Below are 130,339 nucleotides of genomic sequence, written 5' to 3'. Positions count from 1 at the left end.
CAGGGACGGCGAGGGGTGGCACGGACCATGGGTGTCGTTTTTGGCAGCACTGCCTTTGAGGACGCGTCTCCGCTCCCCGCCAACGCACCCACGCACCGGCACGCTGCAGTGACACAGTGCTGGCTTTGCATGATGTGGACTCCTGTCACCTCTCCTGGTGACAATATCTGCCAGGTCTGGGCAAGCTGACCTTACTGAAATGCAAACATGCATTCTTTGGAAGGCTTAAATAATTCCACCTCGATTTGGAGCAGTAATGACTGGTCTTTCCTAAAGACTAGCTGGAGGCAGCACCAGAAGCCCTCCCAGCCTGGCTCACCCTCGTGCCAGCAGTGACTCAGACTCAAGTCTGATTTTTTCCCCTGCAGGGAGAGGAGGAAAGGTGGAAAACCAGGATCAAATACGCCAAGACAAGAAATCACTCCCTCTTCCTCCCAGCATATAGTAACTCCAAGAAAACTTGCCTTTCTTTTGAAGACAGGAACTCAGAGAGGCTCCTGGTGGAGCTATGGTCAATCCTGGTCCTCACGTCAAGCCTGGGGCCGTGTCACATCCCCTATTGTGTGAGTCTGATGGAGAGAGAGCAGAGCAGGAGCTGAGCCTTCAGCAAGGTGTTCCCAGCGATTTCCAGCGTGCAGACCATGACACGGCTCTTGCTGTGGGATGGAGACTCTCCAGAGAGGATCCAGCACTTCTGCTGAGGCTTTGCGCACCACCAGGATGCAGAACTGCCCCCCACACCCCCCATCCCCTCTCCCCTCTCTGCACCAGTCCCAGATGGTATCTCCCTAATGCCAGTGCTGCAGCCCCAGGATACTCCCCAGCCTTCCAGGCTGGAAAGTGAAGGTAGTTAGCAGAGAAACAACATATTTCTCTTATCTGTCTGAAAAATTCATCTACAGAATTGGGCTAAAAATTAAGAATTCTGAGCTTAAAAGCCAAGCTTATTCCATAGGTTTTATAGGTTATTTTATTTTCCTCTCGTAACAACAAACACCCACTGAAGAGAAGAGGAGAGAGAAGAGAAGAGAAGAGAAGAGAAGAGAAGAGAAGAGAAGAGGAAGAGAAGAGAAGAGAAGAGAAGAGAAGAAGAGAAGAGAAGAGAAGAGAAGAGAAGAGAAGAGAAGAGAAGAGAAGAGAAGAGAAGAGAAGAGAAGAGAAGAGAAGAGAAGAGAAGAGAAGACAGAGGAGGGGATTACTTGAAAGCAACCACAAGGTGAACCATTGGAGTGGTTTCTCATGGGTGCAGCTGTTAGCACCACGTCCCAACAGGACTGGTGTGAACACAGTCATGGGGGTGAATGTCCACCTCGTGTAGATTTTATCTGCCCATACTGCCAGGGCATGCAGTTTCTATTCAGCTGTGAACCGGTGAGCCAGAGCACTCGAGGTTCAAGGAAACATCTGAAGATGTTGCTGACTACCAGCCTGCATGATAGCGCAGGAGAAACAGGGAACTTTGGACGTGCTTGAGTTTTGAAATGGATTTTTTAGAGATTTTAACATTTGTACATTTTGAATTTCCTTAGTTTTTTTTTCAAATTTTTGAAAGTTTTTGTGTCCTTTTGAAACTGGGTTTGGAATGCAATTTTTTGAAAGGTGCAGGAACTTCAGGAACACACTTACAGCTGGATTCAATTTGTTTTGGTAAAAGCCAGGTCACATCAGACACTGGAGCAGCACGATTGCAGCAGACACCAGAGCAGTGCGAGGACCTCCAGCAGCACTGACAGCGTGGTGACCACCTGGCAAAAAGCAGTGTCCTCTGCTTCTCCTGAGCTTCTAGCACCTGGTAGAACCAATGCAGCCGCGCTGACAGCGCTCCTGTTCAAGTTCCGGGTTTCTGACTGCGGGATGCGATATTCCTAGAGATGGAAAGTGATTGCGAGGTGGACTATGGGAGGTGTGTTCAGAGTGATGAACTGCTCTACTTGGTGGCCAAGCTGCAGGAGGAGTTGGTATTTGAGAGTCTGAGAGGGAGATTGATCAATGGAGCTGCACTCTGCCATCTATGATGCATGCAAGCCGTCGCAGCGTGGCCACTATGGAGGCAGGTCCAGGATCTGCTTTGTGCCAAGGGGAAGGCAGTGTCACAAGGGATAAGGAAGGGCGGAAGAAGGTTACAGCACAGAGTGGTAAAAGAAACCCCTTCTTACCCTCTAAGATACCCTCAACAGAACAGATACGAGGCCCTGAGTACGGTAGACGAATCACGTCATGAGGAAGAGGAGGGACCTGTGCAAGCAGTCTTGCCAAGGTCAGAGAAACCAACCCCCCCAAAACACCTGCATGGAGACCAGTGCCGAAGAGAAAGAACAGCGAGGTGTGGTCATTGGTGATTCCCTCCTGTGCGGAACGGAAGCATCTGTTTGCAGATCGGACCCTCTTTTCAGGGAAGTTTACTGCCTCCCTGGGGCCCGATTAGGGACATCACCACAAGACTGAAGAGCCTACTACAACCTTCAGCCTACTGTCCATTCCTGCTCTTCATCCAATGCTAGTGGGAACATCTACACAGCTCCTGGCAGCATGGAGGGCTCAGGCGTGTATCTGAAATGCTTGCACACTGTCCTGGGTTCAGCTGGGACAGAGTTAGTTCTTCTTTTTAGAAGAAGACACACACCAAAGCAGGCAATATAAGAAACAAACAGGATGAACTGGAAGTGCTGGCCAGTTCCCAGGGCTACGATATGACTGGTGTTAGTGAGACGTGGCATAACGAGTCCCATGCCTGGAGTGCTGGGATGGAGGGCTACAGGCTGTTCAGGAGGTCAGGCAGGGTGGGCGAGGTGGAGGTGTCACACTCGACTTCCCAGACATCACCTGGGAATGCCATACTGCTGCAACGAGCAGGTCTGAAAAATTCCTAAAGTCTGTGTGAGAACTTCTTGTCGCAAGTACTGAGGGAGCCAACTAGGAAAGATGCCCTCCTAGACTTGCTAGCTCTGAATGGAGAAGGGCCCGTGGCAGATGGGATGGTTTTGGCCACAGTGATCATGAAATGGTTGAGTTTAAAATTGTCAGTGCAGTGAGAAAAAAGGACAGCAGAGTTGCTGCCCTGGATTTTGAGAGAGCAACTGTTAGGATTTTCAGGGAGGTGCTGAGCAGAGGCCCCTGGGAATCTTCTGTTGAGGGCCCAGGAGGTGGCAAGTGCTGGTTGGTCTTCAGGAAGCCCCTTGGAGAAGCTGAGGAGCAGGCAATTCCTCTGTGTCGGCAGTCAAGTGAGCAGGACAAAAGGACATCTTGGCTGAACAGGGAACTCCTCGCAGAGCTCGAGAGGAAAAAGGAATTTTACCATCTCTGGAAGCAAGGTCGGGCTTTGGAGGAGGATTCCAGAGCTGTGGTTCATATATGCAGGGAGAAGACGCGAAAGGCCAACGCTCAATTGGAGTTGAAACTGGCCAGTGTTGTGTCAGACACCAAGAAGGGCTTTTTTAGGTACGTTGATGGCAAGAGGAGTTCTAAAGAAAACGTTGGAGTGATACTTGTCGATGATGGTCACCTGAGGCATAGGGATGAAGAAAAAGTGAGGGATTCAATGTGGTTTTTGCCTCAGTCTTTAATAATATTGATAGGCTGGCTGCCTGGTCCCCTGAGTCAGAGGACCATGAGTGCAGGAACAATGACTTTCCATTTGTTTGGACACTGAAGCTGTCTGGGCCCAACTGTGTCGGCTGAATGTTCACAGGTCCATGGGGCCTGATGGGATCCATGCCAGAGTACTGAAAGAGGAGTACTGAAGTACAGAGGATGTTATGGCAGGACCCCTCTCTATCATCTACCAAAGGTCTTGGGAGTCTGGAGAGGTCCGTGCTGACTGGAAGCTAGCCAACGTTGTTCCAGTTTACAAGGAGGATGCGAGGAACCTACAGATCTGTGGGTCTAACCTCAGTTCCTGGAAAAATTATGGGGAAGATCATACTGAATACTGTTGAAAGGCATTTAAAGAATAATGCAATCATCAGGCACAGTCAACATGGGTTCACAAGGGGAAAGTCCCATTAAACTAATTTGAGATCCTCCTATGATAAGGTCACCCACCCAGTGGAGGAATGGAAGGCAGTGGATGTCTTTTTCTGGATTTTAGCAAGGCTTTTGATACTGTCCCTCACAACATCCTTCTGGACCAGTTGTCCAACTGTGCGATAAGTGGGTTGACGGGGTGCTGGGTGAAGAACTGGCTGAATGGCAGAGCTCAAAGGGTTGTAGTGAATGGGGCTACATCTGGCCATTGACCGGTCGCTAGCTGTGTTCATCAGGGCTCAATTCTAGGGCAGTGCTGCTCAGAATTTTGGTCCATGATCTGGATGCAGGAGTTGAATGCACCATTAGCAAGTTTCCTAATGACACCAAACTGGGAGGTGCTGTTGACTCTTTTGAGGGACAAGAGGGCTTGCAGTGATATCTAGACAGATTGGAGCCTTGGGGAATGATTAATGAGATGAAATTTAACAAGTCCAAATGCTGGATTCTGCACCTGGGAGGAAGTGATGCTGGGCACAAGTATGAATTGGAAGAGGGAGGAGTGGCTGGAGAGCAGCCCTGCAGAAAGGGATCTGGGGGTGGTGGTCAGCAGCAGGCTCAGTAGGAGCCTGCAGTGCGTCCTGGCAGTCAAGAGGGCAAACCCCATCCTGGGGTGCATCAAACACAGCATGACCAGCTGGTCAAGAGAGGGGATTGTCGCGTTGTGTTCAGCGTTGGTGTGGCCTCACCTGCAGCACTGTGTGCAGTGCTGGGACCCACCACTTGAGAAGGATGTGAAGGTTCTTGAGCACAACCAGGGGAGAGCAACCGAGCTGGTGGGAGGGCTGGAAGGCAGGTCCTATGAGGAGCAGCTGAGGACTCTGGGCTTGTTTCGTTTGGAGAAAAGGAGGCTGAGGAGTGACCTCATTGCTCTCTGTAGCTTTGTGAGGAGGGGACGTGGAGACAGAGGTGCTGAGCTCTTCTCCCTGGGATCCAGGGACAAGAAGCCTGGGAATGGTTCAAAGCTGCAGCAGGGGAAGTTCAGACTGGGTATTAGGAAAAGGTTGCCTAGGGAAGCTGTGGATGCCCCATCCCTGGAGGTGTTCAAGGCCAGGTTGGATGAGGCTTTGAGCAACCTGGTGTAGTGGAGGATGTCCCTGCCCATGGCAGGGGGGTTGCAACTGGATGATCTTTGAGGTCCCTTCCAACCCAAACCATTCTGATTCTATGATTAGGAAACATTTCTTTACTGAGAGGGTGGTCAAACACTGGAACAGGCTTCCTAGAGAGGTGGTCGATGTCCCAGGCCTGTTAGTGTTTAAGAGGCATTTGGGCAATACCTTTAACAACAGACTTTAAATTCTGGTCAGGCAGTTGGACTAGATGATCCTTGTAGGTCTCTTCCAACTGAAATATTCTATTCTGCTTACATCAATTTGACAGCAATGTTTACAGAGCCTCCTGCTCCTGGAGGGACTTCATGTGGTGGTATCAGCACTTCTGGGAAGACCCGGGGGTGGGTGCACGGCCTCGGGCAGCCATGTCACTGCATCCCAGTGACTCAGTCCTCCCCTCTCCACAGTCCCCCATCCCCTTGGTGCCATGGCTCTGCCTCTGAGGAAGCCACCTGTCCAAAGCTGCTTAATCCCATGTGCTCTTTCCTAAATTTCTCAGGGCTACCTATTCTTCAGCTAGCTGCTGTCTGGCCATGTAAGCACTGATGTCTTGGACTGATTGTCATCTATGGGGTGGTGCTCTTCGAAGGAAGAGGGAAAGCCTGGGCAGCAGAGGGTGCTGTGAAAGCAGTGGTGAGGGAGATGATCTTCTGCCCAAACTCTCGTGTAAAGTGTAGTGTTTTGGTATATTTAAAAAAAAAAAAACATCAGGAGATGGTCATCAACCTCTCCTTGAGCATGAGATGCCACCTCATGAGCTGGTTCTACAGCCTGGCCATGGCCACGTAGGGCAGGACCTCTGCGGGGATGGAGCCTTGTCTGCTGGAGAGATGGGAAAGAGCAGTCTGGCCAGGTCCAGCCCTCTCACTCTCCATGTTATGAACTGTATCACCGCTGGCCACATTTGTGCTTCTTCAGCTGGGTTGGAGGTGTGTTTTCGTTGCGTTCGTTATAACGCATTGTTAAGCCATGCTGTTGTTTCAGGCCCCCAACAACCTGCTGCAGCTGTGAAGTTGGCCGTGATGGGGGCTGGGGTTGGACCCAGACCCCCAAGAGGCTGCTGCCAGCCAGCGTCACCACGAGGTCCTGGTGGACTCCATATTTCTTCACTCTGCAGTCGTGGAGGAGGAGAAGGGGGAGAAATAAGGCCCTCCGTAAGTCCTTCATGTTTTTCAGCTGGTGATGACACTTATCGGTGTTCCTTCTGAGGCGGAGCAGGTGAGATGTTCCTTCTGGTGCGTGCGTCTGCGCTGCTGAGTTCAATTTGGCAAAAGACTTGAGCTCAGGTAGCAGAGTGCAAAGTCTGTCACCGCAAGAAATAAAGCCCAACCCCAAAACCCTGGGGCACTTCTGTCTCCAGTTGGCTCTCCGGTGTTCTCACCGGGGTAGAAGCAAGGTTCTGCAAAGCCTGCGCCGAGCGCCGTTCCTTCCATACCACCTTACTGCTGGCATGACTGACCCCCTCCCTCCCCTCCCGCTGAAGCTCTTCTGCAAACCACCGCGGGTTGGCAGCGGGGTGGAGGGACGGCGCTGACTTCCAGGACTTCCAGGACTTCCAGCAGTCGCCCACTGGACACTGGACCATGAGTGGTAGAGTAGCCCTGTCGCAGGCTCCTGCCTGGGCAGCGGGGTGCGTGGCCGCGGCGTCCTGCCCCAGCCAAGGGGCAGGTCCAGCCCTGGACATGCATCTTCCCAGGCTCCATGCCTTCCCACCTGAGTGTCCCCACGTCCCTCCACATCTCTCAGCTCCTCCTTGGAGAGGGAAAGGGTATCCTGACTCCAACTATGATTTTGTTGGTTATTGCTGAAGACACCAGGCACCACGTAAAGTGTGCCGACAGAGACACGGCGGTGGCTGAGCGGATGGTGTAGGAGCCTCCTCCATGGATGTTCTGCGAGCCTCTCGGTGAGGTGCACTCTGATTTGGAGGTCTCTAACTAGTCACTGGGAACCCAAAACTGGATACAACATCATGATTTGGCCTCCCCAATGCCAAGCAGAGGGAATAGCCCCCTCCCAGGGCTTGCATGCACACACACTTCTCTGTCTTGAGGGAAGCGGGAGGGCCAGGCGAGGAGTCATCCTTCTTGTGGAGCAACCGAGCCTGTCCGGGAGGAGAGATTAAGGAGGTGGGGCTGGAGCTGGAGAAATAGGAGGGGTAGGTGTAGGGAGGGCTGTGGGCTCATGGCTTGTGCAGAGAGGCACGGAGGGGAGCAGGCATTTCTGGAGAGGCTGTGAAAGGGAAGACTTCTGAAGGACTGAAGAAGACTCGGCAGGCTTTGCTGCAAGCCACTGAGGTAGATGAAGGTGAGCCTAGAGGCCAGAAGCTGCCTGTGAGGACACGGGAGCACGGGTAAAGCTGGGTCTAAACTCCTTTCTATCTGCTGCCCTTGGTGGGGTATCCCTGCCTGCATCCTGTTGGGAGCTGGCTCTGCTAAACCTGAGGGCTTTCTGGGGAGATCCTGCAAGGAGAAGGTCTGTGCAGGTCTGCTTGCAGAGCTCTGTGCATCTCAGGGCTCCTTTCTGAGGGTTACAGGGGTCTCCTCTGTCTGAGCCTGCTCTGGTGATAGGATGTGAGCACTGCAGAGAGCCACAGCTTGAAGGTCATGAGCTGGGCTAGGGAGGAGCAGGCTTTGGGGAACATCCTGACAGCCATTGCAAGCTCCAGGGTGGTGGAAAGGAGAGGGTAAGGCTTCAAGGTGTCGCTGGATTAGTATAGGATGCCCAAGCCATGGTGGTGGGGAAGCGTAGGGAGAAGGCTCTCACCTCATATCTACTGGTGGAGACTGTCCCTAATGCTGGAAGTGGTAGGGGAAAGGCAACTTTGGGTTGGGACAAGGCTGGAATCCAGGTTTTTCGGGTGCCTTGGTCTTTGATCAAATACAAGAGCTCTTTCCAACTCATCTTTATGCAGTGGGCAAGGTAATTCCCAAGCTTGGTCTCTTCTCCTCTTGTTGCTTCTGCCATCTGCTTTGTAGGGAGCCATGCAACTGTGGGATCCTGCTAATGGTCCTCAGATGCAGTCTTCCCTCATACCCCAGCCACATCCCCATGTCTCTGAGCAATGCATGGTGGCCCGAGTCCAGCCCATGTGTGCTGGAGACGAGCCGGTGTCAGCTGGGCTGACAACTTGCCTACCCTGTGACATCTTTCCTCCTTTTTCGGATGAAAACAGCATCCAGTGCCATCCGTGGCCACCTTCTCACAATCTGTTGGGTGGCATGCAGCTTGCCACCAGTGTTAATGAACGTGTTCCTAAATAAAAGAGTGCCAAACGCGTTTTTGCCTTGGGGCTCTTGGGCTCCTGGAAGAGCAAGCCATGGCCTGCTGGCTTGACAAGGAGCCAAGCTGCTGTGGTCATGTGCTGAAAGCCTTGAGGTCCCCAGGGAAGCAGCAGGGGTCTGTGAAGGACTCTGGGGGTGTAGGGGAGAGCTACAGGTGTCATGAGAGGGCCAGCCTCAGCATGCTGTCAGCTATGCCATGGCCATGGGCTGAGCTGCCTGCAGCTGCCCAGGAGGTGGGGACAGCTTTCCAGTGCCTGGAGGTGTCCAGCGAGTTCAGGTACCCCAGGATTTGGGGTGCTGGGGAAGCTGGCACTGCCGCCCCAGACGGAGGTGACCCCACTGGGGTTCCTGGAGTCTGTCTTAACCTTTGCCCTCTTCCCTCTAAGGTAATTTTCTCACTTCTGCTCTGCTTGCCAGAAAAGCAAGGGCTCACCACTGTCTGCACACAGGGACCAGGGCAGTGGAAGAACAGCTTCTTCAGGAAGGACAGGTCCATCACCTACTATTTGATAACAACTTCTGCTCTACAGGAAACAGTTCCAGGGTTCCCCCAGGCTTTTCCTGATGGTCAATCTGCCAAGGAGCACCTGGGCCCTGCGGGTGTAAGTTACCAGTTATGCCTCACCAGCATGTCACCCAAAGGTTGGGTGATCTGTTGATCTATTGTAGATGTCAAATCAACACAATCTGCTCTTTCTTGAGCGTCACTTTTTGTTCCTGGAACAAAAGAAGCAGCAGACTTTAGACCTTGTGGTCAGCAGCTTACTGGGACAGAGGGGTTGTAATGGTCCCTCGCTGGACCAGTGGCTTACTGAAAGGGACGTCTCTACCCTGCAGAGGCTCCTGGAGTTACCTGAGGGTTGAGCTTTGGACCGAAGCACAGCCAGCATTGCTGGCTTTTGCTGTAGAAAGGCTGTGGTATGGGTGATGTGCTGGAGGGGAGCATGTCTCAGAGTCTCAGCATTGCTGCTGGAACTCTGTGCTGAGACGAGCTCTTGCAAAGCTTCCTCATGAGACAGCGTGGGACCTGGGACATGGGCAGAAGGCGTAAGATTCAGGAGTGATGCCATCAGTGATGTCCAACATGGGTCTCAGCAGGCATGGATGCCTGAATACAGCTACCGGGCAGATGTGGCTGCCCTGTAGGTTATGGAGAGCTGTGAGGAAGTCATCATAAAACACCACTGGACACCTACCCCTCATCAAAGGTTTTTCAGAGCCCGGTGCAGACACATCCAGTGTTAGTCGTGTTGCATATGTGATTGAAGCAACACCTGCAACTTCTGGAGCAAGGAAGAGGCAAAACTTGTTGAGCCTGGAGAAGAGAAGGCTCCGGGGTGATCTTATTGCAGCCTTCCAGTACTTGAAGGGGCTACAAGAAAGCTGGAGAGGGTCTTTTGACAAGGGCATGTAGTGACAGGACACGGGGCAATGGCTTTAAACTGAAAGAGGGGAGATTTGGGTTAGATCTAAGGAAGAAATTCTTCCCTCTGAGGGTGGTGAGGCACTGGACCAGGTTGTCCAGAGAAGCTGTGGCTGCCCCATCCCTGGAAGTGTTTAAGGCCAGGTTGGATGAGGCTTTGGGCAACCTGGTGTAGTGGAAGGTGTCCCTGCCCATGGCAGGGGGGTCAGAACTAGATGATCTTTAAAATCCCTTCCAACCCAAACCATACTATGATTATATGATTCTATAAAACTTAATGTCTTTTCTGAACCAAGTACTGACACTACAAAGGCACAATTAGGGCTTTATAGGAGGCCTTGTAACCTCAGAAGGTCTCCAGAGAAGAGGCTGCCATATGTGAAGACAATGTGTGGATAGGGAATGGCTGGTCTAGAAGACAGCTGGACATTCTGCTGAGCAGAAGGAGCTTGGGGAGCTCAGGCACACTGACGCTTGTTTGACTCCTGCGATGGATGCCTTCAGACACACGCACCCATGTGCCTTGCTTTGTAGTTTCAATAGCTTCTTTTGTACTTGAGCTGCCAGAGGACCCTGCTTCATGGAGTTGGGTGGCTTAGCAGAACAGTCCTGGCTGTCCTCACCTTGCAAAGCTCCTGATCAACTCTCTGTGGGTGTTAGTCCCACCAAAGGCTCTGCTCAGGAGACTTCCTCATTTATCCGGCAGTCCTTTGGTCCAACAGTGTGTGCATGTGCCAATGAGCAGTTGGAGCATCTCTCCTGCTGAGCTTCTGCTCTTTAGTCTTCCTCAGACGGGCCCATAGTTTAGGTCGGACAGATCCTTGGAGGTCTCTGATCTCTAGCATGTCTCAAAGCAGGGTGATTTTCAAACTACATCAGACTGCTTAAGGCTTTGTCCTGCTCAGTTCTGACCATCTCCAGGGATGGATGTCCCTCCAACACTCTGGGCACACGCTTAATTACATCTATTGAGTGTTGTTTTCCCCCTAAATCTGGCTGTACTACTGGACCTTTCACCAACCGTTCATCTTGTTCTGCAGGGCACTGGACAGGAGATAGTTTATTATGTTGGCCTTTCTTGGGACAACACTTTCGGTGTGTTAACACAGGAAATACCATTCCTGTAACTCTGTAGGGCCAAGTAGCCATCCTTAGATGCCCTAAATGGGAAGCTGTTGCGAAATCTTCCCCTTCTTGGCCTCCAGTAATACCTTCCATGTCTTCTGCTCTAGCAACTGCATGTCGTTGTGCTTTTCTGCCACTTCTTAACCCTTTACTTGTGTGTATGTTCTTCTTGGGCACCTGTGATTGAGGCTTTCAGTGGAAGGTGCAACATCTTGCATGAAAGTTGATGACTAAATACCTACTTTGTTCTATGGCAGTTCTCAGCACGGTTTTCACTCTTTTCTTGTAGGAATGCTCATCTTTGCTTTATCAGGACCATGCCTGACTCTGCCTGAAAGGTCACCTAGGTCTGGGCATTCCTGGCCCGGTATTTTGCCACCTCTATGTAGCTCTTCTCAAGGCACGAGAGGCTGCAAACATGGCCATCCAAACCAAGTAGGAGTGCAGTGAGCAGCAAGGTCATTGGCAGAGATGGTTTTAGGTGCTTGAGTCAGTGAAAGTGTTCCTGCAAGTCATCTACATTTCTTATGCTTCCTTTGGGTTTCATTGCGTTTGCTTCAATACCCCAGGTGACTCAAAAAAACCCTCAACTACTTTTGCACTGTGTCCCCTCCACATTCTTCAAAACACTAAACGTCCTCTGCTGAACATGCTGTATCCACCAGAAGCACGAGAGATGCTCCAGTTTGCACAAGCTACCCTAAAAGTTTGGAAAAAGGCTACAGGACAAGTTTGCAGGTAAAGAAAGTCTGCCTTTTGGGTCACTTGGACTGAACTATCAGCACCGTGAGCTCTGAATTTGAGTCCTGATATTTATGCTCAAAGATATGCCATGGGAATGGTTACAGCCTTGCACTGAGTTACTGAACCAGCCCGCTTCCTCCAGGACCTCGGCTGGTTGTGGGGAACGGCGCCCAAAGGCCCTGTAATTAAACGAAGCTCTTTCAAAGTGCCACATCCTCCTCTTTCATGGGAGCATTTAAGTTTAGGAAAACAAGCAAACAATAATTCTGTTGGTGAAAACCACAATAAGCATGGGTCCATCCAAGCCAGAGGTACTTCTCACTGACAGAGGAAATATTCTGCTCACCGGTGATACCACCCCAAAAGAGCCACAAGCACTTTGTGACCCATTCTGTCTTCCGCTGGGCTGATTGCTTATCTGGATGCTGACTTCTTGAGCTCCTTCAACCGAGGTGACACTATGGATTAGCTTGGTCCACGGAAGACAGGGCAGGACATCCTGCAGTCACCACCTCAGAACAATCTGGTGCAAGAGCAAAACTCACTTGTTTTGGTAGCACTGAACAAACATATCAGTCAGAACGATGGAGACTCTCCCACTGCATGGGAACGGGCTGCTCCGCTTCTCAGGGAGGATCGTGGCATGTCTGCTGGCACCTGAATTCAAGAAGAAATAAGCATCCATGGAGTGGGAACTCCAGCCTTTGACCAGGCTTCTGCTGTGTGTGTGTGACACCTACAACCTCCTCAGCCAGGGCAGCTCCTCACCTCTCATGCACATGGCTGTAGGGAAGAACAAGCTGCCTTTGGCGATAGACCTATCACCTCGTGTCTTGCTGCACAAGTCCAATTTACTCTCCAGAGTGATGTCCTTGAATGACTTCCGATACAAACTCTGCCATTAAAGCTCATGAGTCACGACCCAAGGAAGAGAGCTGAAGCTGGTGTGAAAGAGATCTTCTCTAGTCAGGCTGGTTTGGTCCAGGAAACGATGCAGCCTGACTTGAGTATTGAATGGTCGTGCTGCGAAATGAGTGGGTTCCAGTTTGGTCCTGGTCTGGCCTTTCTTCTAACCCAGATGACCTGTTGCATCACAGACTTTGGACTTGAAGCTGGCTGCAAAGAGCCTGACTTGCTGGTTGTCCCGTGGAGACCTGATGATGGCAGAACACGTTTAGTGCTTGTTCAGATCAAGGCACTGGCTGGGAATCCCCTGTTGGACTTGTGGTTCCTGGGACTCGCATAACCCACAGGCAGGAGGAACCCCTCTTACTTAACGTCTTTGCTGCCCTGAAAGTCACATGCAAAAGCAGTTCAAAACCAAAGGCACATCAGCACGGCCAGGGCAGGCACGTCTCCAGCAGTGGCCAGCAGTAATTGTCCAGGAAGGGTGTGAGCAGGGCTGTGGCACGGGGAGAGGACTTTCAAAACAATGTTTTATGGCCAATAGTTCAGATCTTATTATTTATCTTACGTGCAGGGACCATGGTCAAAGACAATACATTAGGGCGTGTGAACTGTGAGCCTGCTGTCTCAGGGCTCCGCTGGTGCTGGCTTGGCAGCAGGTGCCACTATGCTTTGGTCTGTGCATCAATACCCATGTCCCACCAGGAGAAGAGGGTGTCCTATGTTCTCAGCAAGCTCTTGAGGGTCCGTGGGGTGGTGCAAGGAAGGGCTGATCCGGGCTGTGACCTTGTGCAGCTCCCATGCTGACTGTTCTGTTTTCCCCAGCTAGTAGAAAGTGGAGAGGTCCAACATCTCAGCCATGAGGGATGTGGGAGAAGTAGACCTAGGTGGGACCTTGGTCTCTCATTCTCGGTGAACGCTGCGCAGGAGCTGGGGAACACAGCGTGGACCAGATATTGTGAAGGCATTAATTGCTGGCTCAGGGATGATCGTCGCATGTGCCAGGCTGGTTATGCGTCTTTTTCTCCACCTGGCTTTTTCCTGGATGCTGCTCTGCAGCCACATGGGTCCACCTCGACTAGACAGAGCCATGGCTGCTGGTGACAGTCCCACTGCAAGGGGGATGCTGGGATGCAGACCCCGGCGGTCCTCTCCCACCGCCATTGCTCTCCTGGCAGGACGAGAGGTGATGGGGCTGGAAGACATCAAGTTGAAGGGGCTCATGGATGCAGAGCCATCGTGGAGGGCTGATTGTCACACGTGCCAACGTGAGATTTGCTTTACACCCGTTGGATTTCCGCTCTTGGGATTTCCACACCGATAAAAGTCAGCGTCGTGTGAGCCTGATATTTCTTCCTCCTTTCCTGGGTGAGATCTGCCTCTTCCTTTCCAAGCCAGGCATGGTTGTGCCACCTCTGCTAGGCAGCGTGGTCGCCCCTGTGCCTGCTGCTGGCATGCAGAGCTGACACACGTTGCCAACAGGTACCTACACATGGAACACCAAGCGTGAGCAGCTGGTGACCTGTCTGGCAGCCCCAGAGCACATCGCCCTTCCTATTACAGACGCATGCCTCTGCACAGGTATGCCAGAAATGCACCTCCATGTTGCAGGATGCCACAAGGCCTCGGTGTTCCTGGTGACGAGGACATTGTCCAACAGCTCATTATCTACTTTCAAGATAATGAGACAGACACTTTGCTGCTGAGCTCCCTGGGGTTCAGGATGCCGCATCCGAATCATCAGGATGGAGAGGGACTGGGCTTTCAGGTGTTTGATGGACAAGTCCCAGCCTCTTTGTGTCTCTTTGTAAGCCAGGAGGTCAGGTTCGTTCAGTGCCACTGACCCTCCTGATTGCATGGGTGGCCTGGAGCAGCAGGTCGAGTTGATGTGCACTGTGTATTCTCCTTCTAGCCCAGGCTGTTGCTGAAAGAAAGGATCCTGGCCGAGTCTCAAGGCTTTATTATCCCTCCAGTTGTTCATTTTATGCATGGAGAAATTGGACATTTGGGGCACCATCACAGCTGAAGTGTCTTCTGAAGGGTCTGCTTTGCAGTTCTGCATCCGAGCTCCTTGTTTTTTGCAAACATGAGCTCTGGTGCTTCCTGGTGAGCTGAGGGAGCACCGTGATGCCTCCTGGCTGTAGTTAGACATTTTCCTGGATCTCCATCCATTTGGGCTGTGTGGAGAGCATGGGGTGTACCTGCACCCCTAGCTTTGGCTTGGTTGGATTGCTCAGGGCTGGTGCGTGGGGAACGGCAGCTCTGAGAAGGAGCAGAAACCATTTCTGCTCTTCTCCATCCTACTTGCCAGGGACTCGCAGCTGAGCAGCAGTTTGCCACTAGAGATAGTGGTTGTGGGTTTGGATGGTGGGACACATTGCAGCTTCTCTTCTGAGGAAGGCACTGGGGCTCTCCTCAAGTTTCTTGATGTTCTCTGGTATACACTTTGGCTTAGTGCTGGAGGCAAGTGATGGAAGGACCCATAGCTGTGCTGAGTGGCCCAAAACACCCAGGGTCTGAGACCAGGGGTGCTGTCAAGTGGTGCTGATGCTCCAAAGCGCGGCAGCATGCAGCTGCACCAGCTGGAGATGAGCATTCGGGGGTTGGAGGAGATGACCCTGCTGTGGCTGAGCTCTGTGGAGGCAAGGCTTGCTGGGTGGCTCGGGCAGGTCCCCTGCGAGGCAGTGAGCTGACATCTCCTCTGCCGAGTCCTCCCCTTCTGGGGTGGGAGCAGGGGGTGCTCCACCCCAGGCTGGCTCTGGACTGCGCAGGGTACCTGGGAATGGACACTACTCTGATGACTTGCGTGACTCCAGGGCGTAGGACGTGGGGACTGTCATTTTGTCTGATCTTTATGTGCTCCTACCCTGTTCTTACATCAAAACCCAGGAGTCTATTAGTGCTTGCTGAATGCCACAGGTATGCGCAGTGACTAATCCTCTTCCTTGTTGCCACAGGGGCTTTGATCTCTTGGGGTACCAGAAGGAGTTGCTTCTGTAAGTGGCCAAAGGCTTGTCAGTGCCCTCACTGGCATCTGTGGGCTTTGTGCCATGGCTTGTCACAGGTTGTGGCTACCGTGGTGTGCCACCGTGACATCCGGATGACAGTGGTGCAGGCAGCAGAGCTTTCAGCTATGGTGGTAGCCTCCAAGACATATGGGAAATCTTAGTGCCACTGCTCTGGAGCTGGGTGACGGGACGTTGGGTGGAGGAACTCCTCATCACAAAACGTGCAGGGCTGCGAGCCGGACACGAGCCGCAGAAACCACGAGCCTGTGGGCTGTTTGTCGGTTGTGGTGCGGTGGAAGGTCCTCTTGCATATGACGATGCGCAGGGCTGGCTGCAGATTTAGGGAAGGTGGGCCATGGGGACGGGGCTCGTCAGGGATGGAGACCTCTCTGCCCAGGGAATGGGGAATGGCCACTCTGCCTGTGTCCAGCCCAGCCACGGCTTTTTGAAGGGGACTCCTGTGAACCTCCTGCGACTTCCTACTCAGAGCAGGACTATGTCCAGTGCTAGCCCAGGCCAGCCCTGGTTCTGTCCAGCCAAGCCTTGAAAGCCGAGATGTAGACCCAAGGGAAAGAAGCTGTTTCCTAGGTGACACCTAGAAAATGCAATTGGTATGAAAACTCAGGGTGAGTTTTGCAACAGGAGAAGAGCACCGGGAAGCATTCTGCTATGTCTGGCGTGGGGAGGGCCCTCTGGCATCTCCTAATTCCTGTGCAGGCTTGGCTTCTAGGTGCCTTGTAATCCACACTGCTGGCTGAAGGGGCTACTTCAGTAATTTGGTCCATCTCCGATGTCCCCAGGCACGGCCTGCGACGTCTCGCCTGCATCTGTGTGCGACTGAGCTGGTGAAGGCAGCCTCTGTAAGTCCTTCCTTCCTTCCTGCTGTCCTCCCCACCTTCCTTCCACGCGCAGTTTGGAGGGGCTGCACACTCAAAGCACCTTAATAACGGTGATTTGCGCCAACGGATCCAGCCTGCAGTGGTGGCCACCGGTGTGTGGCAGGTGGACAGGATGAGTGGCAGTAGGGGAGATCAGGTTTAGCAAAACTACTTGTTTACAGGATCACTGGGCAATCCAACCTCTCCTTCCTCCAACCATCACAGCAGTTTAATCCCAAGACATCCTCACTTGCACGGGGAGATGTAGGCACCAAGATGTTGGTGGTGGACTTGAACCCAGAGCAACACTTGGGCTGACTCTTTCTTTTAATGTGTGATAGTGAGTTTTTTCTGTTGCTCACATGGTGCTGTGCAGTGGGTAGGTATTCCCATTTTCCTCAGCAGCCCAGAAAGACCTTTCCATGCTGGAAGGATGCTGGGAAAATGCATCCAAATACCTCCTCCAGGAGGCATAGAGTCTTTTCTAGCTTCTGCAGCAGGGTCACTGGGGAAATAGACTTCTCTGGACCTGTCCTGAACTCTGGATCCCCATGGGCTGGGATGGTGGGGGTGGCAGGGCACACCAGGAGCACATGGCAACAAGCTATAAACCACCCAAGGCAGGGATGGAGCAGGGGAGCTCCTGCAGATCAGAGCTCTGACACAATCCCTCCTGCTTGGGGGAAGGATGTTTTTCCCAGAGAGGGGGTGGCTGGAGGCGGCTTGTCCCACACTGCAGTTGCAGCTGGACCAAGGTCCGATGGAAGAGGTCAACAAGACATGCTTGGGATGGGTTCCTAACCGCACAGGGGGCCAGGAAGCATTAGGAGGTGGATTTTGGTGGGAGATGATACTGACATATTGAGACACCTGCAAATACAAAGCTTAAGCCAGTGGCCACATGGCGTGGATGTGGCCCTCAGGTGGCCGATGGGCTCTCAAAGGCTGGTCACATCCCTGCAGAGCAGTCACCTTCATCTGCAGAGGGGGCTCGCTCGTTCCAGGTGATGTGCGGCAGCACCGGTGGACTTTAACACTCAAGGCAGGGACCATAAAAGCAGCTCTGCGGGGTCGAACCGGAGATCTGGGTAGCCTCTGCTAGCGTCTGGAGGAGGAGTCCTGGGGAAGAGCAAAAGGGCAGGACAGCAGCTGCGGATGTGGCTTTCCCTGAACCCCTGCCAGCCCCAGCTGTGCCCGGCTCAGAGCCTCCCCCGGCCAGATGTGCTCTCTTTCCATTCCATCCCCTGCATCCCTTGGGGACCCCCAGCTCTCACCATCTGTGTGCCACTGGGTGCTCTTGCTCAGCTGGTTTCAGCCGGAGCTGTGGGATGCTGTTGGGTCCCGTATGAGGCCGAAGCCGGCATGGTTTGGGCTGGAAACACCCACTCCACATTGCAGCATCAGGCATCGTCCTCATGCCGACCCCGTTATCCCCCAGGTGCTGCGGAGAGGCGAGATGTGGCTGTTGCTGGTGGCCCTGTGCCTGAGCCAGGGGCTGGGCAATGCCGTCCCACGCACTGGATTCAGCCATGACAACCCCGAGCAGTTCATGAACATCGTAAGTGCTGGGGGGGTTCAAACACACCTGCACGGGATGTGGACTTTCTCAGGTGGTGTGCCCAAAGTCCTCCCTGAGGGACCAGCTGGGCTCTCCCCGCCCTGGCATTTGCACCCAGGGTCAGCTGGGGGGCTTGGGGCACCAAGAGTTTCCTGTGTTTGCATGGGTGTCACTCATTTCGTGCCCTCAGCTTGAGGCTGGTCTCTCCCTGGTCTTCCTCTAACGTAGATGGACCTTCATGTCTTGTGTGTGCAGGCAAAGGTGACACTGGAGAGCATGGGTGGTGGGAGTGGGTGTCATTGGGTCAGGCACAGGATGACGGACACCAACGGGTCACCTTCTGTCCTCGGACTGTTGTCCCTGCAGAGCCAGAAGATCCGTTTCCATGGGTATCCCAGCGAGGAGTATGATGTGCTGACAGAGGATGGCTACTTCCTCGGCCTCTACCGGATTCCTCATGGCAAAGGGGACGCTGAGCACTCAGGTGGGCTCGGTTTCACCAAGGGGGAAGCAGCTGTGACCCTGCTCAGAGATGAGGCAGCGTGCAGGGAGAAGCCAGTGTGGACACCTGTGCCTTCACATACGGTTTTGGGAGCTGGAAGAGGGATGAGAAGTTTTTGCCCAGCTGCCCTGAGCCGTCTCTGGAGATGTAGGAGCACATCATCGTGTTTTGCTGGGTTGGAGATGACCAGAGCAAACCCATTGCCCTGGTCCAAGGTTTCCTTATAGCTCAGGGCCAGGGGTGGTAAAAGTCCTTCAGACAAAAAAGCACCAGCAGAGCCTGGGAAATCACGGCAGAAGGGAATATTTCATGTGCAGCCTGCAGAAAATAATACTGAGATGCGCAGAGCTGTTTTATTTCCACATGGGAAGGGGTTTTCTTGTGTGAAGTACCAGATTTCTCCTCTTTCAGGATCCAGGTCACCCGTGTTGATAGTGCATGGGTTCAGTTTAGATGGTGGTGACTGGGTGGACAACCTCCCCAGTAACAGCCTGGGCTTCATCCTCGCGGATGCGGGGTACGACGTCTGGATTGGGAACAACCGGGGCAACAGCTGGTCCCGCCGGCACCTCAACCTTTCTGTCGACCAAGAGGAGTTTTGGGATTTCAGGTGAGGAGGCCACCAAGGATGGAGCTGGGATGCTGGGCTGTCAGTGCCGACCACCTGATGTCCATGGGAGGTTGGGAGATGGGCATCTCCACCAGCTTCATCCTTTGTTCCCCAGCTTCCATGAGATGGCCGTGTATGATCTCCCTGCCATGATGGGCTTCATCCTAAGGCAAACTGGGCAGGAGAAGCTGTTCTACGTTGGCCACGCTCAAGGCAACTCTCTGGGTGAGTGAGGAAGAGGAGCAGGTGGTGAGTGGCAGCAGAGTGCTGAGATGCCATGGGCATCGATGTCCATCCCAAACTGGAGACTGCTGGGGCTGTGTTGGCCTGTGGGGCCACTTTCTCCACCTGCCTTCTTGGTCCTTCTGGATGGGAGATGTTTGCCACATCTTGCCCAGCCGTCCTGGGCTGCGCTCACATTGAGGAGCGTTTAATTTTTTTTCAGATCCTACGTCTCAAACAGGAGGTCTGGGACGAGCCTTGTCACTGTTGAGGTTATCGTTGTGATCTCTTGCGGCTTTTCAGGTTTCATAGCGTTTTCCAGCATGCCACAGCTGGCCCAGAAAGTCAAACTCTTCTTTGCGCTGGCTCCTCTCTACACCTTTCATCACGTCAAGGGCCCCGTGTTACAGCTGGCGTTTTTACCAGATGTGGTGCTGAAGGTAGGTGAGATGTTTGTGTGTTGGCACTATTGAAACCTCGGAGCTTTCGGCAACTGACATCCCCCTTGCTGCCACCGTGCTCCAAGCCCATGCCTGTGGCCGGCGTTGGAGGCATGTGTCAGGAGATGAGAGGTCTCAAGGTTCCAAACAGCAGGGATGTCCCTCTCCACCCAGTTGAGCACAACCAGATTTCACTGTTTAAAATATTCATACCTCTCCATCATTTCTGCCTATGTTTTTGCTTATTGACCTCACCACACCTCAGTGCTGTAGCCCAGGAGATGCTCAGAGTAGCCCCACACCACCTCCCTTCCACCCTTTGCTCCGGCAGCTGGAGAAGGGCTGGAAGAGGAACTGGCACTCTCCCTGGACATGCTCCACCTGAGGAGCATCTGTCAATGGAGGTGGCAGATAAGTGCTCTGAGTCTGGCCATCCTGGGCTGAGCTTCGGAAGCTGGTGCCTTAGAGATGATGCACCAGGATGATGGGGACGACAGCATGATGTGGAAAGGATGGTGATGGTTTCGTGCTGCTCTGAGAGTTGGGTGTGACCATGGGTCAACCTCCTGGTGAGGCTGGCTAGCCCAGATGTGTCAGCAACCATGTTGAGGAGTTGCCTGTCGGCGCTGGCTGGGGACAAGCAGTTCTGGTGGAGAGGAGACGTATGTTGCGGGACCTGCCACGACCTGTTTCCTTGTGCTCTTGCAGGCAATATTTGGAACAAAACAGCTGACTCTGGTGGGGAGGAAGGAGAGGGCCATCCTTGCCAAGACGTGCAGCAACCTGCTAATAGCTGAACTCTGTGAAAACGAGATCTTCCTTATTGGCGGGTACAACAAGAAGAACTTGAACGTGGTGGGTGCATCAACTTCTCTAGGTCACAGCCGTCTCCAGTTCTCCTAGGCACCTGGAGATAGCTAATGAGACACCAAAATGAGTGTAAAAAAACCAAAATAAGGTATGAAAAGCACCATTCAAGACAGTGTTATCTGGAGATTTCTTTCGGTGGTGTTGGGGTGTTAAACCTAACGGAGGCTTCAGGAGGAAAGAATCACTTGTGGTCTTGTCTGCAAAGGCAAGGCCCTCCTGCCTCCTGTTCTGCTTACCTGTGACAAATCTATAGAGAGAAATAACAAATAAATTCACCAGACCAGTTGCACTCCCATTTTAAAGCAGTGGTTAACTGGTTTACCTTTAAAAGCTCCTCCTAGCCCTGACCGGAGTAAAGCTGCTGGAGCGTATAACGTTTGTATTGCAGTTATAAAACAGAATGATTTATTTTTTTTTTTTGTTCCCAGACACATTTTCATCATTCTCAGCTCACTTTGGAAATTCTTTTTCCCGCAGAGCCGACTGGATGTGTATCTTGCTCATTTCCCAGACTACACCTCAGTAAAAACTCTTCTCCACTGGGGACAGGTAGAGACTCTGATTTTATAATGCCTGTAACCGATATTTTTCCTTTTTCCACCTGTGAATATGGTGTTTTACAGTGCTGCCTCATTCACCCCGGACACAGGTAAGGAGGTAGGACCAGACAAAGCCAAAAAAAGTGATTTTTAAGTTGCTGCACCAAAGTTTTTCCCAAGAGCCACAACTGCTACCTACTGCTTCTGGCTGGCAAACGCAGAGCCACCCAGATGCTCGTCTCTGTCCAGGGTAAGGATTAACCCTTCACCCTCTGCTTTCCAGACGGCCAAAACTGGGGAGTTCAAGCAGTTTGACTATGGGAAGAAGAACCAGGAGAAGTACAACCAGGTAAATGGGATGAGGATGGCTAGGACCAGGATGGGGGTAGCCTCCTCCAGTGGCCAGCGTGGCCCAAGTCCTCTGGGATGCCAGGGGCAGCACACCCCATCCATTAGTGCTATTAGTGCCAGAGCCTGTGAATAACTGGAGCGTTTCCCCCCTCCCAGACAACACCCCCCTTCTACAGGATAGAAGACATGACGGTGCCGACCACCCTGTGGAGCGGTGGGGAGGACTGGGTGAATCCCCCTCTGGAGACTCAGCGCTTGATCCCCCGCATCACCAACCTCGTTCGCCACGAGCACTTTCCTGACTGGAACCACTTTGACCACCACTGGGGTCTGGACGCCCCTCAGTGCCTGTACAGGCAGATGGTCGCTCTGATGAAGCAAAATCCATGAGCGGTCCACGTGCTGCCCTGGGATGGAGGAGCCAATGGTTCCCACGTGCCTAAGGGCATGGGTTTTGCGTCAGGGCTGCCACTCTGCTCTTCCCTTCTTAAAAATGTCTCCTATCACCCCATTCCTCACCGATTTAACGGCTTGAATGCAACGGTGTGATTTCCACCTGCCCTCTGTGACTAGAGATTGCAATAAACTCTTAAATCGCAGCCCAACTCCCACCCTTTGCTTGGTGGCCCTCACTGGGGTTGTGTTTGCACCTCATTGCTGGTGCGAGGTGTGCAGGAGACCCTGTTTGTTTGTGGGGTTTTTTTAGCTGTTGGCTGGTTTTTTTTTAGCTGGCTCAGGGCATTGCAAGCACAAAATTTTACTCCAGGAATTGAACATATGCTTTGGGTTGTGGGTTTAGGTGAAGGATGGGTGGAAAGTGACTGTGTCTGTGAGTTCTGGAAAGGCTGGAGGGGGTGAGAACTGACTGCAGGAGAGAAATGTTCCTCCCAGTAGAATGAAACCAGAGAGGCTCAAGCACATCACATGCCTGAGAGGTGATGAAAGGGAAATGTATGGGCCTTGGCTTTAGGCTATGTCTTTCTTGGGAGACAGCCCACCCAGAAGAGTGGCCCAATGTCACCTCCTGGGGTATACCTTATGGTGAAAACCCAGCTGTGTTTTCTAGGATGTTGAATTTAACATGGCTCACTGTGTTATCTACGAATAATGATATGTTCTTGACATCTATATTTGAAAAATATCTGTCTACTTACCTACCTATTCTTTCTATCCATCTATCTATCCCTCTGCCTACCTGTTTTTTCTATCTGTCCATCCATTCATTCATTCGTCCATCTATCCATACCTCCAAGAGATGTGTGATGTTCACCTGTGAAGTCTATTTAGTCTATCAAATTCTATGATCTGTTTAAGATTATAGATTATAGAATGGTTTGGGTTGGAAGGGACCTCAAAGATCATCAGTTCCAACCCCCCTGCCATGGACAGGGACACCCTCCACTACACCAGGTTGCCCAAAGCCACATCCAACCTGGCCTTGAACACCTCCAGGGATGGGGCATCCACAACCTCTCTGGGCAAACTGTTCCAGTGCCTCAGCACCTTCTTTGTAAAAAATTTCTTCCTTAGATCCAATATAAAGACGCGCGGGAAGAGCACTGTGAACAAAAGGCAGGGGTTGAAAGGAGAATTTCATAGGGCTCGGGGCAAAGGACCCCCCAAAGAACTGATTTCGGTGAGACGTTCCCAAACTGCCTACCCGTCCCCGCAACACCGCACACCGGGTGCCCACGCAGAGACAGGGCATGAAGGTGTGAAGACACGGTCTGAGCTCATGCTGTAGGTAAATAGCCCAGAAATGTCCTGCGTGACCCCCGTCCCGTGTAAGCATGGAGACACAGCAAGCAGCACAGGGGCACTGGGTTTCGTGGGGGATGAACAGGAAGGGTCTTGACAGCCTCTCCCTGCCCTCTTGCTCCGCTGTCCCATCTCCTTGGGACCCTTGTGCCCCAGGAGCGCGGTGTGCTGTGGGAGGGACAGCTGCGGGGTCAGAACGAGGGCCCGTCGGTTCGGGGCCCCTGGTTGAGCCTCCAAGGTGGCAGTGAGAGGATGGAGGTGTGCCTGATTCGAGGTATTTCCCAGGGAAGAGATGTTTGCCCCAGGTGCCTTCCCACGTGGTCTGACGGGTCTCCATCTGATCAACCAGGCTGAAAAGCAAAGGTACGGGATGAAACTTCAAGCTTGCAGGATCTGTGAGCGGAGCTGCTCGTGCGTCCCATGGGATGCTGCTTCCACGGGCTGCTCATGTGAAAGTAAAGGTTCGTTTTACAAACACCACACTCTGTCCCTCCTTTCTTCCCCGGCTTTCCTCCCTGGCCAGTGGTGCTGGATATACTCACCGGGAGGGAAACCAAACTGCACGTGGTCACAACCAGCCGAGGAGTCGTTGGCCCTGGACGGGGTGCTCTGCAGAGCGCCATCGCCATGCCACTGCGAGGATGTGGTTGGCACCAGGGAGGGAAGAGCAAAGCTGCATGTGCTGGCACGGTGCAGGATGGAAGGACACTGCCTGCCCCTTGCGATGTCCCGGAGGGCTGGATGTGGGAAGGGGCTCGTGATGCCCGGAGCTGGGATCCACTAAGTCCTGCAGCACAACCTCGGTGGTGCCCACCAAGGGAAGAGTCAGACTGGGCTCCAGGGTGGTGAAGTCTGGGGAGAAGAATCACCAGGTTATTCAAAGGGAGGTGAAATATAAAGACATCAGCTGGATTTTGGCCATCAGAGCTGGAGAGAGTCGTGCTCGTCAGCTGGCAAAATAGTTGTTTGCCTGTAGACTGGTACGTGATTCTGGCTACCAGTCTCTGCATGCAGTAAAAGATGCCCGCAGTGATCCAAAGAGCAGGTTTTAGGACCCGTCATCCAAAGAAAACAAAAACGCCGACAATCCGGGTGGATTAAGACTCAGCGAGATTAATTTGCGACCTCTGCATCCCTCGCCTTTCGACAGAGAGAAAAACATGTTTGAAGGATAAAGCGTTGCTCTCGAGCCCAAACTGACGTCAGCAAAGCAGCTGGTGGGACTGGAAAGCTGGTCTCAAACCACCGACTGCTGCAGTGCATCTGGTGTTGCCGCCGCCGCCACCACCACCAGCCCCATCGTGGATCTCGGCAAGGCGTTGTGCTCTATTTACATCGGTGTTTGCCAAGCCCTGACCTGCTTCCGAATAGTCAAATGAGAAGAAGTCACTTCAAGGAGCATCAGTCAAAGTCCATCTGTCAAGAAACTGCCAAATCAAGGGTTGATAAGAGGGAAAAATCGGTGGGCAGGGTTGGAGGCTGTTGCCGTCCGTTTGCGACATAAATGCCAGGGCTGATGAGGACAAATCACATCTGTGCTGGAGGCTGCACCTTCAAATAACACACTTTGGGCTCCTCTTTCAAGTGACACCAAGTCAGACTCGTGTTATTTCATCCACGAAACGATGAGAACCTGGAGAAAGTCGTAACCACTGTTTTATATCGCTTCCCAAACAGGGATCTTCCACGAAGAATGAGTTTGCTGCACTGAACTGGAGAAGCTCAGGAGCCAAGGACTAGCAGGTCTGGCTGTCACTGGCACCGTGTCAAACCCAGCTATAAACTTGCTGAGCCTCACCGGAAAAACCAGCCTGGAGATTTTTTTTTTGCCTCCCTGCTCCTACAGGGCCTGCAGCAGGACCTGCCTTTTGAGACAGGAGCTGGGATTTCCAGCCCAAACCTGAAAACGGCCAATTTCTATTCACGTGCTCACGGGCCCGTTTTGGGCTTTCGCCCGTAGTGCGGTTTGACCTCTTCAATGATTTAAAATTAAAAAAACAGGGCGAGGGTGTATTTCTGCCCATATGGCTCCTAATCACCGAATGTATGGGCAGCTCCCAAACCCAGCGGGCAGCTCGCGATCCGGGCACGGAGGTGAGACCACCAGGGAATATTGTAGCCCTACAACAGATTGCTATAGGTTCATGCTGTGAGTTATGAGTTAGGCTCTTTTCTTCAGATGGACCTGTCTTCAGACCATCACCTGTCACACCCGGTTTCCCCCAGTTTCACCCAGGCCGAGCTCTTCTTTTGTGGGAGAACAATTCCGTGGCACGAGACACGTCTGATTATTTCGGAGCGCTGAATGCTCACGAGAAGAGCAACATCTTCCTCGATTTCTCCATCAGTCTACTTTGACCAATTACATATACTGAAGCCTCTGAGGGCTCCTTGGGTGGACGCTCCAAAGCATGGTTCGCCTCTTTTTCTTGCCCAAAACATTTCCAGGGAAAGTTTATTGCATTTATATGCAACAAAACACAGTGAGGAAATGTGCTCACTTGGAGTATTGCGTCCAGTTCCGGAGTCCCCAACATAAGAAGGACATGGACCAGTTGGAGAGGGTCCAGAGGAGGCCACGAAGATGATAAGAGGGCTGGAGCACCTTTCCTATGAGGACAGGCTGAAAGAGTTGGGGCAGTTCAGCCTGGAGAAGAGGAGGCTCCGGGGTGACCTTATAGCGGTCTTCCAGTACCTCAAGGGGGCCTACAAGAAAGATGGGGAGAGGCTGTTCAGGAGGGCCAGTTGTGATAGGACAAGGGGTAATGGTTTTAAAATAGAGGGAGGTAGATTCAGGTTGGATATTAGGACAAAAATTTTTACCATGAGAGTTGTAGAACACTGGAACAGGTTGCCCAGAGAGGTGGTGGATGCTCCATCCCTGGAGACGTTCAAGGCCCGGTTGGATGAGGCCCTGAGCAACCTGATCTAGTTGGAGATATCCCTGTTCCTTGCAGGGGGGTTGGACGAGATGACCTTTGAAGGTCCCTTCCAGCCCGAACCATTCTATGATTCTATGATTCTATGAATGCTGCCTCGATTAAGATGCTTCAAATTGACCGGCGACCAGGACTTGCTCTGGTGGCTATGTCTGAGATGAGGTGATTTGCCCGTGCATCCACATCTCTAAAGTATCTGCTGTTAAGGCCAGTAAGGGAAAAACACTGTCCATAAAGTCAAAGATTTCCAGACCATGCCAAAAAGGCTAGTTTTACAGGCCGGGAGAAATTTAGGGGGATACAGGAGTCACAGCAGCAATCATAGAATCATGACCTTCCATAACACCCACCATTTTCTCTGTCCCCTGGCAGTCTTCAGGCTTCAACCCCCTGCCTTTTGCCTTCTGGCTGTTTCGTTCCCGATACTGATATAATTTCCGTGCGTGAAAGGTGGAGCGGGCACAGGAGCATCTTTGTTCCTCCTTAACTTCTGGTTTGGGTATGCCACGACCTTTGGCTAAACACGTTTAGCGTGAGGAATTTTGCTTATGAAAATAGGTGGTGGCCTCTCTGCCACCTTTTTCCCGAATCCGCTCAATTACTTGGTGCCCACCCTCAAAGAGGGTGTCCCGGCCCCATGCTGCCTGGCCCTGGGGCTCCTTCTCCATCAGTCATGGTGTCCTCATCCCAGTGATGAGAGTGCAGCCCACGGCTGTGCCCCTGGAGACACTGCACATGCTGGTCCAGGTGCCAGTCATCGCAGAAACGGTTTAATGAAGAGGGTGTTGGCTGGTAAACCCACAGGTGCTTGAACAAGATCAACTGGTTTGTGTTAAGATTTCACAGCCTGTCTTAAACCCTGGTGTGTGTCTTGGCTCGGAGCTGGTGGCTCCTAGGAGAAGGACGGTGAGAGGTGGTATTGCTTCTGCTCCTGGAGGAGATGCCGAGAGGACAACCCGGGCAGGGTCTGGGGACGTGACACTGTTTAGCATGGAAGCAGATCACTGCTCTCCCAAAGCTTTGCTGGAGGCATCGCAGAGTGGAGCAAGCGGCAGTTCTTGTTTGACAAGACCAAGTTGGGTGTCCTTTGGTGATCGGGTTGGCGCGACCTGTTCTCCAGGATGACTGATGGGGAACCAAGCGACAAAGAACAACATGAGGACCCAAGCCCGCCAGGCACCTCCAGGCACTGGAAAGCTGCCCGCAGCATCCACCCGCTTCTCCGTGCTGGGCAGAGAGAAAGGGAGACCTGTGGGGCTGGGTGGATCGGGCCAGGACCACCCTGACCACCCCACCAGTTGGCGTTGACAAGAGACCGGTGCTGAGACTGTCCCTCTCACGACACCCGTGGCTCTCTCCACCTTTCACGACACCCGTGGCTCTCTCCACCTTTCACGACACCCATGGCTCTCTCCACCTTTCACAACCCTCCCCCGGGCACCTCAGGGTTCCAGCTGGTGCAGCAGCAGATCGACTCCTCCTCCAACTGGGCCAGCTGAGACTCACTCTCCCAGGAGCCCACGAGCCCCGCGGCAAAAGCCTGCTTGACATCCTTTTATTTAGGGACGTGTTCGAGTCAGCCTGGAGCCAATCTGCTGACTCAGCAGGTGGTGGAACCCGGCACGCAGCCTTGCCAGCTTCCATCACCCTTTCCCACCAAACCAGCACGCGATGAAAGAGGTCTTCTCCCACGGCTGGTGGCCTTGCAGAAGTGCGGATGCGCACTGAGGAGCCGGGTGCCATCCCAGTGGTCCCAGCAAGGGACAGCAGAGCAGGACGGGCAGCTGGGGGGGAGTGGGGTGGCAACCGCTGGGGCATCACGCAGCAGCTGCGGTGGGACGGGGTCCCGGGGTCTCTGGTCCCATCTGTAGGAAGGATTTGGGATTTGTTCACGTGGTTGGTTGTTTCTGGGCACCTCCTGGACCTGGCCACGTGTCTCATCTGCGAACGTCTCCCGCTGCCAGGAGCTGATCTCATTTCATTGTGGTGAGGATTTGGGGCACGGCTTCGTTTCAGGGTTTTGAAAGGGAAGGAAAATGTTGAGGTGCAGCAAAGGAGACAAAGCAGTCGGGGAAAAACCCCGTCGTACTGATGGCAAAGCACCAAGTGGAGCTGCCGCCTTTTTTTCCCTCCGGGCAAATTGTTCCTGCGGAACCAGGAGGAGACCTAAAAATAAAAAAAGATGTGTTTAAACAGGATTAGCTTAAGCAAGAATTTGTACTACAGAAAGATGCTTGGAGAATTTCTTCAAGATAGAAAAGCAAACAACTGCCTAATCCACTGACGTGAGCATCCAAGAAAATGTACGGGTCGTTTTTTTAGAAGAAGCAAAAATATTTACTGGAAACGGAGTGTCTCAAACTGGAAAACCTGATTAGATAAGGAGCATTACCTCATTGCAGAAAGCTTCTTGAAATGAGGCAGAAGCAACATATTTTAGGAAGAAGTTTATTTATTTAAGCCAGCATCATGGATGTCCGGCGTCAGAGCGCAATCACTGCCATTCACTTCTACCGAGCAAATCCTAGAAACAAATCCCAGAAACAAATCCCATTATCAAAAAATATCCCAAACAGCGTTTAGAAAGGCTGTCCGCCCAAATTTCTCCTCTGTGTTTCCTCTCCATCTCTCATCAATCTGTTTTGCCTTTCACGGCTGCTTCCAGGTGATGCACATCTTCCAGGGAATTTTAAAGGAAGGATGACAATAAAAATTCAGCGCGTGTGCAAGGGGGTGCACATGGGTGTGGGCACGGGGGGGGGTGTGTGTGCAGGGGCATGTGTGCAACGGTGTGTGTGCACACACCTATATGCAGGGGTGCATGAGCACACGTGTTTGCGTGCAGGGATACGTGTGCAATGGGGTGCGCATGGGTGTGAGGGCACGGGGGGGTGCGCAGGGGCATGTGTGCAACGGTGTGTGTGCACACGTGAGCGCGTGCAGGGGTGTGCGTGCAAGGGGTGCACATGGGTGTGGGCACAGGTGTGTGTGTGCAGGGGCATGTGTGCAAACGTGAGCGCGTGCAGGGGTGTGCGTGCAAGGGGTGCACATGGGTGTGGGCACGGGTGTGTGTGTGCAGGGGCATGTGTGCAACGGTGTGTGTGCACACGTGAGCGCGTGCAGGGGTGTGTGTGCAAGGGGGTGCGCATGGGGGTGTGCGTGGGGGTGTGTGTGCGAGGGCATGCGTGAAGGGCTGTGTGTGCACACGTCTATATGCAGGGGTGCATGTGCACACGTGAGTTTGTGTGCAGGGGTGCGTGTGCAAGGGGGTGCACACGGGTGCGTGCATGGGGGTGTGTGTGCAGGGATGTGTGTGCAAGGGGGTGCACGTGGGTGGGTGAGCAGGGGCATGTGTGCAGGGGTGTGCGTGCACATGTCTACGCAGGGGGGTGTGTGCACACGTGTTTGCGTGCAGGGGTGCGTGTGCAAGGGGGTGCACATGGGTGTGGGCACGGGGGGGTGTGCAGGGGCATGTGTGCAACGCTGTGTGCGCACACATCTATACGCAGGGGTGCATGTGCACACGTGTTTGTGTGCAGGGGTGTGTGTGCAAGGGGGTGCGCATGGGTGTGAGGGCACGTGGGTGTGTGCAGAGGCATGTGTGCTGGGGTGTGTGCACACATGAGCGCGTGCAGGGGTGTGCGTGCAAGGGGTGCACACGGGTGCATGCACGGGGGTGTGTGTGCAGGGGCATATGTGCAACGGTGTGTGTGCACACGTGAGCGCGTGCAGGGGTGTGTGTGCAAGGGGGTGCGCATGGGGGTGTGCGTGGGGGTGTGTGTGCGAGGGCATGCGTGAAGGGCTGTGTGTGCACACGTCTATATGCAGGGGTGCATGTGCACACGTGAGTTTGTGTGCAGGGGTGCGTGTGCAAGGGGGTGCACACGGGTGCGTGCACGGGGGTGTGTGTGCAGGGGTATGTGTGCAGGGGTGTGTGTGCACACGTGTTTGCGTGCAAGGGGGTGCACATGGGTGTGTGCACGGGGGTGTGTGTGCAGAGGTGTGTGTGTGCACACATGAGCGTGTGCAGGGGTGTGTGTGCAAGGGGGTGCACACGGGTGCGTGCACGGGGGTGTGTGTGCAGGGGCATGTGCGCAACGGTGTGTGCGCACACGTCTATACGCGGGGACGCACGCGTAAGCGCGTTTGCGTGCAGGGGCGCGCGTGCGGGGGTGTGTGTGCAACAGTGTGTGTGCAGGGGCGCGCGTGCAAGGGGGCGCGCGTGCACGGGGGCGCGCGCGCGCCTTTGCGCGCAGGGGCGCGTGTGCAAGGGCGGGGGGGGGGCGCGCGCGCGGGGGCGCGTGTGCGGTGGGGTGCGCGCACCGGCGGGGAGCGCGCGGGCGCGCGCGCAGGTCTGAGTGCGGGGTAACGGGGGGGGTGGGGAGCGTGTGATGCGCGCGCACGTGGGCGGGGCGGCGGGGGGGCGTGCCCTTTGGGGTGGGGGGCGTGGCCTGGCTGGCGTGCCCGCCCCCCCCCCCCCCCCCCCCGCCTCCAGCGGGGCGGGGCCGGGCATGGCGCGGGTGCTGGTGGTGGGCGCGGGGCTGACGGGCGGCGCCTGCGCCGCGCTGCTGCGGGGGGCGGCGCCGGGCCGCGTGGCCGTCTGGGAGAAAGCGCGGGGCGCAGGTGAGTCGTTATCGTTGCGTATCGCGGCGTATCGCGGCGTGTCGCGGCGTGTCGCGTCTCCTCTAACCGGCTGCCGGCGCAGGGGGCCGCATGAGCACGAGCCGCCGCGCGGGAGACGCCGCCTGCGCCGCCGACCTGGGCGCGCAGTACGTCACCCTGGAGGCGGGGCCGCGCCGCAGGTAAGCCACGCCCACAGCCTCAAGCCACGCCCACAGCCTCAAGCCACGCCCCCCGCCCCGGCCCCGACGGCCGCGCTCCCCGCGGCGGGAGCGGAGCTCCCGCCGCGGGGAGCGCGGCCGTCGGGGCCGGGGCGGGGGGCGGCCCCTCACCCCTACGTTGTCTTCTCACCCCTGCTCCCTTCAAGGTTCTACGAGGAGCTGCTGTCCCATGGCGTCTTGGAACCGCTGTCTGCGCCCGTGGAAGGACTGGTGGTGAAGGAGGGCTCCCGCCATTACGTGGCCCCTCAGGGCATGAGCTCGGTGGTCAAGCATTACTTGAAACAGTCAGGTAGCTTTTCAGGTGGCTGGGCGTGAAACGGGAGGTTTTGGGGTGGTGGGTTTGGGGGGGGCGTTGTCGGACTGCCGCTCAAATTTCAGTTCCCGGTGGGAACGTTCGGGTTCCGCGTTTGTTTGTGGAGGTCTTGGGCTTGCGTAGGTGGATAAACATGGCTGCGAGGTCTATATGTTTCTGAGGTCATAGATTCATGGAATGGTTTGGGTTGGAAAAGACCTTCAAGATCATCCAGTCCCAACCCCCCCGCCATGGGCAGGGACACCCTCCACTACACCAGGTTGCCCAAAGCCTCATCCAACCTGGCCTTGAACACTGCCAGGGATGGGGCAGCCACAGCTTCGCCGGGCAACCTGCTCCAGGTCCTGCAGGTGCTTCACTGACTTCAGACAGATGTCAAAATCTCTATACAAATATAACATCTGGAGGATCGGAGGCCAAGCTTATATTTACGCCGTTGGTTGTAGCATATGGAAGTCAGACCTAACACCATTAGGACAGAGATGCTTTAGTGGGAGTGATGTCATGGTTGAGAAGAGGTTTGAGTGGCAACTTGAATGTTTGGGTGGGTGTTTGGGTGTTTTTTTCACGGGTGTGTGCTTAACTGCGCTGTTTAACTGGGCAGCTGGGAACGTAGTGGTGAGCTCCATCCTGCCTTTCGTAGAAACGAGTGCTCATGCAGTATGTGAGCTACCGTGGGGAAAGTCCTTTAGAAAAGACCGAAGGAGAAGATGATCTGCTGGTTTGAGCTGCGAAACCACTCATCAGGTGTAATGTGGCAGAACCACTTGCGCAGTTTAGTGACTAATTTAACTCTGGTTTGAAAAATGTTACCTTTATGAGCAGTCTTTCAGGTTTTTAGACCCCAATCTTGCAAATAATTAACTATGTTCCTGTCTTCTGACGCATGAGAGACGCCAACAGGGGAAACGCTCTCTCTTTCAGCCCCTGGGGTTGTGCTTTCATTGCTTACCCTGTGCTGCCTCCTGCATTTGCCTGTGAACCAATTTCACTCTGAATTGGTCCAGCTCACTAAAGCCACAGTAAACTAAGTGGACAAAGAGAGCAGTTAGTAGTTTTCCCTCTGTTTATTGAGCTGAATTGTGTCAGAGAGGAGTCAGATAAACACCAGCCCTACCACAGGGGAGTGGTGGGGTCTTGTCAGCTGATGAGGATCCCCTCTTTTAATGTCATACGGTGGCTGTTAAATTGATTCAACCAAATTTGTTAAACTTTACCCTAAGACTTTCTGCGTGCTTTGCTGTTTGCAAGTCGTCCGGTTACTAAATGGAAACTACTGTGCCTTTTCTCCGTGGAATTCGCTGTTACACGTATTTGACTTCTCCTTTTTCCATGTAGGTGCAGATGTCTTCTTCGAACAGCATGTAACTCACATCTCTCTCCGAGAGGGGAAATGGGAAGTCTCCAGGAAAACGGGACCGCCAGAACGGTTTGACATAGTTATTCTCACAATACCCGTTCCACAAATTCTTCAGCTGCAAGGTGACATTGTAAACAGTAAGTTCATTCTCCAGAACTGCAGATATCTGGCATAAAATGGCAATCTCGAGTAGCAAAGAAGCACACAACAGTCTGAGCTGTCTGTTAATTTCTGCCAGAATAGAGTGAAGCCGAAAACGGTAGGAGGTGGATAATTTTGAGGCTGTATGTGTGGCACGTGAGCAGTAAAACCTTGATAGCAAAAATATCTAGAGAGACTTGTTTTTGTTTTTCTGTGAGTCGGTTTTTCATCTGATCGTTAATTTTGGGGGGGTTTTCTCAAAGAGGACTGGTCTTTCTGTAACTCCAAAATAGCTACCGAATCTAACAAGATCCTCAGGTGGTCCCCACGTGGTGGTTTCCTTGTTGCTACCTCTTTGTCGACACGTCTTGCTGATTTTCAGTGCTGCCCTTGGCGTGGTTGCAGTAGGGATGATGCAGAGAATAAGACTGGAATAACATTTGCGCTGTGGGGAGAATCCCTGGGGTGTTTCAGTGAGCCTGGAATCGGATGAACTGCAGAGGAGGAAGAAGCCCAGATCAGAACTCTTTGGTCTCTGCTTTGTAAGATGAAAAACTGCCAGACCCTCTAGCTCGTTTGCCGTTTCTCACTGCCCTCTGGGGGCTGTGTTCCCCAAACACGAGTAAATCTCAGTTGTCCTTTGGTGATTTATTGGGGTGAATGTGTTAACAGTGCTGAAGAGCAGCTCGGTGCTGAGAAAGAAGTGTAAGTTCAGATCTGGACAGGTTTACTAGCTGAGGTGCGTTGTCTCAGGTGCCAGGCTTCCAGGACCAGCTTTTCTCTGAAGTCCAGCTGCGGAATCCTGCTCACCCGTGCCAGCTCTGCGCGCAGTCAGTGCCCGTCCGCAGCGAGCTCCCAGCAGCATCGATGCTGGCAGGGCTGGTTAGCTGAAGCGCTGCCAAGCCTCTGAGCAGATTTGATGTGTTTGCCATGAGACTTGATCCTTACAGAACAGCCACCGTGAGCGAGGATTTGCAGGGCAGAGGCCTTGGTGCAGCTCCACAGGAGATGGCTCTGAGGGGCGATGCTGAGCAGGAGCCAGGAAGCCCAGCCAGGCCTGGGCTGACTCTGGCAGAGCCATTTGGAGAGTGCTGGGCTGTGGATTTGTCACCTCAGCTGCAGGGTTGTCCCAAAGACACGCTGCATCTGGCTAATAACCTCTCTCTGAACTCGGCGTGCTGGCAGCAGCGCTGGGGCATCCACGTAGCTCGAGTCCATTCTGGTCAAACAGGGCTTGTTGCCACCCGACTGCCAGCTCCTGAAGTAGCCACTTGAAAATTTGTGGGTTTTCTGCTCTCTGGTTTGTAGAAAAACCACCAGTGCTTGAAAGACGGAGAGCTGACTTTGGTGCTTGTGCTCTGCTCTGTCTTGGATTTTAATGTGTTTAAATACGTGAGTGCGGTTTGGAAGCTGCCTGTTTGTTAAAAGATAGAGAGTTAAAAGATAAAAGGTGGAGGTGGTTAGAGTGAGCTGCCAGGGTCTGCTTGAAGTCACTTCATCCTAACCAGGACCTGTATGAGGGAAAAGAAGAGGCTGGGGTGGTGGAGGGGAAGGGAACGATCGATAGCAGCAGGATGTTGAACTGCAGCGCAACATCTTACGGCAGCAAAGGGAAAATTGGTGTCTGATCACGGTAAGGAGGAGAGGGATTTTCAGTGCATCCTCTTATTTTTAGCTTTGTGTCACAACAGGTGAGTACAGTGTGAGAGCAGGACTTCTCTGCATGGCTGGGACAGGGGGTCCACAACTCCCCTTGTGATTTGAACTTAGGCTTAGGACTGAGGGACAAACTGGCCAGTGGAGTATTCCATATTATGCAACGTCATGCCCAGTATATAGACGAGGGTGGAACGGGAAGAAGAGCTCTTGCTCATCTGGGAATTCTCTTCCGAGGTCTCTCTCTCGGAGTTCTAGCACTCTCTCATTCTTTTTTTGGGCCTCTCGCTTGTCCGGGGTTGCGGTGTCGGGACTTACCTGTTTCAGAATCGTTAGCCAGGACGGGACAGGCGTTGGTCACCGGGTGGTGAGCAATTACACTGTGCATCACTTGTTTGTGTGTATTATCATTTTACATATATATTTTTATATAGTATCATTATTACTTTTAATTTTGTATTATAAAATTGTTCTTCTCTCAACTCACATGTCTCCTTCCCTTTTCCCCTTTAATTCTCTTCCCCATTCCCCAGGGATGGGGCAGGGGGAGCGGGCGGCTGTGTGGGCTAACCCTGAGCACTGGGGTAGGTGAGTCCTTTCGTGTCCAAAAAGTGGGCAGGTCCCCTTCAGAAGATGTAGTGAAGGTGAACAGTTCATTTCCCTTGCTCTTGGAGCACTGGAACTGTCAGATGCTTTCCACAACATTCTTTCTTCATCTTCTGTATAACTGCAGGATTAACTTTTATCTGAGAGAACCCAGCAAGTTTTGTCTTCTCCCCTTCTCTCCATTTCTCTTCCTCTCTCTGGCCGTACCCTGTGTGAAACATGTTTCCAGATTTCCAAACAATTGTTAATTCTTCATCTCAGGCTGACTCCCCATACTCTGGAGTTCCTGAGCATTGGAACTAGTGGCTTCTTTGCTACTGTTTCTTCAGGCTAAGTGAGGGGAAGGTAGATGGGGAGAATGTAAAGATGCTTCAGAGTCTGAACAGGATGTAGGTTTCAGATCCTTTCTGACTTACAGAGCGTCAGGGTACGTGCCTGTATCTCTAAATCTCAACTTTATATTGATTGTGTGTCAAGGAGCTGAGTTTCACTGACAGAGAACAGGGGTTTCCTGGATCCATCTCTCTTGGGATTTAAGGTGCAATCTCACATTAAGCTTAAGGTAGTTAACTGTGGACAGCTGCTAAACAGAGTAGTCATCCTCTCCCTTCTGTGCTGACACCGTCCTGTTTTCGCTTCCATTGTCCGCAGTAGTGAGGGGTAGTGAGTGGTACACGCTGGGAGTCAGATCTGCTCCCTGTTCTGCCCCAAAACTGCCTCTGTTGGTGCAAATGAGTGTGTTAGTTTTCGCTTGGCTATGCGAGCCGACGTGGCTCGTTGAGCGTGGTATACAACTTGGCAATTCCAGCTGCTCCTGGAAGGGGAGGTTTCTGCTCCTCGGTGCAGCCTTCCCCCTTGCCGTCACTCGCGGTGGGAGGAATGGTTTTCCTGCTGTGCTCAGGCTGCAGCTGACGTGAGGGATGTGCAGAGCTGGAGGAAAAGGAGGGCTTTTTCCTTCTAGCAGCAGCAGCCTGTGTGGCCAGGGGCAGGATTTAGGAGTCCAGCTGCTTTAACTGCTGATCTAATAGCAGTGCCAATGGAGTGAGCTTTGGCCATTTCCTCCACAGCCCTGGTTTTGACTGGAACTGGCCTTTACTGCGTGCCCTCCTTTTCTTCAGGGTATCATCGCTACTTTGACAGCTTCTTAGTGAGAGGCAGCTAGTTTAAAGATCTTCCATAACCTTTATGATTTCCCTCCACCATCCGGAGGTGCCTTTTCGCATCGGTTTCGTGGCACGTTTGGAGATTAACCTGCCGTCTGGATCCGTGCCGGGTTCCGTTTGAGCCACTTGGATCTGTCAGTTCGAAACCAAATGAAGTTTTTGAAACCAAATGCAGTTTTAAATGAATCTTGAGGAGGGATTGTTCGCATTGATGCATAGAGGAAGGCTGTAAAATAGGTGCAGAGGAACAGCTCTGTGGAGTAGGTGATGCTTCGAGCCATTAGTTCAAATGAGTAGCCAGAAGTGGGAATTTGCCCCTTGGCAGGAATTCACTGTTTTCTTTTTTGAGCCTTGAGACTGGCTCTGTCACACCAGTGCTTTCCCCTTGCTTGAGAATAGGAACTACCTGAATGTTGTCTTTTGAAGCGGTGGTTCCAGAGCTGATGGCTGTGAACATGCAGTATGTTTCTGTAGTAACAAAACGGTTCAGATGCCTCTGCCTGTGTTTTCAGAGATGTCTCCCGGAATTTAGGCTCCTGCATTTGTGGTTAGGTCCTTCAACATCCTGTGCGAGTGTCTTGTGAGTTGCTCTTCCTTGCAGAACTGGTGTGTGTGCCTGCCCTGGGCTATCAGAACGGGTTACCTTCATGTAGATGCCCTTGGGTCCAGTGGCTGATCTGCTCTTTGATTTGCAAATGTCCATGTGTCTTTATTTCCCATCTTCAAAACTTCTTTAGTGTCCTGTTGCTGAAAGCAAATGAGATGAGGCTTATCTATTTGTAACAGACCAATATTTTACCTTCAGTGAGATGACTTACTAGTTCCCCCCCTGCAGTGCTGAGTTCAGCTCTGGGGTCCCCAGCACAAGAAGGACGTGGAGCTGTTGGAGTGAGTCCAGAGGAGGCCACAAAGATGCTCTGAGGGCTGGAGCACCTCTGCTATGGAGACAGGCTGAGAGAGTTGGGGCTGTTCAGCCTGGAGAAGAGAAGGCTCCAGGGAGACCTTCCAGCACCTTCCAGTACTTGAAGGGGCCACAAGAAAGCTGGAGAGGGACTTTGGACAAGGGTGCGTAGTGACAGGACAAGGGGCAATGGCGTTAAACTGGAAGAGGGGAGATTTCCATTAGAACTAAGGAAGAAATTTTTCACTCTGAGGCTGGTGAGGCACTGGCACAGGTTGCCCAGAGAAGCTGTGGCTGCCCCATCCCTGGCAGTGTTCAAGGCCAGGTTGGATGAGGCTTTGGGCAACCTGGTGTAGTGGAGGGTGTCCCTGCCCATGGCAGGGGGGTTGGAACTGGATGGTCTTTGAGGTCCCTTCCAGCCCAAACCATTCCATGGTTCTTGGGTTTGTGTTCTGGCTTTAAGAATGAAGGCTAGTGACAGGGCCAATTGCAGCCTTCTTTCCCTTCCCAAGTTTTTTGAAAATAATTCTTGTTTATTTACATGATATTCAGAGAATTGAGATTTTTAAATAATGACCCTCCTAAATTTTATGTTCAATGGCAAAGTTTCCATTTTTCTACTCACAGCTCTGCAGACTAAAGCTTTTGTTAGGTGGATTTATTAGTTTTATGTCTTTTTCCTGTTCTCTAACCTTTCACACGAGCCCGGACACTATGTCAGTGTGAAACTGTGTACGTTTAGGAGGAGAGAGAATTAAGTGACCCTCAGCAACGTAGAATTGCCATTTTAAATGGATTGTGTGAGAAACAACTGAGAAATTACTTCTGAGTGTAAAGCCAAAACTGACATTAATGGAGAAGTTTGTATGTATATACACCTTTATTTTTATATATATATATTAAAAATATATATATGTGTCTGTCTTTACATATAGAAAGTATTGTGTTCTGTTTACTGTTTGTTGTTTTTTTTTTTTTTTTCAGTTTGAATTTTGCCAGCATTCATCAGTTCTTAACTGGAAGGGAGCAGGGAAGGAACTGGTTTGTCTATAGCCAATCTTTTTAGATTTATTCATCTTTATCCGTTCCTTCCATAGCTCTCATGCCCCGATAGACGTATCCATTGCATATTTAGCACCAGCAGAAACAGAAGTAGGAATAACGCTGCTGGAAGTCATAAGCTTTGAAATCTCTTAAACTGGTAAATCTGTTGAATTGATAGACTGCGAAACTGGAGTTCTTAGGGCTCCTTGATGCTGGTTTCTGATGAAATTACTCTTCACTTTGAGTTTGATTTGGGTGGTTTCCGTTCAGAAACTGCGTGTGTCCCGTGTTTCCTTGAAGTTACAGTAGAATTACCAAACAAAATTAATCAAGAAAAAAAAGAATCAAGAAAGAAAAAAATATTTTTGCAGTGTGTTCATTCTTCCCTGCTTTTCTTTCTTTACGTAACAAAAGCTTTTAAAATAGTTTAGTGCTAGCGTTGGCTTGAGGCAGAAGGGGAAACCAGTTCTAGCTCCTCGCAACATATTTGGAACAACAATAGGTGGCAGCAATAAAATGGTGTTTAGGGCATTCAGCTTAATTAAACAACTAAATTAAATTTAGTGCCCTTATTTGTATTTGGGCTTTACCTGTTTTCCTAGTAAATACTGTGGTTGTGCAGAAGGTAAAAGGAAAATGAATAAATATGGTTCCAAGTTTTGTAATGCAAATTTGGTGTGGGAAAAGGAACAGATTTGCTTAAAAGCAGGATCTTTACAAATGAAAGGACTAGATTTTGCGAATGTTCATCATCTAATAGTATTTCAGACATCCTGGACTGTTAACGTTGGCTGATGATATTAAAAAAATCTTGGTGATCATATGAAATCTGGAACATCAATCTAAGCAATATAGTCCTTTTCGGTGCATTTTCAAATCAGATTGATAAACTTATTTGTGGGTTCTGTTTTTAGGAAGACATCTGGCAACATGGCAGTTAAAGATTGCAACAATTTGCAGTAGTTTTTAGCTGTGCCTTCAGAATGTTTTCATTAAGTTGCTTTACTTGGAATTTAAAATTACAGTCCTGCATGTTTAATCTGCTAATAAAACGGAATGGCTTGGCTTTTGTTTCAAGCCTGACCTATTTATTTTTTATTTTTTTTTTCCCATCTGTGTGAATGTCCCACATGTTTTAAATAATACAAGCTCATGAGAAGATACACATAAAATAGGGCTGTATTTACATCGGGAGGCTTTGTAAGGTGAGTTAGGAAAGCACAACTCTGATGATTTCTCGTGGGTCCCACGTTCTTGCTGAGCACTTTCTGCGTGCCTGTTTGTTTTTTGGATAGGGTGATGATGAATTCTGGATTTTGTAGTTCCGGTTCCGAGCGATCTTTGTAGGGCTTTGAGTTTGCTCTGGTTACCTGACATACCCAGGGTGTCTGGTGTAAACACGTGCACTGGTTTGTTCGTTACTTGTCAGACCTTAGGAGCTGAGGTCACACTGGGCAGATGTTTGTGCTTTCTGGAAATACAAGTAGCTAGTAGTTTGCCCCATCCCTGGAAGTGTTCAAGGCCAGGTTGGATGAGGCTTTGGCCAACCTGGTGTAGTGGAGGGTGTCCCTGCCCATGGCAGGGGGGTTGGAACTGGATGATCTTTGAGGTCCCTTCCAACCCAAACCATTCCGTGATTCTGTGATTCCTTTCTTAGGGAGTACCTTCTGGGGAAAAAAAAAAAAAAAAAAGGCTGCTGGAGCTGGAATTGCACATCAGGAAGACTCGGAGTAGGCTGTGCATGTTCTTAAGCGTGTGTTTGACTCAGCCTGTATTTAGATGTTTCTTTGTATCTAGAGTGCTTACGATGGGCTTGTTCTGCAGGTATTGAAAGCCTATCAAAAGGCAAATGGGCTACCCCACTGGTTCCAGTGACCCTCTTCGCCTGCGAAGTGTGAGGGTTGAACCCCATGTGTGTGAGCACGAGGGGCTTGAGAAGGAGAAGGAAGTAGAACATCTATTAGATGAAGAGCCACTTTGCGTTTTGTTGTTGTCAGTCAGCGGTGCCTGCTTTTGGTAGGAAGCTGAAACTTGGATTTGACAGATGCCAGTGTAAAACAGAAGGAAGAAAAAAAGCAGGATGCAATGCTGGAAGAGGGCAGTATCCTGCCTTATGTCTTCAGGCTTGGAGGGAGTGGGGCAGCTGCTTGAGCCTGCGCTAGATCTTCTGGATCTAGGATGACAGGTCTTAAACCCAGCAGAGTGGTCCTCTCTCCATCACAGTCTCTTTTTTTCGTGCCTGGTAATGTTGCAGAAACACCTTTTCCAGCAGTCCCTGTTACTGGTTGTACCCTCTCTCCCGCAGATCAGCGATGTCAGCACGACCGACCGCGGTAACGCCGTCCCCTCCGCTCCTCCCAAAGGCAGGGGACTTATTTTTAGTGGAACCAGTGGTGTGATCTTCAGTTAACTGGCCCAATGTGTGCTTTCAGCAAGGGTTGGAGAGCAGCACGGGGCGGGGGGGCTGCACGAGTGGTGGAACCGTATGAGCAAAGAAACTCTCGTGAATCTGCGGGCTGGGTTCTAAGCTTAGGTCTCCTGGGTGGTCCCCAGAGAGGTTCAGAGCACCTGCATCTTAAACTGGCAGCAGATTGGGCTGATTTAGCTAAACTGTTTTTGTTTTTTTTTTTTTTTAAATAAATTACTTCTGATGTGTAAGGCAGTACAGCTTTTGTGGGTTGACACGTGTCATTCAGGCTGATTTGGTTATCTGTAACCTGGACACGCTTCTCCTCCTGTCCCTGCTGCCCGTGCTGGTTGGCAGAGTGCTTCAACATCAGACAACTTTATCTCAGAACTTTATTTAATGTTTATTTAGCCTCTTTATGTCATTCCAGTAGCATATTGCAAAACAGAGAACGGGACCCCAGGAATATTGGATCAGCTAAACGTGAGCCCATGTGCGCGTGCACACGTTAGGGTTTTTCTTCTAAATAATGAAAGTGATGGTATTTGAACACAGAACAGGCTTGGAACAGAACAAATAAATGCTCTAAAATCTGTTTATCTCGACAATAAACACAGATATCTTTCAGGTTTTTCCCAACAGCAAACAGTTTTTTGTAACGTTCAGAGATGGTGCTTTGATAAGAGAAATCTTTCCAAAGCTGCTTTTTGCCGTGAGCCTAAACGAAAAAAAAAAAAAAAAAAAGTTCCCTGCCAAAAAAATGTGACCAAACTGAGCAATTCTGAAACTTCTTTATTTGTGTCTCGTGGGACATGTGTTTAACGAGCTGATGGTTTCTGTGTCGTAAGGAGCCTGGGTGTGCTCCTAAGAACTTATTCTTCAGTGAATCTGGTTAAGGCTTTGATATCAGACTTGAATTTTTAGATCCTGGATCTGAAATGGTTTTCATGGTTGATTTTGGGAAACAGTGACTGTAGACTGACTGATACCGTTTTGATATGAAATCTCCAACTCCAACTGTTGCTTTTATAGAGTTGAAAACCTTTGAAAACGCTGGTGCAGGTTTACAAGCAGTCTTAATATTTAACTCCTTGCTTTGAGATTTATTTTTTTTTTTTTTAATTAGTGCTACAGTCGAGTAGACACACACAAGTCTTCACTGGAATGCACTTTTTTAGTGCTATGTGCATTTTAATATATTCTCATAGCTTAGGCAGTGCTTAAAGACTGGATGAGTTTTTGGGGATTTCTAGGGTTTTTTAATAGTTGCTGGCCACTCACACCACTGTGATTGAGACTGTTGCTTAGAAAGATTCTCTTTACCTCACACAGATATGTCTGCAAACTTTTAAGTTATTTTTGTAGTGGAGTAGAGCAGGGAAAAAATCTGTATTCGTTTTAAACTTAATGAAATTTTGGCTCCGTTGAGTCAAATATAAAATTTGCATTGAGCTTGCAGTCAGCTTTTCAACTTGGCGTCATAATTTCCAGGAATGTGTGCTGTGCTCTTTCATTAAAACACCCTTAGGAATAACTTACCCTCATACACTTCTGCAGACACCTTTTTCCCCCCCTTTCCTTTTGCAGCCAGGTGAGATGCTGTAGATGGTAGAGGTTTTTATTTCGCAGGAGCGTTGCAGTGCGTGTTATCGGCCCTAAAGGTGTCAGATGGGTCAGGTCACTGATGTGGCTGAGAACTAACACTGGGAGAAAAATCCCACAACTGAAAAGGTTTGTGATTGTGTCAGCAGGTTGGTCTGGTTTAGTCTGTGGCTGTGTGGGCTCCAGAGCTGAGCAAACCTCAGAGAGATGTGAACCCCCTCTCTGTTTAGAAATTCGCGGTCAGGTCAGTTGAAGCCGACGGTGAAACTTGGGATGCAGACATGTTTCCTCTGTCTTTCCTCTCTTTCTGCTTGTTCCTTACCAGATTAAAACCTGGATTGGTTCCTTAATCCTCTTCCCTGCCTGGCCAGCAGCCAACTGTGTCAACCCAACTGGAGTTGGGTTGGGGAGGAAAGACCAGACAGCTCCGGCAGTGGCTGATGCTGTCGGAGAAGCTGAGAACAGTGGCCTTCTTCTTCTATAGTTTCCATCCAGGGTATTATCATATCCTGTTAGTATTTTAGCTCTGTTGTGTTTTGGATTTACCAGCGTAGCCTTAGAAGCCGTAAATATTGCCTGAGCTTTATAATAAAAGTCAGATATGAGACTTCCCAGAGCTCTTAGGGTCTTGAGTTCATTTGCCTGAAGTTCTGTTTTCTCTAGCAGCTGGTTTACTATCTGCCATCAGTTCTTCATCTAGTGATGTTTTGAGGGATTGAGAACTTTCACCTGTGGTTTGCGGAACAACTTTTAAGTGCTGCTTCGCGTTTTTTGAAAATTTGTTAAATTCGTATCGTTCATAATGGCTGGACTACCTAATAGAAGTATAGCAGATGAATGTAGTAGATTTCAAACATCTCCTGTTTCTCCCCAGGGTGTTTTGGGCTTTGCTTTTGCACCTTATTTTATTAACTGAGTACTGAAATGTTAATTTTTGGAATGATGAGTTACCTCACTCCGGATGAGAGATCCTCACACGTGGAAAACTTGATGGAGAAAAGATGTAAAACGCTAGTTGGCTTACTAGGAGTTGTCAGGTGGAGTGGTTGTGTTTGGGTCTCACTGATCAGGATTTGGTGGTAGGGTGCTCAGGGTGGGCTTGAATGTTTCAGGAAGCATCGTGTGCGTAGTTATTCTCCCATTCCAGTGCTGTCCAACAGGGTAAACAGGCAGTCTGACAATCCCAAAGCTTACTTCATTTAGGAAATGGAATAGGCTGGATGAGAAATGAAGATGCTATTGGTTGCCTTTGTTGACTTCGTTGATGGAGCACCCGATGTTATAGCAACAGACCCAGTTGCTGCAAATTATGACAAATGTGCAGAACACGTTGCCTTACTTGATGGGATTAAAGCTATCCTTTCACTGGATTTATTCAAAGAACAAGGGACAAATAAGGCTTTCCAGAGGCAGTCCTGTTGCACCAGTAGCCTCTGAAACTATTCCCAAAAGTAATGCTTTAAAAATATAACTGGACCAAAACGTGACTGATTGGTGCTGCTCTGTAAAGAGAGGCACGAGAAGAAAAAGTGTTTACCTCTGCACGAAGCAGGATTTGTTGATCTCATTCAATTTATACTTCGAGGAGAACAGGGATGCCGATGGAAATTTAGGGAAGTAAATGTTATCAAATGAACGATGTGCAGACAGCAAGTGGTTGAAGTGTCACTGTTAAGTGACTGCAGAGCAGGAAGGTGGTGTATGACTTTGTAAAGCGTAAAAGAAAGAAAAATTGCAAAATCTTTTCTCACCAGCACAGTAGGAAGCACTTTGGAACTCCTTCCGTGGATTCTGAATGAAGGCATGCATGTTACCAACATTCACATTTTATGTGATGCTGATGCTCAAAGATGGCTTAGAAGCAGGCAAAAAAAAAAAAACCCAACTTTAAAATTATCATTTGTTTTCAAATAGTTGAACTGCTTTTAGAATTTATGCCAAACTTGATTGAAAAGGTTGGTCGTTTCCGTGAGATATAATTGTCTAAGGAAGAGCTTAATTTTCTGCTCTGAAGAAAGCGCCGTGTGATTCTCACTGAAACAAGGAAAGTTGCCTCAAATTTGGGTTTTGGATATTTTTAATTTATCTGCAAAGGATCGTTGGAAGAATTAAATACTGATTGAATTGAAATTCCTAGGGCCTCGGTGCCCTTTCCCAAACTTGCATTTCAGCTCGCATAATTTACCAAGTAAATCCTCGCTTAAACTCCTGAAATACAAATTTTTGGTAACTTTTACTGTTTTGTGTGTCAATATTCCTTTGTATTTACAGGAGGTTATCATCTCTTGGTGGCGTGGCGTGCAATCTTCAACTTCTAAAACTGTCTCCTGTTTGAAAGAGAGTGAGAATTTGTCTCCTAGGTATAAAAAGAGAGATTTCTTCACCTCTGTGAAGCCTTTTTTACAGGCTGCTGGCACTTCCCAAACATTTTCACAAGGCATGGCATAACGGATGCCTTTAGATGTCAGTGTAAGGCTGTTTGCATCGTGCTGGTGCTGCAGGACCTTGGTGAGTTCAGCATCTTTAAGGCTGGAAAAAGGTAGACTGATAAATTACGTACCCGTGATGCTGTCAAAATGCTTCTGGGCAGGCTTTGTAGTCTTAATTCGCGAAAGGTCAGAATTTTGGCAAGCAAAACAAGCAGCACTTTTAATGTTTCAACTCCTCGAAGGTTTTGCCCCTTCCTTCTTCAGAAGAACGTGTGGTTTTTCCAGCTCTCTCCTCTCTGATAGCAGTCACAATGCCATGTTTTCTGGGAGAAGTAGAGACACCATCAGATCTTTGGAAAAGAAATGCAACACTTTTTTTTTTTTTTTTAAACCCTTAGGAGATGGTAAAATGCTGTAGTAATCCCGTGGGGAAGAATCATAGAATCATAGAATGGTTCGGGCTGGAAGGGACCTTCAAAGGTCATCTAGTCCACCCCCCCTGCAAGGAACAGGGATATCTCCAACTAGATCAGGTTGCTCAGGGCCTCGTCCAACCTGGCCTTGAACGTCTCCAGGGATGGAGCATCCACCACCTCTCTGGGCAACCTGTTCCAGTGTTCTACAACTCTCATGGTAAAAAATTTTGTCCTAATATCCAACCTGAATCTACCTCCCTCTATTTTAAAACCATTACCCCTTGTCCTATCACAACTGGCCCTCCTGAACAGCCTCTCCCCATCCTTCTTGTAGGCCCCCTTGAGGTACTGGAAGACCGCTATAAGGTCACCCCGGAGCCTCCTCTTCTCCAGGCTGAACAGCCTCAACTCTTTCAGCCTGTCCTCATAGGAAAGGTGCTCCAGCCCTCTTATCATCTTCGTGGCCCTCCTCTGGACCCTCTCCAACTGGTCCACGTCCTTCTTATGTTGGGGGCTCCAGAACTGGACGCTATACTCCAAGTGAAGAAGCCTGGCAGTTCCTTGTGGATAGCTTGTTTGAGGTTCGTTTGGGAAAACGGTGAGCTTTCACGTCCTGTCGGTGCTCAAGCAGGTTGTGGTGGCGTGGTGGTTTGGAACCAGTCTCAGCGGGGTTTTTGGGTGCCTTGCTGCCCTGAACTGGGTGGGATTTACCTCGATACCAGTTTTAAGGGGTTTGGCTTTGTGGGTTTTAAGCCATCCTAAATATTCTCGCAGCGAAGCTGTGCTGCGGGTACGTGTGTGTTGATAGGCAACGAGATGCTTGATTTCTTGGAGTGTTTGTTCTTTTCTATCATGTTGTCCTTAGCCAGAAATAGTATTTTTTTTTTTTTAAGGTCACCCTGGCAATACTTGTATTTTGCTGTTAAGTCAAATATCAAGATACTAGGTGTTATAACACTTTGTGGGATTTAAGGTTAAATATTCAGTGAGTACCTATGTTTTCTTTTTTAATGGTTTTTGCAGGGTAGATAAGTCTCTGAGCAGTGTTTTGAGATCAGTATTTCTGCTTTTTTTTTTTTGTCTTTGACAGATTTAGCTATTGGAGTCGATAGCCACCATCAATAATTGAAAACAGCATAAACAATTTTCCAAGAAACAATTTGTTGTGGCAGGAGGAGGGGAGAGTTTGGCTTTTGAATCCAACATTTGGATAGCAAGGAATTCTTCCCTCCATTCTGCCCCCTCCCCATTCCATCTGTGGTTTTTTTTTGTGGGTTTTTTTTTTTATCTTCTGGTAGGTTGCAGCTGATCTGTCAATAACTTTAAAGGAACCAATTTTTTGTCACTGTGTTACGTTTTGAGCATTAATATTCTGTGGCAGTAGCTTACCTTCTTAAAAGTGAAAAAAGAGGCTGGGGAACTAGGTTGCATACTTGATTGTATGTCTAAAATGGTATGCACACTCTAATTTATGAAAGTTGGATAAATTATGGCAGAGAGAGGCCATTTGCAATCAGGTACAGGTTTTTTTTTTGAATTTATCTGTGCTTTCAGAACACGTGCTATGCATACTTGGTTGCATATCTGAATCTTTTGGGAAGTCTGAGATGAGAGGCTGCAAAATGAAAGTTATGTGTGATAAAACAAAAGAAATAAATAGATAAAACATCCAGAACATGTGATACAGTTGAAGCCACGTGAAACAACTTACTGATTGTGGGTCAGGCGCTACAAATGTACACAGCTTTAATTTCCTTTTTTAGCCCTTTCATGCTGCTTTTTTTTTTTTTTTTTCTGTTAAGTGATTATATTTTTGGTATATTTGAATACCAGGCAAAGAAGTTGCTTAAAAAAACAAGCAAAAACCCCAGTTATTGGAAAAGCAGTTTAACAGGTGGAAGTATGGTGTACGCTGTATTTGATTTAAGATAAATAGTTGGCTTTCAGGAGCTTCAGGTCAGATAATGGTAGGAAAATAACGGTGATGTATTTTGTCTGTGCGTCCTGGGAGGTTCTGAAAGCTGGGCTTTTTGTTTTCCTGTTTCTTCTTTCCTATTTCTTCTTTCAGAGTGTTGTTGTGGACATGGACCTGCAAACTCCTGTGACTGTGGTTTGTATGCCAGTGCTGTTTTCGGCTTTGAGGACAGCTGAACTTCTTTTTGTTGGTATCTCAACCTGTCCAAGCGGAGGTTAACGCTTCCCACACAGATAAACACGGAGGGTGGAATCACAGAGTCGTTCAGGTTGGAAAAGACCCGTAAGATCATCAAGCCCAACTGTTAACCCAGCACTACCAAGTCCACCGCTAAAGCATGTCCCTCAGCACCACATCTACGTGCCTTTTAAATACCTCCAGGGATGGTGACTCCACCAGTTCCCTAGGTAGCCTGTTCCAGTGCTTGACAACCCTTTTGGTGAAGAAATTTTTCCTAATATCCGATCTAAACCTCCCCTGGTAAGCTTGAGGCCGTTTCGTCTTGTCCTACTGCTTGTTACTTGGGAGAAGAGACCAACCACCACCTCATCACAACCTCTTTTCAGGTGGTTGTAGAGAGCAAGGTCTCCCCTCAGCCTCCTTTTTTCCAGGCTACACAGCCCCAGTTCCTTCAGCCATTCCTCGTAAGACTTGTGCTCCAGACCCTTCCCCAGCTTTGTTGTCCGTCTTTGGACACGCTCCAGCATCTCCATGTCTGTCTTGTAGTGAGGGGTGGGATAGGAAGGTGCAATTAGGACTCGATTTTGAGACAACAAAGCCTGTCTGGTGCTTTCCCACTCTAGCTCTGCAAACCAGCTCAGTTATGGATGGTGAAGAACATGGACGTGGAGCATAATGCTTAGTAAAATATACAGTTTGCTAAATATATTTGTGTTAATCTGCAGAAGCTCTTTCCTCTGTGCGATGCTGTGACTGTTAGCAGACTCTGAGATGTTTTCTGCTATCCTTGTACATTTGACTATCCTGACTTTTTAACTTGCTGATTTGCTTTCCCAATATTAATTTTTCCATCGTTGCAGAACTGCAGCATTTAGAAAGTGTTTCCTTCATCGTTGCCCCTTTTCAAGGGCAACCTTAATAGCAGGTTAGATACAAAAGGGTAGGAGAAAGACACGATGATGGTGACTCATAGTCAGCTTTATGTCTGCATGTTACCTGATACTAACCAAGGAGAGAAAACTCGTAGGAGAGATCATTGTGTAACTCGGAACTGGAAATTAAATAGTTTCATGTTCTGCTGAGACGAGTTATGGCACTTACCCTTTGGTGTGTTCTGGATCACTAAAAGAAGTCATGATACAAGAGGGACATGAGGTGGTTTATCTTTGTTCACCACCTTCTGTGTTAGTCTTCCTTGGTCACCATAGCATGTATTTTAAAAGAAAATAAGGAAGGAAAAAGAAGAACGTGGTTTTGGTAAAAGAAACTGTTGCCATGGCATGTCAGAGGCATATTTCACAAAACGTACAGTGAATTAACACGATGACTTGTTCGATTTCATGGCTTTTCTGAGGGGTGCTACACAGTGCATCATTAAAGTTTTTAACTGGTAGGTCAAACCACAGAACTTTCTAACCAACTCTAGGTTAAATCTGTTATTAATTCAGTTATTTTTACTAGCACAGTGGATTGATGCTTTTTTTTTTTCTCCTCCTCATCACGTTTGTGCTCTAAAAATCATCGAAGTCTTAGACAGACGCTAAGACATCAGACATCTGTCACAAGTACCAGTTAACACCAATTCAGAGCTGCTCCAGGTGAGAAGAGAGGACAGCAAATCATATCATTCCTTTAGGATGAAGTGTCTTATGTGTTCACCCTGCAGAAGAAGCGGAGGAATTATTCTCTTACCAGTTTCTCTGCAAACCCTAACGCGTTGAGGTCTACCCCAGCACTTCCTTCAGCATGCAGCAAAAGGGGAGAGAGGAAAATTTCTTCTAAGACCATGTGGTTTTATTTATGACACGTTTCACACCTGTGGCATTCACAGGCAGGGCTTCCTTGTGTGCTATGCTCCAGGAAAGCTGGAGAGGGACTTTTTACAAGGGTGTGTAGTGATAGGACACGGGGCAATGGCTTTAAACTGAAAGAGGGGAGATTTAGGTTGGATATAAGAAAGAAATTTTTCACTCTGAGAGTGGTGAGGCAGTGGAACAGGTTGCCCAGAGAAGCTGTGGCTGCCCCATCCCTGGCAGTGTTCAAGGCCAGGTTGGATGAGGCTTTGGGCAACCTGGTGTAGTGGAGGGTGTCGCTGCCCATGGCAGGGGGTTGGAACTAGAAGATCTTGAAGGTCCCTTCCAACCCAAACCATTCTATGATTCTGTGGGAGAAGGTGGAGCTTTATTTGCTCAAGCAGGATAAATGGTACTTCACTAAGATAAAGAAAATTGACTTCTATATAATAGGAAAAAAACATGCTTCTTAGCTGAAAGTGTGCTGCTTTGCATGGGAACAGGTAATTTCCGTCTGTAAAATAATGCTGTGTTCCCATCAGAAAATTCACTCCTGATTGACGACACGGGAATGCTTGGAGAAGAAGGAGGAGTGACAGGAAGTAGTCCAAACACAGATATTGTAGTGTGTGCATGAACAGAAAAATCTGTCCCTAAATGAACATATTGCTTGTTTGTTTTTTCTGCTACGTGGTATTTAACTTAAAAATGCTGATAAACCGCAGCCTCTTGGTGTTACCACATCCAAGTGATTAATAGCATCTCTTGGTACTGTTAAAACAAGGAGTTGTTTTTTTTTTTTTAAAAAAAGATGATTTAAAAGCTATTTAATGTTCCCCTTTCAATCTTCTTTAACATCTATGTCTGTGACAGATATGATGTAAAAAGGGAAGTACAAATATTTCAGATGTGGATGTTAGTCTTTAACCTGCTGGCATTTTTTTTTTACGGTGACCGTTACGCAGCGTTGGATCGTAGTGGTGGCACAGACTTTGCCATGTAGCCCTGTGCTTCTTGGAGTGTTCTTTGTATTTTAATTTATGAATACAGGTATCTGCAGATTCATTAAATGCAAAGGAAAGATAGAACACTCTTGGCTATGACCATCTCACTCACGTTTCGTTTTTTTTCCTATAATTTTTCTTATTTCTCTTGACTGCTTCTCCATGCTTACAGGAAAACTAGAATCTTATCCTGGTCTCATCAGGTCATGTGGAACAGGGTCGTGATTTACTGCCTGGGGACTTTCTGTGGTATGTCCCCATGAAAACAAATGGAACTCTGGTCACATTCCAGACAGCAGATTTTTGCCACTTCCTGTGCAATACGGACTCTATTTCTAAATGAAGACAAAAGCCTTTGTTCTGCTGAGTCACGCTCCAGAAAAAGCCAGCGCCAGAAGAGTCGGTACACTGTGTTTCTAGTTCCAGTTTTGACTTTAAAGTTCTCCTCTGTACTTGCTTCTCTCTTTTTTTTTTTTGTCTTTTTTTTTTTTTTTTTTTTTTGAGTGCTAGAGTTGCAATATGCTTTAGCATGCACGCTCCTGCACGTATTTTCTCGAAGCTCCTGTTATTATAGTTCTCTCTTTTGGTTGCAGCAATGCTCTTGACTGTCACCAGTCTGCAGGTTTTTCCTCCTTCACATAAAACTGCTTTATGAAAGAGGGAAGTGGAAGACAGCCATCAGCTTTCACGAGCCCAAAGCGTATCATCTCCCAAGGTGATGAGTAATAAGACATCGTTATTTTTGAGGTACCTAATTCACCATTTGATTGCTTTGAAGTGCAGCTGACAACTCGTTGAAACGTATTTGAGGGACGCAGGTTTGCAGCCAGTAGGGTGTTATGGTAATAACAGGACGTGATCCATGAAAAAAGCTGTATGACAGAGATGTTATAATATGCCTGGAGCCATCAGGAGCAAATACCATTTGAATCATGGAATCATAGAATGGTCAGGGCTGGAAGGGACCTTCAAAGGTCATCTAGTCCAACCCCCCCGCAAGGAACAGGGAATCTTTTGCAATAGTGCTCAGAATTAATTGGGGTATTGCCTAGCGTTAAAGGCAGTGAAAATTGCAGGAGATTAGAAAAGTGTGTGAATGTGGCAGGGTGGAAAGGGGTGGAAATGAAAGAAGGGGAAAAGGAAGGGCCCTGTGGGTGTCAGCTTGCTTCTGCACCAAGTAACAGTGGGGTGGGAGGACCTGCCATCTGTTAAAACCTGCAGAGTCCAAACTTTGGGTTTTAAAGAGCGTAGCGGTGAGTGGTGCTAGCAACAGGATCACAGGCTTGTGTGAAATTTGTATGATGCTGTGACCAGTTAAATCCTTCTCCCTTACAGAGTAACGGGGCTGCTGGTAGCGTGGAAAAAGTACACCTGCTGAATAGCTGGAAACAGGGGCAGGGAGGGGAAGGAAGTCAAATAAAACCCTAGATGGCAGTGAAATAAACCCCTAGATTAAGTTTTACACTCAGATGCTTAATCCGATGTCTGCATGAAGTAAAGCAGATTGCAAATTGTTCCCAGGGGGAATTTTAATGGGGTCTTGAAGTCTTTATCAATTTCTTTTTGAAACTTCTGGCACTGCACCTTTTGTTACAGTCACTGCTTGCAGCTTTATAATATTATATGTTTAGCATTAGGAAAATCTATACTTGGAGAGTTTTTTTTTTCCCATTAGCATTATTAGTGGGTTTTAATAAGAATTATTGCCAGTTTTCCACGATGCTGATGGACTGAGCTGATTGAAGCTGTTTGAATCAAAAGACAAGGGGTGTTTTGGACTGCAATAAAGAATCAAGAATTGGACTGCAATAAAGAATAAAGAAAGATATGTGTTCCTGTGGGAAGGTATTTTGAGCCTCTTCCTTATCTTTTTATCACTTCTTCACACTTTATAGCATGGCCTTCACTGGAAAAGTGCACTGCAAGGTTTAGTACGTGTTTAACTGCAATTTAGGTATATGTATTTGTTTTACTCAAAAATTAATTTTAAATTGAGTTGCCTTAGTTGTACAGGGAATGTTTGAGATCAGGTTGGTAGGAGACAACACTGACCAAGTAGTTATGAATTCCTGGTTTTAGGTAATTATTTTGGGAGAACTTTGGTAAATGAAAAAAAAAAAAAAAATTCAGGAACTGTCCACACACAAAAAAATCCCAACAGAAAGAAAAAGAGGAAATAAAACGTGGAATCCCTGAACTCAGGAGTAGAAGGAAGAAGTGAGAAGCAGTCAGCAGAAGAAATGCTGGTTATTAAAATCGATGGAAAATTTGTGCATCTGAAAAAACCCAGAGGCATTTACCAGTACATGCTGGATATTTACATGAATATGCAGTAACGCGTGCCTTCTCGGACCAATGATAAAGCAGGGGTAAGAGAATCCTGGAAAAGTGTGTAGAAAACCTACATTTACTTTTAAAACAGCACTGTCACAAATTAAAGGCCAGCGAAGAGGATACTGGATCCAACAGTTTGTTCAGCTCATCCTGTTCAAAATTGATAGCAGAATTTCCTTTGACTCTTATCATGACTTGGTTGTGCCCTTCAACTATATTGAGTAGGGAAGGATGAAATTGCCTCTTCATCCAAGAAAGCCAAAAAATGAAGGAAATTAGTTTTGCAGAGCTACTGGCAATAGTAAGGGGATAAATAAATCCAGCTGAAGGTAAGGACAAAAAAAGATGTTGATTTTTTTTTTCCCAGGAAACAAGTGGCTAAATTACAGTCCAGAGGCCGTGCCCTCCCATTCGGATTCAGATGTGATTGAGGCTCTTGGTGCTGTTAGAGGATTTGTACTCTATAGAAACTATGTCTGAAAACCCAAACCTACCTCGAAAAACTTAGCTGTGGTTATTACAGCAGAACACTAACAAATTTAAAACCAAACCTGAACGTTGCCTGTGTAACATCCTGCCGATGGAGACACAACTTGAAAGAGAAGACAGTGGACCCATGTAGTAAAAGGATGTTAGCAAAGAGGAAGATGACACGTGCATTAGTCTTGAAGAAGGGAAAAATAATTACTATCAACCATCTTTTTTTTTTTTCTCCCCAAACTTTTACTTGATTAACATAATCAAGTTACAGTCAGAGCAATTGCTGCCAATTAGTCCTTAGTTTGCTAATTACAGCTTCTATTTCAGACTTGATAAAGGCAAGCAAGGTTAGTGAGCCTCAAAATATGTCTGGTTTTTCTGTGCTGTCTCTGCTCAACTAATAGAGGGTGTGACTTCTCAGCAGCACATGCCAAACTTGAACCCTCAAATGATCAAAGGCACAGCGACACGGTTATTTAAGGTACCTTCACATCTGAGAAGATTTAGCGCTTTTATTTCTTGGCCCGGTTTTAAATCTTGCCTAAAAAGACACTTCAGAGTAAATAAAAAAGCTGATTTAGTAGCCCTGACAAAACTCGTACAGAAGATGACACAGCCGTGACCTGATTTTGAAAAATACCTTAAAGAAATCGTACACACTGTAATTCTTTGTACTTACTAGGATGAGCAAGTCCCTTCTGTCCCTTTCCCTATGAAAACTCCTAACGTGCCAGCTGCTGCCGAATGGCTTTGTTGTTTTTCACATCAGTGAGGGAAGAGCTCCCCATCCACTTCGTAATCTCAGCCGCTGTCCTCAACCCCTCCTCGATTTCCAGTGCAGCCTTACCAAAACATCTCCAGCAGGATGTCCATCTTCTTGCCTTGATGGAGTGCTGTGGTTGACTGAGACTTCCCAGGTGCAGGAGGCCACCCTGGGGACTCATCCAAGTGTCCATCTGGCTTTCTTGGGCACCACTGTGGTGTAGGTCTAAAGTAGAGCCCGGCCAGACTGAGTCATTGACGTTTCCTCCAGGACCAGTCTACCACTGGTTGGTTGTGGTCGTTAAAGCACCCTCCTTTCCACGGTTATTTTGATGCCATCAGTGCTGAGCAACCATGACTTCATGTTTGCTAACTGGTCTGGGATTTTCACCCGTTCTTCTGTCCGCTCCTGGCGATGTCGGAAGCACAGTGTGGCGTTCGACAGGTCCTGCCACCATGGCGTGGTGCTTGTTCTGCCGATCTTCATCCACCATCATTGCCTTGGCACTAGGAGATGGGGTTGCCATGTACTCCGAGCTGTCTCCTGCAAAGCAGAGTGATGAGAATGCGCATCTTCTGTGCTTGGGGTTCTGTCAAGATATGGAGAGGTGACGCTGTTCTTCCTTCAGCCTGGCCTTGGCATTTTCAGTCACAGGAATTGTTCTTCTCTCCGTGCAGAACCCATATCACCTTACTCTCAGTAAAGTTTTTTTATGTCCTCTGGTACCTTTTACACCACCACTAGAGGAAGACAAAGAGTAATTCCATGACTACAAAGGTTAATCAACTTTTACTGCTGATGTTTTGTTTCTCAGTGTCAAAATTATGGTCCATGTTTCTGTCTGTGCTTAACGTCCTTCTCCTAAATGCTCGCTTGTAGCAAAACTGCTTCCTGTTTCCAGTCACTAAGCAGTCTCCAGCATCACTCTTTCAACTATCTCCCTGCTAGGACCCCTGGAGAAGAGGAGGCTCCGGGGTGACCTTATAGCGGTCTTCCAGTACCTCAAGGGGGCCTACAAGAAAGATGGGCAGAGGCTGTTCAGGAGGGCCTGTTGTGATAGGACAAGGGGTAATGGTTTTAAAATAGAGGGAGGTAGATTCAGGTTGGATATTAGGACAAAATTTTTTACCATGAGAGTTGTAGAACACTGGAACAGGTTGCCCAGAGAGGTGGTGGATGCTCCATCCCTGGAGACGTTCAAGGCCAGGTTGGACGAGGCCCTGAGCAACCTGATCTAGTTGGAGATATCCCTGTTCCTTGCAGGGGGGTTGGACTAGATGACCTTTGAAGGTCCCTTCCAGCCCTAACCATTCTATGATTCTATGTGCCTGACTCCACCAGCCGTCCCTCTGGTGGTACCTACCCTGTGACTTCCAGAAGTTATTTGCCCTCATAGTATGTGACTGGCAGAAGCTTCTGGGATTTAATCTGAATTTTAAACCAGCTTGTTTGACTGGGTTGGCACTTTCTACAGAGGAAATGTTTCTTCTTGTTCTGTAAATAGTTGTTTTTTTTCCAACATCAGCCCTGGAACTGAGATCTTGCAGTCAAATAGGCCTGAAGTAAATTCTGCAAAAAGAGGGACGAAGATTTTTTTTTTTTTGCTATTACGATACCTACTGTTTAGTGACATGCCCGTGCCAAGATACTACCAGTAGCACTTATCTGTCCTCAACAGCAAACAAAAAAGGGAGGTGGAAGAGTGAAATAAAAAAATATATATTGTTCAGTCAAGATAGATTAATAGTGTTACACACAAGCCACGCTTCCTCGTTGGTTATATCAGTTCTTTGTATTTTTGTACAATCTAAAAATGTCTTTCCTTGCTTTTTTTTTTTTCCGTTTGAGGAAATCAGAAGGAGTGTTCCCTTTCTGTGGGAACAGTTGGTTCCAAAAACGCTTCGTTTCGGTGTGTAAAAAAATGTTCATTTCAGCGTGGAGCAAATACGCTCGACTAAGTTTTAGCACTTTATAAGAATTTTTTCAAAAGTGATGATGTTTTATGCTGTAGAGAACAGCGATCTCTAAGGAAGCATTAAATCAAATGACTCACTGAGGTTTGGAGGGCCTGAAAAACTTTGCTGAATTTTGCACAGTGGCTGCTGTAACAACTGCCTTTAGGAAATGAAGAGTTTTGCTCTTCCCTTATGATGTCCATTGTCTGCATATAAAATGAAGCCATGCATACAGGTGTCTGCAGGATGAGGCCTGGCTGGTTTACTGGTTTTGTTTCTGCTAAAATCAGAGCTGCGTTTCTGAAAGGGGCAGTGCTCTCAAAGGCTGTCCTGCTGACTACCAGCTTTTCCTGCTCTCAGCTTCAAAATTGTCATAGTTTGTTGGGGAAACGAACTGCGTAGCCTCCAGACCACTTCCATGTCTCTGTCCGTTGCCGTTGTACAAGGGACGTTGTGTTTCCATCAACACGTGAAACCAAATCGAAGCGTCACGTGAGTCAGCGATGGATTTGTGATGGACATCAGCATCACCAGAATTTAGGAAAGGAATACGCAGGTAGTTTGGTGAGCACACTGAATATGCTTTGGCTTTGTTACATCAGTTTTGTCAACACTGCACTAAAATGAAGAGGTGTGGCTATGGTATTACTCTTCAGGAGGAATCTGAGATCCTATCTTGCCTTAAAATGCTGATGGTTACAGTCCATCACCTTTTGCACGTAAATGTTTGGAAGGATTGGGGCGAGGAAGAGCCTCCAGTGAATGTAAACCTATATTGATTTATAGGACCTTGACAACTCCCATAGCCTTTGTAGGAGATGTTTAATGTTTGGAAAGAATCCCACATTTGTGGCAGCGGAAGCCCCACTCCTATAGCACAAACAGTTTGGCTTGTGCTGCTGGTGCTGAAAGGCTCCTGGGGTGGGGTGAAACATGACCATTAGTAGCCAAAGGCTCTTGGAGAACGTCAGTAATGGAGCACATGCGACTGTGACATCCGACTGGAAGTGCACTCCTTGCATTTTAACTGTCCCTAAGCTGGCTGTTGTCTCAGTTTTAAGAGTCTGTGGTACATCACAGAACAACTCTGGAAAAATGGGTTAGATCCTGTTGCACAAAAGGGCTCTGTTTCAGCTCTCTGGGTTGTTGCTCTGTAGGTAGTTTGTTTTCCGGTGTGTCCAAGTGGCAGAGAAAGAAGCTGTGCCCATAAGGAAGAGTGAAGCATTGATTCTTCTGTATGAAGCCAGGCTCGGTTCTTCCTCTTCAGGAAGGTGGGAGTTCAGAGAAATAAGCACGACGGGAATATGGGATCCAGAGCATGGAAGCGTCAGCAGTGTGGGAACATGGACATAGAAGAAGGAGACCGTTGGAGGAGACCACAAAGAGAGGGACGAAAGCTGTGAGTTAGAAAGCCTTTGTCCCAGTTAGACAGTAATATCTCATCTAACACACAAAGTTGGAGCTGGTCTCCTTGATGATGTATTCCTGCCTGTGGCTCGTCCTGGAGCATCCTGAGATGCTACAAAAAGCAGTGGAAGCAACAACTGATAGCCAGTCGTTGTGAGCCCATGGTAGTTATTGCCCAAGTCAGAAAGGCACCAGCAGAAGGGATGTGGACTTTTGGAAACAGGAGCCCTGGAGATGTAAGAAAATTAGGGAGATTAAATTCGGCGTCTTTAATGCAGAAGGCTCCAAAGCATAGATGCACGATGAGGTCCTTGCTGAAGGAGTTAGTTTGGACTTGTGTTGACCTCTAAGATGCGTCTAAATATGGCCTCAAATTTCAAATATAATTCCGCGCTTTCTCGGGATGCTTTCTAATCATGTAGGAAGCCAACTAGTACTGCACAGATGTGGGAAATGTGTTCTAGTAATAAATGGTTCTGTGTGATCTGACCAGCCCTAAATTTCAAATGTTCTTACAAATGCACGCTCTTCAATTTTTCATTACCAGTTGAGGCTTACACTGGATTGTTCTTCAAAAACTCTCAACTCAGTTTCTAGCATGGATCTCCTTCTTATGGTTGTGATCCTTTGTGAGGCACGCTTTTGTTACCTAAAACGTCTTCTCACAAAAACTAAAGGATTAGTTGTAGATCTTTGACTCTGAACAAAGGACAAAACTGCCAGGTAGGAAGTTTTTAATGGGGCCAATCATTAAATTGGAGTTTGAATACTCTGAATACTGTAGAGAGAATATTTTACTAGAATTCTTGTAGTGGAATCATAGAATGGTTTGGGTTGGAAGGGACCTCAAAGATCATCTAGTTCCAAGCCCCCTGCCATGGGCAGGGACACCCTCCACTACACCAGGTTGCCCAAAGCCTCATCCAACCTGGCCTTGAACACTGCCAGGGATGGGGCAGCCACAGCTTCTCTGGGCAACCTGTGCCAGTGCCTCACCACCCTCAGAGGGAAGAATTTCTTCCTTGGATCTAATCTAAATCTGCCCTCTTTCAGTTTAAAGCCATTGCCCCGTGTCCTGTCACTACATGTCCTTGTAAAAAGCCTCTCTCCAGCTTTCCCGTAGCCCCTTAAAGTACTGGAAGGCTGCAATAAGATCACCCCGGAGCCTTCTCTTCTCCAGGCTGAACAGCCCCAACTCTCTCAGCCTGTCTCCATAGCAGAGGTGCTCCAGCCCTCGGATCATCTCTGTGGCCTCCTCTGGATTTGCTCCAGCAGCTCCATGTCCTTCTTGTGTTGGGGACTCCAGAGCTGAACACAGCACTGCAGGAGAGTCTCACAAGAACAGAGCAGAGGGGCAGAATCCCCTCCCTTGACCTGCTGCCCACGCTGCTTTGGATGCAGCCCAGGATATGGGAATGAAAACTTTCTGCTAGGTTCTCATCAATAACTTCTTTTTTCTTTTTTAAAAATATGGAAACCCCGGTAATTCAGACACTTCTAATTAGACCTCATGTCTCTGGTTCTATTTTTGGGAGGCAGTTGGCTAGCTGACAGTAAGTGGGCATAATTATCATGCCAGCTCACCCTTGGCAATGATTTTGATGTCAGCAGTTTCACTTGCTGAGGCCACAAATCGTGAGTCATCAGTTGTGATAGGATTGGGAATCTTGTGCAAGGTTTGAAGGTGTTGGCTGGATGATTTATAACTTCTTCTCAGTATTTTCAGACGATGAAGAGTGTGTTGTGCATTCTTCATATGCAGAAGCATAATGAGTGGTGTTGTGGTCTAGGTCCAGCTGGCAACTGGGCACCACGCGGCCGCTCGCTCGCTTTTCCCCTCTGGTGGGATGGGGAGGAGAAAATGGAAGGAAAAGCTCGTGACTTGAGGCGAGGACAGGGAGAGATCAGTCACGAATTATGGTGACAGGCAAAGCAGACTCCACTTGGGGGAAAAAAATATTTAATTTGTTACCAATCAGATCAGAGTAGGATAATGAGAAATAAAACCAAATCTTAGAAACACCTTCCCCCACTCCTCCCTTCTTCCCAGGCTCAACTTGGCTCCTGATGTCTCTGCCTCCTCCCCACAGCGATGCAGGGGGACAGGGGATGGGGGTTGTCATCAGTTTGTCACATGTTGTCTCTGCTGCTCCATCCTCCTCAGGGGGAGGACTCCTCACACTCTTCCCCTGCTCCAGTGTGGGACCCCTTCCCACAGGAGATGGTCCTCCACCATCTTCAACGATGTGACTCCTTCCCCATGGGCTGCAGCTCTTCACGATCTGCTCCAGCGTGGGTCCGTCTGGCAGGGTGCAGTCTTTCACCAACAGACTGCTCCAGCACAGGCTTCCCATGGGGTCACGGCTGCCTTTGGGCATGGCCACCTGCTCCAGCATGGGGTCCTCCCATGGGGTGCAGTCCTTCACCAACAGGCTGCTCCAGCACAGGCTTTCCACGGGGTCACGGCTGCCTTTGGGCACGGCCACCTGCTCCAGCGTGGGGTCCTCCCATGGAATGCAGTCCTTCACCATCAGACTGCTCAGCACAGGCTTCCCGTGGGGTCACGGCTGCCTTTGGGCACGGCCACCTGCTCCAGCGTGGGGTCCTCCATGGGCTTGTGGGTGTATCTCTGCTCCACCGTTAATCTCCATGGGCTGCAGAGGGGCTGTCTGCCGTCTCACCATGGGCTGCAGGGGAATCCCAGCTCTGGCACACCTCCGCCCGCTCCATCTTCATTGACCTTGGTGTCCGCATGGCCGTTTCTCTCCAATCTCCTTCTGCTCTCTCTGCTGCAGCCGTGCCAGGCCCGATGAACCTTGGCAGCCCTGGCCAAGACAGCCACCTCCACAGGAGGCCGATGGTGAAGCACCCACATCCCCCCCTCTCTCTGCTGTGGGTTTCCCAGCAGTTGTGATTTTTTTCCATCTTCTTAAATACGTTATCCCAGAGATGCTACCAATGTCGCTGATGGGCTCGGCCTTGGCCAGAGGTGGGTCCGACTTGGAGCTGGAGAAGCTTCCAGTAGCTTCTCGCAGGAGCCACCCCTATAGACCCTCTTGTGCTTCCAAAACCTCACCACACAAACCCAATACAGGGGATTACATGTTCTGGAAACTAGAGCAAAAACCAATTCCTGGTTCTTTTTTTTTTTTTTTCTGCCTTATTCCTGTTTTAGGGATCATTCGTACGTACTTGTGTCCACGCAGTAGTACGTTGGGGTTTAATGTCCAGATCGGGTGGCTGATGTGACAGTCCACGTGCAGCGCCGGGAGAAACGCTGGAGCAGTTTTCTGTTTGTGAGCATGGGAGCAGACACCTCTGGTGTCTCTCAACCTCTTCAGACATTCCTTGAGCCTTGGTAAGAGTCGTGCAGCTCCGCAATCTACGTGGAAAGCTGCCCGCTGAGGTTTGCTGTTTAGGCTGCTGGAAACCACAGTAACGGAGCGTTGGGAATGACGCCTGCGGAATGGAAGCAGACTAACCATTTCATGGAGAACCTCAGTTTCACTTATCAGTCTGCCTTTGCGCCAAGTGGTCTGATCCAGCTTAGCAGACTCCTGTAATCCCTTTCTCCGACAGCACCCAATGGCTGCGTGTGCAAAGATTCGGAGAGTAGTGGTCAAGCCTGGTTGATTTGCACCAGCTTCAGGGGTGCTTTAGGTTTGCACAGTTTTAAAAGTGTGTATATATTAGAATCATAGAATCATAGAATGGTTCGGGCTGGAAGGGACCTTCAAAGGTCATCTAGTCCAACCCCCCTGCAAGGAACAGGGATATCTCCAACTAGATCAGGTTGCTCAGGGCCTCGTCCAACCTGGCCTTGAACGTCTCCAGGGATGGAGCACCCACCACCTCTCTGGGCAACCTGTTCCAGTGTTCTACAACTCTCATGGTAAAAAATGTTTTCCTAATATCCAACCTGAATCTACCTCCCTCTATTTTAAAACCATTACCCCTTGTCCTATCACAACAGGCCCTCCTGAACAGCCTCTCCCCATCTTTCTTGTAGGCCCCCTTGAGGTACTGGAAGACCGCTATAAGGTCACCCCGGAGCCTCCTCTTCTCCAGGCTGAACAGCCCCAACTCTTTCAGCCTGTCCTCATAGGAAAGGTGCTCCAGCCCTCTTATCATCTTCGTGGCCCTCCTCTGGACCCTCTCCGACTGGTCCATGTCCTCCTTATGTTGGGGGCTCCAGAACTGGACGCAGTACTCCAGGTGAGGTCTCACGAGGGCAGAGTAGAGGGGAAGAATCACCTCTCTCGACCTGCTGGCCACGCTCCTCTTGATGCAGCCCAGGACGCGGTTGGCCTTCTGGGCCGCAAGAACACATTGCCGGCTCATATTGAGCTTCTCGTCCACCAGTACTCCCAAGTCCTTCTCCTCAGGGCTGCTCACGATCCATTCTCCGCCCAGTCTGTATTTGTGCCTGGGATTGCCACGACCCAGATGTAGGACCTTGCATTTGGCCTGGTTGAACTTCATGAGGTTGGTACGGGCCCACCTCTCCAGCCTGTCGAGGTCCCTCTGGATGGCATCCCTCCCTTCCAGCGTGTCGACAGCACCACACAGCTTGGTGTCATCGGCGAACTTGCTGAGGGTGCACTCCATGCCACTGTCCACGTCACCGACAAAGATGTTGAAGAGGGCCGGGCCCAACACGGACCCCTGAGGGATGCCACTCGTGACCGGTCTCCACTTGGAGACCTTGGAGACACTATTGCCCATGTGTGTCTGTGTAGGTGTGTATCTAAGCTTTGTACGTATGTACAGACATCGCACGTGTGTGCGTACACACACACAGACAGCGCTTTGTCCATGATATTCCTTAAAAAGGTACGGGTCACTGGTTTTTGGTGGATTTCCCAGTACTGGCTAGGTGCGCGTGTGATGTTTGAGAATCGCATGTCATCACAGTTCTGCAATTTTGGATGGAAACATCTGGAATGTCAATGGTTTCTGATAGGAAGGTGGTCCCTGAAGTGATTCCTTGCTGGTCTCGGTACGTCCTTTCTCCTTTTTTCCTTTCCTGTTAAGCTCGAAGGTACCAAGGAGAAGTTCAGGTGCGTGGCAGCCAAATTAAAGCAAGTCAGGACTCTTGACTGCCCAATGAACCAAAATCTCTTCTGCAAAGTTTTCTGTTGTTTTAATTTGCATGATGTTATTTTTCATAATTGATGGGGAATAGCGAGGAGAGATCCTGTATACTCTTTGATAAATCGAGTTCTGCCAATCCCAAAACGTGGAGCATGCTAGTTTTATTTTTTTATTATTATTAAAAAGTGATTATTTTTTTATTACTTTTTTTTTTTTTTTTTTTGAATTCACGCTTTGATGTGGGAACTAATACTACTTTTTTTTGCAGCTAGGGGTTGGCATGTCTTTAGCCCTCAAATCAGATGAGCTGTTTTAGCTGCAGTGTTTTGAGTTTTTCTGTCCCACAGGTCAGATAGATACTAGTTGGAGGTTGCTTATCACTTGCAGACCATTTGAAATGAGGTTGTGCCTTCAGATCCACCCTTACTACAATGAGCAACACAAGTGACTTTTGCTGAGCAGCACAAGAATGATGAGAGAGGAGAATCTGGCTCAGTATTTTGAAGGTGAGGTCCACCTGTGGCTTTAGTTTTAACTGGGGCTTTGTTTTCTGTCTTTTAATCAAGTTGTTAAGACACAGCTGTGGGCTGAACCAGATGGGATCATAGCAAGCTTCAACTCAGGTAGTTTTGAACAGACTGCCTGGGTTTCTGGAGCGAAGCCAGTATGACTGGATAAACAATGCAGCGATCAGATGGCATCGGGATGGAGGTTTCGCTTCAGAAGCAGCTAAACCGCAGCACGTAGATCAGCGTGGCGTTTGTTCCTGCCGCCTTTAAAGCCGGGCCTGTTTGGGCAAGCAGTGAGAACTTTGAGCTGCCTTGCTCTTCCCTTCGTCATGTGTACACAACGGGATGTCAACTGGAACGTTGCGATGGGCATGATCTTTCATGAAACGTTGCCAGCTGGCGCACTCGCTCCGGTGGTGCCCAAGCGGAGGCGCAGCAGTGTTATCTGTGCAGGACAGAAATTCATTTTCAGTTGCCCAGAGAAGCTGTGGCTGCCCCATCCCTGGCAGTGTTCAAGGCCAGGTTGGATGAGGCTTTGGGCAACCTGGTGTAGTGGAGGATTTTCCCTGCCCATGGCAGGGGGGTTGGAACTAGATGATCTTTGAGGTCCCTTCCAACCCAAACCATTCCATGATTCTATGATGACATGCAAAGCACCGTTTGAGGAAGCCCAGTGTTTCAGGTAGCTTGAACCACCTTCTCAGCTGTCAGGTTTTGTGCTTTTGCAAGTCAGTTTGGAAACTGTACCTTAAACTCCTCCCCTTTTAGTTGAAAGTAAAAGAAATTCCACAAGTGGTCATGTTGTGTTATTGGTTAATATGAAGGCATGAAATATTTGGGACTTTCTTCCCCCGATATCCTCCATGTGAATGTACAGTTTAGAAACCAGGGGACGGATTGACTCATTTCTGAAATTTAAGCCCGGTGCAAGTTTTTATAAAAACCTTAAAATCAGGTTTTTAATGTAATTTGCCGCTCTTTAGATGCTTTTAGTTACCTTTTTCATTTTGTAGGAACTAGGAAGAGGTAACCTGCTGTAGTTTGGAGACTTGTTGAATTAAAACTCTAGGTGGGTATTCTATATAGTGCAAAAATACTTGTTTTCCTGGGACCATCCCAACCAAATAACCAGGAAACACATACACCCACCACACTTTTAAGTGAGCGGTGAAGTCGTGGCCTCCAGAGGACAATGAGGCTGGTGGTTTGACTTGCCAGACCCTCTCGGAGTCTGCTGAGGCTGGGGCTTGTTCAGACAGACCTTTGCAAGCCTGTCGGGCTGAAGTGGCTGGTGGAGGGGACTGAGACACCCTTGAGCATCTGTGCAGGAGGCTGGTGGTGGCAAGGACTTGCCAGGATTAAGGAGACACACTGGTTTTATGGCTGGCTCTGTCCTGCTCTGAAGGGTGTCACCAGCTAAGAGTTAACCAGCAAAGCAGGCAGAGAAGGCACAGTTAGGTTCGGGTACAGATTAGGTCCCTTGGGAATGATAATCCCTGGAGCTTCAACTGGTGGAATGAAGGATGCAACACAGAGTTTTAAGAGGTTCCTCTGCTGCCACAGGTAACTGTGTATCTTACAGAGGCATTATTGGGAATTTCTTAGAAAAAAACAGTTATTTCGTTTTCTTTGGGGACTTAATAACTTTAATTTGGAAGCTGGTAACTGTATCAGTTTAAAATTAGTGAGCTGTCTTTGTGACCGTGTTCATTAAAGGTACTTAGGTCAATTAGGAGCATGTTGCCCCTGTTTGTGCAGTTGGTACCAAGAATTTTTTTTTTTTTTGGCCTTTTCCACCCCAGGGACTGATCATCCAGAGAAGGTACTGCTGTAGCTGGATGTGTGCCCAAGTCACGGAGCTGTGAGCGTGCTCCCAGGGATGGCACAAAGGGGGCAACCAAAATTAGCTTCCACTTTGCCCCATTTGCTTCCGTCGGGGAGGCCCGGATGAATGAATCGTGAGACCCCACCTGGAATACTGTGTTCAGCTCTGGAGTCCCCAACACAAGAAGGACATGGAGCTGCAGGAACGAGTCCAGAGGAGGCCACGAAGATGATCAGAGGGCTGGAGCACCTCTGCTATGGAGACAGGCTGAGAGAGTTGGGGTTGTTCAGCCTGGAGAAGAGAAGGCTCCGGGGTGATCTTATAGCAGCTTTCCAGTACCTAAAGGGGCTACAGGAAAGCTGGAGAGGGACTTCTTACAAGGGTGTGTAGTGATAGGACAAGGGGCAATGGATTCAAACTGAAAGAGGGGAGATTTAGGTTAGATATAAGGAAGAAATTTTTCCCTCTGAGGGTGGTGAGGCACTGGCACAGGTTGCCCAGAGAAGTTGTGTATGCTCCATCCCTGGCAGTGTTCAAGGCCAGGCTGGATGAGGCTTTGGGCAATGTGGTGTAGTGGAGGGTGTCCCTGCCCATGGCAGGGGGGTTGGAACTAGATGATCTTTAAGGTCCCTTCCAACCCAAACCATTCTATGATTCTATGATTCTATGAAGATGATGATCTTTGAGGTCCCTTCCAACCCTGACCATTCTATGATTCTATGAAGTGACGTACTGCGTTTTGGTGGTCCGTTTCCTTGGCAAACACGGGGAAAGAGTTCTGTTAGGCTTCCTCCTCCACTGAAAAATTCGGCTGTGTACTTATTGGGAGGGCTTTGGTGGGTCAGCTTCTCAAGCAGTGCAGCACGAGGTGGGGTGAGGCCACCAGCAAGATTGAGCTGTGGAGGTTTTTCTCAAATATCCCAGAAACGTGGAGTCTGTGAGACAGATGGACACAACAAGACCTGTCCCAGTGACCAGCTGCGTTTCCCCTAGGAGGTCCTTCACCATTTCAGCATAGCCTGATGGTGGAATCCCCCTCCAGGGCCTTTCCCAAATCTCACAATCTGATACCAAAAAAAAAAAAAAATCCCATTCCAATCAGGCTTCCAGGAAGCTGGAGACAGCAGGACCACCCCTGCATTGTGCACAGCTGAGCTGAGTCCTGAGTTTCAGAGGTGCAGATAACCACCGTGGTCTTCGTGGGCTGATGGCACTGCATGGTTTTCGTGTTGACGTGCTCCCCACATACGGCACTCCGGAGGAAATGTGGTAGGGGGGATGCTGACATTTTTACTTCCTTTCCTTACTTAACGAACTGGATTTATTTTAAACAGGGTTTTCGGGTGGTTAAACAGCTACATTTGCACTTCTCTGTTTCGAGGAGTTATTAATTTTTTTCGAAACTGTGGAATTTCTAATTCAACGTGAACTCGTGAGCCTTGAATCTCCTGCAGGGACCGTGGAAATCTGCTAAATGCCTTGCTGCTTATGCATAAAATCATTATGTAGAATTTAAACTACGGCAGACTAATTATTTTCATTTTTCTGAGACAGAGATACGTGTTCTGGGGAGTGATTTGCATAAGTTTTGTTTTTAGTTTCCCTTGGTTACGGCGGAGGAAGTTCGGAGTTTATGGGATTCCCAGGTTGAGGGAGTAAAGAGTGGGAATTGCCTGCTTACCGAGCTGCACGGAGAAAATCTGTCATGCAGAAAAAGACCTGGGACATCATAAACTTGGACTTGGGTTGTTATTTCAGTCTCAATTGTAATAAACTCATAGTGTGTGGTTTGGGTTTGTTAAAAATGCCCGCGACTTTTTGAACTTTGAAATAAGACGCACGCATGCTAGGCAAGTCTTTGCTGTAATATCACAGTCTGACCTCATCGAGCTGTTTATTGTTTGTCTGGCTGGGAATATGCTCTTTATGTCTGTGTGGTTCTTTCATGTTAATTTTAAAGGAGCTCCCACTCACGAGCTCGTGAAGTACAGACATCAATGGATTAAAGGAATGACTGTCCAGAACGCTGCGGAGCTGCCTTCCAGAAAAACTTCAAAGTAATTATACATACAGCTCTTGTGGAATGAAAATTGGCTACTTGATATTTAATAAACAGAGATCTGCTTATCATATAAAAAGGAGGAGACTGCTGATTTCAGAGCAGGACCGAGTGTTTTCGTTTATACTCGAAAGATGAGTTGCCCAAGATTTGGAATTACAATTTTTTCATGCAGTTTTTTACCTAGGCTGCGAAATGCAGTACTAAAATGTTCTTTAATGTTTCTTTTCTGGAGCCCCGTTGGATAAACACGAGCAAATGTTTAATTTTGTCTGTTTCGACAAATAAATTTGATCATTTCACCTTGGCTGCAGTTTTCCACGGAGCTAGCTTTGTATCAGTTAAATTCCTTTTTAACTACAAACATTCTTTTTGAATAAATACGCAAGATAAAAGCATCTTTTGTCTGTTGATCACGTGGAGGATTGGAGACACGCAAGGACACTCCTGAAAAAAATGCATTCTTGGGCCAGGTGGATTTATTTATTATAAAAATCTTCCAAAACTTTTGGCAGAGGCAGCCCTGGCTCTGCCGAGCGTGAAGCGTGTTGACATCACGAGCAGCACCGCGGTGTCGGGCAGGTAGAAGAGCCACTTGGCCACCTCCACTCTGGCAGATCCACAAGGAGTTAAAGGTGATCAGAAGCAAGCTGGAGCCGGTTAGGTGCTGAACGGAGAGACCATGCTCAAACATGTTTATTTTTCAGTTCTGTCCCCGTTTTACGCACCAGAATTTTTCAGCGGGACACTGAGACCTGGTATCTTCTTGAAATGTGATGCCACTAAACCCAACACGAATAATTGAGTATTTCACTCCGAGGCTTTAGGGGGTAACCGATGAATGGAAAAGGAAAATCTGGTGGCTGGCTGAGGAACAGACCATCTTTTCTTATTCCAAACAAGCAGAATACTGCGTTTTCTCAGTAAATCTTAATTGTTTGATCCTTGTTAAGCGCCTCTTGCCGTGTCATCTGATGAATGCCATGAATGAAATACAGTATCTTCATTTAAACCACCCACAAATAGTCTTTCCTCCCTATCTCGTCCCAGCCAGCTTTAAAAATAAGTGCTATGTGCTTTTATTTACCACATCCTGCACCGCGTGACACTTCCAAGGATGGAACCGAGGAGAGTACATAGCAGTCCTGTTCCATGATTGAAAATTAGATTACAGATTAGAAAGCCCAGAGGGACCACTATGACCAGATGAAACAGCCCCCTGCAGGCCATAAGACTGTTTTAATTGAGGCCGATCTAGATCGGAACATCCAATCTTGGCGTAAACGCTTTCTGTGATGGATGATCCAAAGGATGCTTGGTATGTTTCAGTGGGATTTGCTCTGGTTTGTGATTTTTCAGCTTTTGAGAAGAGCAGGAGGTCTTCCGTTCCTTTCCTTTGAATAACTTATTTCTTCCACTGTTGTGTGTGCATGTCTTGAAATGAGTCTAGATTTAGCTGGCCATTAGATCTTATTAGGCTGCGTCTGCCAAAGCAAAAACTCCTCTATCCAGTGTTTGCTTCCCATACTCACACAATCATAGTGGGATTAAGGTATTCCTTGGCGTTTCATTAGCAGACGTGGTTTTCCAATCCTGTGTCTTCATGTGTTCCTCACCAGGGATCCTTGCATGTGCCAGCACTGCATTTCTTCCACCGAATAAACCTGAGTGTTCAGGTCTGCTTTATATGCCTGTTTGTTTTTTTTTTTTATCTCAAAGTATCTGGTGTCCTCTTCACCTCTTAACATTTTTTGGGGAAGACCAAATACAAAAGGCGGTTGGCAAGGAGGACGTTTGCTGATGCCCAGGTGATACCTGCAGAAATTCAGGGGAGACCGTGCCTGCGTTGTACCCTGCGGAAAAAAAAACCAAACATTTAAAAACTGCCCGTGCCTAGAGATGCCATCTACTCAGACAGCCTTCAGCCTCAGACAACCTTCAGCATCCTCCTCAAAGCAGTCTCCTTGGACAACTGACAGCCTTAGTTAAACCTGAAGGCAAAAACCTCCTTTTCCTCTGTCCTCCCTCGGAGTTTTACAGCGGCGTTGAGGATGTGGCCGGAATCGCTGGCGTGGTGATGCAGCAATCTTCCCACAGTTTCCCTAGGGACAGACAAGTTCTTTTGCAATTAACATAATTGACTGGGAAAGAATCCTGTTTGCCTCAGGATAAGGAACTGTGGGATTAAACCTAGACACATGGTGCACATGCCGAAATGAAGGCTGTAGTAAAAGATGGGAGGCGCTGGGCTCTGGGAACATTCCTGCTTTTGGGATAGGCACACTGAATGCATTTTACATGCAGGCTCTGAATTTCTTTGATAGAAGGTTACTAAGGTTATTTTTGTGTTTTTCAGACTCTATCCATCTTGGTCCGTTTCATCAGCATATCACAAATTCCTGTCATAAAGCATCATTAGGAAAAAATTTTTTGCCTAAATCATTTTTTACCTAAATCATAAAATCATATTAGGACAAAATTTTTTACCATGAGAGTTGTAGAACACTGGAACAGGTTGCCCAGAGAGGTGGTGGATGCTCCATCCCTGGAGATGTTCAAGGCCAGGTTGGACGAGGCCCTGAGCAACCTGATCTAGTTGGAGATGTCCCTGTTCCTTGCAGGGGGGTTGGACTAGATGACCTTTGAAGGTCCCTTCCAGCCCTAACCATTCTATGATTCTATGATTCTATGATCATTTTTCCAAAAGCCTCGATTTTTCTAACGAGCAGGTAATTTTCTGATTCAGTTTGGGTAAAACTTGGGCTCTGAAGCCGTAGGCAAAATTTCCTGGGACTTCGGTGAGGCCGAGATTTAATCCTTTATTTAAATTTAATAAGACAGGCATATTGTTGACGTGGGAGCATAATTCGTTGCGATCTACGCAGCAGGTTCGAGCCAAAGTTGAATCAAACCTCAGACCTGAAAGTCTGGTTTCAAGGGCCCGTTTCATTTCCCAGACAAAGACGATTCCTTGGTCTGTTGGAGGAGCCGTGTGCTCATCCGTGGTTCCAAACCACTGCTGGTGACATTAGCTACTGTTTCATCCCTCTTCTTTCCGTCGAGCGCTCCGCGGGCTGGGCAGCGGGACGCACGGGTGATCTCACCCCCGATGACTTGATCGACAGCGCCGTTGGTAAACGATGGGCTGAAATAAAAGCACTTAATGCAGAGGTCAGCAAGTGCCCGATGTTCTCCGCAGAATCCATTTGTTGTGTAAGCAGCTCTGCTGTTGTGGCGCCTCCTTTAATTAAGGCTCTGCCAGTATTTCCATAATAAACCATATTTTATGAAGGTTTATTACTCAACTGCAAAATCTGCTGCAGGCTGAGGCTTGGACTAGGAAAGCTTCAACGTTAAAGTGTTTTCTTAACTTATAAAGCGATTTTTTTTTTTTTTTCAAAGCATGGCTGCAAAGAAATCTTTCTTTGATTGTGTAAGTAAAATCTTTATTTATGAAAAGAAGAGTTTTCAGTCTTATAAAAAATGCCTGTTTAAGCGACTGGTTTTGACAATGTGCTTAGGATATTTTTAACCGTGAAATATCTATTATGGTCATTCTGTAATTTGATGGCATTTGAATGTTGAAGTATCTTCTGATTAGTCAGGTGAGAAAATACCGGATCAGATTCCTGCAGGAGGGACTGAGCTGTAATTGATTTAGCTGTTTATTCTGGATTATATTTAAACATACACGAGTTGATCCGGGGAAGAGACGTAATACTCTGCAAAGCCTGGACCACTCCCTTAGTGGCTTTCTCTTGCCTTTGTGGTGAGTCCCAGTTCCATAGAATGAAGGGATCTGCCAAAAATAAGTCGTTTCCAATCCTAGTGACTGAAAGTGAACCTTCTGAACAGTAGCCTGAAGATGTAGTGGCAGTTTTGTTCCGTTTCAGTGTGTTAATTGAAGACCTTTGAAGCTTTGTTCCTCGTTAGATATGAATTAGCAGTGATGCAAAACACAATAAATGGGCAGAGTTAAACTTTTCCCAGGAAATGCCAAATCATCTTTTCCAATGAAGTGGTGCTTATTGCCACGGTTACTTTGCAACCTAGATGTTTTTTCATAGAATCATAGAATGGTTAGGGCTGGAAGGGACCTTCAAAGGTCATCTAGTCCAACCCCCCTGCAAGGAACAGGGATATCTCCAACTAGATCAGGTTGCTCAGGGCCTCGTCCAACCTGGCCTTGAACGTCTCCAGGGATGGAGCATCCACCACCTCTCTGGGCAACCTGTTCCAGTGTTCTACAACTCTCATGGTAAAAAATTTTGTCCTAATATCCAACCTGAATCTACCTCCCTCTATTTTAAAACCATTACCCCTTGTCCTATCACAACTGTTCATTTAACAGCTCGGCTCAGGGAAACTTCCCCTGGGCATCGATGGGATTTTTGCTGTGATTCAAGAAGTTTGGTCCCAAATTTGTAGTGCTTGATCAAGAACTCGTTGTTTGGTTTTTTTTTTGAATGTAATTCTACACCACAGATTTTTTTTTTAATCTGCCCATGTAATTCTACTATTATTCTTTACTTTTTTCTTTCCTGTCGTGAGTTTATTATGATTGAGGGGGGGACTGCAAGAGTTTTTCCTCTGGCAGTTTTTGGCAGAGGGCTTTGATTATGTCATACAGCTATTCAGAAATAGAAATACTGTTTTTGCAGCGATCATGGTAGTATTTTTCGTGTGGTTACAGCGATACCAGTTTTATTCTGCAACATATGATGGGTTTGGTTTTGCTTCATTTTTTTGAATCCAGAGTTAGAGAGTCCCCTGAAATCCTAAGCTTCTTTGAACCATGTCTGAAAAATCCATTTTATACTTTGTGTAACTAGCGAGAGAAGTTTCAAATAGGAAAGAAATCAATCAGTAACTCAGAATGCAAACAGGCAGAGCCCTGCACTTCCTTTCAAAGCCCGACCTGGGAGCTGGAGATGCTGGAGTTTGACGATGCTTCTAGAGCAACGTAACGCTTCACGCAGCAAAGACATTTGAATACCTCCCTGCATGACCATTCATGCTGAAGAACTGAAGATGATTTGTCCTGCTTCCTGTTGCGGCGATGCCTTGGGCTGACGTTCGGCTCTCTCGCAGCAGATGGCAGTGCTCCCAGTGCCTTGTGCTGATGGCTGTACTGGTGGAGGGACAGATCCTGCGTCCTGCTTTCTGAGCTTCAATGCCTGGCTGCTTGTGGGCTCCTTCCTTAGATGCTCGCCCAAGTCACCAGCGGTATGGCAGAAGGGCTGCGTGAATTAGTCCTGGGGAGGGGAGGGGGGAAGGAGGAGGAGGAGGAGGAGGAGAAGGAGGAAGAGGAAGAGGAAGAGGAGGAAGAGGAAGAGGAGGAAGAGGAGGAGGAGGAAGAGGAAGAGGAGGAAGAGGAAGAGGAGGAGTAAGAGGAGGAAGAGGAAGAGGAGGAGTAAGAGGAGGAGGAGGAAGAGGAGGAGTAAGAGGAGGAGTAAGAGGAGGAAGAGGAGGAGGAAGAGGAGGAAGAGGAGGAGTAAGAGGAGGAAGAGGAAGAGGAGGAGTAAGAGGAGGAGTAAGAGGAGGAAGAGGAGGAGGAAGAGGAGGAAGAGGAGGAGTAAGAGGAGGAGGAGTAAGAGGAGGAGGAGGAGGAGAGGAATGTGCTGTATGGGGTACAGAGCGCCGCGTTGAAGCAAATGACAGTGCCGCAACAGGTTGAGGCCAACTGCTGTTCATCTCCTCTGTTCCCAGCCTCACGCTTGTTCCTGACACGTTTTCTTACCCACCAGGCAACCTGGGATACCCTTTTTTTGTTTTTAAATCAAAGATATTTTCTCCCCTCTTTTTCCCCCCCCTTTCTTGTGAAGGTTGTATAAAACTTGAGATTTCTTTTTAACTTTTTAAGGGTCCACTGTGAAAACGGGAAGTTTCCTTGGCCTGCCCATTCATTGATTCATAGATTTCTAGGTTGGAAAAGACCTTAGAGATCATTGAGTCCAACCATCCCTAATCCCCATTAAACCATATCCCCAAGTAGCTCATCCACCCTATTCTTAAACACATCCAGGGATGGGGACTCAACCACCTCCCTGGGCAGCCCTAACGCCAGACAGTGACTCTCTGGAAATGAGAGGCTATTTGATAGCTGTCCTTGACAGCTGTTTTGTGAAATAATAGCAGCCATTTTATCTGCATGGCCTTGTGTCTACTCGGTAATCGAGGACTGCGTTTCCTCTGCCCAACCGCGTACGGTATGAAGAACCAGCATCACTGAGAGGCATAAATAGAGTATCACTTTTCTATCCTAGGTACGAGGTCACCCGTTGTACGTGGGGAAGTCATGTTCTCATCTTGAGGAAATGGATCTAAGCTGGAACATAGGAGGTTCTGCTTAAACATGAGGAGGAGCTTCTTCCCAGTAAGGGTAACAGAACACTGGAACAGGCTGCCCAGAGAGGTTGTGGAGTCTCCTTCTCTGGAGATGTTCCAAACCCGCCTGAATGCGTTCTGGTGTGATCTGATCTAGGTGGTCCTGCTCCAGCAGGGGCGTTGGACTAGATGATCCTTTGAGGTCCCTTCCAATCCCTGACATTCTGGGATTCTGTGACTTACATGAGTCATATGGGCTGAGGGAGTAGGGCGAGGGAGAGAGGGACCTGTCCCTTCAGAGCTCCTGTCTGAAGGCCAGTGCCGCCAACCCCCCCGTGCCCTTCATCCGAGTTCTCTTTCCTTGTGAGAGCGCAGTCTCCCAGTGCATAAATCAACCAAGTCTTTGGAAGGAAAGCCAAACTTTGAACGCTCTCCCTCCTGTAATTCATTCCCTGCTTTGACGACGGGTGGGTCGTGCCTAAGTGAGCAAACGTGAAACTGCTTCAGACTCATTCGAATCTTTGGGTTAGTGTCAGAGGGTAGAGTTTGCACAGGTCTCACACTAATTGCTGAAAGTTTGAAAGGATTGAGCAGATCATTCCTGCCTGCTCGCTGGTATGTCACGTGGGCCATCACCTTTCATCCAGATGCCTTCTGTACCAAGCCCAGTGACCTACATGACAATAAAGCATACTTAGATTTTCCTCTGGCTTAGGTTTTCCTACTTGAGTAGGGAAATTTATTTACAGAACCCATCGAAGATGAAGCACCTGTTAGTTAACCAACTGTGCTTTTGGAAATTTTTCTTTCTGGTCGTTGGCTCTTGAAGTGTTTCTCTGGGGCCGGCTGCAGATCCGGCAATTCTCTCTGAGCTTCTTTAATTATCTCACCTCTCAGACATCTTCTTTCTTTTGAAGATCAAAATGGAACACAGCATTTCAATATGCATCTGGTAAGGGTTGGACACAAATTGCAGCTTTCCTCTTACTTGCTGCTCTAGCTTCCTGCATGGTGATGCAGATCATGCATGACCGTCCGCTCAGGCAGACTTCATGCCAGTAGCAAATCTCATTGCCGTGAATTTTTCACCAGTTAAGTCATTTGTATACTTCTAAGCTTCTTACCAGTCTCTGCAGAGATCTGCTAGAAATACCCATTGTCAGCTGCTCCTCGAGACCAGTCAGCCCACCAGTTCCTCACCCGTTTAGGGTGGGCTTTGTCGTTACAGTGTGGTGCTCTCTTTTAAGCTTTGTGCCATGCAGGACCGAGTTGTATGCCTTGCAAAGATTCATGTCTTGCTTGTATGTGTTTGAATCAGCCAAATGGACAGTCCCTCTGAAGAGAGATGAGATTTGTTCAGGAAAACCTATTTTGGAGTCCTGTTGCCAATAATGATGTCATTTCTATGGAGTGAGCTCCCCGTCAGAATGCGCTCACTATGCTTGGGGACTGATGTCAGCTTTTTTCCCCTACCTGAGTCACTTCTGTTTGTCCTTTTGGCACAGTGTTCAGACTCTTCCACGTCTCTGTGATTTCCCTGGAATTCCAGGCTACGTTAAAAGTCTCCATCAAAGAGGTCTCGAGAAGATCAGCCAGCTGTTTTAGTACTTTTGAGTGGAAACTATTTATTATTTGTTGCTGGATGAGTCTTTATAAATAGTAACAACTTTCTCAGTACTGTATTTCTGTGTTTGAAGATGTTTTTCTTCCATCCTTATGTGCTACAAGTCCTCTTCCTTTTGTTCTGTATTTGGGCAGTAATAGAAATGAACATTTCTGCATTCGTTGTCTTTTTAGTGTATTTTACCGTTGCATCTGCTCGTGAGCCTGAATCATTATTCAGGTTTATTTATCATCTTCGCCTTTCGGTTTCTTTTCTGAAAATGGAGAATGAACTCAAAACTTTTTTGGGACTGGGAGTGGTGCTGCGGATTCATTTACAGAATATAATAATTTTTTAAGGTAGTTTGTGATAGAGAGATCTGTTCTGGCGTGGTTCTGCAGTTCAGAAGAGTGAATCACAACTTGTATAGCATATTTGGGAGAAGAAGAGCAGCTCCATAGATTATTCTTTTCAGCAGTTACAATGGAAATCTTTAAAGAGTTTTTTCAGTTCTGACAGTGTCTCCTAGAGCCTGAGATATTCCCTGCTGCGAGGGGGTGGAAATTTTAACGTATATTTTGTAACCAAATGCTAAGTGATAGAGAGTAATCTTTAAAAAGCTTAAAAATCTTTTAAAAAAACTTAAACTGATAACTGTCTTAGCTTCAGTAGAATGTTAGTAAGCAGGTTTCCTATAAAGTTTGTATCAGTAAGCAGTGGCATTTGATTTGTTAAAATAGCCACTGGTTTTAACCCTGAACTGTAAAGATGACAACAGCTTCTCCACTGACCTCTGGTCAATAGGAGACGTCCAATATAAAGCCCCATAAAGGTATTTCTCGTTTGAGCTCTAAAATGTGGAGCAATGCATGCAAAAGCTGTCTGTAGAGCACACCTAGGGAAGCAAGTCCTCAACAGAGGACTGCTGCATGGGCTGCTGTAGTCCACTGAGAGCATGAACATCTCGTTTTCTGCGGTTGCAGGCAACCCTGCATTAAATGTTGAGTCCACTGTGGTCGACTGAACTTGCCTGAGTTACGTGAGACGTTTTAAAAGCAGAGATTGTGGGGTTTTAGGTTGTTTACTGCAGAAGCCAAATAAATTCCAGTTATCTTTTTTCTTAAGGAACCAGTGACACCTGTGAACCTCACTTAGATGTCTCTGTTTGGATGGACTCCTGTTGGTAACAATATCAGCAGTGTCCAACAAACTAGATTTATTCCACCAGCTTGTCTTTTGTGTCCTGTATTTCAACGTCAGATATTTATTTGACACTGGAACAGGTTGCCCAGAGAAGCTGTGGCTGCCCCATCCCTGGAAGTGTTCAAGGCCAGGTTGGATGGGGCTTTGGGCAACCTGGTGTAGTGGAGGGTGTCCCTGCCTATGGAATGGGGGTTGGAACTAGCTGATCTTGAAGGTCCCTTCCAACCCCAACCATTCTGTCATTCTATGATTTAAATTTTGGTATGAAACCACCAGGAACTGAAAAGCCTGCCTATTTATGTGGCTGTGGTTTGGACCTGAAGAAAGTGCCCAGACCCTCAAACTGGCCTGTGCTGCAAAACACTGGACAGTTGAAGGAGAAAAGTTTGCAGCATGACACCAAGCAACCTCAGCAAGTTTGCAGATGACACCAAGTTGTGTGGTGCTGTGGACACGCTGGAGGGAAGGGATGCTATCCAGAGGGACCTTGACAGGCTGGAGAGGTGGGCCTGTGAGAGCTTCATGAAGTTCAACAAGGCCAAGTGCAAGGTCCTGCACATGGGCTGGGGCAATCCCAAGCACAAGTACAGGCTGGGCGGAGAATGGATTGAGAGCAGCCCTGAGGAGAAGGACTTGGGAGTGCTGGTGGGTGAGAAGCTCAACATGAGCCGGTACCGTGCGCTGGCAGCCCAGAAAGCCAACAGTGTCCTGGGCTGCATCCAGAGCAGCGTGGGCAGCAGGTCGAGGGAGGGGATTCTGCCCCTCTGCTCTGCTCTCCTGAGACCCCACCTGGAATACTGCGTTCAGCACTGGGGTCCCCAGCACAAGAAGGACATGGAGCTGCTGGAGCAGGTCCAGAGGAGGCCACGAAGATGATCCGAGGGCTGGAGCACCTCTGCTATGGAGACAGGCTGAGAGAGTTGGGGCTGTTCAGCCTGGAGAAGAGAAGGCTCCGGGTGATCTTATAGCAGCTTTCCAGTACCTAAAGCGGCTACAGGAAAGCTGGAGAGGGGCTTTTGACAAGGGTGTGTAGTGATAGGACAAGGGGCAATGGATTTAAACTGAAAGAGAGGAGATTTAGATTGGATATAAGAAAGAAATTTTTCCCTCAGAGGGTGGTGAGGCACTGGAACAGGTTGCCCAGAGAAGTTGTGGCTGCCCCATCCCTGGCAGTGTTCAAGGCCAGGTTGGATGAGGCTTTGGGCAACCTGGTATAGTGGAAGGTGTCCCTGCCCATGGCAGGAGGCTTGGAACTAGATGATCTTGAAGGTCCCTTCCAACCCAAACCGTTCTATGATTCTATGATTCTAAAACAGAAAAATGATTCAAGCATGAGCAATATGTCCAGAACCCACATTACCCATAGCGAAGGTACCAGAATGCGGTCAAGGCTTTCAGACGTTTCGCACCAGCCAAGGCAACTTCTAATTCTTAAACCACATAATCAAAAATAAAGTGCCCTGCCAGTTCAGTAGAAGGATTCATCCCATTGTCTCTTCTAAATTTAGGGAGACAGAACATCTGGCCATGGGAATGCACAAAAGTGTCTGTTAATCCCAGTTGTGAACCTTCGTTCTGGTCCGCCTCTCTCTTAACTTCAGTCCTATATTTTCCTCATTTAGTTCACATTTCACTGAATTCATCCTCCTCTTTCTTTTCAAAAAGTGATTTTCCTTAAGCTTTTTTGTTTGTGAATCCGTTACCTCTACTGTATTTTCCGTTGCCTTTTCTTCCCGCCCTGTTGCCTTGTATTTCATACTGGTTTTCTTCTATACATACTGGTACCTTGATACCGATCTGCCCTTCTGCTTATCTCCTTGCATTTCTTTATTCAGTCCTGGTTTCTTCCCTTTTCTCTCCTTCTTATCCCTTTCTATCCACTGCATCAAATTCTTACTTTTGCAGTGCTGGAATACATCAGAAATGATGTTTTCCCCTCTCCTCTGCCCTTTTAGTTTCTGAAACGTGCACAGAAGAATTCAAATACGCTTCTAAAAACAGTAAAAGGATAAAACTGTTTGTTTCAGCTTTTCAGTCTTTGCTTTATTCGAGCTTCTGGGAGGAGAACCCCGTAAAGTCTCTTAACTAATTCAGCTGCAGGGAAAAAAAGTAAAAGCAAAACAAAAACTAGAAAGAAATATAGCCACAACCTTTTTGATTAAAAAAACCCCCCAACAACCCAAATCTCACGTGTGCTCTGCCCACGGACGGTGTCAGTGTGGCATGTGTAGTTCCAAGTGGTGGTTTTTATGGTGGATCTTTTTGCTTATGTGAGGGGGGTTATTGTGTATTTCACGGTTCTGGTGGTTGGTACTCGACCTAACGTAACTTGGTCTGAGATTCAAAGAAAAATGGGTTATCTGGGGCATTTTTAGAGAAGATAGGAGTAAGGAAATTTCGGAAAGATGGGGTGGATGAGAACTTCTTCCTGCAGGAAACGTCTGTCTGGGCAGGTAGTTGTGGAGTCTTGACATTTCCAATAGTCCAACAGACTCTTCTTCTCCAGGAAGTGGGTTTGTGTTATCTTTCAAGACTGCTGTTTGTTAAACGAAAATAAATGGATTTGTTTTTTTTTTTTTTTTTTCACAAAATGTACACAGTATTGTGAATGTTAAGCTTTTAAATTCCATCCACATTGGGATCTGTAGATGTTTGTGACATGATTATTAAGATCATCACCCCTGTGATGCTCCAGCATTACGTAGCTTTATCTCAGGGTATGGATTCCTGAAACTGCATGTCCCAAATTCTGTTGAACTAATTATTACAGTGCTGACAGGTTCTAAAAATAACACTTTGCCATTAGATACTATGCTTCATAATAAGTTTGCTCTTCAGAAAAGCTTTATTTTCCTTTTAAAATAATCATAGAATCATAGAATCATAGAATGGTTAGGGCTGGAAGGGACCTTCAAAGGTCATCTAGTCCAACCCCCCTGCAAGGAACAGGGATATCTCCAACTAGATCAGGTTGCTCAGGGCCTCGTCCAACCGGGCCTTGAACGTCTCCAGGGATGGAGCATCCACCACCTCTCTGGGCAACCTGTTCCAGTGTTCTACAACTCTCATGGTAAACAATTTTTTCCTAATATCCAACCTGAATCTACAATAATAGATAATAGAATAGATCTGCAATAATAGATAATAACATTTATGGGCTTACTTCCTTCCCCACAGCCCTCTGAAATACTGATGAGGCAGGCAGGTACCTTTGCTGGCTGCTTTTATAAAGTATTTGGGGTGAATTAAACAGGTGTCTTAGCCTTGTGTCACCTCTCTGAGTGTCTCACATTTTCTAACTCGTGTCTTCCTCTCTTCCCTTGGAACTTCCATTGTATCTTCCTGCTGTTTGTCTTACAGGTAAGCGTATCGACCAACCAAGCACAGTGCTCTGGGTCTTAGTGGAACACGAGCCCATCCTCTGAAATAATCTGTGTGCCTTTGGAAACATCCACTTGAAAGCTCGTTGGGGGTTTAAATTACATTTAAATATATTCAGTGTTTAGGTGCGTGATGAGAAGATTTCTCCCAGCAGCAGAAAAATCACAGGCTTCCTCCAAATACAATTTAGTCCTTTTTTCCTGCAAATATTTGTGGGTGATTTGTCGTGGATTTTCTAGCACCTCGATACCACCACGTCTCTGTGCCAGTGCCGTTCCTCCATTTCTCACTGGGAGCTTTCCAACCATGATCCTTTTGCCTTTTAATTAGTGGACACCTTCCTCAGCATGTGGTGACATGGACAGTATTACGTAGCTTTATCTCAGGGTATGATTCGATATTTCTTGGATTTTCAGCTCACCAGTCCAAGGGAGAGGACAGAGTTTTGTCAAATGGGGAAAACCAGCTCCTTGCAGCAACTCTACCTCTCCAGAGTGGTTTCAGGACTTGTCAGACTTCGGAATCCCTTTTCACTTTGGAATTTGTTCGGCGTTACTTTGTGTTTGCTGCTTTACTTAAATACTGGTCCCAGCTTTGCTGTGGTGGAAGCAGAATAGATCAGGTCGCTGATTCCTCTCCCCTCCATAAGGGGGTCATTCTTTGCTGATTTAGGAAAAAAAAAAGTACTAAATGATATTCATATCCATGTCCATGTTTGACTGTACCTTCATGGCTTACATCTCTTAGAGAAGTCAGGTGTCCAACTTACTTCAAGATATTGAAAAATCAGTCAATACAGTGCAGTTCACGTTTCTTTAGTGAAGTGACCACACAAGGTCGGTGTGACTGGAGACGTACCTAGCCATGCATCAGGGGAGTAATTTTGGGAGAACACCATGCTTGCTAGGTCCAACACTCTCCTTTCCAAGAGTTGTATCAATATGCAGTGAGGTCCTTGTCAGTAGGTCCAGGTTTGCTGCAGTAGGAGAGAGTGGAAATTAGCAGATCTGTTAGATGACCCATCAGAGGATGATAAAGTATATAGGCAACTTCAGGCCAAAGTAATGAACTGAAGAGAAGCAGCTTGGATGTGTTTAAGCTAAGTTATGTGGCAGATAGAAATCCATGGTCATTAATAATATTAAAGAAGGGAGACTGTTTATGATGAATTGAGAAAACAAAACTTAATATTGAGAGTTAATGTTAGAATAGAATCATAGAATCATGGAATGGTTTGGGTTGGAAGGGACCTCAAAGATCATCCAGTTCCAACCCCCCTGCCATGGGCAGGGACACCCTCCACTACACCAGGTTGCCCAAAGCCCCATCCAACCTGGCCTGGAACACTGCCAGGGATGGGGCAGCCACAGCTTCGCTGGGCAACTTGTTCCAGTGCCTCACCACCCTCAGAGGGAAAAATTTCTTTCTTAGATCCAATCTAAATCTCCCCTCTTTCAGTTTAAAGCCATTGCCCCGTGTCCTGTCACTACACACCCTTGTAAAAAGTCCCTCCCCAGCTTTCCTGTAGGCCCCCTTTAAGTACTGGAAGGCTGCTGGAAGGTCCTCCCGGAGCCTTCTCTTCTCCAGACTGAACAGCCCCAACTCTAGATGTCCAGAAATTCCCTACAGATGTGTAAGGTCATTTAGTTCCCCAGTAACCATTTTTCTTAAGTAGTTAAAGCAGCAGACAGATCCTCTGGTATTTAACACAGTCTTTCCTTACCAGTAAAAAAACATATGGAAACTACAGCTGTACTGTCACAGGAGGAGGGGATGGCAGCAAACCCCTTCTTCGTTACATCTTCAGTTCTCCTGCATCTACTGTTTAGCAGGGAATTTGGTTGATTAATTCCAACAGCGTTATGAGAAAGATCATTATAATTATTTTTGTTTCAGCACTGGAAAACCTGTGTATGGGAAGGCTACATTACTTGCCCAAGGCTGTGCTGCAGATCAGTGACAAAGGTGAGGAGGTAGACCAGAACTGGCCACTCGGGCTCCTGTTCAGGTTTCACTGGGCCAAGCTCCTCCCGTTTGTGTATTCCTCACTTGGAAAATGCGTGGAAATACAAGGTGTCACTAAACTTGCAGTACAAAAGTCACAGCCAGCAAAGGTGCTAATGGTGGGCTGGGATGTGCTGGGTCTTCCTTGTGGCAGAAAGCCAGGTGAGCGTTAGCAGAAGGTCTGGGGAAGGAGAGACCTCCCTCTTTGGTTCTCGTGGTTGTGTAGTTGGCCTACTCGAGTGAGCTGCAGGTCGATCGGAGCATCTTCTGTATGTGTTTTTCCACTCATTTCCAAAATTGGTGTCAGCACCATGCTCCAGCTCCATTCAGGTACTGTTGTAAGTGAACATGGACCCCGGTCCCTCTAACCTGTTCTGTTTCTCTTCGCAATGGTTTCTTCTGTCCTCCTTTCGTTTTGTGATCAGACGCATAAATATGTAAAGCGATGGAAAAAAACAATCCTAACTTCATGTCTCAGATGCAGAGACCTGATCTGGCCAACTTCAGTAAGAGCTTGAGGTCTTTACATTAGTGATGGGTGATAGGACAAGAGGAAATGGGTACAAGCTTAGTCAGGGGAGATTCAGGTTGGATGTTAGGAAGTATTTCTTCTCTGAAAGGGTTGTCAGCCACTGGAATAGGCTGCCCAGGGAGGTGGTTGAGTCCCCATCCCTGGATGTGTTTAAGAATAGGGTGGATGATCTACTTAGGGATGTGGTTTAATGGGGATTAGGGACGGTTGGACTTGATGATCTCTAAGGTCTTTTCCAACCTAGAAATCTATGAATCTATGAATCTATGAAAATACAAGGTCGTCTCTCCCTAGGGCTGTGCAGGAAACCTGGATGTTAAACAAGAATTAAATAAATAGAGAACAGAAGAGGGGGATATTGTCGTGCTGCTAGATGCATCCTTGGTGTGCCTGCAACTTCAGTCTTGCGTGCAGTTGGGTTTTCATCATTCAGAACGCTTCAGAGATGCCCACAGGGATGGATGGCCGGAGGCATGGAGTGGCTTCTCGGCAAGGGATGACTAAATAGCTTGGGATTCTTCAGCCTGGAAGAGACAGCTGCATTGTGTTAGCAGTCTCTGGAAGTATAAACCTTTCTTCCAGCACAAGAACTGGAAAGCCAAACGAAGCTGTTTGGAGTGATTCAGAAAATGAAAAGAGGAGATATCTGGATAGAGGTAATACTGAAACTTACTGGCACGTATGGCCTGAATGAGGGAAAAAATCCCCTAAAAATCACCCCAAGGGGGTTCTTGTAAAAGTTGGATACAATTCTTGTGTCTTTTTGGTGTGCGCAGCTCGACGCTGTGTTCTTTCCTTTTGTGTCCTCCTGGTAATGAGCTGGACATGTGCATCTATTTTAAGAAGAGAGGGCAGTATGTTGATTTTTTTTGCCTTTAAGTGGAGATTTCCAGTGGCCAGCTGAATCCTCCCTCAATAATTAATGCCTGAAAGCACCGTCTCGAGTACTTACTTAAATTGAAATAACTTTGTTGTCCATTATTGCAAAGCTGCATTTTGATTCCGTGAGCTCCGTTACCGCCGTCTGGAACGGCATTACAGGTATTGCCTGGAGTTTGGGAACAGGGAAGCGTCGCAAGGAGTCGGTCAGCACTGAGACCTTGCAGATGATCCTCCAGTTGCTGTGCTTCAGCTTGGCGTGCCGTTAGGGTCTTCCACCGGAGTGAGTGGGGAGCTGCAGCCCAGAAACGTCGGGCGGATCTAATTCCGTTTTTTCACGTGTTTATTCTGCCCAAGCCGAAACACAGAGCAGTAAGGCAACATCTTTCTTTGTGGCCCTGAAAAGCTTTTAATGCTTTTTTGGCAACTAGTGTCATACTTCAAGAAAATAAATCCTCTCGACTTTATTATTCGGCTCGATGCTGTGGACAGTAGGTGCGTAAGTTATTTGCTAAATGTTTTATGCTGAAGATTATGGAAGTAATGAGCTTTTTACATTTTGGCACCAGAGAGTAAGAGAACTGCGTGTAGGACTTTGTAACTTGATGTAGGAAGGAAGCTCATCTAAGTCCTCTGTAATGACGTGGCACAGCAGGAAGATGAATCTGGATTAATGTGCAAATTAATCCAGAGGAAATGTGACAAAGAGCTTTATTTATTTTTTAGCTAAACTTTTCCAAGGCTGTTAGCTCAAAGGTAAGATCTGAAATCTCTACGGAGGTTTCTGAATGAAATCAGATTTTCTCAAAGATGTCTGCAGCTTCTGTCGACCTCAGTGCCAGTCACAGAAACTAGGAGGCTCTGCTAGAACAACACATCATCAATGTTACTCTGCCTGCAGTATGGAAACTGTATTTGCAGTCGTGCAAATGAGAGTTACATGAGGGCACATCGTATGTATATTCTGTGGCATTACCTAGAAATAATTACAAAGTAGAACTGGAGTGTACATGTGTGTTATATTTTTCCTTCAGACTTTACTGACTAATTTCTTGGGGTTCTTTCTAAGTGACTCTAATTTCCAAGCATCTCCTGGAAAATCCTGGGTATCTTCGTTCCTTGGTGGAAGGAGCCAGGCTGTCCTGGTGGCTCCACAGAGGTATTTCTCTCTGTTTCCTCCCAGGTGAAACTGGAAGAAGTTTCCCAGCTAAAATATGGACGTTTTGAACCATTACACGACTTCCTTTCTTTCCCCGGGCAGGTGGTGATGTAACCGTAGGAAGAGTTTGGATTGTGAAAAATCACTTATTGTCTTCTCCTTTAGTTTTACTTCCTTACAAATGGCCCGGGGTGGGAGCTTAGCAGAGGTTCACATTTTAAGCTAAGATGCCATTAATTTTGAATCAAAACTGTAGATAAAAATATAAATAATATATATTTATATACAAATATATAAATAAACCACATAAACCACACTGAGCGGCATTTCCGTGGCGTGTTGTGTGTGGGCATCACATGTGCTGCAGGTTCATGAGCACGCAGGTTTTGAGCAACCTGGTGTAGAGGAGGGTGTCCCTGCCCATGGCAGGGGGGTTGGAACTGGATGACCTTTGAGGTCCCTTCCAACCCAAACCATTCCATGATTCTATGATCCTATGAGAGTAAAATGCCGTGTGCCCTCGTTGTGCACGTCTTCGGGGGCTGCATTGCTTCCGATAGCGTCACCGAGGAAATGACTGAATTTCTGGGTAAGAGTCAGATTCTTCACTCACAACCTGGTCATCCAAATAACGAGTCTGAAAAGTTATTTTCCTCCTTAGGACAGATACAGAAATTGTGAATCTTGTGTCAGCATATGCATTGAATCCTCCTGCAAACTGGGCACAGCACACAGGCTCAAGAGAAGAGCGTGGAGCTCCTCAGCTGCGTGGAGCTCCTCAGCTCCTCAGCTCTATCAGCTGCAGGATACAAGTTAAGAATAAGCTATGGCATTGGGAAAGGAGGATAGAGGCTTCTTAAATTTAAAAATTGAATTATATATTAAAAGTACCGAAGATGATTATTGCTTTCAATCAGGGATTTTTTTTTGGGGGGGGTAAAAGGTATGACCTGAGCATATAAGTAGGTATAACAGGGCTCAGTTTAAAAGGAGAGAAAGCCAAGATCGTTTTGCAGCATGCTCCTCTTCCAGTCCCCTGCAACAAAACCGCAAGATCCATGCCAGTTTGGGCTGGGGGGGACGGGCACTGGGCTTGGCCTTTGGGACGGTGCCAGGGTGCACGCACTGGAATCGTTGGCTCTCAGAGCAGTATGGCCCTTTCTGTTAGCGCAGCCACTGCAGCACGGTCCGGTGTTCAGCAAAGATCCCATGGAACATCTCCCCTGGTTCATCATCCCACATCTTTTCTCCCCTGCCCTTCCTTCAGCAGACAGGAGCTGGTGGTACCCTGCCCTCTTGGTGCCAGCTTTGTCCCGAATCCTGGAGACAGTGGAGTTTCGTTTCTCTGTTGATGGCAAAAGTTGACTTGAAGGCGACGTGCGGTGCCGTAGGAGAGTAACACAGATATTTCCTGTGAAAATTGATAGAGATTTGAGTTTAATACTGGATGAATTGCTAATCATCTTGTCGGGAGCGGCTGGCGGACAGGTATTCAAGCTTAGTTCTCAAAATCATAAACTTTATAAAAAATTACTTGCCCTTTTTTCCCCCAGCATCTTTCTTTTCCACTTAATCACCTACATTTCTAAATACACCTTTCCTTCACGTGCCACCGACTTGAGATAAAGAAGCTTTACGCCAGGTCAGCCCGGACCGCAGTAATCCCACATAATTATTGAAGTTGTTACGGGCGTTGCGTACGCACAAGAGTGAGCATTGAGTTGGATTAAAGCAGGATCACTCGAACAAAAAAATTTTTTTTTTAAAAAATGTCAAGCTGCTTGCTGAGGAAGCTGGACGTAAAAACAGAGCCTTTCTCATAACCTCTGCTCCCTCCTACGCAAAGGCAGAAGCAGGAACAGCCTGCGTCTTGAAACGGCCAGCGCCGTGGCAGAGGGCCAGCGTCGTGGCAGCCCTGGTGGCCGTGCTGGAAAGTCTGTCCTGTGTCACCGCTCGGCCAGGGAGCTCAGGGCAGCGACTTCTTGCTCTGGAGAGCAGCAGGAAAGGTCTCCACAAGCCTGCCGAGGAAGAAGAAGATGCCACCCAAGGAGGCTTCGTTCTCTGAAGGTTATGGTGATGTGTCATCCCGAATACTTCATCCCCCCGAACAGAGCTGTGGTAGCACCCTGGCAGCTGTGGCAATGAACGCTATCTCCAGGTACTTAGCCGAGCTGCCTGTTCTGCTGGGTGAGCCTCTTATTAAAAGCTCTTAACTTCATACCTAGGCTAAAAATACCTTTGTTGCCGTTTAACCACAGCGTTTCCTTTTTAATTTTTAAAATGGTGGTGGTCACCAGCCACTTACGTCCCTGGCAACGCCTGATCGACGCGTTTAGGTTTGCGGTAAGTCAGGTGCTGCACGTAAAATCTTAAGCAGAGCAGTCCAAGGAAGTAACAAAACCTTTTGGGGGATAGCATCAGTGGCAGGATTGTTGAGGGAATAGCTCTGCAGGAAGCTTATGGTCGCAGAAATAAAATATGGAAAAAAATGAAGAAGGTGGAGGGAAACCTTCCTAATCCACGAAGGAGGGCCACGAAGATGATAAGAGGGCTGGAGCACCTTTCCTATGAGGACAGGCTGAAAGAGTTGGGGCTGTTCAGCCTGGAGAAGAGGAGGCTCCGGGGTGACCTTATAGCGGTCTTCCTCAAGGGGGCCTACAGGAAAGATGGGGAGAGGCTGTTCAGGAGGGCCTGTTGTGATAGGACAAGGGGTAATGGTTTTAAAATAGAGGGAGGTAGATTCAGGTTGGATATTAGGAAAAAATTTTTTACCATAAGAGTTGTAGAACACTGGAACAGGTTGCCCAGAGAGGTGGTGGATGCTCCATCCCTGGAGACGTTCAAGGCCAGGTTGGACGAGGCCCTGAGCAACCTGATCTAGTTGGAGATGTCCCTGTTCCTTGCAGGGGGGTTGGACTAGATGGCCTTTGAAGGTCCCTTCCAGCCCTAACCATTCTATGATTCTATGATAATCAAAGGCCAAGTTGAGTACTAAGTTAGTACAGGGGGGCTTGTGCACCAGCTTATCTTTCTGCTGGAAAATAAGCGACACCTACCACAGTCCTTCTTAAATTCGTCAGGTTTTCTTAAATCCAGATGTATGGAAAAGTTTTCGGAGAGTGGGAGAGAGACCAAGAGGAAACAGGGGCAGGACGTTTTATTTCTCTTTGTGCCATCCCGTGGTAGGTAGGGACTGGGAGTTGGGCAAGACTGTTTTTTTTCCCTCCTGTAGTTCTTGTGGATGGATACAGGGGGCTGTTTCATCCCTTGCTAAAAATCACAGCATCCTTCTAAGTATTTTCATTTTTCCTGATTTCTTACAGCCTCGGCAGGACTGTTGTGCTGAGCAGGAACCCACTAGTCCCACCAGACATGTCTATGTCAGCCCTGCTTGCTAGGAATGGCTTAAGGAGGTGCTGAAAGCAGCCCCACACGGAGCAGGAGTTACACTGCGTTGGGAGGATGCTCTGGAAAAGTCACAGAGCTCAAGCCAGGCTCTAATCCTATTCCCACAAAAACTAAAGCTGTCGGATTATTAGAAGAGTAGGGAGTTTCCAGTAAAAGAAGTTAAGACTAGAAAGAGTAATCTTTTCCTAAAAGAAGAAACGAAAAGTCCAGCATCCTCATATTTTCCTGCTTTAATAGCACTGTCATTCCCAAACAGTTCTGCTATAGATTTTTCCTTAGTGCATCAGTGGCTGGCAATGTCTCGGATTTACAGTTACCTTGGCCATACCCAGTGGGCACTTTTGAACATACCTGGCCGTCGCTGTGCGATACCACAAGCTCTGTCTGACTGTTGGTTGTCTTCTTCAGAGCTGCCAGTTGTCAGGATGCAACATCGCCCTGTGCCACCCAGCAAGACTGGACGGTGAACCAGAATAAGAGTGTTTTCCCTCTCATCCCTGGAAGTCTTTCAAACCAGGATCTCAGATTTGTTTACCCAAGTTGGCCCACCCAAGTTTGCCCACACATCCTTATGTGCTTGCAAGAGCGGGATACAAGCGTCCCAGCTGAGCTCTGCAATCGTGTGGTGACTTGATAGGGAGATAAGTATCCATAAGCTTTTGGAAGTATGGAATTAGGAATAGCAAAACTTTCCAAAACAAGTATTATTTTAAATGCATCTCGCATGTAGAGTCTGCTTTTCCCCGCGGTTCCCAGTGTGGTTTCTCCCTGTCCCCAGCAGCTGTGACCTGCAGCGACAGGTACACGGTACTTCGCGTGAAGTTACGGGTCACCTGTCTGCTTCGCTTTCCAGTCTGCCTCCAGTCCTTCTCCAGCCCATCGTGCCTCTTCCCCATCTCTGCTCGCCCAAAATCTAAAGTCCAGTCCTTGCTGGAGCCGCTGGCAGCTGTCACGAGCTGGTGGTGAATGATCCAGGTGCCACCTACCCCTGCAGATAAAGGTGCATATTGCAATCCTCTCCCTCACCTGCTGCCAAATGACTAAATGTCCAGGATGGAACCTGGATCATTCTCATCCCTCCTTGGCCATCGGAGCAGCTGGTTTCATTTTGGCTTCCCTGGTGGGCGCGATGGTGGGCTGGGCTCAGTCCTGGACTCCCGAATGGCGTGGTGCCCGCGCTCCCAGCCTGCCAGCTGAAGCCTTGGCTGTCCTCTCTCTTGCTGGCCTTAATGGGATCTCTGGGTCCTCTCCTTCCCACAACATGAGCGAGGCGGCGAGGTGACATTAAAGAGCTGGAACAGCAGATAAAAGGCCCTGACTATATTTATTGGGTGTTACAGATAAGTAATCCACTCTGCTGTCAGTGTCGAGAGAAACAGCAAAGAAAGTGGACGGGCCCCTTGCTTTGATGTGCTGAGATCTCCAGAGGACATTTGCTTCGGTGGCATTCACAGCGCAGCTGTAGCCGAGTTTTTCAGTGGAAAACAGAAGATTTTTCACGTCTTTATGCATCGCTTTAAAAATATCGCTATGGCTGATCATTGCACGCTTGGACAATTCCGTGGTCTGAAAGCTGTTGGTTGTTGGTTTTGTTTTTTTTTTTTTTTCCAAAATATTATTAAAATCATCCTAACCGTTTTTGTTGGAAGGGGAAAAATTAATAGTTATTTTGTGGTTTCGTACACAACATTAAAACAACAGTCTGGTTTTCATTTAAGCCAATAAAAGTATGGAAATTCGAAACGAAGGCTCTCTTCATGTCCTTAGATCAACTTGTTGGCCTTGCTAAAACGCATAATGGATGGAGCAGGGGAAAAAAACCTCAGTCTTACAACCCATAGCATCATTTTTGTGTACAGTTCAGCTTTTTTGTTGCCGAATTTCAAACTTGACAGCACTTTATTGCCTGCAACAAAAACTTCCCTGTTTTTGTACATTTGCAGCCGTCGGTGAACCGCAGGCATTATTTAAAAAAAAAAACAAAAAAGAGCAATAATCAAGCAAATTGGTTAGCAAACGTACATCAGGAATTGAATTAATACACTTTTAAGTTTTGGGATGTAAACCTGACTGTTTGGGACAGTGGATGTTAGTCGTTTCTGGTTTATGTTGTGGTCAGAAAGAGACCAGGGGCACCGACACAAGATGCAGCACGGGGAACCCCGGCCAGCCCCAGGAAACAGCCCGTCCCCGTGTGAGCGGGGGGTCCCTGGGAACGATCCTGGAGCGCTGGGGGATCCCCATCCCCGGGGGTGCCCCGACTTGCCTGGACATGGCCCACGGCGACCTGCTGCAGTTGCCTCAAGGCTCAGCCTGGCCATGAGTCCAACACACCCGTGTGTGGGGTGGCTAGCATCACAGCTACGCCCTTCTCCTTCCACCCTGCACCTTCCCTTCCAGCTCTGGGCAGAGCAGGACTGAGTCTGGAGAAACTCCTCAGGGTTTCTGGGACTCGCTTTTTGCTGCTAAGCAGCTTCCCACCGTCGTCGAAACGCCTGCGGGCGCTGGGCGCCGTAACCGGGTGTCCTTAGCCTGTGTGTTAGCCCATCACCCCCAGGCTTTGAAAAGCGACTTCTTCCCAAAGCTGTTCTTCCCAAGCCGCCCGAGCTGTTTACAGCCCTTTGATCTGTTAAGTCACAGCTCTGTCACTTCTGGCTGGTGCCCACACCTTCAAAACTGCCCTCCCTCCCTCTTCTCCCCACTCCTGGGAGGGAGGTTGCTCAGCTGGGCTCGTTGCCTTCCTTCATCTGCTTTCCCCAGCATCCCCTGGCCAAGCTCCACCGGTACGTTTATACTTAAAGCTGATGAAATTGTAACTTATCTTTGATTACCGCGCTGGTGTTCACCATCCATCCCCAATGACCTCCTAACACCTTCTGAAACTTTATAGCTTGTGAAGACAGGTCATCGAATCATAGAATCACAGAATGGTTTGGGTTGGAAGGGACCTCAAAGCTCATCTAGTTCCAACCCCCCTGCCATGGGCAGGGACACCCTCCACTACACCAGGTTGCCCAAAGCCTCCATAAAGTGATGGTGAGTCTTCAACGAGGTACTTGGGAGCCAACTGGCCAGCTTAGCTTTGGCAACACGTAACGTTGTGAAGGTCGTACCTGCTGAAGTTCTCTGCGTAATAACCCGTTTGCCCGAGTGAATTGATGCCCGCTGGTCCCTTCTCCTGCCGAAGCCCACGTGTGCTGCAGAGCAGAGGTCCCCCAGCCAGGCAGTCCATCTGCATCTCAGATGCATTCCCACAGCGCTGAGTTTTGCCAGGGGAATTTGCTTCGCAGGCTGGGGGACGTTTTGTTTATTTTTTATTTTTTTTTCCCCTCCCCAAGGGTAAAGGAGTTGCCAAAGTAACCTGGACAAAGAGTAGTGTTTTAGATGGGATATCACAGCTTCGTATTTATTTGCATCTTTATAGGGCTTTTATGTTCTTCCGAAGCACAGCAGGAATGTGTAATACATTGGGATTGTTTATCATAGCTGGAAGAAGAGGGCCTGGTGGTGATGGACATCTCACAACCCGTCTGTGCAGAGCCTTTACCTGGAAGAGGACGGGGGTGGTTCTGGACAAGATCCATCCCCTCCGCCGTGCAGCGTGTGTTTAGCAGCAGCTCTGTTCCCTGTCCGGGCTCCTGTGGTCTGCCAGGAGCAACTGGGACAAGCCCTGCTGAAATCGCTAGCGTCGATGTTAGGACTTGGCCAGTAAAGAGCCCCCCACCCCAGTTCCCTGATGTGTCTGTGCTGCTCAATTCACGGCTCGAGCGGGGAGTTAGCACAGGCCAGGGAATGTTTGAACGTTTCCAGTGGGCTGGGATGTGCGAGGTCCTGTCGAGCTGGCATCCTTTCCCGCTCCGCATCCCTGCCCAATCCCCTCCCTTCCCCTCCTTGTCGGAGGGGGGGAAGGATGGAGGGGGACAGAGATGCCAGCCTGCAGGAGACTCGCGGAGCTGGGAGAGTCCTGCCAGCACCCGGGTCAATGCAAAACCTTTGAACGGCACGAAAAGCCGGGATGAAAGCCAGCACCCCACCGCAGCCTGGGGCGGCCACCCTGCCAGGCTGCTCTGGAGGTTTGGCATGGAGCCCTGTGCACCCACGAGCCCTGGGCCCCAGGGAGCAGCCTGGCCCGGAGGAGCAGAGCGAGCCTGGGCAGGACCCTTGGCATGTTGTGGCTTTTGGAGCCGGCCGACCGGGCGGCACATGGAGACGGGGGGTCTGCACCACGTCTGAAGTCCTCGGGTGAGAGGGGAGCCACCAGTTCCTCAGCTGGGACATGCATAGGGTGAAGCTAGAAGAAACGACCTTGAAGATTCAAGGATTGGATTATATCAATAATATCAGATTGGATATTAGGAAAAAATTTTTTACCATGAGAGTTGTAGAACACTGGAACAGGTTGCCCAGAGAGGTGGTGGATGCTCCATCCCTGGAGACGTTCAAGGCCCGGTTGGATGAGGCCCTGAGCAACCTGATCTAGTTGGAGATATCCCTGTTCCTTGCGGGGGGGTTGGACTAGATGACCTTTGAAGGTCCCTTCCAGCCCTAACCATTCTATGATTCTATGAAGAGCAGCTCTTGCCACTGCCAGTCTCTGGTTTTCTCTGGAGCGTGTTGTATGGGGTGGTTTTTCTACGGAGAGCGGGTAGGTGTGCTGCAAAAGCCCATTCGAGGCCATAGCATACCACCAGCATCCTCCATGCCAAACCATTGCTCGGTCTTGGTCACAGACCAGCAGTATAACGAACGGGAACCCTACCGTGCCGTAACTTATGTGGAGGCAGCTTTACCAAGGGAAGGTGACAGCAGAGGTCGAGGGGCCTTTGACTCAATGCTTAGAGGAGTTCCTGAGTCCATGGAGAGGAGTGAGTCTTCCTTGGAAAGATCTAGGTGCAGGGGTGAGGCAGCTGGGCCCGCTCAACACCTTCTCAGCAGGGTCATTGGACTGGAGAGGGAAAGGGAGCTTCTTCAAACCCTGTTGTTCTCAACCAGTCCTACCCTCCTGGGGCAGGCCAGTCCTCTGACTTCCTCTGTCAGGCAGCTCCACAACCACCCCTCTTTGTGCCAGATGCGTTATTTCTCCTCCGTTCCTCTCCCCAACTTCTGTGGGTTGATTGGTGTTTCTTTCTGCCCCCTACATTTCTCTGTTGCCCAGCATATTTGTGTTAAAATTTGTGAGGGTTTTTCTTGGGGGCGTTTCAAGGTTTGTTTCTGATGGGCTTTGGGATGGAATCTGACTTGAGATCCTCTGGTGTGTTGGTGATTAAGTAAGGCTGGTGTGATTGTGGAGGTCACGGTGGAGTAGGGGAGACCAGCCAGGAACCTGAGTTAGGAGAGCACTTTGTACAAGAGGTCACTATTTCAGGGGAGGGCACAGAAAGCAGCCCTTGAAATCAGTCTTCTGCATGACGTGCAGGGGAATAGAGTGGAGAGACATCACGGAAAAAATACCAACTAGAGAAACAAGGAGATGGAGGCAGATGCCTATGAGTAGCCTGGTAGGTTTTCAGGTGAGAGAATGTAACTGCAGACCATGCATCCTCCTGTAGAAGGCATCCATCTGTGAAGAATGGGCTTGATGTCCTTGGTGGACCTTCTCTGGTGGTTCCCCAAGACTTCTGAGACGTAGTAGGCTTCATGGCTTACTTCTTGAGCCTCTCAGAGGACACCGAATAGGGACATGAATTGTGTCCCTGCACATTTTGGGATGGACCAGTCCTGACAGGGAGTTTGATCTTGGCGCTTATAGACTTGCACAGCTGAAATGGTCACCCACAGGCTGGTAAGAGCTGGAGTGACACCAGCCCTCCTCTCTGCTAGGACTGGCTCAGGAATGGCACTCTCCCCTGCTCTTTGTCCTCTGCGTGTAAACAGACTCCGAGGGCAGTCAGCCTGGATGCTGTTGGAGAAGGGAGTATGCCAGTAGCGGTGGTGGTGCAAGTTCTGAGGAGCAGCGTTAGTCGTGACAGCACGGTCGGTCACGCCAGCGTTTTCCTTTGCGGCACGTTCATTGCAGTCGCGTGAAGGTGGCCACGGCGTGGGCAGGGTCCTCAGGATCGCACAGTCCCACCAGCTCTGGCTGGAGGCACCAGGGTGGGGATCTCCAGCCTAATGCTGCTCCCAGCAGGTCCAACACCGCCGCTGCAGCAAGTTGTTTGGGGCTGTGTCCGGGTGGGTCAGGGCAGTCCCCAGGAGTGGAGACCCCCTTTAGTGACCCTGCGCAGGGCTTTTTCCCATCTGTTGTTGTCTCACTTGTACTGGGGGGCGTGACAAATTGCACAGTGTGTCCAGATGTGGCCTCACCCGAGGGGAATAACACCTCCCTTGGACGTGCTGGATGCTCTCCTGCTGGGCTGGTTGGCCTTTGTTGCTGTGACTACTGGCCAGCTTGGCTCGTACAAGTCTGCAGATGCCTCTTGCCTGCAGACCCTTGTATGGAGAGCTGCCCCCTCCAGCCCATTGCATCCTGCCTCACACACAGGACTGGTCTGTCTTGGAGCAGGACTTCTGCTGAAGTCGCTTCTGAAGCTACTGCTCAACACCAGGCCTGCAGCCTATAGGAAATGTCGTGGTGAATGCAGCCATCAGCTGCTCCATTCTTCATATAGATGTTGACTGGATGGTCGCACTCATAGAGTTATGGTCAATGACTCAATGTCCAGGTGGAGGCCAGTGACGAGTGGTGTTCCTCAGGGGTCAGTACTGGGGCCAGTGCTGTTTAACATCTCTGTTGGTGACATGGACAGTGGGATCGAGTGCACCCTCAGCAAGTTTGCAGATGACACCAAGTTGTGAGGTGTGGTGGACACGCTGGAGGGAAGGGGTGCCATCCAGAGGGACCTGGACAGGCTGGAGAGGTGGGCCTGTGAGAACCTCATGAAGTTCAACAAGGCCAAGTGCAAAGTCCTGCATATGGGTCGGGGCAATCCCAAGCACAAGTACAGGCTGGGCGGAGAATGGATTGAGAGCAGCCCTGAGGAGAAGGACTTGGAGATGCTGGTTGATGAGAAGCTCACCATGAGCCGGCACCGTGCGCTGGCAGCCCAGAAAGCCAACCGTGTCCTGGGCTGCATCCAGAGCAGCGTGGGCAGCAGGGCGAGGGAGGGGATTCTGCCCCTCTGCTCTGCTCTCGTGAGACCCCCCCCGCAGTGCTGCATTCAGCTCTGGGGTCCCCAACATCAGAAGGACACAGAGCTGCTGGAGCGGGTCCAGAGGAGGCCACGAAGATGATGCAAGGGCTGGAGCACCTCTGCTGTGGAGACAGGCTGAGAGAGTTGGGGTTGTTCAGCCTGGAGAAGAGAAGGCTTCGGGGAGACCTTCCAGCACCTTCCAGTACCTAAAGGGGCTACAAGAAGCTGTAGAGGGGCTTTTGACAAGGGTGTGTAGTGATAGAATCATAGAATCATAGAATCATAGAATGGTTAGGGCTGGAAGGGACCTTCAAAGGTCATCTAGTCCAACCCCCCTGCAAGGAACAGGGATATCTCCAAATAGATCAGGTTGCTCAGGGCCTTGTCCAACCTGGCCTTGAACGTCTCCAGGGATGGAGCATCCACCACCTCTCTGGGCAACCTGTTCCAGTGTTCTACCACTCTCATAGTAAAAAATTTTTTCCTAATATCCAACCTGAACCTACCTCCCTCTATTTTAAAACCATTACCCTTGTCCTATCATAACTGGCCCTCCTGAACAGCCTCTCCCCATCTTTCCTGTAGGCCCCCTTGAGGTACTGGAAGACCGCTATAAGGTCACCCCGGAGCCTCCTCTTCTCCAGGCTGAACAGCCCCAACTCTTTCAGCCTGTCCTCATAGGAAAGGTGCTCCAGCCCTCTTATCATCTTCGTGGCCCTCCTCTGGACCCTCTCCAACTGGTCCATGTCCTTCTTATGTTGGGGACTCCAGAACTGGACGCAGTACTCCAAGTGAGGTCTCACGAGGGCAGAGTAGAGGGGGAGAATCACCTCCCTCGACCTGCTGGCCACGCTCCTCTTGATGCAGCCCAGGACGCGGTTGGCCTTCTGGGCCGCAAGAGCACATTGCCGGCTCATATTGAGCTTCTCGTCCACCAGTACTCCCAAGTCCTTCTCCTCAGGGCTGCTCTCGATCCAATCACCACCCAGTCTGTATTTATGCCTGGGATTGCCACGACCCAGATGTAGGACCTTGCATTTGGCCTGGTTAAACTTCATGAGGTTGGTACGGGCCCACCTCTCCAGCCTGTCAAGGTCCCTCTGGATGGCATCCCTCCCTTCCAGCGTGTCGACGGCACCACACAGCTTGGTGTCATCGGCGAACTTGCTGAGGGTGCACTCCATGCCACTGTCCACGTCACCGACAAAGATGTTGAAGAGGGCCGGGCCCAACACGGACCCCTGAGGGACGCCACTTGTGACCGGTCTCCACTTGGACATTGAGCCGTTGACCACTACTCTCTGAGTGCGGCCATTGAGCCAATTCCTTATCCACCGAGTGGTCCATCCATCAAACCCATGACTCTCTAATTTAGAGAGAAGAATGTCGTGCGGGACAGTGTCGAAAGCTTTGCACAAGTCCAGGTAGATGACATCCATTGGTCGACCCTTGTCCACCGATGCTGTCACCCCATCGTAAAAGGCCACCAAGTTGGTCAGGCACGATCTGCCTTTGGTGAAGCCATGTTGGCTGTCACCCACCACCTCCTTGCTCTCCATGTGCCTTAGCATGGTTCCCAGGAGAATCTGCTCCATGACCTTGCCAGGCACAGAGGTGAGGCTGACCGGTCTGTAGTTGCCCGGGTCCTCCTTGTTCCCCTTTTTAAAAATGGACAAGGACAATGGCTTTAAACTGAAAGAGGGGAGATTTAGATTAGATCCAAGGAAGAAGTTCTTCCCTCTGAGGGTGGTGAGGCAGTGGAACAGGTTGCCCAGAGAAGTTGTGGCTGCCCCATCCCTGGAAGTGTTCAAGGCCAGGTTGGATGAGGCTTTGGGCAACCTGGTGTAGTGGAGGGTGTCCCTGCCCATGGCAGGGGGGTTGGAACTGGATGATCTTTGAGGTCCCTTCCAACCCAAACCATTCATGGTTGGACTCGATGATCTTGAAAGTCTCTTCCAACCAGACAATTCCATGATTCTGTGATTCTATGATTTAAATTGCAACGCAGAAGTTGCAGGGCTGTTTTCCCCAGAGTCTCTGTGTTCATTTTGTCGATACGTGAAGTCATTTGAGTTTTTGCGGAGTCATACAACCATTTACTTGATTGAGTGCTAGAGGCAACCCAAACTTCTTATCCCCATTTACTCACCCTTTGAGAAAAGACTTGGAAAAAAGTCACTGGTCAGTGAAGTTTCGAGTCGGGGGCAACCAGCGGAGAACTGGGAGATAAACCACCAGCAGATGGGGGAGGGTTGCGTGTGAAGGACGTACTCTACATAATGTGCCATTAAAACTTCATGAGGAGGTGTCCCAGAAAAAAATATGACAAAGCACTAGGCTTAATATTACATTCTTAGTTTTAGCAGTCTGGTTGTTTTCAGGAAGGAATAATCAGCTTAACCTCAGCATTCGCACTTTTAATGTTTGGCGAGAAGAAGGATTGTCTGATTTTTCTTTTTTTTTTTTTTTTTGTGTCTTTTTTCACAGTAATTAATGAAAGTCAAAAGCAGCAACTGGAATCTGTGAGCTACTCCTCCCGCTACGCTCTGGGACTTTTTTATGAAGCTGGTACACGGATTGATGTCCCCTGGGCTGCGCGGTACATCACCGATAATCCCTGCATACGCTTCATCTCCATCGATAATAAGAAACGCAATATAGGTCAGCGCTCCCATTATTTCCCTTAAACACAGTGACAATAGAGGGTGTAGATCATGAAAAACGCTGTTTAATTGAGTGTTGCTATTCTGAACAGAGCGAGGATTTAACTCCGAGCCGCAGCGGATGGCGTTTAATGTCACATTTGGCCTGGAATAAAATACACAATGAAAGCGGGAAGGTCCTCAGAAAATCACCACCCGGCACATGGTTTGCGTTACTGCGTTTATGAAACCAGTGCCGGGGGATTCGAGACATCAAAATGTTGCTATTCCAAGAAAGAACTGGAGTTCCTTTGTTTAAACATCGATTCATACACATGCCAATTTATCTCCCATCATCCACTGCTTTACAACTCCTGTTGTTTCCACCAAGCGTGCTTGGAAGTAGTGATGAGTTACATAACTGCGGCTGTTCGGTCTAATTCGGAGTGAGCCAGTGTGCTTTTATAATCACGGAAAATCCTTGGTAAAGCTTGGAGAACATCCCACAAGGCAGACACCCCTCATGTGTTTCTTGAAGATGGCAGTGGCCTAAGTAGACCATTTATTTATTAAATGTATTTCACGTACCAAGAGTGTGTTGGCGTGGAATAGCTCCAGAAAAACCACTAGTGTTTTGAGTTTAATCCAGTTCATTAGGAGCTGAAAACGCTTCCCGATCCTGTTAGCGGCTCGCGTTGCGACGGTGACCAGGTTCAACCACGTCCATGACGCCGGCGTAAAAACCTCCCCACCTCTGTGATGCCCTACAAAGCACCGTGCCTCACTGTCCCAGAGTAAGGAAGGATTTTCCTAATCAGCTGCTGCCTAATCCATAATTATTAAGTATTACCCAATCCACTGTGCTAAAGCACGTTCACATTTAGACCTGGGAGACTTCTGTTTCCAGTCTTCCTTCTTCGGTCAGGATTCGGTGTTTCCTGCCCGCGGTCTGCGAACGTGGGTGATGTTCGTACCTGCTGGGCAAGGCATCGCACGCCTTGCCTGTCACCCTTCCACCTACACGCCGTCACCATGCTCGAAGAAAGCCCTAAGGTTGGGCATGCCTTCCCTCTCGCGCACCGTCAACACGCGGTTTGAAGTTATAAGCTGTGGAAGGAGTGTCGCTGGTGGCCAGGACCTCTGAAGATCTCTGCTCCAGCTCCCACTCGCAGCAGGCTGTGCTGACACAAGATCAGGGCAGCCATGCCTTCTCTACCTGAGGTTTCAAAAAACGAACAGGATGGAGATCCCCCGCGTCGCTGGTGACCTGTCCCAGGGCCGCACCTCCGTTGGGGGAAGAAGTGGTTCTTCACCTGCAATCTGAACTTCCCAAGGCTCAGCCTGTGGATGTTGCCTCCTGTTCCATTACCCGCCTCTACTGATTAGAGTCACGGCCATTCAGGTTGGAAGGGACTGCTGGAGGTCATCTGGTCCTACCCCTGCGCAAGGGTTGAAGTTGGACCCAGCTGTGAAGTTAGATTGTGTTGCTCAAGGCCCTTGACGTGCTGTGATTTGCCACCTTTGCGCTGCTGGCTCGTGTTCCATGGTGAATCCACCGTGACCAGCAGGACCTTTTCAGAAAGGTCCGTTGCTCAGCCAGACTGATGCGTGGGGTTGTCCTATGTCAGACACAGGACCTTGCACTCCTCCTTGTCGTGGCAATAGATAGTATGGTTCAAGTCAGCTCTTCCAAATATGCTCTTCTTTGCACCCAAGCCAGCTGGGTAGCAATGGCTTTTGAAGTGCCTCCAGAAACAGCAGTTTATGCTAGGAGCAACGGAGTTGGAGAGATGAATCAGCTCACCACTGTGGAAGCCCAATTTTGTTATTTCTCTTCTCCTAAGAATTTCGCCCCTTGGTCTGAATAGAGGGAAAATAAAACAACAGAGTGGCTGAACTGGCCAAAACAAAGATGCATCCGCCCCGATATGCTTCCTCCAGCAGAAGCCAATAGTGAATATCTAAAAAAAAGAGTGTAAGCAAAGCCAAACTCAGAGTGATTTTTTTTCTCTGACATTGTCTCCTTGCTAAGGACAATGTGCAGCTGGAGATTTTTGTCTAAGATAGTATCGCCGTCGTTGTGTGTAACAGTAAGTACTTGATACTTACTAGCACCTACTGGTGGTGTCCATCCTAGCTGCTTGATTCCAGTTGCATGGAAGAGGACACAACCCAAGGGAGAAGTTCACACATCCTTTCCTCAGCTGCTTGCATATGTGGTCTCAGAGCACCAGCACTGAGAACAACACATATGGAATTATAGAATCATAGAATCATAGAATGGTTAGGGCTGGAAGGGACCTTCAAAGGTCATCTAGTCCAACCCCCCTGCAAGGAACAGGGATATCTCCAACTAGATCAGGTTGCTCAGGGCCTCGTCCAACCTGGCCTTGAACGTCTCCAGGGATGGAGCATCCACCACCTCTCTGGGCAGTTATAATGGAATTATCAATAAGTACAATGTCTTTGCTGTCTCCAAATGCAATTTATCCAAAGAGGAAGCATATTATTTGGGACATATCATTAACAAATACATAGAAGCTACCAGAACATCAGTGTTGACACATACCTTTCTCACTGAGATTTCCCTCATACCGTGGGAGAGATCTGTTTATATGAGCAGATTTTTCCAAGAAGAACAAATTGTATACCATCATAGGGCTGGAACGAGCTGGGGGCCAGCAACTGAAGATGGTTTCTCTCCAGTAAGGCCCTCCTTGTGACATATAAACAGTCACCCAGCCGCCGTAACTGCGCTGTCTTCCCTGGTGGACTTGTATTTTGCAGATTTGTGCTTTGTTCCGGGAAAAGTAGTACTAGGGAGAGAGCAGCACGTGTTAGCTGGAGCGGTGTTTCTGGCTGCAACGCACATGCAAAGTATTTTGCATTTGTACTTTTCTTTCCGTGCTTCTGACTGACCTCCAGAACATTTCAATGGGAGGCACAGCAGCACCTCGCCATCCCTTGTTCACTGTCTGGTTTTTGGGGTGCCGTTGCCATGGTCCACTCACTCATCGTTCTTCCCGTTCTTCCCATTCTTCCACCTTGATTGATTGTGATTCATCTGAAGAAGATGACGGTGACAATGAAACAGTAAGCGTTCAGAGGGAGAAAGCAGAAATGATCAGGCAAAGATTTGCGTTGGATCTCCTGGGTGAAGCAGCCGTTCTTCCCAAAAAGCCATCACCTTCTCCAGTTGATGCCTGAATGGTCCTGTTTCCACTGTTCCTCCTCTATGCCATGTTCACTGACCCTGTATATTCAGTTGTGTGTTATTCCTCAAGCACTTGCATGCATCCCCCTCTCCGGTGCGTTCATCTTAAGAGGGAGAATCGCTTTGCTGCCCATCAGACGTGCCCATCATCCTGAACTGACAGAGGAACACGGCTGCAGTTCTCTAGGCATAAGTGAAAATGACTAATGGATCAGGCACAAACAGAAATGTGATTTTTCTGGTGTTTCTACACCTACTTTGATGCGTCCACTATTAATGGAGGTTTATCTAACCCTTGTTACCACCTCAAATGTCAATGTTTTAGTAGACAGCATTGAACTGTAGACATCCCAAGCTTTCTGCTAAGGGACTCTTTGCTAAACACGTCATTATACAAAAAATGCCTACATCTATACCTACCTAAAAGCAAACAGTCCAGCCCTCAAAGGCCAAAAGGCAAAGTCTTGCCCTCACTGTGAAAGTCCAGACTGTCCTTTTCATTTGTCTGAGACGTGGTAGTCCCTGCTTCCACTCATTTAGGAAGGCAGAGGTGTAAAACTCTCTTTCTCGTGCCAGTTTCACATTTTCCCAGTGAAGGACCTGAAAGAGGTTGTTGCAATTGCACAACAGGATGGATTTGTTAGCAGAGCCAGCGAGTTGCAGTCTGTAATTCTCCAGAAGTCTCAGGCTTTGTTCTCAGAGCTGCGCACTTCCCCGAGGACCGCTCGTGCCTCGCTGCGTTGTGATGAGCTGCAGCGTTCTGAATCGCTGCTTCTTGCACGAGACTTGCAAACTCATGAAGACTCTTCTTGCTAGGAGATACAACAACATCCCCTCTCTTTTTGTTTTCTCCTTAATTCCTTCTTGCAGGCTGGTCAAGGGTCGCTGGTTCTTCAGACATTTGTAGTGTAATGTTATTCTTTAAATCAGAAGTTTGCATTCAACATAACCCTCATGAGCATGTCCTCTGAACTTCTGTAACGGAGAACAAGCCAGGTGACCATGCCATCCTGCCGGCAGTCCAGGTGGGTGAGACAGAACAGCATGACTTCTCAGAGTTTGGTCTTTTTGTGTACACTGCTAGAGAGGAATGCAGTCTTCAGTGATGGACTAACCTTCGCTGAGAAGGGAAGGAGGTAGCAAGCCTGACTGTTCATGGCTGAGCCTCCTGGGGAAGTCACCGGCACCCAGGGAGTCCCTGGCAGCTCTTCTCCACGGCACAACATGCTACCTTTAGTTGACTTCATCACGACACAGCCTAGTTCCTTACTGATGACTGTGCGTGACGTCTGTTTTCTTCCCGATAATAATCAATAATGAAGCTGTTTCTCTGATACTGCCATTACCAATGTCATCTGGAGCATGATGAGCTTCTGAGAAGGATGGCTTTTTGCATCAGCCGAGGATCTCAGCTGCTGGTCATAAAATCCCATCTCTGGCCGCAGGAGCACGGTGCTCGAATGTTATGTAAGGAAGAGCCTACAAGAAGTGTCTATGTTGAATTCCCTGCACGGCATGCATGAATATTAAGTATTTGTGTGGTTGGCTGCCTTAAACACCCCATCAATATTTATAACTGGTCAGGGGGACAGTGGGAATTCTTCAGCATAAATTATTTCAAGCCTCGTTTCTTTAATACGGCAGTCGTTGCATCTCTTTGCAGTCTGGAGGACTAAAGGTAGGTGGTACATGAAGGTGGAGGTGGTTCCCTTCTTTCGCTTCAGGATTGTGAGCTTGTATTATTGGAAGGGAAGATTCGTCTTACAGGTTGCCAGTGTAATTCTTGAGTATCCTTTTTCATTTTAAAATACAGATTCCTTTATCTTCTCAGTACCGAAATGAGAATTTTTAGGAAGGTGGAAAAGTTCAAGAGTTATTTAGATTTTCATCTCATGACCTGGCCGGTTGCTTTGTAATCCCCTGCCTGCCCCGCCTGCCTTTTAGAAAACTCTTCCGAAATGTGCCTTGTGAAATAGAGCAGATTTTATTCCAGGGAGAATATGGGACCTTATGAACCACAGGAACTTCTGAGGGTAACTCAGGAAGGTCGCTAACCCTTCTGCCAAATGGCAGCGTGGCGTTTGGAAAGTGACCTCCATCTCTCTTGCTTGTTTGCTTGGTGTGGTGAAGTCAATCACTGTTCCTTTCCTCATTTTAGATATCATTTTGTAAGGCCTGCTTGTTGGCTTCTCTTTTGGCAGCCTGCTGATCCCTCCCAGAGGGCAGGGATACAGTTCCAGCCCTTCTGGAGTTGTCCAGCTTCTCTGCTGTCCTCCACGCTGACCCAGCAGCATTTCCTCTACAGCCTGGCTTTGAGGGTTTGTTTGGTGTGGCAGTGAGAATCATAGAATGATCATAGAATGGTTTGGGTTGGAAGGGACCTTAAAGATCATCCAGTTCCAACCCTCCTGCCGTGGGCAGGGACACCCTCCACTACACCAGGTTGCCCAAAGCCTCATCCAAGGCTGGATGAAGGAAGCCCTTTCCCTTCCCCTCATGCTACCCAGGACCAGAAATGGCTTTTGGAGAGCAAAGCCTGTCTCCCCAGTAAGACTAAAAAATCCTGAGGGGCAGGAAGCAACCGCGTCTCATTTTTTATCGATATCTGTTCTGACTCCAGGTTTTGGGCAGGATCATGGGAAAAATGCTTGACACGGTTCCTCTAGGAAGAAATAAAATGTTTCTGTGAAAGATCCATATACAGTTTTCTTCTGGAGACTAGATCCTAATCCTAGGATCGATCCTGTAGGAAGGAGAGACATAATGTCCATGCCAGCGCTGGAGGGGTTCCAGCTGAGCAATCAAACAGTAGGAGTACGATCTGCCTTTGAAGCTGGTCCCTGTTTTGAGCAGAAGGTTGGACTAGAGACCTCCAGAGGTCCCTCCATACCTAAATCCCGTGGCAGACAGTGTTCTGGTGAGTATTTACTGAACACACTAGTAAATTAACTGGGAAGTGAGTCCAACCAAGCCCCCTTGGGAAAAACAGGCAATTCTTCAAGCTTTGTCCACATTCACTGTCTGCAAGTTGTAATGTCAGCACGACTGAACCAGTAAAAATTTTCAATCCTCTTTGTGGACCTTTTGTGGATGTAGCTATGGCGCCTGCAAACTGATCTGCAGGTCTTGGCTTCTTACTTTTCTGCCTTTATCAAGGCAGATCTCGTTCTCCCAAGGGGTCGATGGATTTATGGGCTTTGCAGAGCCTGTGAGCCACGGGGCACTTCCAGGGCCTGCTGGTTGCAGCCTGTGCTGCTTCATGCTTCTCCACAAATGCACTTCTACTTCTAAGGTTGAGTCTGATCAGCCTCTCTGACCACCCTATCCTTGGCACCTTGGTGGACATTGTGTCCCTTGCGGTACCAGGTTCTTGCTCCAAATCCTTTCAGCTGAGGAACTGCAAGACGTGCTTCACGGTGGCCCTCAGACGTTATTTTCTCTCCTAGAATGTTGTTGTTTGGATGAATCCAGTTGGCTTCTGCTTTCTCAGGGATAGTAGGAGAAGCTGTAGCTGCTTCTCCCTGTCTTTGCCAGTCTCCACTGCGAGCTGCGCAGGCAGTGTCGAAGGGTGGATGGGTCCTTCTTAGGGTACCTTCTACCATTAATATAAGGGTAGAAGAGCACTGTGCTCTGTCCCCTTCCTGGCACCTTGAAATCCATGTTACCCTCCAGTTCCTCCCCTTCCACAGGTACTTTCCAGCTGTCACACTCTCAGAATATGATAGATACCATCCTGATCATTTGCCAAATGAATCCTATGACTTTTCAAGCTCTGATGATGTTCTCCCTGCTAAGGAAACTTCAGGCCTCTGTGGATGCCAGGGATCATAGCTGATCTTCAAAATGTCTTTTGAATTTAGGGACTCTGAACCCTGACCTTGACATAGATTCACCAGAGAAAAGCAGCTTTTGCATTTTGCAAGGGAGAAGATTTTGGTGGACAGATAATCCACCATGGGCTTTCTCCGAGAAGTTATGTTTTGTTTTACTGAGATTTTTAGTGATGTGTCTGTCCCTTCCTTCCCTGAGAGTGATGATAAAGGAGGATGTGGCCACCACAGGAGCCACCTTTACACTCTTAATGTCATCTGACAACTTCCTAGGGCAGAAGATGTCCCTGTGGGACGACTTGGCACCATGGGCTGTTTGTATTGCCACTGTCCTGCAGTACAGAGCGAGTAGAAGAATCCACCTACAGATTGTTTTATCCCACTGTAATAGTGACAGCTACGCTTCGAGCCTGAGCAGCTCTGCTGAGCAGCTTCACCATGCTCTTTCATCTCACCGTTCTGCCCTAAATGTGTTATTCAGAGCTAAGAGCCACCTTTGGGTCTCCAGATGCTCCAGAGCCACAAGCCGTTGTGCTAGGGAAGCGACCCTGGGCTCTGTTCTCTGTGCTGTTCTCCAGGGCATCTTTTATTAGCCCCGTATTTTTTCTGGAAGATAATGCTCCTAACAGGCTTAATCCTGCATAAATTCTCGCTGTCAGCAGTCTGTCCTTCTCTTTCTTTACACAGCCTGTGTGATTCCTCCAGCTGGGAATTAACGATGAGTCCCGGAATGTTAAGAAGCTGATGGCCACCTTCTCCTGCTCGCAGTCCAAATACCTTTCCCCTCATTCCCAGGTTGTAGGTGATGATCCAGTTCCCCCAGAGAGTTCAACATGGGGAGACTTTCCTAGTGCTTAATTCACAGTTAAAACCAGCTGAAGTGCAGTGTATGGTGAGCTCTAATTGCTTTCATGCTTTATCTCCTTGACACCTTTCCAGATGGCTGATGCCCTCTACCTGTAACAGCTTGTGCTTCACGCTACTCAGTGTTGGAGGTCTTCCTTGACTGTTTTCATGGGCTGATACAAACCCACCAAGCTCCAGCTGGAGGCACAGGGGTGGTGGTCTCTGTCCTGACCCTGCTCCCAGCAGAGCAAACGTCACAGCTACAGCAGGTGTCCAGGTGAGTTGGGGCAGTCCTCGAGGATGGAGATGCCCCCAACACTCAGGGCCCCGTCCCAAGGATGCCCCGTTCACGTGGGAAGGGGCTAGATCCTCATATCCAAGTGGAATTTTCTCTCATTGCAGTTGTGCCCGTTGGCTCTTGTCCTGTTGCTTTGAGCTTCTAAGAGAAGTCTGTCTCTGTCATGTTTGTAACCTTCCCTTTAGGATGTGGAAGGTGCAGTTAGGTCCTCACTTTTTGATTCCCCACTTATTTAACGCTGCATTTATTTAGTCTCTTGTCTTTTCAATTCATCCATTTTCCTTTTCCACGTATGTGGTTTCATACTCACTAAGGGGGAAAGACACTGCTGATCAGACTGACAGTGCTGCCAAACTTGGTCTGAAGTGCTTTAGTGTCTCCCATAAGGTCTTCGTGGACCAGACTTGTCTGTGGGAGACTGGTGGAACCTCATACTTGGGGACAAAAAAACCTGATATTCGTTCATCCCTACTACTCTCCTCAGCCTTGCAGGCTGCTCGGAACAACTGCATATAGATGGTGGTGGTGGCCAAGACGTGGTGGTGGCTGACATCCCAAGGAGGGTGGTCATGTTAAATCTGAGACCCACATCAGAGCCTGGCTCTGCCCATCTTCCCATCCACGCAAGCCAACCACTCCACAGTCTGCGGGGTCTGCACAGCCCCAGCTGCTGCTGCTGGGCAGGCAGGGATGCATCCTGTGACACCTTCACTGTCACAGATGGGATGCTGGGCTGGGTGGGGCGATATGCTGAAGATTGTGCAGTTCCTTTCTGTTTAAGTGAAAGCAAAATGAGTCTTGAAAGGAATATGTTTATCCTGAACCTCGGACCCAAGCTACAGCCAACTCTGCCATCTCATTCTAGCTCTGATCTACCCATCATCTTCCGCCTTCCACCGCATCAACCAGTCGGATTAATTGCCGTGCAGCTGGAATGAGAGGAGGGGAGAACTGGGAGCAGATGGAAGCTCTTGTGCTGCTTCCATTCACCCTCAGATCCTTACCCCTCGCATTGCCGAGCGTTCCCGGGCTTGCCGCATCTCCCATGCTACTTCGTCATCTGCTAGCGTGGCCGTGGACTGCTTGCATACTTGCCACAAATAAAGGAAATTAAAATCTCATGGGAAGCCCTGCCAGAAGCCCTCATTTTGAAGCGAGCTGTTGCAGCCTGGTTTGAACACGTTGGGAGGAAAACGAGGGTTTTACTCCTGTGACAGCTCAACAGTCGTTTCGTGCATCAAGGCGGAGATGACCTCCGTTGCTTTCAGGGAAAAGTCTATTTTCAACTCCCCTGTTAGCCAGTATTTTTGCAGAAGAAAGAAAAGGACTTGAGGCTAAACTCGATCCTCGCAGGCTGCATATTTCAGTACTGGAAGGCTGTGACTCAGTGGCCTCTGGAAGCTCTCCAAGCTATGAGTAGCTCAAAGGAGGAATTAAAAACTCAACGAACTGCCTGTTCTCCTGAAACTTGTTTTGAACATGCTATGGAAGAGATGAGAGGTTTGAAAGAAGGCAGCCCTGTCCAAGAATCATTGGCTATAACAAGTCACGGCGAGCAACGAATATTTATTTTATTAAAGTGCTTAGGCATCTTTTAATGAGCCTTTTTGCCAAATTTATAGGAAAGAATTTGCCAAAATACCGTGTACGCTATAGTAAATCCCAGGGTACCTAATAGGTTTCCCCACTTGGTCTTCTGTCCCTGACAGTCTCTAGGTGGAGACGTCAGAATACCTATTTTCTTCCCCAAAATGGGAAGGAGAGACTGAGTAGCATTTCTGACTTTTTTCCAGACAGTTGGAAAAGCTGATGTGAACAAAGATGTGTCCTGTGCTAGGCTGTGAAGCCGGGCTTGGGGGTGGCAGGAGGAATCTCGGGAAGATGAGTCTGAGGCTGGATGTTAGTCTCAGGCAATCAATTCATCAGTGCTCAGGGAAGAAGATGGCCCCTTTGGCTGAGCCTCTGCTTCTAGAGAAGAGTGGTGCTTGTTTCACTCCACAGTCTCTTGTCTCCAGATCTGCTTCGCCCTCATCCCAAATCCATGTTGGGTAGATGTCTTGGACCTGTCCATCCCTGATGGTTAAGGCTTACTTTCAAGCCCAAAGCAGAAGAGTGCAAAATCAACACCTCAGATTAAAATAGGAAACAAAGTTTCTGGACATTTCAGGAAATCACTCAGGAAAAGAGCTCTAGCACTTGCTGGAAACCGAGCTGGTGAGCATAACCCATAGAGTGAAGCAACTGATCTTCTGCTCTTGGGAGTGCCTTACTTGGAAAAGGAGAACGTTGAGAACAGGCAGCACCATGGCTTGGTGCCTTCAGACATGCCCTGTCAGGGTGCATTCCTGATCACAACCAGGAAACATCTTCCCACTCTTTTTTCTACCTTTTCCCAGTTCTCCAGAGCAAGGGTTGACTGAGCTGGCCTATCCAAGAAAGAGACTCGGTGAAGGGATACTTCCAACTGAAGTTAAAGCCTTTGCTTTCATGCTTGCTGTGGGTGCTAGGACTTGGTACTGCTGCCGCCGTGTTTTCTGAAGTAGTCAGCAAGGACAGAAAGCTTATCGCAGAAAGACATTTTAGTTGCCTTTGGAAAGCTGGAATTTGTCATCTTCTCAAAGGGGATCTCCAACTGGAGGAGCTGGAGCTGGAAATCTCTTCACCAACACAGCAGAGAGAAAGATTTCTAGCAAGCTTGGTACCTAACAGCCAGAACTGGTCAGAAGGTGTTCAACTGCCTCTTTCTTTGTGGATTCCTTGGTCATAAAATGCTCATTTGCTGAAACTAAAGTATTTTGCTAGGAATGTGCTAATTCAAACAAAGGTTTAGCCAGAAAAGGCTAAGAGAGACTTTCTGGTTAATGGAGTGAGGGGAAATCACTTAATTTAATGACCAGCTTGGTGAGTTCAGGCTCTCAGCTGAAATACAGCAGAACTCGGGTTGTGTCCTTGCTCCGTCAAACTCGAAGCAGAACAGCCCCAGCGGGAATGACTCATACAAGGATCTGCTGGGTCCTCATCGTGTCTTGGCACAGGGAAATCACTGAGCCTGAAAATCCTCTAGGCAAATTCTCTGGCCACTGTTTTTTTGGCTGTCCAGACCAAGTCTGGAAGGTGACAAGCCAACACGCTGTCAGGGATGGAAGTGTCTTGCTGTAGAGAACCTTCAGCCCCAGCCATAATGAAGCTTGACCATTTCCAAGTCTACTGGGATGAACATCAGCTTCAGTTCCTTCCCGTGCACTGCAGCCTGTTTTAAGTGAAAAACTTCCGAGTTTTGCTCACTTGCTCATTTGCCTGAGGACAGAAGTTGTATTTAAGGTTCACACTCCCCAAAACGTGCATGTAGCCAACCACACATTGATCTCCTAGAAGCTAGAGCAGCAAAATTTGAATTGAATTCACTCATTCAGGCTAAAAGGAAGTGCTGATTTCTCAAGCTAACCTGCCCTGGCTTCTGTTCACCTTCTTCTTCTCCTCCATAAATGTAAAGTTTTGTTTTTATTCTAGCCTTTCAACTGTGTGAGTACTGTTGCATGGCCAATAAGCAACCAGTTGTAGAGGGAGCAGATGTTTTTCACAGTAATGCAACAAACTCTCTTCTTTTTTTTTTTGTCCTTTGCCATAAAGACAATTTTTATCTCATGATGGTTTCATGTTTCAGTCTTTCATATTTCTGTGTTGCAGAGATTCTCCCCTTAAGGGGACTTTGTCGTGGTTTAGCCCCAGGGGGCAACTAAGCACCACACACCCACTCACTCGCTCTTTCTCCCTCGGTGGGATGGAGAGGAGAAAAATGTAATGAAAGGCTCAAGGGTCAAGACAAGGACAGGGAGGTATCGCCCACCAAGCATGGTCATGGGCAAAACAGACTTTCCACACAGAGAGGACAAGGAGAAACAAAGCCAGATCTTAAAACACCTTCCTCCCACCCCTCCCTTCTTCCCAGCTCTGCGTCCTCCCCGCAGTGGTGCAGGGAGATGGGGAAGGTGGGGGGGGGTGTTGCAGGTCAGTTCGTCACACCTTGTTTCTGCTGCTCCTTCCTTCTCAGGAGGAGGACTCCTCACACTCTTCCCCTACTCCAGCGTGGGGTCCTTTCCCACAGGAGACAGTTCTCCACGAACTTCTCTGACTCGAGTCCTTCCCATGGGATCCAGTCCTGACGCATCAGACTGCCCCAGCACAGACTTTTCTCGTGGAGTCACGGCTTCTTAGGGTGCAGCCACCCGCTCTGGCATGGGGTCCTGCACGGACTGCAGATGCATCTCTGCTCCACCATTAATCTCCAGCAGTGTGGGAGGTCCTTCCCATGGAGACAATCCTCCTTGAACTCCTTTGGGTGCAGCCACCTGCTCCAGTATGGGGTTCTTCACGTGCCTTCAGCCGTAAGCAGAGCGCCGAGCCCCTGGCATCGATCCCCATGAGTGGCGTCAGAGCTGTTCCGTTTCCAATAATAACTTCCATCCTCCCCAAAAAATGTATTATTTATATTATTATTTTTATTTATCATCCAAAACCTTGATCTTATCACATGGCTGGGTGAGCTTCAGCCTTTGGTAGAAGGTTTCCCCTTTGCCGTTGTCGGTGATAGCACAAGTCCCAGCAGCAAGCGTAGCCCTTTGGGAGGGCTTTGGGAAGCCCTTGAGGCTTTGGGAAGCCTCACCTCCACAACCACCCCCCAAGCAAGACCTTGTGGGTGGGTGACCACAACCACATGCCTTCAAGTGCCCTGCGATTGTAGAGGTGCTCATTGGCACTATGGCTGGAAAAATCCCTACGAAGCAGTTTTACGTGTTTTCGTTTTGTTGTTCTCTTTCACCAGTTTGCCACAATCACCAGTTTGTTGCCCTCCTTGTAGAGCCTGTCGAAAGGTCTAGGAGGAAAAAGATTAAGAGTTGGTTCCAGTATATTCCCTGCTCCTCCCAGCTGCTACTTACGGGGTGTGGGAACGCCTTGAGGTTCCTCAAGGAAACACGTGGAGCTCGGGTTATTGCAATGGGAAAAGCGTCACGAATTTAGCAAAAAGCCTCGACTCCTTCACTGTGCTTCTTGTGAATGACTTGTGTTGTTACTCTTTGTCTTTTTTCCAGCTGAAGAACTGGGTGGTGCCACAGATATTTTCGTTCTTGCTGACTCCTAGGCTAGAGGCGTAGTTGTCAGCGTGGGGGGGAAGACAAGTATTTATGAGTTATCTTTCAAAAGCATCTCTCTTCTTTATTTCAGAGTCTCCTGAAATTGGGCCCTCAGTTGTAGTTCACACAACTGTGACGTTTGGAAGTGAACACCTGAATTCAGACCCTGCCGAGGTGCAGCAGTTCATCCTCCATCACCTGGAGAGGATCGTGCCATCCCTGCCTGAACCAGCCAGCATCAAGTGTCAGAAATGGAGATACTCCCAGGTAATCCGTAGTGGGATGGGGCAGCTGGGAGGACGCTGCTGGGGCAATGCCACAGTGCAAATTTGGAATGCATCGTGAGAAACAGGACGTCGTATCACCCGGTGGTTTTCATCCTCGGGGAGCAAGAGGAAAGGGGAGAGTTGTTCCATATCTGTAAGACATTCCTCCACGTAGCCATGAGCAGCAGCCAAGGCTGGCCAGCAAGAGCCAGATTGTTCCTAGTCATCTTTTTATGTAGAAGGGGACCTGGTAAGTTATGCAGTCACCCTCCTGGTAAGCAGGGACAGGAGCAGTGCACAGGAAGGAAGTAAATCCCACATACTTTGGTGAGATTTTCACTGGTATTTAAAAATATGACTCAATCTGTCTCTTCTGTATCCGAAAGATGTGATAAAATTCCCACCCTACCACAGAGCAGCAGAAGTGCTGGCGTTCAGACGCACTAATTGTTATTATTTGATTTGGCCCAGTTCAATTTAACAGTATGTGATGCGAAAACTATTTTAAAGTAAACTACCTAAGGGTAATAATAGCAAAATGTGTATATTTTACAGACTTCTTTTAAAATTCCAAGGAAATTGTTGGCAATTTCCTAAAGTATTGGAGCGTATCTACATGTTTACCCAAAGCCTCTTAAGTTCAATTACATTGGTGAAACTGAATGTGGAAGTTGATGCCAAATATTTACTTAAAGCAGACCCCGAAAAATTTTTCCTTTTATAAAGTCTGGAAAAGTTGCTGTAGATGAGTCTGCTCACACCCTCTGATGTGCATCCAATTTAGGAGCCTGGTCTCGTTAGCACGACGTTGATTTTTCTGCGAGTTGGGTATTGGTGGTTTGCAAATCACTTCCCAGTTCATAGTGTTTGTTCTCAGTTGTTGTATAGAAACGACCTCAGTGTAGGTTGTCATGTTTCAGGTGACTCATATGAAAATCATGGTATGTTTTGTATGTTCCTCTGTCAGTTCAGGGTTTGTTTTTTTTTTGCTACTAACAGTATCTCTGTACAGTTGTCACTGTTAAGGCATCCTGGAGAAGAGAAGGCTCCAGGGTGATCTTATAGCAGCTTTCCAGTACCTAAAGGGGGCCTACAGGAAAGCTGGAGAGGGGCTTTGGACAAGGGTGTGTAGTGATAGGACAAGGAGCAATGGCTTTAAACTGAAAGAGGGGAGATTTAGATTGGATAGAAGGAAGAAATTCTTCCCTCTGAGGGTGGTGAGGCACTGGAACAGGTTGCCCAGAGAAGTTGTGGATGCCCCATCCTTGGAGGTGTTCAAGGCCAGGTTGGATGAGGCTTTGGGCAACCTGGTGTAGTGGAGGGTGTCCCTGCCCATGGCAGGGGGGTTGGAACTAGATGATCTTTGAGGTCCTTTCCAACCCAAACCATTCCATGATTCTATAATTCTATCCTATTCTGGTTGCCACTTGTGGTCTTTTCTCCTGCGTTATCTGTTATCTTTCTGCTTCAAACTGCTTGCGAGCTGCAGGTGGCAGGGAGGGGAAGAATGGGATCTATCTACAACAGACAGACACTTGGTTGACCAACTCTGGAAAGGGCTTCCAAAGCAAAATAAGTATTTTGAAACAGAGTTAATACGCTCTAGGTACTACTGCCACCACAGAGCTCTATCCTAAAATTTGTCAAACTCAGCTGCTTTGTTTATGTGTGCAAGGAAAGGGCGTAATGTGCCTTGTCCTTGCACTGCTCACACTTCCAGCCTGGTGTCAAAGGTGACGTGTCATCTGTGGCCCATTCTGATTTATTTCACCATGAAAACATGGATGAAGGAAGAGGCAAGAGCGGCAGTTAATTTCTTACTGCCGAATAAAAGAAAAATTCTCAATTGCGTTCTACCGAACAACTGTGCTTTTCGAATCCCGGCAAAATTATGGCCGTGCAGGATTTATTCTAACCTTGTACCTAGTGCTTCATCATTTTAGATGCAGCTGGAGGAGGGACTGTAGGAATGAACTCTTAGAGCCCACAATTGCTTCCAAATTGTCGCCTTCCCAAATCGCTAGGTGCGCGTCCTGTTTCCCTGAATTTAAAAATTACATTCAGGCATCGTACTACCGGATGATGCTCCGTTATTTTCTCAAACCACTGGAAAATTTTTGCTTTTTTTTTTCTCCTTCCTCTGTTGCCTGCTATCGACCGTGCTGTTGCTAACCAAACCCACCACCTTCAGCAGCTGCTTGTGCTTTTTGGCTTTTTTTATCACCAGTCTTTAATTCGGCGGGTGAATGTCAATATGTCTGAGATTGCAAATAAGTCAGTGGAGGTCGGATCTGTTATCCCCATAAAGAGATCCCTTGCCACCCTATAAAATAATCACTGCCTAAATTAAATATCTGGGACAGAGCTCCCTCTTTCTCTTAAAGCTATCCTTGTTTTTAATTATAATAAGCTGTTGCCACAGAGCAAAGGGAGCTGACAAGATGGGTGCATCTCTCCCCTGGCTCTTTTAGATGAGATTTATCCTACTTGTTAATTAAATCCGGCTGTAACGTCCTTCACATGGCCAAACACAATCCTAGGATTAAAATGCAGACATTACAATTATCCGTGGCGGATGAGGGATTAGGACTTCCAAACTTCTACTGACACTGCTTAGGAGCACGGCTGCAATTCTGGATCCCCTGCTTTAATTACGATAAGGCACTATTAGCTTTCAAAGCCAACAGCTTCCCAATCCATCATGTCCCTTTGACAGAGTCACTTCATCTGTATAAGGGATAGGGAGAAAGCACGGAATCATAGAAACTGGACCTCTTCAGAGGAGACCTCAGAAGGGCCCTCTTCAGGTCTCTAGTCCATGCTGTTGCTCAAAGCAGAACTATCACCAGCACGAGGTGACCTTGACATTGGCTTTGTCTAGCTGAGTCTTGAAGTCTTCAAGGATGGAGATCCAACAGGTTGCACCATATAGCCGAGGGTAATTTGGAATTTATGTTGGACAACGCCTTCAGAAGAACTTGAAGAAGGGGCAGGATCATTCCTTTCTGCAGTCACTGTGTCTAGAGTGAGGGCCTTTACTACATTGAGCGCCCAACCTTGGCACACAGGTGGAAGGATGCAGGCTGAGATGTGAAAATACTGATCCTGTCACCAGCGTGACAAACCACGAGCTGTTTGGTCCAGCCAGCGTCAAATAAACGCCGAGTAGCCAAGAAGGAAGGACACTCAAAAAGGCTTTTGCTGCCAAACATTTCTTCATTGTTTATGCTCAGTGACCTCAATCTGTACGAAAAATTTAGAAATACAGTAACTACTGACCTAAAATTAGTCTGAGAAAGACGATCTCTGGCTGGATTTACCGTACATGGCTAGACTCTTCTGTTGAGTGGAATGATGGAGAATGGATCTCAACTGGCTACAAATTCATTTTGGATAATTGCCTCCTTTAAAGAGATGCTAACATGCTGGTAATGCCAAATGCAGCCAGTGACATGAGTGTGGGTGTTGCACACCTGATCCGCACTTGGAAGTGGCAGATAACAGCACGGCAGTGGCTAGCTGAGTGTACATTTGAGTCGATGGAAGAATCCCCTGGGCTCAACAAGATGCCTTGGACTCTAGGTCTTGTTCACCGAAGCTGACAGTCACGAGATGGAATGCAGAACCAGTTTACTGCACAGGAATCCAAAACACATCTTTAGACCAGAGGCAGAAAGTCAAGAAACGATCGAAAGAAAATTGTACTCTGTATCATGCTTTATGGTCTCTATGGTTTGATCGCCATTGCTGCTCTACTGCTGTGCTTCTGCTCCTTTTCTTCCCTCTCTCTCTCTGGCTTTCTAGATATTTTTTCCTCTTTTTCATCATTTTATCCTTATGGGTCTTGTTTTGCATTCTTTTTCTCAGACTGTTTCTTCCCACCTTCCTCCTTTGACCACTTTGTCATCAAGCTGTCCTGCACCTTCTTATCTTTTTCATCCCTCCTGCCTGAGCCTGCCTTGCCCTCATGTTTACATTTTGGCCATGCTGCTGCTCCGAGATTCACCGGTGCTGCTCTGGGATGCGCTGATTCAGTGCAACATGGACACTCAGCCTTTGTACGTGGGTTTGAAATGGGCTGGGCCAGCGTGTGACCCACCAAGCGTGGTGAAAACACAACTGCTGTGTGCTTTTACTCTGACACGCGTTGGTGGTGGTCATAAAGTACGGCACCAGAAAGAGGTCTGTTCTCCCCGTGAGCTCCCAGTGGCTTCAGGTGAATAGATGCTGGCCAAAGTCCATCATTCATTTTTAGAGATGTTACACGGTGCTGCTCAAGAGCTGCCACTCCACAGGTACGAGTTTAATTGAGGGTACAGTGCCAGGAAAATTATATTTCAATACATTGAGAATGACATCAAATATTTATCAAAGCAACCTTATTCATCACTTATCCCATGCTACTTACAAAGTGTGGATTGTATCTCTAGCAGCGTCTAAAAATTGTTGTGCTGCTGAGATGAAGACCAGCGTAGCAGGGCTGGAGATGGGGTGGGTTGTCCCAAGGCTGTGTACACACTTGCACAGCAGCACGAAGCATGGACAAGGCATCATGACAGTCGTTGCTCTGAAGTCCATCTCACTTCCCATGCAGGAAGGTCCCCTGGTCACCCCGATTGTGTTGCAGGCTCTCTTGGAAACAGCAGGCTCCCTTTCCCCAGTCGAACAGTTACATACTAGGGAGTTTTTGCAAGCCCACCTTGGCTGATGTGAGATTGTGTATCTTCACACCTTTTGGCGTAGAGATCTCCATACCTTGTCTATCCACGGTCAGGCAATTCATTTCTGTTCAAGAAGACTAAGACAGGACGGGGCTGTGAAGTTTCTAAATTTCCACATACGGGAAAGTTTTGTTCTAATTATTCAACTCCAGGAGATAAATATTTTCCTGTGGTACTTGGATCGTAGGTCCTGTGGTACTGGGACCTACGATCTGGGATGGGAGGGGTGCTTCATGTGAAGGTGTGTTTCCCAGGAATGCTAACCTTTGTGGTGTGAAATTCAGGTAAATAAAATATTTTCTTTTCCCTCTTTGCTTTTCTTTTTCAGGTTACAAAAGCTGTGCCCAATTGTCCAGGACAAATGATTCTTCACGCTCAACCCCTCCTGATCTGCGGGGGCGATGGATTTACTCGTTCCAACTTTGATGGCTGCATAGAATCTGCAATGAGTCTTGCAGAGGCTGTGAAGTCTCATTTATAGCAATTTCAGAGTTGGCTGCTAAATGCAGTCTAGATTTCTGATGAATTTTTACTATGACGGATTGAATTCTAGTTTGGTGTCAAAATCCCTGGCCTCTATCTTGCAAAAATAAATAAAGGAAGATCTATTGGTGTGCTGTAATAATTGCTGGGGTGGAATTTAATTGAATTTTCCAGGATCTGTGCTGTGAGTGGTTACTTTGCTTGAAGTAAAGCTTTTTCTGGCTCTAGTCAGAGACAGTGAGCTCCAGCAGTCTTTCCAGGTCTCCTATTACTTTTACAGCCCATGAAAATTAAGTCAAGGAGAGGATCCTGCCTTGAAGCAGCATAAAAACCCACGGAGCTGCAGAATTTACTCATCCTCTGAGCATTTGGAGCCCTGGAAATGACAGAAGGAACATGCACATTTGATCATGGAGCTTTCATACGTACATGTGGTCATTTCTTTCGGTGGGGATCAGCCCTGGTCATGGCTGTTGTGTTGGCCATGGGGAATCAGTGGTGGGACATACCTTGCTATGCTTCTCAAGTTGGATGGCCTGTGCAAGGCCTAACCGTATCGACTCAAGACCCGTGTCTCCAGCCATGGAGAACTTGTAAGTGAGGGGTAGTGGTTGTCTGCCCACCAGCTTTCTCAGCCCACAGTTTTCTGGAGCCCCGGTTGCAGATTGCTGGAAGAGCTCATTCCAAGAGCTTGATGGCGTTACTGGCAATGATGTGCCACTGAAACATGGTACCTGTCCTGGGTGCGATCCAAGCAGCATCAGCCCAGCTGCGCTCATAAAAGAAAGAATGGAGAGAAGGTGAAGGAGAAGGTGTGCACGTTTCTAGCGCTCCCATAGCAATAGGGCTGCTATCCCAGAGTCATCTTGGGAATAGACATTGACATCTGGGCTGTAACGTGAGTTTGACACGATAAAGCGGGCTGCCTAGGAATGTGGATGCACTTGAAATAGTTCAGTATTTGCCAGGGTAGAGAGTCACCGGTGCATCATGGCTCGCTGGTGGTCATGGCTCCCCTGAACAGCCCTCTCCTCCTTCCAGCTGGTGGAGGAGCCAGGGTAGGAGCAGCCAATACGGAAAGTGGTTTAGCTGCTTCCCTTGGTGAATGCCAAGAGGAAGGAGGGAAAAGAACTTATCCAAGCGTGGTCCGTGGCAGTGTGTTGGTAAGAAATCTGTGCTGACATTTCAGGCTCAGGGTTCCATCACCACCACCATAAAAACTCATTAAAAGTAAACAGCCGGCCTGGAAGCGAGGTGAGTTCTAGACAGCTCTGGACTTTATTTTGGTGGAACAGGTGTAGAAATAGAGGGACAGGTCCAGGGAAGGATATAAACGGACATGTGAGTGAACGAACAAGGAATTTGATTTGAAACACTAAAAAAAAAACAAACCAGCAAGTGTAGTTGTGCTGAAAATACTACCTGTCATGGTTTCAAGTATTTCTAAGCGACTAAACTGTGTTTCTGTGAAGTGAGGTTTGAAATTATTCAGAAATTAACCAATGAATCACTTATTTATTCTAAATTTGATTTTAGCTTGTCCTTCCTCTTAAATCACGTCACAAGTTTAGTACCTCTCTCTACTACAGCACTAAAAATAACAAAATGCTATTTTCAACAGAATTTTAACCATTAGAGAAGTACAATCCAGCCTCTTTTCCTTAAACCCCCGCATTTCACAAAAATCTGACATCCTACATTCACAGCAACTGAACACTGTCATTTGCTGCTGCGTTTGACCATTTCTAATGCAGTGTTTTAAGTGACACTAAGAACTTTAAAACTCAATTTAAAAAAACGTCTTTGAAGGGTATTTCATGATACCATGGAGTTTTATTAATTTTTTTTTTCTTCTTTCCATGGAATCCTCGAGTTTAAAACTTTGTATATCTGAACTGACCAGCTCCAAACCCTCAGGTTTCAGTCACTGCATGTTGTGCAGAAACAGAAAAGATTGGTGGTCATGTATGTGCACAAAGGTTTTACAAAGGCACGTGATGTCTTGTCTTCCATGGGTCAAGGTGGCCATGAAGAGCCACATGGTCATGGAATAAATCTAATCTGGTGAGGCATTTAGTATTGACTTGATTTAGCTCAAAAGCAACCAAAGTCCAAATTGGAATAATGTTTTATGTTGCAATGTTGGAAAACCTTCAATTGCAGTGGAATTGCAGATTGGAAAACCTTAATCAATGAGCAGCACCCTGTGGAGGATGGCATATGAAAGGAACCAAGCCCCATTTTTCATATGTGCTCCTCAGCTTCCATCCAAGTCTGACCATCCTCCGGGAATCAGTCCTCAAGGGAGTAACATGCTGAACTGTAGAAGAGGGTTTTCTGCTGGGTTATTGGCTCCACTGGAAGATGCCACAGTGGCAGGTGGGTCAGCCACCGTTGGACTCATGTGGATGGCTTGTGAGGACTCATCTCACCAGTCTGCCTTCATCCAAGCTGTGGCTTTGTGCACAGGGAAGGATGTGGGTCCTTTTCCTGCGGGGGTGAAAGAGCAGGCTGTAACTTTCCAGATTCTTCGCTTGTGTGGTTTTCCTCACCTTCCCTTTTCTGCTCCTTTATTTGAAGATGGATTTTGCATTAAAACATGCTAAAATTTGCACTCCCTTCCCCTTAGAATCATAGAATCATAGAATGGTTAGGGCTGGAAGGGACCTTCAAAGGTCATCTAGTCCAACCCCCCTGCAAGGAACAGGGATATCTCCAACTAGATCAGGTTGCTCAGGGCCTCGTCCAACCGGGCCTTGAACGTCTCCAGGGATGGAGCATCTACCACCTCTCTGGGCAACCTGTTCCAGTGTTCTACAACTCTCATGGTAAAAAATGTTTTCCTAATATCCAACCTGAATCTACCTCCCTCTATTTTAAAACCATTACCCCTTGTCCTATCACAACTGGCCCTCCTGAACAGCCTCTCCCCATCTTTCTTGTAGGCCCCCTTGAGGTACTGGAAGACCGCTATAAGGTCACCCCGGAGCCTCCTCTTCTCCAGGCTGAACAGCCCCAACTCTTTCAGCCTTCCTTCACTTTTGAGTGGAAGCGAGCCAAACCAGTAAAAATCCAAACACAGGCCAACCCTGAAAGCACGTGACGTGCAGCAGATGGAAAATGAGGCATCTTTGACTTGACGCAGCGTCGTTCCTCTTGCTGCCGTGCAAACGGGCGCGCTCCGAAGAGCCGTGGTGCTCCCACGGCAGCAGCAGCCCTTAGTGCCACAAGGGACAGATAAGTGAAGATGTCTCCGACCCCATCCTTTCAGCGATCTTACAGCTTTGGTCACTATGAGACCTCGAAATACCCGATAATAAGCAAATCACAGATTCAGAGATTTTTCGAACCTTAAGATTTTTCGATGCCGAGGTTTCTGAACATGACTCACGGTGAGTCTCAAATTGCTCCCATCCTTCCCCATATCATGGCGGTCCATCTTTCCTGTCGCTTCCTCCCGGATTAAGATAATTCTATGATTCTATGATTTAAACAAAAACTACTTGGTTTTTAAGGTGGAGTAGAAAAGTTCATGGGCGCGTTCCTCTGGGCGCGCTCCAGGCAGCAGGCACTTCAGGGTCTCTGCAGCCATCCCTCGTTTTCTAGATGACAGCAGGGAGATGATGGCAGTAACTTGCCCACGCGAGGCGGGTAACGAGTGGTGCTATTTCAAAGAGGCCACTGTATCCAGAAGGATGGCAGCAGAAGAGACTTGTTGATTTCCTGGGCTTTTCCCTGGCTGGAGGTCATTTTCATTTGACTTGCAGATCCATCAATTACGTCCCGTATCTCTGTGTTCCCAGGCGAGGGTGACGGCTGCGTCTGATCTCCGGTATGTCACAAGCCACAGCTACCACCCAAAGTTTAACATTGTAGAACATTTTAGCATTTTTAGAGCATTTTAGCTCTCCGACGACGATGTTACTGTCTTCCTCATCACAAGGAAAGACGGGGCCATAAATGCTCAAAGCCTTGTAACTCACAGTTGTGTTAACTTCTGCCTGGTGAACTTCACTTTGCAGGGCTGGCCCATGGCATCTTGTGCAGTCATTGTGTTTACATGTTCATGAGATGCATTTTGCTGATGTCTGAGCGTTTAACGGTGCCTTTAGGTCTCTCAACAGCAATCCTTTCGTGTTAGTTACTGTCCCACCAACAGCTGGCACCAGCTGTGTGTTTCACCAGGAGGGATGTGACATTATTGGCCAAACAGTAGACTAGGCATTGGCAGGAAGGCTTGGTAGACACAACTACGCCTTGACATCTCCTGGTAACAGAAGCGTTGTGAGACCTGTGGCTCAGCCAGGTGTGATCCACCCAACGTTTGCCTCGTTAGCACCATGCGAGGCGATTTTTGCATCACAACAGTCGCGTGGTCCTCAATCACAGGCATTTGAGAGAACCAAGCATGATGTACTTGGCCATCGGAGCCCGTACTCTGCCACCCCTTCCCCTCACAGGCCGGACCGCCCTTGGTGATCTTCATAGCCTTTTCTTCCTTCTTCTAGGAGGTGCCTGAACTGAGCACCGTGTGCATCCACACACTCTTGCTGCAGAGGTGTTTTTGGAGGTGGTACCCACTGAAGTCTTGTGCATGGGCAAGGAGGTGTTTAGTGCTTTTCTGCCCAAGGGGCGGGACGTGTGGCACAGTGTCCCTGCTGTTGCCACCATGTCACGGGTACTAAGGCAGACCTGTCATAACTCATGCCATGACGCATTTTGGAGGAGGCCCTGGCAGAGATGGGCTTGAAGTCATGGCACAACCTCTCCTCCTGAGAGGCACCCCTCTGGCATGGAGTTAGGGCCCTGTGGGCAAGGATCTGACCCTGCCAGCTCTCTGCCCACTCCTGACATCTGACCCTGCTTGCAGATCCCTGAGGTGAAGTAGAAGTGCTGTGAGTTGAATAAAAGCCATTTAGAAACCAAGTGTCATAGGAAGCCACAGGACTCTGCTGGGAGCCCATCAGAGCCACAAAGCCTGATCCCAAAAAATGCTATTAATGACGTGCTTGAAGAGCTCTCATTACCCTACGTTTTACATCTGCAGCCCAACAAGGACAGATCTGCTTGTCTTGTGTCCCAGGGCTGCAGAGACCTCTCCCTTCCCAAGGCAAGGCAGACTTTGGGAGCAGATGCTCACCACATGGGTTGCGGTGAGAAGAGATGAGCCTTGGGGGAAAATGTTCAGCTTTAGGCTGAACTAGCTCTGGGTGAGCTCCAAGGTGAGAAGCTGTGGCCGTATACAGTAGCCCAAGCCCATGTGCACCTTCCCAGCTGAAGGGCAGGACTCTGCTGCGTCCAGTAGACGTGTCCCCACGTCACACTTGCTGCCACGGGACAACCCCTTCCCACCTCCTCCATCCACACCAGGCCCCCTGTGCCAGAGAGGGTGTCTTGTTATGACCCCGCCTGCACAGAGCATGTTGCAGCTCTTAGAACAACTCTCCCAGATCTACAAAATCATCTGCACATCTCTTGGTGCAGTTGGTAGGAATTTGGCCCGTTTCTAAAAAGAGCTAGGAGGAGGGGACGGGCACCCAGGTCCCCAGCTTACAGCGATTCACAAACCACATGCCCCCAAGAAACCAAGCCGTATTTTCGTGCAAGCGTATGAAAATGAATTAAGAGGTTGCTTTAGTTTTGGATTTAATTTTATTTTTCAATTTTTAAAAGGCAGCTACAGATGGGAGGTGATGCCCAGCTGAAAATATATGGTGGGTTACCATAGCACCGAGCTGTGAAACATCTCTGTAGCCACTGGGGCAAGACCTGGTCTCCCAGAGGCCAAGACTTCCTAGAGATCTTGCTGCCCTCGGGCTGTGCCAGTGTTGTTGTTTAAATATTTGGCCCTTCTAGAAGGCATGTGTGAATGGGTAGGAAGGTGTGGGGGTCTCTGGCCCAACCCCGACCCCAGCAGGACCAACACCACAGCTACAGCAGCTTCCTCGGGGCTGTGCCTGGGCAAGTTGGGGCATCTCCATCCTCCACCGCGACCGCACTTCTTCTTGATGGAGGGACAGCACTGCGCTGGGACAGCACCAGCATAAAAGCAGACGTCACTGAGCAGTGGCACCAACGTGGCGTGCAACGCCGACAGGGGAGTTCCTCTTTCAAACAACGCAAAGAAGAGGAACCTGACCCCACGCAGCCCGAAATGTGCACTCGTGTCTGGGTCGGGGCTCCCGACCGCAGCGGCAGCCCGAGCCCCGGCACCAAAGGGCTCCGTGAGCGCCGGGGCACGTGGGGCATCAGCGCGGTGGCTCCACGCTGCAAAATGCAACGCAGCAAACGCCGAATGGCTGGTGCTGGGACCGAGAGCCCGAGCACTCTCGGGGGGGAACGAGCTGCTCAGCGAGTGCCTCGAGCCGCTGCACAGAGATTTCCCCGGGGATGGAGCCAGTTTTGCCTCTAATCCAGGCTCCGGCGTGGATGTGCTGCCCGTAAGCTGCTTGGTGTGGTGGAGCTGAAGCCCTGAAATCCCTTCTGCTGCCGCTCCCACCGCCTCGCTATTAGCCTCGTTAGGGATTTTTTGCTCAATTCATAGCGTCATAGAATCATAGAATGGTTAGGGCTGGAAGGGACCTTCAAAGGTCATCTAGTCCAAACCCCCCTGCAAGGAACAGGGATATCTCCAACTAGATCAGGTTGCTCAGGGCCTCGTCCAACCTGGCCTTGAACGTCTCCAGGGATGGAGCATCCACCACCTCTCTGGGCAACCTGTTCCAGTGTTCTACAACTCTCATGGTAAAAAATTTTTTCCTAATATCCAACCTGAATCTACCTCCCTCTATTTTAAAACCATTACCCCTTGTCCTATCACAACAGGCCCTCCTGAACAGCCTCTCCCCATCTTTCTTGTAGGCCCCCTTGAGGTACTGGAAGACCGCTATAAGGTCACCCCGGAGCCTCCTCTTCTCCAGGCTGAACAGCCCCAACTCTTTCAGCCTGTCCTTATAGGAAAGGTGCTCCAGCCCTCTTATCATCTTCGTGGCCCTCCTCTGGACCCTCTCCAACTGGTCCATGTCCTTCTCATGCACCAATTCTCACATTCAAGTGGTGCCTTGGAGATGATGCTGCCGCGGCGCTGCAAAGCGTGGCCAGCAAAGCAGCCTCGGCCAAGGAGGAGTGACTGGCCACTCTCAGTGACTGGCTTTCTTTTCGGGAAGAGCTAAGCAAAGTTTCTCCTCTGGAGTTAAATGAATGGAAATGTGAGAAATAACCCCCGGGGGGGCTGCTGCCAAATTGCAAGCGGAGAGATTTAGCGTCGAGCAAAGAGGGCGCAGGGTGGATTGCTGTCGTCTTGGAGGTCACGGTGCTGAAACCCACGGAGGTCCTTGAAAAGTCTCACGATTCATGTCATTCATAGAATCATAGAATCATAGAATGGTTCGGGCTGGAAGGGACCTTCAAAGGTCATCTAGTCCAACCCCCCTGCAAGGAACAGGGATATCACCAACAAATATCCCCAATTCTCATCCCATAACGCCTGAGCATCGCTATAACCACCTGCTTCAGGCATCATCCCAGTGGCTGGAAAAAACCCAGGTCCTCGTGCACCGGGCTGTCACCCTTATCCCCGATCGCTCTGAAAATCTGGGGAAAGGCTTTTAATGCAAGGAGGTTTAATGCAAAGGGGTTTAATGGAAGCCAGGGGCCACACGGGTGAGCAGAAGCCAAGCCCCAGCTGTGGGAAAACGAGCCCGTTCCCCGCCGCCCCTGCTGCCTGACCGCTCAGCCGGTCACGAGGACCCTGCGGTAAACCACAGCTCAGCTTGAAATTATCTTTTCGGCGCAGGGTTCCTGTCGAGCCGAATGGCACCTCCTCCCTCACCTGTGCCGGTGCTGAAACATCCTTCCTTTCTCAGCGCTATCGCCCGCTCGCATCGCTCCTCCGGGATGATCACGCACATCAAGAGTTTCGAAGCGAAGCTGTGAGGACCGAGGTCTCGTTTCTCCCCCCGGGCTTGTTTCGGGGGCATGGAAGCGATGCTCGCCCCGTGCACAGATTTGGCCGTCCTCTGCCTTTTTCAGCCCAGATTGAAGGGGGGAGGAAAAAAAAAAAAAGCGGTGGCCAGTAAGGCACCGCTCAGTGCTGGAATATAGGTCAGCTCTGTCCCAGCAGCTGCTTTCCTTGCCCAGAGCGGAGGGAAAGGGGACAAGCTGGCAGGGGAGGAGGGGCACAGCCACTCTCCTTCTCTGCCTTTTCCGTGCACGGAAAATCCCAAATCACTCAAAGCTCGGTGAAACGCAGCCGGCGTTTTGTTTGCAGGAGAAACGGAGCCTCGGAAATGCTCCGGTGCAGAGGGATTTTCGTCCTCAAGCTGCTCACAACGTGTTGTAGCAACAGCCATCGGCTGTGCGCGGTTATTATTCTTTACAGGGAGGTGGTGGAGCAATCCTGGTCCGAAACCCGGACTATCAGCACCCTGCACGGTGATCCTTTTGGATTTGCTGCCTCCCTTTGCACACCTGCGCAGCGCAAATCCCACTCTCCTTTTATTTGAAAGGTGGTTTTGGAGACCGGCTTGGGAATGCAAACGACAAACACGGCAGGAATGGAGCAAGTATAAACAAAACCCTTAACAAATCATGTAGTCCAGCGTGTAAGCCAGTCCCCTGGCCCTTGCCAAAGGACCTGTCAAAGAATTTCTGAGCGACAGAAAATTTTAGGTTTTCTGCCCCAAACATGGCTGGAGATGGTTTTGAGCCCTTTTGCCAGAGAAAAGAGCTCACCGCGTTTTCAGCGCCACCAGAACCGTGCGCAGAAAACAGAAGCGAAACAGCAAATGAAAGGGACCCATCTGCTCCTTCGCGGCTCTGCGAGGGGGAGCTGACCCTCTTCGCGTGGCAGATGCTCGTGAGGAAGCTACAAGGGATGGTTCCAGGTCAGCTCCCATCACCAAGGACCGTGTGCTCTGCTTCCCATGTGTCCCCACTACAGCAATGGGCACAGGTGCTGTCCACTGACTCCCTCCTTGAGTATCCACCATCCCAGTTTGAGGCAGACCAACGTGACATCCTCCTGGCAGAGCTACGTCAACACGACCAGCGTCTCAGGTCTTTTCTGGTGTCAGTGACAGCACCTTGAGGGGCTGTCCCCCCTCCTCCCTCTGCACCACCCAGAGCCATGCCAGGACCAGGGATGCTCCCTCCCAGGGAAAGGGGAGCAAGGCAGCTCCCTACAGAGAAGGAAGGGTGCCCATAAGAGGACCCAGCTTCACATTTGCAGAGCCGTGGGATCATTTTCCTACCACTCATCGCTATCGGCACATCCAGTGTGCCCTGGAGGACTTTGATGGGCTGGGCAGGCTTGGAGCCCATACGCTAATGTGAAGAGGCCACACAGCTCTAGTTGGAGAAAAGCCTTTTGCCCTGCTGCCCTCGAGGAAGAGATCCATGGACTTTTCATGCCCTGCTGATAAAAGAAAAAGGAGCAGGCACGCTTCCCAGATGTTGTGAAAGGCAGCAAGTTTCAACATGTGCAAGACATTTGGCGAGCGGAGCCATTCCAAAGACGCAGTTTCAGGCCACAGTGATGCAAAAGAAGGAAGCTGCAGAGAAGACCCTGACACTTCGTCTTCTCCTCTTGAGGGCTGCAGGAAGGGTTGTGCACAAGGTGTTCATGGACCCAGACACAGCACTCGGCTTGCAGACCTGCTCAGCAAGAGCCGGCTGACAGTGCTGCATGCTGTGGACACCATGGAGCTCAGAAAGGGGCTGTGGAAAGGCACGCTGATCCCTGAACTTGTTTCAGATATGTCAGCTTCCTCCAACATCTCTCCAGTACTGTTGAAATACCACCTTGGAGACCAAGAGCCCATGGCACAAGCCCTCGGACCTCTGTGATGGGGAGATTGGAGGTCAGTGTGCTCCAAGCTCAGTGCTGCTGGTTAGACTGCTAACGCCTAGCTAGCTCAAAGCAAGGGTGGGTTGGTTTCCATCTGCTCACCAGGGATGGTCTGTGCCTTGCCAGCCAATCACCGCTTGCAAATAAAGAAGTTGCAAACCAGCGACTTGCAGGAGCTGTTGGAAAGTGTGGCAATGAGCTGTGAGCATTAACAAGCAGCTGAACCAATGTCTCCTGCGGGAAGCTGGCAAGGAGAGGGTCTAGAAGCTCCTTGTGTATGAGGTCATTTCAGGATGGGAATGGGAAAAAATTATGAGATCAGTTCAGAGGTGGTGTGTGGCAGAACCTTCCAGGGCCCTGGCGATGGTGGGTGAGGGGCAGAGCATACAAGGAGAGGCATGGGGAGCTGGGCTTGCTCAGCTGGAGATGAGAAGACAAAGTGGGACCCAGCAGCATCTCCCCTTGCCCAAAGGGAGGCGTCAGGACCAGACTCTGCTCAGAGGGGCTCAGCAAGAGTCCTGGAGGCACTGGCACAAGCTGCAGCACGGGAAACCTCGGTAGGCCCAAAAGAAACAGCCCAACCCCATGTGAGCAGGGTGTCTCTGGGACTTGCCCTGCTCACAGTTTCTTGGCCACTTGAGCTGTCTTCACCCAGAGAAGAAAATACTTGATGGGGGTGTGGGGGGTGGTTAATTCTCACTCCATGGAGGATCACTACATGGAGCACATTTGCGAGAATAAAGGAAACCTCTAGTAGATGATGTGTCCCCTTGCCCTGTTCATGGAGAAATCTGGACCAGGCAACAGACTTCCACTGAACTCCTTCCACTGAACTCCTATCCTCATGCAGACCCATGGGATAAAAGCTACAGCTGGTCTTTGACAAACCCCCCATTATTAGCCTTCTGATCTGGGATGGGTTTTCCTTTAGGTGTGAAATGCTCTTGAGTTTTTCCATCGGTGCTAAACTTGCAGGCAGGACTCACGCTGAGCGAGTAGCTTAGCTCCAGAGCGTGGAATTTGGTCAAGCTGGGAGAATTTCAGGAATAATTCATGCACCAGCCACGTGGCCATGTGATGCCCTTATAGTTGCTGGCATTGCATTACCATGGCTAAAGAGCAAGGTGAAACCAGATGGGCTTTGTCTTGCAAAGCCTATGGAGGTGGACCAGGAGCTGAGCCTCCCTCTTCCCAGTCACTGGCGTGTTGCTGGAGCATGGCTAAAAGAAAAGCAGAGGCACAAGGTTCATTACTGCAATTATTGGAAATCACAAGGGTCAGCTTTTGGGCAGAATCTGGTCATGCAGAATTAGAGGGAACCACACCAAGCTAAAACCAACGTTGCAGTGAGGGGTTGCATTCATCTCTTCCTCGGAACAAATAAATATCATAGGTAAAGATCCACAGGTTGTAGTGGGTTTCCTGGCAATTGTAGGGATGTACTTTTCTTGGAGCAAATCTCCCTAAAAATACGTAGGTGAAGTTTTTCTCATGGGACTTGTCTTCTCCTTTTGCCCTTCTTGCCTGCAAGTATTAGGTTTTTTTTTTAATTTGATCAGTAAGAAAATGATCTATTTCTGTATGGACAATTTTTTTAAAAAAAAAAAAAAGAAAAACCACCTGATTTGCTGCTTTTGATTTTCCCTGGAGGCCATGACCAGAGAGGAAAACCCTGAGCTGCAGTCACTGATGCAATGTACACAAATAGGACTTCGTGTGGGGGTGCTCCACCTGGCCTGGGTCCAAACAGTCGTTTTTGAAGGAATATGATATTTGACTCCTAAACCAGTGAGAAAAACAGATACAGGACACCGTAGGGCAGATTTTCTGCATGCATCTGTGAGCACAGGCGTTTAACTCAAGGGTGTTAAAGAAATCCCTGCTTCCAGGCAGCTACCAGAGGGTTAATGCTGGCTCCCTCTCGCTCACTTTATTCTTTGAATAATGAAATTAGTTGTTCCATAGTCTTTTGAAGGGCTGAGCTTAGCCTTCTTGCAGAACAATACGCGCTGTGCTCTCGATGCGAGTGCACTTCTGGTGAACTTTGAGCTACACATCTGCTATAAAGAGGCAACTCTTATTCCCAGTTGGCCATTGCTAGCAAAAGATTCAGGCTTTTTTTTGCTGCACGTAAGCCTGACGTGCAGAGTAGATGGGTAGGAACTATGGGCTAGCCTCGTTAAAACACACCGGCTCGTTTAGTGCTTTCACTGGGTGAACGAGAGCTGGAGATGAGCCCAGCAGAAGGTGAGCCCATCACTAATCCAGCAGCCTATTACCAGCAAAGCCCCTTCAAACTGCGCATTAACTTCCCAGCTGCGCTGGGAGGCTGCACAAGGAATTTCCTCAGGATGCTTTTGGTTGGTGTTTCCGAACTGGAACACGCATCCTGGGCTGGTTTATAGGTGATTTATGGGAGAGCTGGACCTGCAGCTTCCCTCGGGACACCAGACCTGCGCGCTTCCTCAACGCCCCGCACTGCTGGGGATGAAGGATGCCCACGAAGGCGGGGGTGTGCGTGGATATTTTCACCTCCCGACAGTCACATCTCCAAATGCCGACAGAAGAACGAGTGTGTTTAGGGCTGGGAAAGCCTGGAGGCATTTTGTTGCATTGCAAAGAGCTTCAGAAGGGAAATTTGGCATCTAATCCTGCTGCATGTAAATTATTCCCAATCTCACTCTTAGACCCAGGATGAAATCCTTTGCAGGGGGCGGTGCAATGAAAATAACCCCCCCAACACTCCCCGTAAAGATGTGACTATCATAAAAACTAACCCACCCCTACACACTGCTGAGGTGCTGGACCATTCATTGCCTCCATCACTTTCTCTGCCCTGTGGTTTGGAGGGCTGCTCAGAGCACCCTGCCCCACGGCACAGGTCCTGCCCCACTGGATGCTGGATGCTGGTGGAGCCCCTGTAAACTCACAGGACCCACAGCCGCTCGAAGGACGGCCAGCCCAGACCCAGAGGTGATGGAGGAGCGAGGGCTCTCCCTTTTCGTTTCTTTTATTACAGCAGTTCCTCTAATCCCTCCTCGGTAGCAGTCACGTTGACAGATGGCTGCTGAAATCAAACCACGGGAGCAGTGTCACAGCTGAGGTGTCACGTGCCACGTTGCTTCCGTTCATTGGTGGTTGACAAGAAAAGAGAAGACATTGACACCAGAGAAAGGCACGACGTGGCCTCTGGATGCATTGGCCAACGGGCTAAGTGGGCAGGGTGGCTACAGAGGCAGTCCCATGCTCATTAAGGGCAACCAATGGGATGGGAACCAGTATCCTGGGGGAGGTGGTGAGGCACTGGAACAGGTTGCCCAGAGAAGTTGTGGATGCCCCATCCCTGGCAGTGTTCAAGGCCAGGTTGGATGAGGCTTTGGGCAACCTGGTGTAGTGGAGGGTGTCCCTGCCCATGGCAGGGGGGTTGGAACGAGATGATCTTTGAGGTCCCTTCCAACCCTAACCATTCTATGATTCTTTGATTCTATCCTGAGCAGTAGAAAGGAGCTATGTTTGAGGGAGGGGGAAGTTGTATTTGCAGTAGTTTCTCTGTGCCCAAAGCCCCTTACCTCTAAAAACCAGAAAAGGTAGGACAAGGGTGTAGGATGGAGATTCAAATGGCAAAAGCAGAGGGTGATTTGTGTGGTGGCATCTCACTGGAGACCCTAGTTCCCAAGTGGACATGTTGTTTGTTAATTATTGTAAGCACCGTTGATGGCATCGTTTAGCACCACCACCGATCTTGTGCACCCGGTGGCAAAGCTGCAGCGGCACGTTGTGGGTGCACAGTGCCGTGGGAGGGTATCGCATGGCACAGCCAGTGCAACTTGTCCTCACACCGACTGGCGTGGCATTTTTTCGGCTTGTATTCAGTAACTCCCTTCCCTTCCTTCTGTAGAGATGAAATACCGCCCAGTCTGGGGTCAGACCATCCAAAAATACACCAGAAAAGTAGTTGTCATCAAGAAGGCAGATCCCACTTGCACGCTTCGGCAGGGCGATCGTATAGGTACTGCATGTAGACGTGGAGAGAAGACTATACAGCAAAATATCTTCAACCTACCAATGCCATGTGTGTCAGTTTAAAAACCTTTCTTCCAGACATCTTGGTTGCCAGGGGTCTTTCCTTTTGGAAGCTGGGTGTGTTACACTCTACATGTTGTCCATTGCTGGGTGAAGCTGAACCCCCTGCTCCATCCCAGAGGTCTCTCAGGAGGGATATGTGCAACAACCACAAAGTTGCTATTATTAAATGCAATGCAATATAATTATTATTGTTGTGTTATTATTATTATTATTTAGTAGTAGTAGTAGTGGTAGTGGTAGTAGTGGAGTAATTGCTATTAATAATAACATCACGGCCAGTGGGTCAGTGTGGTTAACAGACGGATGATTGACAGTCATCAGAACAGCTGTTGTTGGCGTGTCCTCTGGCAGGTTTTCAGTGAGGGCCTTACGTACACACCTTTAGCATCACCAGAGGGATGTGTTTGTTTGGAGTGACTCATCTCACCTGACGCAGACCAGCTCAGAGCAAATCAGGCTGCTTCTATCACATGAAGCTTCACAAGAAAGATGGCTTTACATGTCCAAGCCCACCATGGAGGAACAAGAAGGGCTGAAACCTTCCCTATCCTGCTGAAGAAGGCTCCTGCTGGTCTATACACCTGTCAGGTTACTTGTGTTGCAGAGATCCTTCCTTTGGAGCAGTATGGTTGAGCTTGGATGGGATCTATCTAGCTTAACCACAAGCTTTTCTGTTGTAGCTGCACTACCAGGTGAAATGTTTGCAACCAAGAAGGGACCATCTTCAATAGCTGGGATGATAAAAAGCCCTTCAGTAACCTCAGTAGTCTAGGGGCAGCGCTTCAAAAAGAGCTAG

At 48.7% G+C, this 130,339-nt stretch overlaps 2 protein-coding genes across 2 annotated transcripts; both read left to right on the top strand.

Moving 5' to 3' along the window:
• Positions 1-17,962: 17,962 nt before the first annotated feature.
• On the top strand, positions 17,963-21,988 carry LOC104380961 (lipase member M). Its single transcript, XM_009988575.2, has 9 exons — positions 17,963-18,064; positions 18,431-18,548; positions 18,978-19,176; positions 19,292-19,401; positions 19,702-19,838; positions 20,547-20,693; positions 21,186-21,257; positions 21,531-21,596; positions 21,755-21,988. Exons 1-9 carry the CDS (start codon positions 17,963-17,965, stop codon positions 21,986-21,988), a joined length of 1,185 nt encoding a protein of 394 aa, XP_009986877.2.
• Positions 21,989-30,806: 8,818 nt separating this feature from the next.
• RNLS (renalase, FAD dependent amine oxidase) lies at positions 30,807-115,608 on the top strand. Its single transcript, XM_086616791.1, has 7 exons — positions 30,807-30,918; positions 31,001-31,097; positions 31,283-31,425; positions 32,788-32,946; positions 96,666-96,839; positions 110,232-110,407; positions 115,456-115,608. The coding sequence occupies exons 1-7, from the start codon at positions 30,807-30,809 to the stop codon at positions 115,606-115,608; spliced, it is 1,014 nt and encodes a 337-aa protein (XP_086472917.1).
• Positions 115,609-130,339: the final 14,731 nt, after the last annotated feature.

This window comes from Tauraco erythrolophus, chromosome 9 (assembly GCF_009769465.1).
Source record: "Tauraco erythrolophus isolate bTauEry1 chromosome 9, bTauEry1.pri, whole genome shotgun sequence".
Taxonomy (NCBI): domain Eukaryota; kingdom Metazoa; phylum Chordata; class Aves; order Musophagiformes; family Musophagidae; genus Tauraco; species Tauraco erythrolophus.
This window is presented reverse-complemented; position numbering and strand designations above follow the sequence as displayed.

What these genes read in the sequence shown, in the direction of transcription:
- RNLS (XM_086616791.1), top strand. Translation starts at nt 30,807, where the DNA reads ATGGCGCGGGTGCTGGTGGTGGGCGCGGGGCTGACGGGCGGCGCCTGC. An exon ending in GCATTACTTGAAACAGTCAG is followed by an intron (nt 31,426 to 32,787) that starts GTAGCTTTTCAG and finishes TTTTCCATGTAG; the next exon opens with GTGCAGATGTCTTCTTCGAA. An exon ending in TAATAAGAAACGCAATATAG is followed by an intron (nt 96,840 to 110,231) that starts GTCAGCGCTCCC and finishes TCTTTATTTCAG; the next exon opens with AGTCTCCTGAAATTGGGCCC.
- LOC104380961 (XM_009988575.2), top strand. Translation starts at nt 17,963, where the DNA reads ATGTGGCTGTTGCTGGTGGCCCTGTGCCTGAGCCAGGGGCTGGGCAAT. An exon ending in CGCTCAAGGCAACTCTCTGG is followed by an intron (nt 19,402 to 19,701) that starts GTGAGTGAGGAA and finishes GCGGCTTTTCAG; the next exon opens with GTTTCATAGCGTTTTCCAGC. An exon ending in CTCTTCTCCACTGGGGACAG is followed by an intron (nt 21,258 to 21,530) that starts GTAGAGACTCTG and finishes TCTGCTTTCCAG; the next exon opens with ACGGCCAAAACTGGGGAGTT.